General features: G+C 35.9%; 1 protein-coding gene and 4 pseudogenes across 1 annotated transcript; 1 reads left to right on the top strand and 4 right to left on the bottom strand.

The window, feature by feature from the left end:
• Positions 1-17,237: 17,237 nt before the first annotated feature.
• LOC114091621 (large ribosomal subunit protein uL23 pseudogene) lies at positions 17,238-17,707 on the top strand (annotated as a pseudogene).
• Positions 17,708-32,482: 14,775 nt separating this feature from the next.
• LOC114091622 (mitochondrial import receptor subunit TOM20 homolog) lies at positions 32,483-33,833 on the bottom strand (annotated as a pseudogene).
• A 3,344-nt stretch (positions 33,834-37,177) lies between these two features.
• On the bottom strand, positions 37,178-103,085 carry Slco1a2 (solute carrier organic anion transporter family member 1A2). The gene is made up of 15 exons (XM_027934244.2): positions 102,997-103,085; positions 102,555-102,673; positions 97,369-97,510; positions 92,994-93,126; positions 89,507-89,613; positions 87,229-87,375; positions 80,821-80,919; positions 79,797-80,018; positions 76,868-77,032; positions 75,427-75,622; positions 73,704-73,869; positions 64,702-64,874; positions 54,109-54,173; positions 53,451-53,568; positions 37,178-37,831 (listed from the first exon to the last, which is right to left on the bottom strand). The coding sequence occupies exons 2-15, from the start codon at positions 102,612-102,614 to the stop codon at positions 37,612-37,614; spliced, it is 2,013 nt and encodes a 670-aa protein (XP_027790045.2). The 5' UTR covers positions 102,615-102,673; positions 102,997-103,085; the 3' UTR covers positions 37,178-37,611.
• LOC114091769 (U2 spliceosomal RNA) lies at positions 57,072-57,252 on the bottom strand (annotated as a pseudogene).
• An 8,478-nt stretch (positions 103,086-111,563) lies between the features above and the next one.
• Positions 111,564-112,286, bottom strand: LOC114091623 (carboxypeptidase M-like; annotated as a pseudogene).
• Positions 112,287-120,315: the final 8,029 nt, after the last annotated feature.

Below are 120,315 nucleotides of genomic sequence, written 5' to 3'. Positions count from 1 at the left end.
GACACATATACAGAGGCTCTCGCTCTAGGTAAATAAATCAATATCTATTTATCTAACTATTTACCTAGAGGGTGTGCATGCTGAGAGGGACTGAATTAAGGGAACTGGCTCAAGCATTGATGGAGACTGAGAAGTCATAGAAAAGCCATCTATAAGCAGGAGACCTAGGGAGGCCAGTAACATGGTTTAGCAAAAACTCAAAGGCCTCTGAACCAGGGGAGCTCATCATAAACTTTCAGTTGAAGGTCTAAGGCCTAAGAGACCCTAGGAGGCCTCTGATGCAAGCCCTAGAGTCCAAAGAACAGGAGTTCTGATGTCATAGGACAGGAGAAGAAGGGCAGCAGTTTCAGAAGAAGAGAGGAAGAGAAAATTTGTCTTTCCTCTGACTCTTTGTTCTCTCCTGGTCCCCAGTGGTGCCTACATACATCAAGAGTGGATCTTTACCACTCAGTCCACAAATTCAAATGCCAGTCTTAATCTGGAAATACCCTTGTAGACTTACCCAGAAATAATGCTTTGCTAGCTCTCTAGGTATCCCTTAATCTAGTCAAGTCAATAACTAAAGTTAATTATCATACCCCTCTGTTTAATTCCCAGGATCTAGTTTGGTGTGTGACAAACAGCAGGTGTTTTATTGATTATTTTTTATGATGGAATGAGTAAGCAAATTCCAAAAATACCAGCCTTATAAAATATGAATTTACAAATAAGAACTGAAAACAACTTGCAAAAATTTAAATAGTTACATGAATGTTGTGAAATAGGGGTGATCGTTTCAGATGTTCTGAAATTTTTATTTTAAAAGAAAAAATAAATTGTAGAAAAAGAAGTGTCTTTTGACAGTCTTCCACATGCTCAGTAGGTTAAAAAAAAAATCTAGAGAAGGATCCAAGATGGCGGGCTAAAGGGAGGCTGCATTCTGTGTTGCTTCCGTGTCCTGGGATTCAACTAGTGGAAATACTATTTCTCTGTGAGTTACCAGAGGACCCTCAACAACTGTTCCTGCACAAGAATCACAGCCGCTGCGTCATCACCATTGGAGGTCTCCGTGTCAGTACAGGACTCCTGGCCACCCACCCACACAGGAACCCTGGCTGCTGCTCACATGCAGGACCTCCAGCTGCCACTCACTTGTGGACCCCCATCTACCAATGTGGGTCTCCCTCAGTTGCCTCCATCTTGGGACAAGGTGAAACCACTGCCATAGTCCACTACACTTGGTAGCCTGCACCAGGGGACACCTCACAGGGTCTGGAGACAGCCTCCAGCCACAACACAGCATGCCACAGAGCTGCATCTCTGAACATGCCATCCACCACCACCACCCGGTCCCACCCAACCAGATACCTCATCACTGAAAGCAGCTGTCTCCATCTTGGAACACTTTTGTGGCTATCTTTAGTTGGGGCAACTCCCAGCTTGAGACACAGGCTGGGGCTTAGAAGCAATATCAAGGAACCTATAGTCCCCAACTCCCCCCTCTCCCAGGCAGCCATCAACTTGGCACAGTGCTTACAGCTACATGGCCAGTCTGGTCTATAGGTTGCAAAACCTGGTCCTGAACTGACCAATACAAAACAGCTCTCCACCACAGTGAACAACCCTCAGAGCACAGCCCACAAGATCTTGGGAGAGAAAATTTCCTGATTGGGAAGTAGAAAGGGAGGAGATGAGTGAGATACAGTTTAGAGACTAAATAAGAGACCAGGAATTGTGAGGTCTGCAGGTGATATAAGGAGATAAGACCAGGCACTACATCACATGAGCAGGCCCCAAAGGAGATCCTTGGGTTGAAGTCTCACACTGGGGAACAGCAAGTTCTATATCCCACCTGCAGGAGCTCTGCCCCCTAGACCAACCCTCCCACCCTAATAACCTTCACCATCCTGAGTGGAGATACCAGCAAACAACAGACAACCCTACCTATTGGATGAGAAGGGAAGCAGGAAAGATGCTGATCTCCAACAGAAACAACCCTTGTATCTTGCTTTGAGATTTTATTTTCCTCTTTTCTCTTTCTCTTCTCCCACTCTCACATCCCCAACATCTGCGAAATCAAGTACTTTTCATGAATCAGGCTATTGAGGACTGGGATGTGTGAATAGTATATTAAAGTTGTGTTGTATTTTTTTATCTCCTATTTTTACATTTTTATTTTTCTTAATTTTTATGTTCATTTTCTGTACTCTTTCTTCCCACTTACTTGTCTCCCCCAAATCACTTTCTATCTCTTCTGCTGCTACTAACCAACTTCTTTAGATTCCTCTTTCACTCTTCCTAAGATCTAATAACACTATATCCTCACCTCCTACCCCCTCAATATCTCATCCTATACCTCACACCCCGTTCTTTGTCCACCATTAGAAACTGTGGACACTTTTTTTGCAAACCTACTGTTTATATTACAAATAATAATTGAATTTATGAAAACAACCATAAATGTCTTAATAGTAGCTATTTGGTTTAAGGCTGTGTATTGTTTGTATTGAGATCTGTTAATATTGTTCTCACCCTTAAAGTAGAGGTATTGCAACCCTGCAGGAACACTATAGGGTAAAAACTGTAATGGCTGGGATCTGCAGTGCTAGAAGGGAAGAAACACAAACAACATGAAAAAACAAGGGAAGAAAGTGCCCCAAACAAACCAGATACTACATTATTAGAATCCATGGCCAGCACAACAGAAGAAATTACAGAGAAGGAGTTCAGGTTGTATATAATTAAAATGTTCTGTGAATTAAAGGATGACATAAAAGAGCAAACACAGGCAGCAAAAGATCATTTCAATAAAGAGCTACATAAGCAAATATAGGAAGCAAAAGATTACTTCAATAAGCAGATTTGTGTTCTGAAAACAAACCAAACAGAAATCCTTGAAATAAAAAAAAATAATAAACCAAATTAAAAAATCAGTAGAAAGCATAATCAACAGATTAGATCACTTGGAAGACAGGATCTCTGACAATAAATACAAAATATATAATCTTGAAATGTTGACCACACAATGAAAATGGTTAGAAACCATGAGCCTAACATTCAAGAATTATGAGATACCATAAAAAGACCAAATTTAAGAATCATTAGGATAGAGGAAGGCATAGAGTTATAAACCAAAGGAATGAACAATCTATTCAATGAAGTAATATCAGAAAAATTTTCAAACATGAAGAATGAATTGGAAAATCAAATACAAGAGGTTTACAGGACACCAATGTACAAAATCACAACAGATCCACACCAAGGCACATTATAATGAAAGTGCCTAGCATACAGAATAAGGAGAGAATTTAAAAAGCCACAAGAGAAAGGAATTAGATTACATATTGGGGGAAACCAATTAGAATATCTGCCAATTTCTCAACCCAAACCCTAAAAGCAAGAAGATCCTGGAACACCATACAACAAGCTCTGAAAGAAAATGGATATCAACTAAGAAACTTATATCCAGCAAAATTAAGCACTAAATTTGATGACAAAATAAAAAACTTCCATGATAAACAAAAGTTAAAAGAATTTACAACTAGAAAGCCTGCACTACAGAACATCCTCAGCAAAATATTCCATGAGGAAAAAATGAAAAACAACAATGAAAATCAGCCAATGGGGGTGTTTCACTAAAGGAAAAACCAATCAAAGTAGAAACCAAGTTAAGTTAAATACCAAAAATAAACAAAAATGACCAAGAATACAAGTCATGTCTTAATAATAACCCTGAATGTTAATGGCCTAAACTCACCAATCAAAAGACATAGACTGGCAGATTGCATTGTAAAAAAAAAAAAAAAGACCCAACAATTTGCTGCCTTCAAGAGACTCATCTAATAGGAAAAGACATCAACAGATTGAAGGTGCAAGGTTGGGAAAACACTTAACCACTCACATGAATCATGAAAACAAGCAGGGGTTTCCATCCTCATATCAAATAAAGTAGACTTCAAGCCAAAGTAAATCAAAAAGGATAAAGAAGGACATTTTATACTGCTTAAGGAAACCATTCATCAACAAGACATAACAATAATAAATTTATATGTCCCAAACAATGGAGTGTCTATGTTCATCAAACTCTTCTAAAGTTCAAGAGTCAAATAGACCACAACACAATAATTATGGGTGACTTTAACACACCACTGGATAGATCTTCCAAACAAAAGCTAAATAGAGAAACTATAAAATTCAATAATATAGTCAATAACTCAGAATTAACAGACATATGTAGAATATTTCACCCATCAATAAGTGAATACACTCTCTTTTCAGCAGCACATAGATCCTTCTCTAAAATAGATCAAATATTATGCCACAAAGCAACTCTTTGCAAATATAAAAAAGTAGAGATACTACCCTGTAGTTTATCAGATTATAATGGAATGAAATTAGAAATCAATGATGAAATAAAAAACCCAAAACTACTCCAACACCTGGAGATTAAATAATATGCTTCTGAATGAACAATGAGTTGTAAAAGACATCAAAGAGGAGATTAAAAAATTCTTAAAGATTAATGAGAAAACAGATAAATGTATCAAATCTCTGGGACACTATGAAGGCAGTACTAAAAACAAATAAGTTCATTGCATGGAGTTTATTCCTTAAAAGAAGAAAAAGTCAACAAATAAATGACTAAACCTTCCATCTCAAAGCCTTAGAAAAAGAAGAACAAATCAACACCAAAAGCAGTAGGAGACAGGAAATAATTAAAATCATAGCTGAAATCAATGAAATTGAAACAAAAGAAACAATTGGAAAATTGACAAAACAAAAGTATGATTTTTGAAAAAAAAATAATAAAATTGACAAACGCTTAGCCACGCTAATGAAGAGAAGGAGAGAGAAAACTCAAATTACTAACATCCATGATGAAAAAGAAAATATTAGGATGGACACTACAGAAATACAGAGGATAATTAGAAATTATTTTGAAAACATGTACTCCAATAAAATAGAAAAATTGAATGATTTGCCCAAATTGAATCAGGATGATATATATATATATTATATATATATATATATATATATATATATATATATATATATATATATATAATATATTGATATATAATATATATATAGATCTGTTTATATTAAACAGATCTATATATATATATAATATAACACACACTAACACACACACACACACATATATATATATATATATATATATATATATATATATATATTAAACAGATCAATTTCAAGCAATAGAATAGAAGACAGCATCAGAAAACTACCAACCAAAAAATAGTTCAGAACCAGATGCGTAGTTCTATGCATAGAAGCTGAGTTCTATCAAACCTTCAAAGAAGAACTAATAACAATACTCCTCAAATTATTTCATGAAATAGAAAAAGAGAAAATACTTCCAACCTTATGCTCTGAGGCCAATATCACCCTGATTCAAAAACCACACAAAGATGCATCAAAGAAAAAAAATCAGACTAATATCTCTAATGAACATAGATGCAAAAATTCTCAATAAAATTCTGGCAAATTGAATACAAAAACATCAAAAGGATAGTGCACCACAATCAAGTGGGATTCATCCCAGTGATTCAAGATTGCCTCAACATATGGAAATCAATTAATGTAATTAATCATATAGACAGACTTAAAGATAAAAATCATATGATCATCTCAATAGATGCAGAAAAGCATTCGACAGCATACAGCACCCATTCATGTTCAAAAGACTAGAAAAACTAGGGATAACAGAAACATATCTCAACATTGTAAAAGCTATCTATGTTAAGTCCCAGGCCAACATAATTCTAAATGGAGAAAAATTGAAACCATTCCCTCTAAAAACTGGAACAAGAAAGGAATGCCCTCTTTCACCACTTCTATTTAACACAGTTCTTGAAACTCTAGTCAGAGCAGTTAGACAGACAAAATGAATTAAAGTGATACAGATGGGAAAAGAAAACTCAAACTATCACTATTTGCTGATGACATGATTCTGTACCTAGAGGACCCAAAAACATCCCACCAGAAAATTCTAGAATTAGTAAATGAATTCAGCAAAGCAGCAGGATATAAAATTAATAGTCATAAATTAAAGGCATATGTATACATCAGTGACAAGTCCTCTGTAAGAGAAACTAGGAAAACTACCCTATTTACAATGGCCTAAAATAAAATACTTGGGAATCAATGAAAGAGGTGAAAGACCTCTACAATAAAAATGATGGAATGCTAAAAAAAGAAATTAAAGAAGACCTTAGAAGATGGAAAGATCTCCCTTGTTCTTGGATAGGCAGTATTAATTTTATCAAAATGACCATATTACCAAAAGCACTGTACAGATTTAATGCAATTCCAATCAAAATTTCAATGACATTCCTCATAGAAATAAAAAAAAGCAGTCATGAAATTCATCTGGAAAGATAAGAGACCCAGAATAGCCAAAGCAATCCTTAGAAATCCTTCACTTAGAAGAGTGAAGCAGGTGCCACCACTATACTAGACCTTAAACTATACTACAGAGCAGTAGTAACAAAAATTGCATGGTATTGGCACCAAAATAGACTGGTAGACCAATGGTACAGAATAGAGGATGCAGAGACAAACCTGCATAAATAAAATTATCTCATATTAGACAAAGGCACCAAAACCATACATTGGAGAAAAGATAGCCTCTTCAACAAATGGTGCTGGTAAAACTGGAAATCCATATGCAACAAAATGAAATTAAGCCCCTATCTCCCACCATGCACAAAACTCAACTCAAAGTGCATCAAGAACAGAGGAATTAAACCAGAGACCCTGTGCCTAATAGAAGAAAAAGAAGGCCCAAATCTTCATCATGTCAGATTAGGTCGCTACTTCCTTAATAAGATTCCAATAGTGCAAGAAAAAAAATCAAGAATCAATAAATGGAATGGATTCAAACTAAAAAGTTTCTTCTCAGCAAAATAAACAATCTGTGAGGTGAATAGAGAGCCTACAGAATGGGAGCAAATTTTTATCACATGCACATCGCTACATTAGTAATCTCTAGGGTATATAATGAACTCAAAAATCTTAACACCAAAAAAACAAATAGCCCAATCAATAAATGGGCAAAGAAACTGAACAGACACTTCTCAGAAGATGATATACAACCAACAAATACAAGAAAAAATGTTCAACATCTCTAGAGAATTGCAAATCAAAACTACTCTAAGATTTCTTTTCACTCCAGTCAGAATGGCAGCTATTAAGAATACAAACAACAATAAGTGTTGGTGAGGATGTGGGGAGAAAGGCACACTCATACATTGCTGGTGGGACTACAAATCATTGCAGCCAATCTGGAAAGCATTTCTTGGAAAACTTGGAATGAAACTACCATTTGACACAGCTATTCCACTCCTTGGTTTATACCCATAGGACTTAAAAACAGCATACTACAGGAATCATCAATGTTTACAGCAGCACAATTCACAATAGCTAAATTTTGAAACCAACCTAGATACCCTTCAGTACATGAATGGATAAACAATTCCATTGTATATATACACAATGGAATATTACTTAGCAGTAAAAGAGAATAAAATCATGGCATTTGCTGATAAATGGATGGAGCTGGAGCATGAACTGCTAAGTGAAGTAAGCCAATCCCAAAAAACCAAATGCTGAATGTTTTCTCTGATATGTGAATCAGAATGGGGATGGGGAAGAGCATGGGAGGAATGGAAGAACTTTCAATAGGGCAAAGGGGATGGAGTGGAAAGGAGGGAGCATGGGGTAGGAAAGATGGTGGGTTGAGATGGGCATCATTACCCTAAGTACATGTATGAAACACAAATGGTGGGACTCTACTTTGTGTACAATCAGAGACATGAAAAAATGTGCTCTATATGTGTACTCTCAATTGAAATACATTCTACTATCATGCGTAACAAATCACAATAAATAATTAATTTTTTAAAAATTTAGAGACTAGAATTTTTGCCCTTTGGTGTTCATAAATGAAGTGGAAAAATAAGATTATAACATGATAATATGTACAGTACAATAAATACTATAACAGAATAAAAATGTTTATGTTGATTCAGAGGGACATTGATGATATCTCTCTTTCAATTTCTTTTTTTTATTTATTTTTATTTTTTATTTTATTTTTTTTTAATTTTTTATTGTTGGTTGTTCAAAACATTACATAGTTCTTGATATATCATATTTCACACTTTGATTCAAGTGGGTTATGAACTCCCATTTTTACCCCATATACAGATTGCAGAATCACATCAATTACACATCCATTGATTTACATATTGCCATACTAGTGTCTGTTGTGTTCTGCTGCCTTTCCTATCCTCTACTATCCCCCCTCCCCTCCCCTCCCCTCCCCTCTTCTCTCTCTACCCCCTCTAATGTCATTCATTTCTCCCCCTTGTATTATTTTTCCCTTTCCCCTCACTTCCTCTTGTATGTACTTTTGTATAACCCTGAGGGTCTCCTTCCATTTCCATGCAATTTCCCTTCTCTCTCCCTTTCCCTCCCACCTCTCATCCCTGTTTAATGTTAATCTTCTTCTCATGCTCTTCGTCCCTACTCTGTTCTTAGTTACTCTCCTTATATCAAAGAAGACATTTGGCATTTGTTTTTTAGGGATTGGCTAGCTTCACTTAGCATAATCTGCTCTAATGCCATCCATTTCTCTGCAAATTCTATGATTTTGTCATTTTTTAATGCAGAGTAATACTCCATTGTGTATAAATGTCACATTTTTTTAATCCATTCGTCTATTGAAGGGCATCTAGGTTGGGTTCCACAGTCTTGCTATTGTGAATTGTGCTGCTATGAACATCGATGTAGCAGGATCCCTGTAGCATGCTCTTTTTAGGTCTTTAGGGAATAGACCGAGAAGGGGAATAGCTGGGTCAAATGGTGGCTCCATTCCCAGCTTTCCAAGAAATCTCCATACTGCTTTCCAAATTGGCTGCACCAATTTGCAGTCCCACCAGCAATGTACAAGTGTACCCTTTTCCCCACATCCTCGCCAGAACTTGTTGTTTTTTGACTTCATAATGGCTGCCAATCTTACTGGAGTGAGATGGTATCTTAGGGTGGTTTTGATTTGCATTTCTCTGACTGCTAGAGATGGTGAGCATTTTTTCATGTACTTGTTGATTGACTGTATGTTCTCCTCTGAGAAGTGTCTGTTCAGGTCCTTGGCCCATTTGTTGATTGGGTTGTTTGTTATCTTATTGTCTAATTTTTTGAGTTCTTTGTATACTCTGGATATTAGGGCTCTATCTGAAGTGTGAGGAGTAAAGATTTGTTCCCAGGATGTAGGCTCCCTATTTACCTCTCTTATTGTTTCTTTTGCTGAGAAAAAACTTTTTAGTTTGAGTATGTCCCATTTGTTGATTCTAGTTATTAACTTTTGTGCTATGGGTGTCCTATTGAGGAATTTGGAGCCAACCCCACAGTATGTAGATCGTAGCCAACTTTTTCTTCTATCAGACGGCGTGTCTCTGATTTGATATCAAGCTCCTTGATCCATGTTGAATTAACTTTTGTGCATGGCAAGAGAAAGGGATTCAGTTTCATTTTGTTGCATATGGATTTCCAGTTTTCCCAGCACCATTTGTTGAAGATGCTATCCTTCCTCCATTGCATGCTTTTAGACCCTTTATCAAATATAAGATAGTTGTAGTTTTGTGGATTGGTTTCTGTGTCCTCTATTCTGTACCATTGGTCCACCCGCCTGTTTTGGTACCAGTACCATGCTGTTTTTGTTACTATTGCCCTGTAGTATAGTTTGAAGTCTGGTATCGCTATACTGCCTGATTCACACTTCCTGCTTAGCATTGTTTTTGCTATTCTGGGTCTTTTATTTTTCCATATGAATTTCATGATTGCTTTCTCTATTTCTACAAGAAATGCCATTGGGATTTTGATTGGCATTGCATTAAACCTATAGAGAACTTTTGGTAATATCGCCATTTTGATGATGTTAGTTCTGCCTATCCATGAACAGGGTATATTTTTCCATCTTCTAAGATCTTCTTCTATTTCTCTCTTTAGGGTTCTGTAGTTTTCATTGTATAAGTCTTTCACCTCTTTTGTTAGGTTGATTCCCTAGTATTTTATTTTTTTGAAGATATTGTGAATGGAGTGGTTGTCCTCATTTCCATTTCAGAGGATTTGTCGCTGATATACAGGAATGCCTTTGATTTATGTGTGTTGATTTTATATCCTGCCACTTTGCTGAATTCATTTATTAGCTCTAATAGTTTCATGTAGACCCTTTTGGGTCTGCTAGGTATAGAATCATCTCACCTGCAAATAGTGATAATTTAAGTTCTTCTTTTCCTATTTTTATGCCTTTAATTTCTTTCGTCTGTCTAATTGCTCTGGCCAGTGTTTCAAGAACTATGTTGAACAGAAGTAGTGAGAGAGGGCATCCCTGTCTTGTTCCAGATTTTAGAGGGAATGCCTTCAATTTTTCTCCATTCAGAATGATGCTAGCCTGAGGCTTAGCATATATTGCTTTTACAATATTGAGGTATGTTCCTGTTATCCCTAGTTTTTCTAGAGTTTTGAACATAAAAGGATGCTGTACTTTGTCGAATGCTTTTTCCGCATCTATCGAGATGATCATATGGTTCTTATTTTTAAGTCTATTGATGTGGTGAATAACATTTATTGATTTCCGTATATTGAACCAGCCTTGCATCCCAGGGATGAATCCTACTTGATCATGGTGCACAATTTTTTTGATATGTTTTTGTATCCGATTCGCCAGAATTTTATTGAGGATTTTTGCATCTAGGTTCATTAGAGATATTGGTCTGTAGTTTTCTTTCTTTGAAGTGTCTTTGTCTGGTTTAGGTATCAGGGTGATGTTGGCCTCGTAGAATGAATTTGGAAGTTCTCCCTCTTTTTCTATTTCCTGAAGTAGCTTGAAAAGTATTGGTATTAGTTCCTCTTTAAAGGTTTTGTAAAACTCTGCTGTATAACCATCCGGTCCTGGGCTTTTCTTAGTTGGTAGTCTTTTGATGGTTTCTTCTATTTCCTCAATTGATATTGGTCTGTTTAGGTTGTCTATATCCTCCTGACTCAATCTGGGCAGATCATATGACTTAAGAAATTTATCTATGCCTTCACTATCTTCTAATTTATTGGAGTATAAGGATTCAAAATAATTTTTGATTATCTCCTGTATTTCTGAAGTGTCTGTTGTGATATTGCCTTTTTCATCCCATATGCTAGTAATTTGAGTTCTCTCTCTTCTTCTCTTCACTAGCATGGCTAAGGGTCTGTCGATTTTGTTTATTTTTTCAAAGAACCAACTTTTAGTTTTGTCAATTTTTTTCAATTGTTTCTTTTGTTTCGATTTCATTAATTTCAGCTCTGATTTTAATTATTTCTTGCCTTCTACTTCTTTTGCTGTTGTTTTGCTCTTCTTTTTCTAGGATTTTGAGATGAAGTATGAGATCATTTATTTGTTGGTTTTTTCTTTTTTTAAGGAATGAACTCCAAGCAATGAATTCTCCTCTTAGAACTGCTTTCAATGTGTCCCATAGATTCCGATATGTTGTGTCTGTGTTTTCATTTATCTCTAAGAATTTTTTAATTTCCTCCTTGATGTCTTCTATAACCCATTGATCATTCAGTAACCCATTGTTCATTCTCCAAGTGATGTATGCTTTTTCCTTCCTTCTTTTATCGTTGATTTTCAGTTTCATTCCATTATGATCAGATAAGATGCATGGTATTGTCTCTGCTCCTTTATATTGTCTAAGAGTTGCCCTGTGACATAATATATGATCTATTTTTGAGAAGGATCCATGTGCTGCTGAGAAAAAAGTGTAACTGCTTGATGTTGGGTGGTATATTCTATATAGTCAATTAAGTCTAGGCTATTAATTGTGTTATTGAGTTCTATATTTTCCTTATTCAACTTTTGTTTGGAAGATCTGTCCAGTGGCGAGAGAGGTGTGTTGAAGTCTCCCATGATTATTGTATGGTGGTCTATTAGACTCTTGAACTTGAGAAGAGTTTGTTCGATGAACATAGCTGCACCATTGTTTGGGGCATATATATTTATGATTGTTATATCTTGTTGGTGTATGGTTCCCTTAAGCAGTATGTAGTGTCCCTCTTTATCCCTTTTGATTAACTTGGGCTTGAAATCTATTTTATTTGATATGAGTATGGACACTCCTGCTTGTTTCCGAAGTCCATATGAGTGATATGATTTTTCCCAACCTTTCACCTTCAGCCTATGTATGTCTTTTCCTATCAAATGCGTCTCCTGTAGGCAGCATATTGTTGGGTCTTGTTTTGTGATCCATTCTACTAGCCTGTGTCTCTTAATTGGTGAGTTTAAGCCATTAACATTTAGGGTTATTATTGAGATATGGGTTGTTCTTCCAGCCATATTTGTTTATTTCTGTTACTAAACATGGTTTGTTTTCCTCTTTGATTATTTCCCCCCCCCCTTTACTGTCCTACCTCCCACTGTTGGTTTTCATTGTTATTTTCCATTTCCTCTTCCTGTAATGCTTTGCCGAGGATGTTTTGAAGAGATGGTTTTCTAGCTGCGTATTCTTTAAACTTTTGTTTATCGTGGAAGGTTTTAATTTCATCTTCCATCCTGAAGCTTGATTTTGCTGGATACACAATTCTTGGTTGGAACCCATTTTCTTTCAGTGTTTGAAATATGTTATTCCAGGATCTTCTAGCTTTCAGAGTCTGTGTTGAAAGATCAGCTGTTATCCTGATTGGCTTACCCCTAAATGTAATCTGCTTCCTTTCTCTTGTAGCTTTTAAAATTCTCTCCTTATTCTGTATGTTGGGCATCTTCATTATAATGTGTCTAGGTGTGGATCTCTTATGATTTTGCACATTTGGCGTCCTGTAGGCTTCTAGGATTTGGGATTCTGTCTCATTCTTCAAGTCTGGGAAGTTTGCTCGTATTATTTCATTGAATAGATTGCTCATTCCTTTGGTTTGGAGCTCTATACCTTCCTGTATCCCAATGACTCTTAAGTTTGGTCTCTTTATGTTATCCCATATTTCTTGGATGTTCTGCTCATGGTTTCTTAACAGTCTTGCTGAGCTGTCTATGTTCTTTTCCAGTTGAAATACTTTGTCTTCATTGTCTGATGTTCTATCTTCTAAGTGTTCTACTCTGCTGGTAGTATTCTCCATTGAGTTTTTAAGTTGGTTTATTGCTTCCTGCATTTCTAGAATTTCTGTTTGTTTGTTTTTTATAACCTCTATCTCCCTGTATAGTTGATCTTTGCTTCCTGGATTTGTTTGTGTAATTCATTGTTGAAGTGATCTTTCATTGTCTGATTTTGCTGTCTAATGTCTTCCTTGATACTCCAGATCATCTGAAGCATGTATATCCTGAATTCTTTATCTGACATTCCATCTGCTGCAGCTGTTACCTCTTCTAAAGTTGAGTTGACCTGCATTGCTTGTGGTCCTTTCTTTCCTTGTCTTTTCATACTGCTTTCATTTCTTTCTTGCAGGCATGGGCGGCGGCTCTGCTCTGCCCCTCCTCCAATCGGTGTGAGGTGTCTACCACGCCCGCGGATCCCTGGGCCTGTTCTGCCGGTCAGTCGCTGGTCTGCCTACCTTGGAGGCGCGGGCAGCAGCTCTGCTCTGCCCTTACTCCAATTGGGGTGTCGTGACTACCACGCCGGCAGGTCACTGGGCCTGTTCCAGGTGCGGGCGGCGGCTCTGCTCTGCCCCTACTCCAATTGGGGTGACGTGTGTACCACGCCGGCAGGCCACCGGGCCTGATCCGCCGGTCGGTTGCAGGTCTGCCTACCCTGCAGGCGCGGGCGGTGGCTCTGCTCTGCCCCCCCTCCAATTGGTGTGACTTGTCTACCACACCCGCGGACCGCTGGGCCTGTTCCGGGCACAGGTGAAGGCTCTGCTCTGCTCCTACTCCAATTGGGGTGACGTGCCTACAACCCTGGCCGGCCGCTGGGCCTGTTCCACTGGTCGGTTGCAGGTCTGCCTACCTTGCGGGCACGGGCGGCGGCTCTGCTCTGCCCCTACTCCAAATGGGGTGATGTGTCTGTCGCACCGGCAGGCCACTGGGCCTGTCCCACTGGTCGGTCGCAGGTCTGCCCACCTTTCGGGCACGGGTGGCGGCTCTGTTCTGCCCCTACTCCAATTGGGGTGACGTGTGTACGCCTGCAGGCCGCTGGGCCTGATCCGCCGGTCTGTCGCAGGTCTGCCCATCCTGCGGGCACGGGTGGCGGTTCTGCTCTGCCCCCACTCCAATTGGGGTCACATGACCACCACACCGGCGGGCCGCTGGGCCTGATCCGGGCGTGGGCGAAGGCTCTGCTCTGCCCCTACTCCAGTTGAGGTGACGTGTGTACCACGTTGGCAGGCCGCTGGGCCTGATCCGCCGGTCTGTGGCAGGTCTGCTTACCTTGCAGGCGCGGGTGGCGGCTCTGCCCTGCCCCTCCTACCACGCCCGCGGACCACTGGGCCTGTTCTGCGGGTCGGTCGCAGGTCTGCCCACCTTGTGGGCGCGGGTGGCGGCTCCGCTCCGCCCCCTCTCCAATTGGGGTCACGGGACCACCACGCCGGCAAGCCGCTGGGCCTGCTCCGGGTGCGGGCGGCGGCCCGGCTCCTCCCCTCTGGCTCGAAGACAAAGCGAGAGAGACTCGGGTGTCTGTGACTCACCCTCCCTACCAGGAGACCAACTGTTTCTGTCGCCGCTGGTATTGATGAAGTTCTCTCCTCCGCCGCTTTCTGATGACATCAGATCTCTGCCATGTTGGTATCCTATGCGAATGGCAGCATTTCATTCCCTTTGCCGGGTGACCAAAGCAACAGGTGAGTCCTGACCGGCCCTCACAGGCCCCGTCTCAGTCCTGTTGCCACTGCCCACGAAGTCTCGGTTGGTATTTACCTCCACAGTACTCAGCAGGACCCGGACCGAGAAGCAGTTTCCGCGGGCTCCTTAGCCCTGGGCCAGAGCAGTTCCGGGAGCCGGAACTCGGCCGCTCCGTGCTCGGTGTATGCTCTGATAAGAGCAGGCTCCAAGAAGCAGTTTCCACGGGTTATTTAGCACTGAGCCTGAGTAATTTGTCTGCAAGCCGCAGGCGAATGGCAGCCTGAAATTACCTGTTCTATGGCTGAATCCTCTCTTTCAATTTCAACACATGTACTACTGGAGATTTTACCAAAAAAATATTGCTGAGAATCATTAATATGAAATTTGTTAGTGGTCACTCTCATTTTGCTCTTGTGTGCCTTCTACCCTTCCTGAATAGGCTATGCTTACCATCCGGGTAACAAAAACTAATCTGATGAGAAGATGATTACAAAAATGATGTGATTTCAGCAAAACTATAGAGCACTCTTGACTACTACCCCCCACACACTTCATACACCTAACCAGTCTAGAAGTTTATCCCTGTGAATTAAGACTTGGACTTCAGTGAAATTGGAAGAGATAATATTATTAATCACTTCACAGTGTGCAATTGCAATCATTTTGTTGTTTTTGTTATTTGGTGCTGGGGCTAGAACACAGTCTCAAGCATTTAAGCATAGGCTGTACTGCTGATATCCCTAGCCCTCATTGTTTTGAAGAAGCAGGTTTTTGATAGAAATGGAAATGAAGAAAATGAGGATATTCACACAGCAAGAAAAATGTTCAAAGAAAAGTGAGATTAAAAACAGAAAAAAAATCTATCTATTCCCTAATTTGTTTAGAACTGATCTTATCAATAAGGATTGTAAATTGCCACCTGCAACCAGTGTGGGCAGCTCAACTAAACTCACTCATGTGAATTTGGGGTGATGCAAAATAACACAGAATACCTTTTATAAGCTTCAGGATGGCTTCACCATCTCCCAGCCTCAGGTGCCCCAAAAAGGGGGACAAGAGAAGTTCTCGAGAGGGTGATGAGAGAGAGGGAATGTTTTTGGAAGTAGGCTTTTGTTTGGGGGATACTGTTTCTTAAAACATTCTACCCAAAAAAAGGCAGAAGGGTTAAGATTACAAAGGAACAGGTAAGTATAACTCAACCCCAGCGGGTGACATCTACACCTGGAGCCACACCTTGTTATCAGACCTGGCGTAAAGCCCAAGTTATTGTGGAGTGCAGTAATTGTTCAGGACCCCAGTGCATCAGGACTTAAAAGCGTGTTCATCCATGGTGGCTCCCCACAGAAAATGTCTAAACTTTCTACAAGAATGTTCCTTTGAGTCATATGCATTTTAAAAAAAGGATTTGTCTGATAATTCCACCATGTGTATTGTAGCCGAGGTTTGGTTCTGATGATTGCTTTGTCTATTCAGACTGCTTTATTGTCTTTTAAAAAATATCTTTATTATTTATTTATTTATATGCAGTGCTAAGAATCAAACTCAGTGCCTCACACATGCTAGGCAAACGCTCTACCACTCAGCCACAATCCCAGCTCCCTGTCTTATTGTCTTTTTAAGTCCCAGAATTTTTTGTTGAAATTCGCAAATACAGCACAGCATGATTAATGTTGCAATGAACTTTTCATATGTGGAAATGACCACATCTCTCCTGCTATGCCTGCACTTGGGGGTTGCATCAAATGTGGGGCTGGATTTGAAGTGTGTTGTGGTTATGGTTGCCCTGGATGTATCAAGAGCTGAAAGGGAATCCTTATATTTAAGGTATGTTCCCTCTGTTGCTTTGGTTTGCCCCTTTGCCCTGTTTTCCAGAAGCAATCAGTCTCTTGTTTCCTTCCAGTTACATTCCACTCTTATCTTACCTGATGCTCATCAGCACAGGGGTTGGGGAAAAGCGGGGGATGGATGTGTTTAGGTGAGATTGTGAACCTAGTGGTGGGGGCGGGGGGGGGGCTGCCTTTTTTTGCTGGCTTGCTTTCCTAGCTACAGAAGTCTTCACCAGTACCTTCAAGCTATAGTTGTGTTGCCCCTCCCCACAGGAGATTAAAACTTTTTTTCATTAGGAATAAAAAGAGAGATCGGTTTTGAAGAGATCTTGAGCAGTATTTACTGTTTCTTTCCCAGGCGACATCAATGCGGCTTTCTCTAGACTCTTTCTAATTTTCCCTATGGTGGCTGGTGGAGTTCTGGGAGGAATCAACTACAAGAGGTATAAATCCCATTATGTCTGCAGCTTCAGGGGCTTCCCTTTTGTATGCCTAGCCATACTTGGTCTTTAGCAGCTTATTAAAACTTTTTTCAGCAGAGTTGTTATACTAACTTATATGGCATCCTGTTGTTTCATGTTGCAATAGCAAAATACCTAAGGCTTTTCACCAAGATGGCACCAAAAACTAAGAAGGAAGCTCCTCCCCTCCCAAAGCTGAAGCCAAAGCAAAAGCTTTGAAGGCCAAGAAAGCATGTTAAAGGGCATCCACAGCCATATAAAGAAGAAGATCCCTACTTCACCTACCTTTTGGTGGCTCAAGACATTGTGGCTCTGGAGGCAGCCCAAATATCCTCGGAAAAGCACGCTTAAGAGAAACAAGCCTGTGCACTCTGCCATCAAGTTCCACCTGACCACTGGGTCAGTTATGAAGAAGACTGAAGACAACAACACAATGGTGTCTTCAGTCATTGTGGATGTCAAGGCCAACAAACATCAGATCAAACAAGCTGATCAGGTCTGAGGAAGAGAAGAAGCTATATGTTCAACTGGCTCCTGATTACAATGCTTTGAATGTTGACAACAAAATTGGGATCATCCAAACAGAGTCCAGCTGTCTAATTTTAAATACACATTTTTTTTAATAAGCAGTATTACTCATACTTCAAATATAATTTATTTATTAACAGGAGGTCTCTGAACATGTGATAAAGAAAATAGCAAATAACACTAATAAGAACAAATGTGAAGAAAATACAATCAATATTTTGAATAATTGCCATTATATTTCCAGTGTGGCAAACATGTAGAAGTTATACACTGAACTAGGTCTGAGTTTTAAGAAAACATACAGAATTATGAAAAGAATAAGATTTTCCACTCATATTAAAGATATCTATGTATCCCCCCATATTAGCCATTCTAAGACATATGTCTTTACTAATAGAAAGAATGTATCTCTCCTAAGTTTTATTTCAGTCATTTAGTTGTCAAAATTGATGACAGTAAAGTATGTCTTTTAATTTACTAAGCTTGACATGTCATTTTGATAAGATGAATTATTTTATTTGAAAATCTAAAGACAGTTTTCTTTTTAAAAAATAGATGCCCAAATCCTACAGTAAATCTCTTTTTTTACATATTTACATTTTTAAAAATTTTTTGGTACGTGACAATGGAATGTACTTTGACACATCATACATACATGGAGTATAACTTCCAATTTTTGTGGTTGTACATGATGTGAAGTTACACTGGTTGTGTATTCACATATAAACATAGGAAACATGTCTGATCCATTCTACTGTCTTTCTCATTCCCATCTTCCTTCCCTCCCCCACATTTCCCCTGTCCAATCCAGTGAACCTCCACTCCTACCCACTGCCTGTGGAGCGTCAGCACACACATATCAGAGAGTTCTCTCTGTTGTGGCCTCAGGAAACTGGATAGAGGCAATAGGATATTAGAAATAATGAATAGACACACAGCGAGAGAAAAAGCTGGGACCTGGTGGGCACCACACTCTGATGGAGTATAATGATGACAAGTCAGCTCAGCATGTTTATTACATAGGTTTCAGCATCAAAGGGATTCATTATTAGAAAGTTACTTTAATACAGAACTGAGGTCAAAAGTATGAATATACCATTACAGTCATCAGCTTGAACCTACAATTCTCCACCCTCAGGCAATAGGTATTTGAACCTTAGGTCATTAACTGATAAACTCCATGGTAAGCACAGAATTTCCTTTTGAATAGGGCATCACTATACAACTGGGTAGTTTTCTAGGTGCCTTTGTACCAAGAAATTCCCAAGAGAGGCATCACCTCAGTTTCTCAGCAGTTCAAAGATGATTGTGCATTCACCACTCCCAACATTTCCCCTTTTTTATTTTTTTTATTTACATACAAGTGATGGGCTATTATTTGAAGTTCTCAGATTTCTTTCTGGAAGATATAGCATACCGTTGTTATAACACAAAATAGAATTAGTTGCAAACACATTTCCCAAAATGTACCATATTGAATGTTTTAATATGTTCCAAAGATTACATCCATTTAAATCACTAAGTATGTTCATCAAGTCATGCAGGATTCACATACATGGTGGCTGGAGACTTAGGGTCTTCCTGCTATTTGATTATGTGTTGAGCCTCATGTGTCAGGTTCTTCAGTTGTCCCCACATTAACAGATTGGCATTCTGTGTCTGCAGTCTTCTTAGCCTTCCTCTTCTTTCCTCTCAGCTTCTTGTTCCCAGTAGGGTCTAGTACCAACAACTCCAGCTCAAACCCCAGTTGCCTGAACTGCAGCTTCAAATCTTCCATGGTGATGATGAACAGCATGTTCAGGCACCAAGATAGGATGAGCCACACCCTCTGAAAAGACACAAGCATGGTCTCTACCACATATTATTACCTGATCTGGTCCATTTTATTGTCCTATTCATAAGTCTTTCTACTAGACTAAGCCTGACAGGCCTATTGTGGTGGGAGTTGTGTGTTGCTCAGCAGCAGTGTGATCTTTAACATTACAATTTTAAAAATTTAAAACAAAAACAGCATGATTCAAACAACTTTGTGGTGTTCTATCCTACCCCCCTTTTAAAAATTATCACTAAAGGGATAAGTAAGCCTGCTTTACACTAACGTGGTCTTGGGGATTAGAAAGTTTACAAAATACAAAATGAAATTAACAAGAGTAAAAACACATTGAGTTTGTACAATAGTTATGAACCAAGGAACATAATTTTTTTGTAATCTCAAATTTTTAATTAGCTATATATTTTTATTTTAAGATCACAGTATTTTTTATAGCAAAAGTCTATGTTTTTAAACTTAATTTTAAATGAACTTGAGTAGGTATCTTAACATGGAATAAGATGAGAGACAGAGTCTTAACTTAGGTGATATGGCCTCTTGAAAAATCTTAGGTGTTTTATTTTTGAAACTGATTTATTCTCTTTTTAAAATATTATTTTATAAAGGTTTTATATATCATTTATGAGTCTATATGAATCAGTTAACACAATTTAACACCACATCTGAAACATAAATCAAACACATTAAGAGAGCTTTTGACCTCTTTTTGTGGGAAAGTTGCAAAATTTGTTTACATCCCATATTGTTAATCTCTAAATAAACCAGGCTCTCCTTATCCTCTTTTTTTCAAATGAATTTAAGTTCCCATCCCAGTGGAAAGAGTAACAAAACATCTTATGACTTATAACAGGTAATTTTTATCTAATTATAAAATAGTAAATGATATAAATAAAATTTTAACTAAATTGTTATTTTTACACAAGTTTGTAAGAGACGTTTTTTTTACAGAGAACTTTAGTTTGGAGGATACCAGCTGGTAAAATGTTCTTTTAGATGTTATACTTTAGAGGCTTATATACTTGGGTGATAAGAATACATTTAGTATAGGGCTGGGGATGTAGCTCAGTTGGTAGAGTGCTTGCCTCACATGCACAAGTCTCCAGTTAGTAAGTTAGTTTTATTTTTTAATTTTACCATTGATTTCTAATTTCATTCTATTATGATCTCGTAGAATGCAAGGTATTATCTCTGTTTTTTGGTTTTTTTTTTTGTATTTGCTACAAATTGCTTGGTGGACTAAGATATGGTCTATTTTAGAGAAGGGTCCATGTATTGCTGAGAAGAAAGTGTATTTTCACTTGTTGATGGTTGAAATATTCTTTATATGTCTGTTGATTCTAAATTATTAATCATATTTTTTTAGTTTTATAGCTTATTTATTTAGGTGTTTTTTTTTTTTTTTGTAGAATTTGTCCAGTGGTGAGAGAGGTGTGTTAAAGTCACCCAGTATTATTGTGTTGTGGTCTATTTGATTCTTGAAATTGAGAAGTTTTTTCTGATGTATGTAGATGCTCCATTGTTTGGGGCATAAATATTTATGATTGTTATGTCTTGTTGATGTATAATTTCCTTAAGCAGTATGAAATGTCCATCTTTGTATCTTCTGATTAACTTTGGCTTGAAGACTACTTTATCTGATATAAGGATAGAAACCTTCACTTGTTGACAAGATCCATGTGAATGATATGTTTTTTCCCATCCTTATACCTTCAGTATATGTGTTTGCCTATGAGGTGAGTCTCTTAGAGATAGCATATTATTGGGTCTTGTTTTTAAAATCAATATGCCAGTCTATGTCTTTTAATTGATGAGTTTAGGCCATTTATATTCAATGTTACTATTGAGATATGATTTTTTTAAGAGAGAGAGAGAGAAAGAAAGAAAATCTTTTTTTTTTTTTTTTGTAGATGGACACAACACAATGCCTTTAGTTTTATGTGGTGCTGAGAATCGAACATGGGTCCTGCTTGTGCTAGGCGAGTGCTCTACTGCTGAGCCACAATCCTAGCCCAAGATATGATTTTTACTCCCTGTCATTTTGATTTATTTCTGGCTTTTAATTTGAATCTGTTTCTCTATTGATTCATTGTTATTTTAGTGTAGTTCCTCACTTTGCTTGTTTTCACTTTGACTTTTCATTTCTTCATGAAATATCTTATTTGAGTATGTTTTATAGTGCAGGCTTTCTAGTTGTTAATTCTTTTAACTTTTTTTCTTATGTAATGTTTTTATTTCATTGTCAATTTGAAGCTTAATTTTGCTGGGTATAGTATTCTTGGATGGCATTTATTTTCTTTTAAAATTTTTTTTTATGAATGACAATATGATGCATTTATGCACTTTGATATAGTAGACATAGATAGGATATAATTTCTCATTTTTCTGAGTGTACATGTTATAGAATTGCATTGGCCATACAGTCACCTATATACATAAGGTAATAATGTCTGTTTCATTCTACTATCCTTTCTATGCCCATATCCTCTCTCCTCCCCTTCCTTTATTTCCCTCTACCTAATCAAAGGTAACTCTATTCTTCTCTAGCCCCCCCCCCCATTTAATGTGAATTAGCATCCACATATTAGAGAAAACATTTGGCCTTTGGTTTGAGGGGATTGGCTTATTTTGCTTAGCATGATATTCTCCAATGTCATCCACTTACTGGCAAATGCCGTAATTTCATTCTTCTTTAAATATGATTAATATTCCATTGAATATATATGCCACATTTTCTTTGTTCATTCATCTATTGAAGGACACCGAGGTTGGTTCCATAGTTTAGCTATTGTGAATTGATCTGCTATAAACATTGATATGGCTCCATTACTGTAGTATGATGATTTTAAGTCCTTTGGGTATAAACTGAGGCGTGGGATATCTATGTCAAATGGTGATTCCATTCCAGGTTTTTTGAGGAATCTCCATACTGCTTTCCATAGTGGTTGTACCAATTTTCAGTCCCATCAGTAATATATGAATATATCTTTTTTCCTACATCCTTGCCAACATTTATTGTTTCCTGTATTCTTGATGATTGTTATTCTAACTGGATAGAAATAAAATCTTAGTCTCTAATTGCTAGAGACATTGAACACTTTTTTGTATATTTGTTGATCAGCTGTATTTCTTCTTCTGTGAAGTGTCTGTTCAGTTCTTTAGCCAATTTATTGATTGGGTTATTTGGTTTTTTGAGTTCTTTATATATCCTAGAGATTAATGCTTTATCAGAAGTGCATTTGGTAAAGATTTTCTCCCAATCTGTAGGCTCTTTCCTTACATTATTGATTGTTTCCTTTGCTGAGAAAAAGCTTTTTAGAGTTTGATATATATTATTCCAAGACCTCCTTCCTAGCTTTGAGGGTTTGGGTTGAGAGATCAGCTGAGATTTGGATTGGTCTCCCTCTAAATGTTACATGTAATTTTTCTCTAGTGGCTTTTAAAATTCTATCCTTATTCTGTATGCCAGCCATTTTCATAATAATGTGCCTTGGTGTGGTCTGTTGTAATTTTGTATATTTGGGATGCTGTAAGCCTCCTGAATTTGATTTTCCATTTTGTTCTGTAAGTTTTGGAAACTTTCTGATATTATTTCATTGAAAAGACTGTGCATTTCCTTTGTTTGTATCTCTAAGCCTTTATCTATCCCAATAAGTCTTAAATTTGGTCTTTTCATGTTATCTCATATTTCTTGGAAGTTCTGTTCATTGTCTCTTAACATTTTTTTCCATGATCAACTTTGTTTCCAAGATTATATATTTTGTCTTCATTGCCTGAAACTCTGTCCTCTAAGTGATCTAATTGGTTGGTGATGTTTTCGATTGAATTTTTAATTTGGTTTATTGATCCCTTCATTTCAAGAATTCCTGCTTATTCTTTTCCATCATCTCTATCTCTTTATTGAAGTGATCTTTTACTTCCGGTATTTTCTGATTTCACTTTTTATGCCACCTTTTACTTCACAGATCAGTTTACCTATGTGCATTCTAAACTTCTTCTCTGATATTTCTTCTACTGTGGTGTTGATGGATTGTGTTATTGGAGCATCTTGATTTGTCTGGTGGAATTTGTTCCCTTGCTTTTTCATATTGTTTGTGTGTCTACCCACCTAACAGTATGGATCTGAGGCAGTAGAGTTTCTACTCTGTGGACTTATAATTCCTGAATGTTTCTAATATCTCACTGTTTAGGGGGAGACAAATAATAACAACAACCAATGCAAAGAGTATATAGCATTAAACCAAATAGTTCCTACTATGAAAGTTACAATATTAATTGTCACAATAAGCAAAAGATATGATCAGTTATTGCCTACAATAAAAATAGCAAGTTTGCAAAAGCATTTACAATTTCAAATGGTAGAAAGGGAGAAAACAGAAGTGATATAGGATGTGATGATTATGAGGGATGGGGAGAGAAGATAGAAGTAAAAAATTTTAAAATGAGTGAAAGAACAATAGATATTGGCTGTTAGTGGAAGAAAAGAGAGAAAGAGAAGCAGGGGAAACAGTAAGAGAAAAATACAAATGTAAAGTAAAAATTACAAAAAATAAAAATAAAAGAGTATAAAACAGAACTAAAATATAATAATCAAATGTAGTCCTCTGATCCATGAAAAATAGCTGGCTTCAAAAATGCTTGAAATGAGGAAAAAAAACCAAACATGGATATGTATAAATGTCCATGTATCTTTAAGATCATGATTAAATAGAGAAAAAACAAGGGGAAAAAGTAAGAAGAAAAAAAATGAAAAAAAAAAAAAAAAAAAAAAACACCCTTGATGAAAAGTTTAAAAATTCTTTTGGTTGGAGTTCAAAAAAGTCCCAGCTTCTCTTCTCAGCAGTTTTAGGTGCATGATGCTTCAACCTCAGATTGCTGGAGTGAGAGAGGTAATCTCACAGGTGGAATTCTTGGAGGCAGAGTTTAGGCTTACATGGACTCCATGCTCTTTGCTGAATGCCAACTTGTCTGGAGACTTTAAATCAGTGTACCTCCAGTGCCCAGTAATTGCTGGTTCACTCTAGATGACTGTACCCCAGGGATCTCACCTGGGTTCCACTCGTGTGGTGGAGGAGACAATTCTTAGTCCCCTATGTCACCTGTGGCCCCCATGTTTTCTGATCTTGGGTTTTGTATCCAAACTCAATCATTCCTGCCCTGCTCTTCTCAATTCCTGGCCAGATGTATCTCTACCAGCTGGTCCTGCAAACAGCCAGATTGGAGGGAAAGGGGTAGAGCTGGTTGGGTTTTCATAACCAGTTGTCACCTATGTAAATGTCTCTCTATGTTTGATATTCTCTCTCTCTCTCTCTCCTCTCTCTCTCTCTCTCTCTCTCTCTCTCTCTCTTTAAAGATTTCATATACTACATGGTTTATTGCCAAAGAGAACTTTTTATGGTTACAGTGCTTTAAAAAAAGGGTGAGAGAAATATGAACAAACCTCACAGGGAGTTTGATTTTCTCTTGGTCCCTTAAAAACACTTTATTTTGTTCAGTGTGTGTATACTGAACCTCTATTTCAGGCCAAAGTTGGGTTTGTCAGAAATTGGCTCCCACAGCTGCTGGCCTCTGTGCCACAGCTGTAAAATGGTTTCTTCCTTTGTCTTCTGCACACCACTGGGAGTAATGGCAGCCTCTTTCCCCACAAGGGTATAGTGCAGCACAACTTTCATAGTCGAGCAATGTCCCTGATCTCTAAATGATCCATACTCAGACATGCCCTCTGTCCTCCTAAAAATGCAGGTTCCTTTAATTCTCTTACCCCTTCATTTTCCTCAGGGAAAATGAGGTGTTTACAGCCTAGCCACAGCAGCAGCTGTGCTGCTGGAGATTTCTTTCTTGTTTTATTATATCTAAACTCCTGAGTCCCTGATATGCTTTGAATGTCCAGTTTTAAATACCAGTAAAGCTCCCCCTCCCTTTATTGTTCACCCACCATTCTGAGAAGCTGCCTGTCTGCTTTCTAGATTTCATGCCATGAAGCAGCCAGGAAAGTGACCATCTCTGTTCCATCATCTTGAAAATCCCCCATAAATAACCTTTCTACTTCCTGGTTACCATGTCTTAAGCTGCTTTCCTTTGCCATACCTTTCTGCCATGATGTTCTTCCTCACTGTGGGCCCAGAGCTATGGAGTCAACCCATATTGAACTGAACCTCTGAAACTGAGCTGGAATAAACATTTCTGCCTCTATGTTGTTTTTGTCACATGACAAAAAAGCTGCCTAAAACAGAAATTGTTACTGAGAAGTGAGGTTGTTGCTGTGACTAACCTGACCATGTGGTTCAAAGGTCTTTGGAGCTGGTTTGTCTGAACAGAAATTTTGAAAAGTTTAGAGATGAAAGCTGGATCAACTTTAGAATGTTGTATGCTTAATGAATAATTCTTGTGGGAGCTCAGAAGACCAGAATGCTGATGGGACTGTGGACAGTAAAGATTGGGCTCATGGAGTTTCAGAGAAGAAGGACTCTATTGGAAACTGGACTAGAGGCCATTTGTATTATATTCTGGAAAAGAGATTGCCTACATTTTCCCCATGTCCTGAACCTTTTTGTGAGGTTGAATTTAAAGGTGATGTAGTAATTAATCAGGCAGAAGGAATTTCAAGACAGCACAGTATTCTGGGGTGGCATGTGTATTGTGTGTGGCTTTTAGCCAAGATTGCTGTGATAATCAGAACCAAAAATATCTGACATTTTTGAAGTTTGGCTAGAAAACTGTGAGTAAAACTGGGGCTGAGGAAGTTGCTGTTATTAAAGACATTATAGCTACTAAGTAATGCTAAGAACTTTACTCAGAAACAATAGGAAAGATGGCTTAAAGGCATCTCAGAAGTTGCAAGGCCATACCCATTACAGGCTCAAAGGTTTAAAAGCAAAATTTTCTTTGATAAGGGGGGGCACACTGCTTACATAAGAAGGGCTTCAGAATGTTTTTCCCATCATGATCAGATACCCAGGTACTTAGAGGCTGCTGCAGCTGTGGTCCCAGGAGGCTTGCCTTGGCATTAATCATGTGGTGTTGGTTCTTCAGGAATGAAGGATGCTGGAGTTTGGGGGTCATGAAGATTTCACTGAGATTTCAAAGGAAGACCTGGGAGGCCAGAAAAAGTGGAGCCGAGTCAGAGTCCCTATGCACTGTCCCTGAAAAGTTGATGCATGAAGATGTGAGAAGGAAGCCAAAGCTGCAGTGGAGACCTCCTGAAATTAACAAAAATCCATTAACATGGGACATCTTCCATAGAAAACTGTGGTAACTGAGCAGAGACAAGCCATGAGAGAAGCCATGTGGGCTGAAACCAGCAAGGACATGAAAGTGAAGCTTCACAATCCCTTTGGAAAGAATATCACAATACCATGTGCCCCAGATGCTAGATATGGAGTTATAGGATGTCCAACTGGATTTTGTGTGACCAGCTGGATTTTGATCTTTCTTTGGTCCCAAATCTTCTATGTCCCTATTCCTCTCTTGTGAAATGAAACATTTACTCTATGCCATTATATATTGAATACTGACTTGCTTTTGATCTTTACAAGGGATAACCTTCATGAGTTCACTTTACTCTTCAATGAGATTTTGGACTTGGACTTTTGTCTAATGCTGGAACTATTATGAGAATGGGACTCTTGGAAATGGACTAAATGTATATTGCTTTATGAGATGGGCATGAATTTTGGGGGGGCAGGGTTGGAATGTTATAGTTTAAATATGAGGGTCCTGTGAAGAGCTGTGACAGAAAATGGGAGAGCAGTAACTGAGACTGGGGGTCTCTGATGACTTCACACCTGAGGCAATCCTACTGCCTGGGAATGTTTCTGTGCAAGGGCACAGGATGCCTAGCTGTTATGGTAATTCCCTGCCTGAGGAGGCTCTGTGCAAGAGTCTTATCAGCTTTGACCTTGATCTCAGGCAAATAGCTCCCAGGGATAGAGGAATTATCATGCTAGGCAACAACAATGTTTCATCAGCTCTGCTATTCTTGAGCCTGACTGCTTAAGAGTAAATTTAAACAATGGGCTTCCTTGAGTGCTACACAAAGCTCCTATCATTGCACATTTCAACTATGAGAAAGCTGCACAGATCTTTGTAGTTCTGTGACTTTCCTGAATACAAAGAATAATGCTTCTATAGTCTGTAACCTGATAATGACACATATATAAATAAGATTGTTGACATAACCCTTTAGATTTGCTTCTACATCAGAGAGCAGCCCTCTAATTGGTCCCAGCTATTTCATCTTCATATTTGTGTGTGAGAGTCTTTCTTTTCTAATTCCCCATCACCCCTTGCTGGTACCACGAGTTTGGCCATGTAGTATCCATCAGTGTACCCCAAAAGCTCATGTGTGATACAGTGTAATAACTTGTGCTGTACTTCAAATCCAGAGGCAAACTGCAGGATAAATTTCTTTGGATAAATGCAGTTTTTTCAAGATAAAAGGTAATGTATTTTACTCAAAGTCTACAATCTCATCTAAAAATAAATACCTTCAAAGAAATATCCAGAATGATGATTGACCCCAAATATGGGTATTGTGGCCTGGCTAAGTTCATACATAAGATTGACCATTACTGAGTATAAAAAGGACACCCACAATGGAATATCCTAGTATAAGTATCAGAACTGAACAGGGTGAGGAAGACATCCCTATGGCATGAGGAATGTGGTCTCAGGGCAGAGGTCTGATGTAAGATATTTGAATCTGAATAGGGTGAGAGGATGTCCTAGAGGGAGGGCATCCCAATACAGAGTTAGTTTCACATAGGTTAAATGAGACATCTGTAAGAAAAGGAGTATGGTGCCAGCAATGGAAGACTGGGTGGCACCATTAATGGGAGATGGGATGACAATACCATACTGCCTTAATTACTTTGCCTTATAGTTCCTAACTTCTGATAGTAGACTTCATCACCTTTGTCCTTCTTGAAGATTGCTTTGGTTTTTCTTGGCCCTTTATGTTCAATATAAAGGATAAAATAATTTTTTGTCAATTTCCACATTTCAAAAAATATTAGAGTTTTGACTATTCTGGGTCTCTTATTTTTTCCAAATGAATTTCATGATTGCTTTTTCTAGTTCTATGAAGAATGTCATTGGGATTTTAATAGGAATTGCATTAAATCGTTATAATGCTTTCAGTGGTATGGCCATTTTGATAATATTAATTCTGCCTATCTAAGAACATAGAAAAAATTTCCATCTTCTAAAGTCTTCTTCAATTTCTTTCATTAGTATACTGTAGTTTTCATAGTAGAGGTCTTTCACCTCTTTTGTGAGATTGATGCCCAAGTATTTTTTTTGAGACTATTGTGAATGGGGTAGTTTTACTAATTTCTCTTTCAGTTGATTCATCACTGATATAAAGGAATGCATTTGATTTACGTATTTTAATTTTATATCCTGCTACTTTGAATTCATTTACTAGTTTTAGAAATTTTCTGGTGCAATATTTTGGATCTTCTATATATGGAATCAAGTCATGGCAAAGAGTAATAGTTTGAGTTCTTCTTTTCCTATTGTATCCTTTTAATTTCTTTTTCCTGTCTAATTGCCTTGGCTAGAGTTCCGAGGATGATGTTGAATAGAAGTAAGTGGTGAAAGAGGGCATCTTTGTCCTGTTCCAGTTTTTACAGGGAATGCTTCCAATTTTTCTCCATTTAGAATGATGTTGGCCTGGGGTTTAGCATAGATAGCTTTTACAATGTTGAAGTATGTTCCTACTATCCCTAGTTTTTCTAGGGAAAAACTTTTTATGAAGGAGTGCTGTATTTTGTCAATGCTTTTTCTGCATCTATTGAGATAATCATCTGATTCTATTGATGTGATAAATTAGCAAGGAGAGTGAGGCAAGAGGCATCACAACACCAGACCTTAAACTACAGAGCTGTATTAACAAAAACAGCTGAGTATTGGCACCAAAATACACACAGAAACCAATGGTAAAGAATAGAAGACACAGAAACAAACCCACATAAATATAGTTATCTCATACTAGACAAATGAACCAAAAATATTCACTGGAGAAAATATAGCCTATTCAACAAATGGTGCTGAGAAAATTAGAAATTCATATGATAACAAAATAAAATTAAACCCCTATCTCTCACCATGCATGAAACTCAGTTCAAAGTGGATCAAAGACTAAAGCACTAGAACAGAGACCCTGTACCTAATGGAAGAAAAAGTAAGCCCAAATCTTCACCATGTTGACTTAGGATCTGACTACCTTAACAAGACTCCCAAAGCACAAGAAGTAAAATTAAGAATCAATAAATGGGATAATTCAAACTAAAAGCTTCTTCCCAGCAAGGAAACAATCAATAACATGAAGAGAGAGCCTACATAATGGAAGAAAAATCTTTATCACATGCACCTCAGATACAGTATAAATCTCCAGGTTATATAAATAACTCAAAAAACAAATAGCCTAATCAATAAATGGGCAAAGGAACTGAACAGACACTTCACAGAAGAAAAAATACAATCAATCAACAAATACATGAAAAATTATTCAACATCTCTATCAACTAGAGAAATGCAAATTCAAATTACCTGAGATTTCATCTCAACTCCAGCCAGAATGGCAATTATCAAGAATACAAGCAACAAAAAATGTTGGTGAGGATGTGAGGCAAGAGGTACCCTCATACATTGCTGGTAGGACTGCAAATTAGTGTAACCATTACTGAAAGTAGTATGGAGATTCCTCAGGAAACTTGGAATAGAACCACCATTTGACCCAGATATCCCACTCCTTGGTTTATACCCAAAGAACTTAAAGTTAGCATAGTATAGTGTCACAGTCCCATCAATGTTTATAGTTCAACTCACAATAGCTGATCTTCAACAGATGAATGGATAAAAGAAACTATGGTATATATACACAATTGAATGTTACTCAGCATTAAAGAAGAATGAAATGATCCAATCTGCAGGTAAATGGATGGAGCTGGAGAATAGCTAAGCAAAATAAGCTAATCCCAAAACACCAAAGGCTGAATGTTTTCTCTGATATGCAGATTCTAATTGGCAATGGGGGCTAGGGAAGAATAGAGGTATTTTGGATCAGGTAAAGGAAAGTGAAGGGAGGGAGAAGGTATAGGGGTAGGAAGGTTAGTAGAATGAAATCAGACATTGTTACCCCATGTGCATATATGACTACATGACCAGTATGAGTGTACATCATGTACAATTAGAAGAATGAGGAGTTATACTCCATATATGTATGATGTGTCAAAGAGCATTCTATTGTTATATATAGCTAATTAAAAAAAAATTAAAGCTCATCTATAAGGGCTACATACTAATTCCAACCATGTGACATTCTGAGAAGGGTAAAAGTAAGGAACCCATAAAAAATATTAGTACTTGCTGGAGACTTTGGGGGGAAAGATGAACACTCCTGGCACAGAGTATTTTTAGGGCAGTGAAACTTTTCTATATGATTCTGTAATGGTGGATACATATGATTATAAGTTTGTGCCAACCAATAGAATGTATAATTCCAAGAGTGAATTCTAAACTATAGATTTTTAGTGAAAATGATATGTTAATATCAGTTGTAACAAACTTTTTAAAAAGTAATAGGGTTTTGCTTGAAATTACTCTGAACCCATTGATAAATATTTGAAGAACTGACATCCTTTCAGGATTTTTAAATAGTATGACTGTCTTTGTTAAAAGGATGTCAGTTATTCAAATAAGGAGCATGATATAAGTCTTAATTTCTCTGAATAATGTTGTATAGTTTGATGGTAGAGTTGTTAGATACCTGTTGTAAGATTTATTCATTGTATTTTGATTTTTGTGTGTGTGTGTGTGTGTGTGTGTGTGCTTGCCATTAAGTACCAAGGATCTTTTTTTATTCTCAGTTCTGAAATGGAGTCCTCATACATTGCTGGTGGGACTGCAAATTAGTGCAACCTTTCTGAAAGTAGTATCTGAGTCTGTGACTCAGATAATATGCTACTATTTGAAAATAAAAGGTCCGACCAGCCCCAGTCTTCCCAAGTCTTTAGTCACAAGATCATACTTCATTCACCACACAAGATAATCATGCTGAAGAATTAAGGAGGTACACTGAAGATAAAAGCAAAAAAGGAATAATCTTGCAAGCAGATCATTCCAGTTACTTAAAAAGTTAAGTTTCAGATTAATTTACACAGTAGTGACAAAACTATTTAGTCTCAGTGAAAACAAAGACAGTCATACCATTTAAAAAAGATCAATTCAGAAATACTAATTCAGGCAAGCATGCAAAATTCAGAATATTAAAAAAATGCAAGGCCTGGTTGCACAAATACACTCAGGTGAATTGCAAACAGAAAGGGACACTTAAGGGATCTGCAGACCAGTTCTCTCTTTCTATGAATAAGGAAAGTGAGCAGACACAAACTGGCAAAGCTCATGTGGTAACATCAGGTGCACACAGATCTAACTCCTGGTGCCATCTGCAACCCCATATACTTAAAATAAGGATATAATACCCAGAAGACAGAAGCCCACTAATTTAAATAAAAGATTTTAGGACTGATACAGAGGCAGGAGGTAAAGTTAACACAGCACAGTAGCATACCTCACGTTTCAGAGATGAAATGAACTCTCAAAGATTTAATGCTCCATTTTCTCAAACAATAAAGTTTCTATCCAATTTGCTGATTTATAGTAAAATGTACTAGCTTTAAAAATGTGCACTCTTCACACTTTTTTGCCTAACTTTTAAAACTGAGAATTGGCTGCTTTTAGCCCAAGAAACCTCTGTCATGCATACACTTTAACTGCATGTCTTAGGAATACATGCAATCTGTGATATTTTAGTAACTTATAGTGTATTTATAAAATGAAAAGCTCTATCAAAATACAATTTTCACTAGGAAAAATAAATGAAACAAATGAATGGATCTCCACAAAGAAAACAACAACTTTGGTAGACTTCAGTGTAGGGCAGTCTATAACAAACACATTTACCCTTATTCCCCCAGAGCTGCTCATCTTCCAAGTTAAGAATTTTTAACATTTTTTTTATTATGTTGACATTCGTTTCTCATTCTACATCATCTTCAGCAAAGCTCTGAGCACTCACAATTCTCTAATTGTTGGGAGCTTAGTCAGAAGCATCTGGAACACTTGGTGGTGAAAGAGTTTGCTGTAACACTTGCAGCCACTGCTGTGGCTGTCCACGAACAGCAGCTGCGTTTGTCAGATGGTCCACACCTTTCTCATATTCACCCTGGGCTAGCAGCTCTTTGCCGAGTTGTATTTCTTCAAGGAAGGACTTCTGAACAGCTTCAGCATCTTTAAGGTCGGTAACTTGGAAAACCCAGCTCTCTCCTTGGCAAGCTTCTGCTTCTTTCTTCGGTCCGGATGCCTGTTCTTGAAGTTGGGTTCGCTCCAGTTGGGTCGAAGTAGATGCAGTAGCCAGAGCGCCCCACTCACGCCAGCGGCTACATGAGCCTCGCCACCCTCCGCTCTGTACGCTGGAAGGAGGAACCTGTGTGTGTTTTATGCTACATAAGTAGTATGATTTACTAGTATTATTTTCTAAGTATTGATATGTGACAAAAATACACTTGATTTTGTACGCCTTTGTAGCTAGTTAACTTGTTAAAATTAACTTACTAATTGTGATAGTTTATCTGTAGCAACTTTTGGATTTTTTACATACTCAAACTGTAATGCCACTGATATTTTACTTTTTTTTTATCCTCACTAATTTTAATCCTTTTTCATCTTGGTTCCTGGCTAGGACATACAGTATAAGGTAGATTGGAAATGGTATAGCAGATACTGTCTTCTCACTCCCTACATCAACAGCAAAGCTTCTAATAGAGCCTATTTAACTAAGTTTGGTGTAGGTTTGGTTTTTTTTGTTTGTTTTGTTTTATTTTGTTTGGTCATGATTGTGTCCTGAAACATATCACATGGAATTTGTTATATTTTTTCTCATTCTAAGTTAATATTTACTTTTTAACCCCATTATGTATTCATAATTTTGATTTTTTTTCTTATATAAGTTCTCGCTTCAAATTTTATAAACCTAAAATGGTGTTTAGCCCTGCACTGGGTGTCCAGCCTCCAGCTGTCTTCCTGCTACCCCATCCTTCATGTTGTTCTTTCATACCTGTACTTATTGCCTCCGGTGTGCAAAACGGCTGCTGCTTCTAAATGGTTAACATCCACAGTTCAGGAAGGAAGAAGGAAAAAGGGCAAAATGTCTCCTCAGAAAGCTTAGTCTTCTTAGATCAGAACAACTTGCAGACCTCTGCCAATATCTCATTGGCTTAAACTATACCCACTACAACTACAGTCACCAGCAAAGAAAACATTGTAGTATTTGGTTCTGTTATTCCCTCAATAAGAATTGGAGTTTTTTCTTTCTCTCCATCATCTCCCATCAACACTTGCATTGGTAGCTTATGCAAAAGCAGGAAATCACCACATATCCATAGTGTATGAAATTACCTAGTACTTTTTTTTGTAACTGTTTTCATTGTATATTTATTGACTCTAATGAAATGACACCAACTTGAATTGTTCTTGAACTTTATTGCCTATAACTTGGTTACTACCTTCCTCAGGTATACACCATTAAAACACACATCCTCTATATATCCATGTATTGAAATGAGAAAGTAATTGTTCCATAAACACTCATTAGAGATCCTCAAAATCTAATAATTTGGAGACCGAGTTTCATTTTATTATTATTGTTTTAACTTTTTATGAAATATTATTTCAAAACCTCAAAGAACATATAGGAAACTAAAATTGAAAGACAAATGCCTTATTCTTTGACCCTCTTCATAATGAGTCTAATGTCCCAGAGACATCTCTTTTAAGTAGTCTTGTTTTTAATTCCTCTGCTAGTGAGCTTCATAATGTTAACATATGTACCCATTAAATTTTAATTTGTCAAGAAACATTTAAATCTATGTTATAACTATGAGGAATGGTTATTCCTTCTTCTTTTTGTATTTCTTTCCCCAACTTTTGATTTTCAAAGTTAATTTTTTAAGATCCTGTAAATATTGATTACGTTTAGAATTATATAACATACATTAATCAGGCACAGTCGAACATACCTATAATCCCAGAGACATGGGAGGCTAAGCAGGAGGATTGCCAGTTCAAGGTTAGCCTCAGCAATTTAGTGAGACACTGCCCCAAAATAAAAAAAAAATGAAAAGGGCTAGGGATGTAGCCCAGTGATAAAGCACCCCTAAATTCAGTCCTTAGTACCAATAGATAATAGAAAGATGATAGATAGATAAAGTACTACTTCTAATACTATTTAACTTTAGATTTCTCTACAATATTAGATAAGAAAATTATAGCCCTAGACTTCTCTTGGCCTGTTCTCTTGTAGCTTTTCTACAAATATGTCTTCTGTGACATAATCTCTGTTCTTATGGGATAATGCCAGTTTTCAGGACAAGAACTTCTGAGGCCTCAGAGATGCCACAACAAAGGTCGTGAGAGATCCCCACGCACTCCAACACCCACTCTCTCTGGTCTGCTTGCTCCCATCAAGGGAGAAATGTCAAACAAGTGTCAAGGGAGGACCCTGTGCTATCTCCCCCATGAAATATTATCTCCCCCATGAGGGGTTAGGAGTGAACCCAAAGCACTAGGTCTAGATTCATGTCTCTCTGAGCTATAATGCTCCAGTGAAGAAATTCAAATAGGTAAACTGTGAGCAGAGTAAGACTTAGCTTTCTTTGATCATGTCAAACCTCTCAATAGGGATCAAGGTGTTCCCAATAAATTTCTTTTTCTTTAGTTTGCCTCCATGATGAAGGGTCATGAGGGGACCTAGGTGCCACTCCTCCTAATTTTGACCCTCACATTGTCATCAACACTATCTGCCTTGAATTCATCAGAACTAATCTCATTTTTATTCTTTGTTCCTGTTCATGTAAGTCATCTAAGAAACCCCAGAATTCTAAGTACTCACTCACTTTTTACACTGTGTCCTCAGGACCTCACAGTCCTGTATGTACTCAAACTCCTGAATGAACATTCTCTTCACCAGTGCACATCTAAGAAAAATTTGCTCCCCTCAAAACCTTCTCATGCAGGTGCTATTTACTTTTTCTCACAACTATCCAGGTAAAAGTCCTTGTTCTTCATTTCAGCTTCCAGAATATTTTTCCCACATACAAAAAAAAGCCATTCCAGATTTCATGTCATAAACCTGTAATAGTACACTTCACTTCTGTAGTCATACAAACTCCAAAATTATACACCTCTTATCCATAGATTTTAGATCCTCTCTCATATTTCAACACTATTTCTGTCTTGAATCTCAGATACTTTTAATACATCAGGTGTGTGAAGTCTGAAAAAAATCACAAGCTTAAAATTTAACTTTTAACCTGTTCTACCCAGTCTTTGTCATCTCAGTTTCTTTCTTTTTAAAGGACACACTCATTTAAGAAGTCATATTGGTCTACAAAATTCTGTAGAAAGCCCTTCAATTAAGAGGCTTGTTTTCTGCTGTAGTTTGGATACGGAGTGTCCCCCAAAGACCCATGTGTTAAAAACTTGGTCCTGAGTTTGATAATATTAAGTGGCAGAACCTTCAAGAGGTGGAGCCTAGTGGGAGGAAGTTAGGTCATTGGAGTTGTGCCCTTGGAGGAGCTATTAGGACCCTAAATCCTTCCTGTCTCTTTGTTTCCTAGATAACACAAGGTAAGTAGCTTCTTTTCAACATGGTTCCTGAGGTGTTCCCTTGCCAAAGGCCCATAACAATAGCATCAGTTGACCATGGATTGAAACTCCTGATTCTGTGAATCAAATTTTCCAACCTTTTAAGTTGGTTTATCCTAGATATTTGTTATAGTAACAGGCACCTATATATTTCTTATAATAACACACTGTCCAGTTACCAACTCAGAATCTCCTACCTAAGTTCCAGTTCCTTCTAATTGCATTTAAAATTCCTATACCTTCTTCCACTCTATTCCTTATGGATACTCTCATTTCCTTTATATTCAACACAAATTATCATAGTGTATTGACACCCACTTCTCCCACCCTTCTTTCCTACAATCTCTCTACCTTTAGGGATTTTGACTTTCATTTAAAATGGAGGAAGAATGAGGAGTAGACGAATATGTTCATTTACTGTTTTGAACCAGAGCCCTATATTATTAAAAAGTTTTCATGTACCTCTAAAATCTTTTCATTATTTTTACTCATAAATTAAAAATAACATGAACAGGTTTAGTTTTTCATGGATATGTTGAATTTTATTGACTTCAGTTTCATAAAAGAAGCTACTTTTCAAAAGTATCATTCTCCCAAATAAGTTTTGGAAATTAATGTTTGTGTTCTAACTTAGGATCCAATCAATAACAAACATTGATCTACAAAAGCCTCCTGAACCTGGGAAAATAGTCCTTTGACAATATCTGGTACTACAAGTGGTCTGTAAGAGCTATTTTTCTCATAATGTCCTTCTATCCTTTCATTCAGATACTTATTTTTAAAAAGACTTGAGTTGTTGGATTTAAATTGCTGAAAAAATTCCAACCATCTTCACTACATAACTTTTAATAACCTGATTATGTTTGTCAGTATTTTGAACAAAATTAGCAAATACATGACATGAGTAATAAAGGAGAGAATTGATAACAAAAGATGACATAGTAATGAGCAATCTACTTTGAAAATTCATATCTGGAATGAATAGAAATATCAAAGAACAATTACTAAATATACTAAAAAGTTGTAGGCTTACTTCACATGAAAGTAATCAATGTGAATAAAATATTTCAAGTTCACATGAAAGGATGAAAATCTCAGTCTCTGAATAACCCCAATATACAAATTTGATAGCATTAAATAGATTTTTAGAATAGAAAAATTTTAGAACTATTTGGAAAAGGAGACGTAGAAAACAGACCCTTTCTTTGAATGAGTTAAAAGAGAAATTGTTGCTTTAACATAAAAAGTAAAGCTGGCTTTAAAATCCTGTTTAGTGGTTGTCATAAATGTCTCCTCTAAAACATCTCAAGTGCTGTTCTGATCCTTCAGACATATAGTGAACACTTTCACCATGAGCAAGTTCTTAAAGATAAGAAAAGTTACCTGCAGAACCTCTAATGATTTTTAAACAATTAAGTTTTATACTGTGTTTTCCACCTCTGGGAAGGCTGATAGAATAGGACATTATAGTTTAGTTTTCATTTCTTCGTCATTCAAAACCTTGGAATTTTGTTGAACATCTTTGCACTCTTTTTCTTTCTCTGTAATCTTCGTCACTGCAAGCTCAGTTCCTGAAGGGTCATTTTCACCAGGTAGATGACGCTTTCTCAAAAGAATCAGGATCAAAAAGGCAGGAATAAAACTTAATCCTCTTAGTGCTGCTGGCAATCCAAGGTAGATGTGTCTATTTAAAAAAAATTAATTAATATTAAATCTTACATAGACAATGTGATTAGCTCAAACTAATTTTCTTTATAATTATAGATATTTTATTACCCTAAAAATAGAAATTGTTTTGCATGTCAATCATATAAGCAATTTTGCCAACATTAATTCCAGTGTTTTATGTTTTTTAATTTTCTATGCAGAAACTCCAAATTTATTTTCTTCATATCTACCATTTGTTATTTTCATTATTATTTTTCACATTTAATAAAACCTCCAACTTAAATGTAATACTCAAAGTAATAGCAGTTTTATTCTAGTATTTAATAAGAATACTTTCATAGAATCATCATTAATCATGTTATATACTCTTGGGGTATTTTTTTAGATGACCTTTATCAGGTCATAAGTAGTGTCATGAAGGAATGAGGTCTGAGAGTGCTGAGACTAATGGTGGCAAACTGCTCAATTTCTGTGGCTCCATCTCCAGTGCAGAACTTGCTGGTTTGACTATTCCCCCCACACTCTGAAGCATCCTGGATGTGCACCAGCCTTGGACATTTTCCATGCTGCTAGGAGCAAAGATTGTAATCCATGGGGCTAAATATATAGCCATCTGGCATGGCCCACATAATGCCAAAAATCTCAGCTAATAAGAAAGGTCTTCTGTGGCTCAGGAATCAACCACATCACCAGGCATGCAGGATAAGGGCCTCTGGAGAAAGAATGCACATGTCAGGAAATAAGTTCTCAAATCCAAACACACATCTCTGCTAGGAAGAATTTTCGACTCATATTTTCCCCTCTGTCTATTCTATATTATATTATTTTGCTGTTTTTCATGACCTTTTAATCTTATTTTTATTATATTAAATAGGATTTTCTCTTTCTCTTCTACTCTCTCATTTTCCTTCTTTTTGAATTTTGCTTTTTTTTTTTTAACTTTTCAGTTTATTCTGTAGTATATTTGTCCCGTTCTTTTCTATTACTAAGGTGTTGCAGTTGTTTTCAATTTATTTTTACTGTATTTTGATATTTGGTTTGTTTTTATATTGTGGGTATTATTATTGTTGTTTTTTTTCTTCTTTGTGAGTGGAGCTCTGACTCAAGCATGGCACCCCAAGCATGTGGGTAGGGGCTTTGTCTCTGAGATACTCTCAGAGCATAGTTGAGAGAAACTCCAACCATGACCTAGTCTCATTCAAACCTTAATGAATGCTTTAAATTAGGATAAATAAATAAATAGCCTGAAGAGACAGAAGCCCCCGTCCCCGAATAATGACTCAGCCTTCTGTATTCATAAAAGAAGGGTTCTGAGGTCCCACTTTTGAAAACTCAATCCCATAGCAACAGATAATAATGACACAATTACTGTGGATACCACATTGTTGACAAAACAGGAAGAATTACCACAGAAGGTGCACCCAGTATACTATGCTATCTACAATACACCAGCCTAAATTATGGGGGGACCCCTATTCTTTCAAGACCTACAGAGGAAGCAGGTCCTTCAAGTTCAAATAGTATGCACTGTATCCAATCTCACCAATCACAATCAGCAAAGCCATGGGAAAATTATACTACCAAATACATTTGTAATAAAATTCAATAGTACACAACAAACTGATAACCTAGGGCACATAATTATCAGAAGGCTATTCTCTAAGAAGGCCTTCACATAAAAATAGAAGATATATAAATCCCAATGATAGACAAATATTAACTTAGATATAAATGAAACACAAGAAAATGAGACATCATGACTTCTCCAAAATCTGATAACTCTCGAATAATTGATTCTAAAGATACTGAAGTATAGGAAATGGCAGAGAATTTTTTAAATGATGTTAAAATGATCATTGAATTTAAAGAAGATATCAATAAACAGTTTAATGAGTTAAGGAAGAAAATTAAGGATATGAAGAGCAATTTTAAAAAGAGACAGAGATTCTGAAACAAAATAAAACCCATAAATCTTAAAAATGTAAAGCTCCACAAGCCAAATAAAAAATTTAGCTGAAAGCCTCAACAACAGACTAGATCAAGTGATATAAAAAAATATTAAGACTTGAAGATAAACCTGATGAATTATACATTCAGACAAAAATCAGGAAAAACAATAAGAATGAACAGGACATACAAAACCTATGGGTCATGAATAAAAGACCAAATGTAGATGATGTGATGGTGCATGCCTGTAATCCCAGTGGCTTGGGAAGCTGAGGCAGAAGGATCTCAAGTTCAAAGCCAGACTCAGCAACAGCAAGGCACTGAGCAACTCAGTGAGACTCTGTCTCTAAATAAAATATGAAATAGGGCTGGGGTTGTGGCTCAGTGGTTGAGTGTCCCTGAATGCAATCCCCAGTACCCGCCCCCGCCCCCACAAAAAAAAAGAGACCAAAATGTACTGATCCCATGTACAGATAAAGGAGCAGAGGTAAAAGCTAAAGACATAAACAATTTATTCAGTGAAATAATAGAAAATTTCTGAAATCTTGGGATGGATATGGATGCCTGGGAACAGGAGACATCTAGAAACCTAAATAGACATGATGAGAAAAGAACCTCTTCACAATAAAACATAATTAAACTGCCCAAAATACAAAACAAAAAAATAATATTGAAAGCTGTAAGAGAGAAGTTCCAGGTCATGTATGAAGGCAAACCCATCAGAATAATAGATTTCTCAACAGAAACTTTAAAGGCCAAGAAGACATGGGATGATAGACAGCAAGTCTAAAAGAAAATAACTTCTAACCTAGACTACTGCATCAAGCAAAATTATCCTTCAGAATAATTTTAATAATAATAATAATAATAATATAATTATTATTTAAATAATGATTTAAATTATTTAAATAGTTAAAACTAAATAAAGATCTTCCAAAATCAGCATTAACTAAATAACTTCATGACCACTAAACTAGTATTACAGAATGTACTTAAAGGAATTCTGTACTCAGAATATAAAGCATGATAAACAATCACAAAAGCACAGAGAAGAATAAATCTCACTAGAATAATTATTTTCTACTCTAGAAGAGTAGAAAAACAAATGAGAATTAGGAAATAAACATTATTAACTCAATAAACCATTAAAACTCTTAAGATGGATATAGAAGAAAGAAATGAATATATGGTATTCAAAGCAACCAGAAGAAAAACAACAAAATGACAGGAATTAGTACATACCTTTTTAAAATAATCTTGAATGTAAATGGTCTTAATTCTCCAATTAAAAGATGCAGGCTGGCTGATTAGATTAAGAACAAAGATCCAACAATTTTGTTTTTCTACAAGAAACTCACCTCACTATGGCAAAGATTTTCCAAAGTATATCATGTTATACCATAAGGCAAGTCTTAACAAATACAAAAACAAACAAAAAACAAAAATAATTTCCTTCAACTTTCCAGATAATATTGGGATAAGCTTCATATTAATATAAAGAGACATAAATTACAGTAGATGGGGTAGAGAAAGAAGATGGGAGGGGAGGAGAGGGGATGGCGGATAGGAAGGGAATAGGAAAGGCAGCAAAATACAACAGACACTAGTATGGCAGTATGTATAAACATGGATGTGTAACCAATGTGATTCTGCAATCTGTACACATGGTAAAAATGGGAATTCATAACCCATTTGAATCAAATGTATGAAATATTGTTAGGGTCTGTAAACAAGTCAAGATGGCGCCTGGCATTTTGCCAGAGGGAGTGGTTTGTGAAGTAACGCCAGCGAGTCATTAAGTGTGGAGATTCCTTATTGGTTGACTGCTGTATCTAGTTTATGTTAATTAAGATAAGCTGTGTGTAATTATGTATATATACCCCTACTGTCCTACAATAAACAGCTCCCACTCCAGCTGTATCAACCTTCACAAGTTCCTCGTCACCCCCCAGTTAGTTTGCTGCAGGCCAGACTGCGGCAAAATATGATATGTCAAGAGCATTGTTATGTCTTGAACAACCAATTAAAAAAAAGAAACTGTACTAAGACATGGAGATTAAAGAATAGGCTTTTAAACAAAAAACAAACCAAACAAACAAAAATGAGCCACGGAAGAAATCTGAGGAAATTCTGAAATTCCTAGACTTGGACAAAAATGGAAACACAACATATCAGAATATGTGGAATACAATTAAAATAGTACCAAGAGAGAAATTTTTAGCTATGGGTGCCTACTTAAAAAACAAACAACTGTGAGATCTTTTTCAAATAAATAAGCTAATAATGCAACCTTAAGGTCCTAGAAAACAAGAATAAAGCAAAACCAAACATAATAGAAGGAAAGAAATAGTAAAAATCAGAGATAAACTAAATAAAATAGAACAATACAAAGGATCAATGAAACAAAATGATGGTTTTTTAAATAAATAAATAAGCAAACAAGTTCTACAAACTCTTAGCCAAAGTAATCAAAAGAGAGAGAAGACCAAAATAAAAAAAAATTAGAGACAAACAGGAATATTATAACAGATACCACTAAAGTACAGATTATTATGAGAAACTATTTTGAAAGAACATATTCCAATAAAATAGAAAACAGAAATTGACTAATTTCTATGTACATATGACCTACCAAATTGAATCAAGAGGATATTAAAAACCTAAAAATATCAACAACAAGCTATGAGACTGAATTAGTAATAATAATGTTTCCCAAAAAAAGAAAAATCAGAAGACTGGTTGAATTCTTGCTGAATTTTGCCAGATTTTTAAAGAACCAACATTAGTGCTCCTCAAACTGTTCTTTAAAATGGATATAAAAGGAATCCTTCCAACTCATTCTATAAAGCCAGTATTACTCTGCTATCAAATCCTAATAAGAACACACAGAAAAAGAAAACTCGGGACAAATATCCTTGATAAACATAGATTTAAATATCCTCAGTAACATACTTAGAAATCAAGTTCAACAATCTATTTAAAAGATCATACACTATGATAAAATTGGTTTCATTCCAGAGATGCAAGGATGATTTAATACACATAAGTCATTATATGCAATATATCATTTAAATACAATCAAAGATAAAAACCACACTGTCATCTCAACAGATGCAGAAAAAGTCTTTGAGAAAATTCAACATCCATTCATGATAAGTCCTGAACAAACTAGGTAAAAAAGGATCACAACTAAACATAATGGCTCCATATTACAAAGCCATAGCCAACATCACTCTGCATGGGGAAAAATAAAGCATTTCTCCCCAAATAAGAAACGAGACAATGTATCCACTCTTACCACCCCTATTCAATATAGTATTTGAAATTTTTTTTCAGAGCAATCAGGCAAGAAAAAGAAATAACAGGGATATAAATAGAAAAGGAAAAGATCAAATAACCCCTGTTTATAGATGACATGATTCTATACTTAGAAGGTACTTAAAGATCCCACCAAAAACTTAAAACTGATAAACAAATTCAGCAAAGTAGCAGGCTACAAAATTAACATACAAAAATTAGTAGTTTTTCTATACAGCAATAAATAACTCACTGAGAAAGAAATCAGTAAAACAACCCCATGAACAATAGCCTAAAAAAATACCTAGGAATAAATTTAATCAAGGAAGCAAAAGAACTCTACAATGAAAATTATCAAACACTGAAGAATGAAATGGAAGAAAACACAAGAAGACAAAAAGATCTCCATGTTCATAGATTGGGAGAATTAACATCTCCAAAATTGCCATACTGGTAAAAGAAATCTACAGATTAAATGCAATCTCCATCAAAATATCAAATTGGAAGTGCAGATGGTCATTCTTTGAAGAACTAGAAAAAATAATCCTAAAATTCAAATGAAAGCAAAAAAGATTTCAAATAGCCAAAACAATCCTGAGCAAAAACAGCAACGTTGGTGACATCACAATAATAAATTTCAAAATATACTACAGAGAGACAGTAATAAAAACACCAATGCACCAAGGGGATGTACTAGAGGACCTATAAATAAACCCATGCATCTATGACTATGTGGTTCTCAAAACTGGCATCAAAACACATTGAAGAATAGACAGCCTCTTTAGCAATAATACTGAGAAAACTAGACATCCACATGTAGAAGATTCCAACTATATCCCTCTATACAAAAATCAATTCAAAATGGGTCAGAAACCTTAATATAAGTCCTGAACATTTGAAACTACTAGAGAAAAACATAGAGGAAACATTTAAAGATGTAGACACAGGTAACAGTTTCCTGAATAGGGCTCTAATAGCTCAGGAATAAAAGTAGTATTGACAAATGGGATTACATCAAATTAAAAAGCTTCTGCAGCATATGAGTGTGTCTCCCAACTACTCGCCCAAGTAGGAGTACTGGGTACTTGAGTGGGATCACCATTGGCATCAGCACTCACACATAATTTCCGGCCACCCACTCGAGCAAAAAATCAGACGCTCATGCAGGACACCTGGCAGCTTCCCATGCGCAGGAACTCTGGCTGCCACTCCCCTGTGGACTCCCATCTACCGGGTCGCCTTCATCTTGGGACACCGCAGCAGCGGAGATACTAAGCTCCGTGGCCTGCCTGCACTCAAGGGAGAATTTCACACAGGCTCTGAAGTCAACCGACAGCCACAAGTTGCACACCACAGAGCACAGAGCTCATCTCTCAACTCATCATCCAACGCCATCGCCCAGCTCCCCTCACCAACTCGACAGCCCATTGCTGAAAGCAATCACCTCAATCTTTGGTCACTTTCATCACCATCTTTGGGGGGGGGGGGGCAACTCCCAGTATGGAAGTGTAGCTGGCCAGGTACCCAGTTTCTAACTCCCCCCTCTCCCCAATAGCCACTAACCAGACACAATGAGTGCTCAAAACAAAATAGCTCTCAGCAGGGCAGGTGTGCAGTGCACCCAAAGCGCCATGCTAAAGAGCCCTGGAGAGAAAGGTCCTCATTTGGAAGTAGAAAGGGAAAGGATGAGTGTGGTAAAGTTTAGAGGTTAACACAGAGACCAGGAACTGGGAGGTCTTCAGGAGAGATAAGAAGATAAGACCAGGTGCTCACATCACATGAGTAGGCCCAAAAAGAGATCCTTGAGATGCAGTCTCCCATCAGAGACCTGCAGGAGCCACACCCCACTTCCAGATCCCCTCCAACCAAGACCAGCCTTACCGCCCTGGTTACCTTCACCATCCTGAGGGTGGAGATACCAGGTAACCGACCTACCCCACCTATTGGATGAGAAGGGAAGCAGGAAAGATACTGACCTCCAACCAAAACAATCCCTATTTCTCCCTTCTAGATTCTTGTTTTTCCTTCTCCCTCTCTATTCTCCCGTCCTCACATACCCAACATATGTGAAACCAAGTATTTTGCATGAAGTAGGATTTTGAGGACTGGGACATCTGAATAGTATGTTACAGTTGTGTTGTATATTCTTCTTGTTTTCTCTTTTTTTCTTTCCGCCAATTTTTACTATTTGAACTTTTTTTAAATTTTTCTTTATATATGTGTGTTTTTTTTATGTAACTCTACTGTCTTCCCACTTACTTGTCTACCCAAAATTACTTCCTCTCTCTTCTCCTGCTTCTAATCTTGGTTTTTAGATTTCTCTTTCACACTTCCTAAGATATAATAACTCTATATCTTCACCTCCTACCTCCTCAGTATATCATTCTACTCCTCTCTCCAGTTCTTTGTCCACCATCAGAAACTGTAAAACCTTTTACAAACCTACTGAACATATTGTAGATAATAATTGAATTCACCATTTCTGTACATTATGACCAAACTGTAAACATCTTAATAGTGAATATTTGTTTTTAGGGTGTACATTATTTATATTGGGATCTGTTAACATTGTTCTTAACCTCAAAGGAGAAGTATTGGAACCCTACAGGGTAACTATAAGCCTATAGGGTAAATACAGTAATGCCTCAGATCCACAGTGCTAGAAGGGAAGACACACAAGCAATATGAAAAGACAAGGAAAGAAGGTGCCCCAAATAAATGAAGAAACCACATTCTTAGAATCCATAGCCAGCACAGCTGAAGAAATAACAGAGAAGGAGTTCAGGATACACATAATTTAAAATGTTCTGAAAATTAAAGGATGATATAAGAGAACAAGTTCAGGCAGCAAAAGATCACTTTGATAAAGAGGTACGTAAACAAATACAGGAAGCAAAAGATTACTTCAATAGGGAGATAGAGGTTCTAAAAAAAAGAAATCCTTGAAATGAAAGAAATAATAAACTAAATTAAAAGTTCAATTGAAAGCATCACCAACTGATTAGACTACTTGGAAGACAGAACCTCAGACAGTGAAGAAAAAAAAATATAATTTTGAAAAGAATGTAGACCACATAGTGAAAATGGTAAGAAACAATAAGCAGAACATTCAAGAAATATGGGATAGCATTAAAAGATCAAATTTAAGAATTATTGGGATAGAGGAATGCCGCAGTCTGGCTGGGCACAAAATCACGAGCCACCACACAGCTTGTAGATTCAAACAGCAACTCTTTATTCCCGAACTCACACCAGCCGTCTACAATCACATTCTGGGGAAATCCACGTTCTCTGCCCAAATCCACCCCCACTGGGCTTCTGTCTCCCAAAAAATACTGTCTGAATCCCGTGAGAACTCAAGGGGAACTCAGGCAGCAGGATACGCCCTATTCCCAGCAGGAATAACCTTAAACCTGGAACCACCCTAAACCCGGATTATCCTAAACCGGGAACGCCCTAAACCCGGATCCACCCTGGTCCTTGAGCAAGGTCACCTTAGATGCAATGTCACTGCAAAATGTCCTATTTCCACGAGTCCTTCCACTAAGCAACATGGGGTACGCTGGCAAGGAAATTGTCATACCTACTTGGCTAATGGCTCCCAGCAGAGGAAGGCATAGAGTTACAAAAAAAGGAATGAGCAATCTATTTAATGAAATGATATCAGAAAATTTTCCAAATATGAAGAATGAATTGGAAAACAAAATTCAAGGGGCTTACAAGATGCCAAGTGTACAAAGTCACAACAGATCCACACTAAGTCACATTATCATAAAAATGCCTAACATACAGAATAAGGAGAGAATATTAAAAGCCATGAGAGAAAGGAATCAGATTACATACAGAGGGAAAGCAATTAGATTATGTGCAGGTTTTTCAACCCAGACCCCGAAAGCTAGAAGATCTTGGAACAACATAAATCAACCTCTGAAAGAAAATGAATGCCAACTAAGAACCTTATATCCAGCAAAATTAAGCATTAGATTTGATGATGAAATAAAGATCTTCCAGATAAACAAAAGTTAAAAGAATATACAACATGAAATCCTACACTACAGAACATACTCAGCAAAATATTCCATGAAGAGAAATTGAAAAACAACAATGAAAATCAGCAAAGGGAGGTATTACACTAAAGGAAAAATCAGCCAAAGTAGAATCCAAGTTAAATACCAAAAATAAACAAGAATGGCTGGGAATACAAATCATTCCTCAAATAATAACCCTGAATGTTAATGGCCTAAACTTACCAATCAAAAGACATAAACTGGCAGATTGGATTTAAAAAAAAAAAAAAGACTCAACAAAAATGCTGCTTCCAAGAGACTCATAGGAAAAGACATCCACAGACTGAAGGTGAAAGGTTGGGAAAAATCATATCACTCACATGGGCTGCAAAAGGAAACAGGGGTTTCCATCCTCATATCAAGTAGAATTCAAGCCAAAGTTAATCAAAAGGGATAAAGAAGGTTATTTCATATTGCTTAAGGGAACCATTCATCATCACCAAGACATAACAAAAATAAATTTATATGCCCCAAACAATGGAGCATCTACATTCATCAAACAATTCTCAAGTTCAAGAGTCAAATAGACCACAACACAATAATTATGGGTGACTTTAACATTTTAACATACCTCTTTCGCCACTGGATATATCTTCCAAGAAAAAATTACAAAGAAGGAGTTCAGGATGCACATAATTAGCTGAACAAAGAAACTATAGAACTCAATAATACAATCAATAACTTAAACTTAACAGACATATATAAATATTTCATCCATCACCAAGTGAATACACTTTCTTCTCAGCAGCACATGGCTCCTTCTCTAAAATAGATTAAATATTATGCCACAAAGCAACTCTTAGCAAATACAAAGAAGTAGAGATACTATCTTGCACTCTATCAGATCATAATGAAATGAAATTAGAAATCAATGATAAAATAAAAAATAGAAGCTACTCCAACACCTGGAGACTAAATTATACGCTACTGAATGAACAACAGGTTGCAAAAGATATCAAAGGAGAAGATTAAAAAATTCTTAGAAGTTAATGAGAACACAGATACAATGTATCAAAATCTCTGGGACACTATGAAGGCAGTTCTAAGAGGAAAGTTCATTGCATGGAGTTCATTCCTTAAAAGAAGAAAAAGTCAACAAATAAATGACCTAACATTCCATCTCAAAGCCCTAGAAAAGAAGAACAAATCAACACCAAAAACAGTAGAAGACAGGAAATAATTAAAATCAGAGCTGAAATCAATGAAATTGGAAGAAAAGAAATAATTGAAAAATTGACAAAAAAGTTGATTCTTTGAAAAAATAAAATTGACAAACCCTTAGCCATGCTAACAAAGAGAAGGAGAGACACAACTCAAATTACTAACGTCCATGATGAAAAAGGAAATATCACAACAGACACTACAGAAATACAGAAGATAATTAGAAATTATTTTTAAAACTTGTACTCCAGTAAAATAGTAAATATTGATGGCATTGGCAAATTTCTATAGTCATATGATTTGCCCAATTGAATCAGGATGATATACACAATTTAAACAGATCAATTTCAAGTGACGAAATAGCAGACACCATCAAAAGTGTACTAATCAAGAAAAGCCCAGGACAGGAAGGATACCCAGCCTAGTTCTACAAGACCTTTAAAGAACTAATACCAATACTCTTCAATTTATTTCAGAAAATAGAAAAAGGGGGAGCACTTCCAAACTCATTCTTTGAGGCCAATATCACCCTGATTCTAAAACCAGGCAAAGACACATCAAAGAAAGAAAACTTCAGACCAATATCGCTAATGAACATAGATGCAAAAATTCTCAATAAAATTCTGGAAAATCAAATACAAAAACATACCAAAAAGATAGTGTACCACAATCAAGTGGTGTTCATCCCATGGATGCAAGATTGCCTCAACATATGGGAATCAATAAATGTAATTCATCACGTCAATAGACTTAAAGATAAGAACCAAATGAGCATCTCAATAGATGCAGAAAAAACATTTGACAACATACAGCACCCCTTCATGTTCAAAACACTAGGGATAACTGGAGCATATCTCAACATTGTAAAAGCTACCTATGCTAAGCCCCAGGCCAACAGCATACTAAATGAAGACAAATTGAAAGCATTCCCTCTAAAAACTGGAACAAGACAGGAATGCCCTCTTTCACCGATTCTATTTAACATAATTCTTGAAACACTGGCCAGAGCAATTAGACAGACAAAAGAAATTAAAGGGATATGGATCAGAAAAGAAGAACTCAAATTAGCATTATTTGCTGACAGTATGATTCTATACCTAAAAGACCCCCAAAAAATTCCACAAGAAAACTTCTAAAACTAGTAAATGAATTCAACAAAGTATTGGGATACAAAATCAACACTCATAAATCAAAGACATTTCTGTATACCAGTGACAAATCCTCTAAAAGTTAAATGAGAAAAACTACTCCATTTACAATAGCCTCAAAAAAATACTTGGGAATCAAGCTAACAACATAGGTGGAAGACCTTTACAATGAAAACTGTAGAATTCTAAAGAAAGAAATTAAAGAAGACCTTAGAAGATGGAAAAATCTCCCTTGTTCTTGGATAGGCAGAATTACTTTTGTCAAAATGACCATATTACCAAAAGCATTATATATGTTTAATGCAATTCCAATCAAAACCCCAATGACATTTCCCATAGAAATAGAAAAATCAGTCATGAAATTCATCTGGAAAAATAAGAGACCCAGAATACCCAAAGCAATCCTTAGCAGGAAGAGTGAAGCAGGTAGCATCACTATTCCAGACCTTAAACTATATAACAGAGCACTAGTAACAAAAACAATATGGTGTTGGCACCAAAACAGACTGGTAGACCAATGGTACAGAATAGAGGATACAGAGACAAACCTACATAATTATGGTTATCTTATATTAGACAACGGTACCAAAAACATACATTGGAGAAAAGATAGCCTCTTCAACAAATGGTACTGGAAAGCCATATTCAACAAAATGAAATTGTATGAGTGTGCCTTTCTCCCCACATCCTTGCCAACACTTATTGTTGTTTGTATTCTTAATAGCTGCCATTCTGACTGGAGTGAGATGAAATATTAGAGTAGTTTTGATTTGCAATTCTCTAATTGCTAGAGATGTTGAACATTTTTTCATATATTTATTGATTGATTGTATATTACCTTCTGAGAAGTGTCTATTCAGTTCCTTGGTCCATTATTGATTGGGTTATTTGTGTTTTTAGTGTTTAGATTTTTGAATTCTTTATATACCCTAGAGATTAGTGCTATATCTGATGTGCAAGTGGTAAAAATGTGCTCCTAAGCTTTGGGCTCTCTATTCACCTCACTGATTGTTTCTTTTGCTGAGAAGAAGCTTTTTAGTTTGAATCAATTTCATTTATTAATTCTTGATTTTAATTCTTGTACTACAGGAGTCTTATTAAGGAAGTAGAGACCTAATCTGACATGATGGAGATTTGGGCCTATTTTTTCTTCTATTAGATACAAGGTCTCTGGTTTAATTCCTAGGTCCTCGATCCACTCTGAGTTGAGTTTTGCACTCATACATTGCTGGTAGAACTGCAAAATGGTGCAGCCAATCTGGAAAGCAGTATGGAGATTCCTTGGAAAACTGGGAATAGAACCACCTTTTGACCCAGTTATCCCACTCCTCAGTCTATATCCAAAGGACTTAAAAACAGCATACTATAGAGACACAGCCACATCAATGTTTATAACAGCACAATTCACAATGACTAAACTGTGGAACCAACCTAGATGCCTTCAGTTGATGAATGGATTAAAAAATGTGATATATACATACATACATACATATACATACACACACAATAATATTACTCAGCAATAAAAGAGAATAAAATCATGGCATTTGCAGGTATATGGGTGAATTTGGAGAATATAATACTAAGTGAAGTTAGCCAATCCCAAAAAACCAAATGCCAAATGTTTTCTCTGATATAAGGAAGATGATTCATAATGAGATAGGGAGCAGGAACATGGGAAGAATAGATGAACTCTAAATTGGGGAGAGGGGTGGGAGGGGAAGGGAGGTTGGCATGGAGTAGAAAAGACGATGGAATGAGATGGATATCATTACCATAAGTACATATATGAAGACACAAATGGTGTGAATATACTTTGTATACAACTAGATATTTAAAAAATTGTACTCCATATGTGCAATATGAAGTATAATGCATTCTGCTGTCGAATTAGAATTTAAAAAATTTTTAAATGTGGATATTTAAATATTATTGGAGTTTTGCTACAAATTATCAATTTTGTACTCTTAAATAAACCATTTTATGTATTATAATGTATTTAATTCTTCACATCCAAGAAATCACTTAAATAAAAAGTATTTTAAGATGCAGCAGATACAAAGCATATTTGTTCTTCAAATGTAGATCAAAAACTATTTTAATGTAGTTCTTTATAGGTTTTGTCTTTAATGTTTTAATTTTTTTCAATTAAAAGAAGGTATTTTCCAGGATGAATAAGAAAATCCAAATACATACCACATATTAGGTGATTCACACTTCTTCCTAATACATTTTCTCTATATCACCATAGTAACAGCCAAGCGGGTCAGCTGTTTGGAGAACACCATTGATAGCAAGTCCTTTTCTATGCAGTCCAGTTAATGATTGTGAAGAAACTTGTGTGTAATGACTTATTTGCCATGTGATGCCCGGGGCTATGAATTTGCAGAATGAGCGTTCATTTATAGATAAATATTTTGGGGATGACGTGAGTCACTCTGCTACCTCAGTTCATTCTAAACTCAGTAACTTAACTTGTAACTAAATTAGTGTGTGTACCCAGGAACAGCTTGGAAAATTGGACTGTGCTCTATTCTGATAGGACAGATAAAGAAATTTTCAGAAAAATTTCTTTTCAAAAAATTCTCTTCCATCATCCCAGTTAAATTATGTCAAATAGGGGTAGATGTTTTAGTTGTTTATTAAGTAAACAGATTAATGTAATTAACAACCTGAGTTTCTTCTATCACAAATATAGATACAAATCTCTTGGCTCTCAAAGCTCTCAATCCTTATCCTTGTGAAGAGGCAAATGAAACTAGGTGAATGTACCTTCTCTGACAAATGCAGTCAAATTTATTATCTGTTCAATATGTAAACACAATAATGATTCTATTATTTACATTTCAATTAAAACAATTTATATCTTCTTTCTCTTAACCACATAATAAAATATTTATTTTATGTTAAAAAGCTTCTGCATAGCAAAGGAATAAACAGAGTGAAGAGACAACATATAGAATAAAAGAAAATCTTTGCTAGCTATTCATCTGAGAAGATTAATATTCAGAATATATAATGAACTTTAAAAACTAACATCAAAATGACAAAGTAACAGTAAAAAGAAAAAAAAGGCAAATGTTCATGATCTCATCCTCTTAGGACACGGAGGCAGTAAAATCTCAAACTCAAAGCCTACTTGGGCACCTAAATTAGACACTAACTCAAAATACAAAAGGGCAGGGGTATAGTTCATCGGTAGAGGGCTTTGCCTCCCGTGTGTACAGCCTTTGGTTCATTCCTCATTACCAGAAAAAACAATGAACACATAATCCGAACAGTTACTTCTCAAATGAAAGACAAATGGCTAAATAAATATGTTGAAAAAAACATTCAATATTCTCAGCCACTGTGGAAATGCACATCAAACCTACATTGAGATTCTACCTCACCCCAATCAGAATGGCTATCAGAAAAAAAAAAAAAACTTCTAATATTGATATGGAGAAAAAAGAATCCTTATACACTGTTGATGGGAATGTGGGAATATAAACTAGTATAACCACTATGGCAGCAGTACAAGGTTCCTAAAAAAAACTAAAAATAGAACTACTATATGACCTGGTTATGCCACTTCTGGGAATACATAAGAAAGACTTATATACCTATCTTCACCTATTTAAATAGTCAAGTTATAGAATTGGACTAGTTGTCTATAAACAGATGAATGGATAAAAATATGAGATATAGACAATGTAATATTATTCAGCCATGAAAATGAAATCATGTCATTTTTAGGAAAATAGAAGGAACTGTAGGTCATCATGTTCAGTAAAATCTGCTAGAAACAAAATCAAGTACAGCCTATTTTGTTTCATAATTGGAAACTTAAAAAAAAAGTGGGGGACTATTAGAGAAGGTTGAGGGAAAGAGAGGTTAATAGGGAAAGAAGATAAAATTAAAGCACAACATATGCATATATTGAAATGTCACAGTGAAGCCCATTGATTTGCATAATTAATGAGTTAACATTTATGATAAAAATAGGTACACTTAAAAAATAAATTATCTTTACCTGAAGTTTGTTGAATCATATATTCTGCATGCCCCTGGCTTACCACATTTCAAAGTTCCCCAATGTAAACAGGTAGAGTCCACTAAAGCTCCAAAATATATTGGTGCTGGAATGCCAGCTATAATTATCAGAAAAAGAAAACTTCATCAACAAGTTAAGAATTAAGAGACATTATTTTTTGGCAAATATTTCAATTTCCCCTACATGAATAACAAATACTGTGTAAAAATATAAATCAAATGCTCTAAATTTTACTTTAGAAATGTTCTATTACTGTATAAGTAATAGATATATAATATAGTTTCTAGATTATAAAAATAAGTCATGATAAATAAAATACAACAAAATTATTGATAGAATAAAACAGTGAATAAAAGTAAATTATATTTTCTGAAATGTTTTGGAAAAAATCATGTGTACATTTCATTTTAACAAAATATTTCCTATTTATTCTCAAGTATTATTGAAGAGAGGTGTAATTAAGTTTTGATAGCAGAAATGAAAGGGAGAAATTCTCTATCTTCCTACATAATTAATTCTCAATACTAATTAAGCATTGCTTATAAACAGAAGGCATATTCTTAAACTGTTATTCTGAGAGAATTATTTCATTTATAGTTTATTAGTATGTATCATACTAGGAAAAATAACATCCTACCAAATATTCTTGTGCAAAATGCATGTAATCCCACACCAAGAGACTTCTCTTCAGACTTGATACACCTAATAAAAAAAATTCATAATAAGCAAAAGTAAAGATTTTAAACCTATCAGAGTTTCTGAAAAAGATTATGCATGCTATTAACAAACACTGAATATTTGAAAAATGTACTTCCATGATCAGGCCTTGGTTACTTAGGGTCTGATTATTCTGCTTCTTCCCAAATAGGAGTCCAATTTCTGATCCCTGGGATTTTACCCATCACTTTTTGCTCAGTCAGGTGTGTGCAGGGACACTAGAAATGAATCCAGAGGTGCTCTATCAGTGAGCTACATTCCTGGTCCTTTTTTATTGAGACAGGTTCTTACCATGTTGCCCAGGCTATATTTGAACTTAAAATCCTCCTGCTTCAAAAGCTTCTGAGTAGCTTGGATTGCAAGTCTGTGCCATCCTAACTTTCTTATTCTCTCTTAGAAGAATATATTTCATTTCAATCCATTTTTATCCCAGTATCTTTATATTGAAAGTAGTAGTTCTTGATCTGAAAGGTTAAACCTTTAGCCGAAAGCAAAAACAGCGCATATCTAGCTTTTTCAAATTATCTGCATTAATAAGATGTAGGAAATTTCAGATAAAGGAAATATAACTTATGTGAGTAAGTATAAGAAAAAAGAAAAGCAATAATAAAAACTTTCCAAAGGAAGTGATTTTAAAAATTCCAAAGCAAAACTATTTTAAGTGATTTGACATAATTTCAAGAGTTGAACAGAGATTTCTCCATTTTCTGAAAAAATTTTCCTTGCTTTTCATTGTTGTCTGGAATTCCCATATGTGGAAATTTACACGCCAGACAACATTGGAGTGTAAATGAAAACTATACTGCAAAGGTATTTTTGATGTCTCATCCACTTCTGCATCAGCATGTCTATATGCTCAAAAAGTTCACTTTAAGAACTTCCCTGTGCTCCCTTTCCTTTTCTGATTAACTGAAAGTTGAAAAATATTAATGCCGCTTTCTTCACAGAGTATATTTTTAACAAAAACTACATTTCATTGGTATTTTCTTGATATAGATATTATATTAGATAGAATAATTCTACAATCTTAAAAAGTGAGATGTCATTGATCAAAAGACCATCTATCCGATGGAGAAGTTATTTAGACAACATCAATAATTTTATTTAGAAATTTTATTCAGAGAGAATAAAATCCAGCAGACTTAGAATGATCCTCTTGGTCACCTAATTTATTTTTAATAAATACAAAAATTAAATAAAACATTTAAATTTTATTGAGGAAGTTTTCTTTCTTTTCTGTTTTTAAAATATGCCCTGTGATCTCACAAAAACATAGAATTCTAAGAATTCATAAATTATAAGCAGTTTAAACTGTTCTCCAAATTTTATTATTCCCTGACTTTGATAAGAATATCAATTTCTAGAGTCTAGCAATAACAAAAAAATTATAATGTAAGTTATGGAAAAACTGCTGATAGAAATTTTAATTTTTATTTTAAAATGACAAACTAAAGTAGATGATGCATCCCTTCACCATCACTTTAGAGGATTCCATAATAATAGGTAACAGATATAAATATGTCTATTAAAAAATCCAGGTGTCAAATTCCATAATATGATCTTGGCAAAAGATGGCAGAAGAATAGAAACAAATAAATCATGAACGCATAATAAAGTACTTGTTTTACTAGAGAGTAGATATTAATAACTAAAAGTTTTAAAATTGATATGCAAAGAATAAATGTTGTTAAGAATCTCAATATTCCAGTCAACTGTTTGAAAAGTATAACTTTCAGGGCTCTGTAGTAGAGCATGTGATTAGCATGTATGAACCCTGGGTTCAATTCCCTGTACACACACACACACACACACACACACACACACACAAATACACACAATATAACTTTCAAAACAGCAGAAAGAAATCCAATCTGTACAAAGGAAAGGAAAAAAAAAGTGCAAACAGAGTTCTACCACAATAATTATAATTATAATAAATATAAATGTGTTAAATTCACCAATATCAGGTTAGAAAATCAAATATAGCAAGTTGTTTAAGAAGTGAAATGTAAGATTGAAAATAAAGAGAAGGAAAAACACCTAATGGGCATGTCATGAACCATAGGAAACCCAGAACTATAATTTTAAGAAGAAACAAAATAGAATTCCCTAAAAGAAAAGACTAAATGATAAAGAATAAACTTTATTACTGGTAATAATAAAAGTATAATGATCAAAGTAAACAAATGATTCAAACATTAAATTCAAATCATTGACTAAAGAACAACCAAAGGAGTTCAAAGGGGTTGGAGAATAATAAAAAGCAGAAATTCATGAAACATCAACTAAATCATAAACTGATTATTTAAAAAAGAAAGTTAGATGAGCCTCTGGCAATATTGTTGAAGAAACTAGACTTAAATGCAAATAAGTAAAATACAGCAAAAAAAGGAAATTTCTTTTAGACATCAGAGAGTATGAAAATAATAAAAGAATATTATAAACACATACTAATAAACATACAACATGTGTAAGCAGAAATAAAATATGTGATAGAAAATAAAAAGTAAATAAAGAGAAGAAAATTCCACCAGAAAAATTAGTTCAAAGTACAAATATTTTAACAGGTGAGTTTATAAAATTTTCAACAATCAGACAATTTTAAAACAAAGAATTTTAATATCCTTTATCACAAGACTTCTCAGAGATTTTTTTAAAGTAGTGCATTATATTTTTACATAATAGTATAATTTTTTTACATATTTGTACATGCAGACAAACTGGGGGATGAAAGCAATAATCAGATATTTAACAAAAGTAAACCTAGAATTGAAAAACTAGAAAATTTACCAGTTCTTTTTGTGGGCCAATGATCTGAGAAAGGAAAAGAATGAAAAATAATAAATCTATTTTGCTTATAAACATAGATGTGACAATTGTTTGAAAGGGTGCACTGATCCCTTCAAGTAGATCAGTGTATAGAATGGATGGAATAAGTCCCTGTTCCTTCTTCCTGTTCCAAAAATCCATTTAACCTGTTTTCCTCAAATAGAGAATGTATCAGAAATTAAACTGATAAGAACAGGTTGTATATTTGACTTTAGTAAAAATGCCAAGAAGCAATAGCTATAACAATTTTAAGAAAAATTCAAACAAAAAATATTCAAAAAAATTAAATCATATTTTTAACTATATTGTGATTAAATGGTGCTTTTATCAGATAAGCAAATAAAGCTCAACATTTTTCACTTAATCTCACTAAGCAAAAGTTCTGAATTGAAAAGTCACGTATTTTATTTTCAGAGATTAAGAAAAATTTATTTGATAAAGTTTACCACCTATTTTATTATCAAAACTAGATGAAGACTACATATTAAAAGTATACAGCAAGTATTATACTCAATGAAGAAATTTGATAAGGTTTGGAAAATAAGAGTACTGACTAAAGAATACTCATTTAACTATGCTGAGAGCCATAGCCAAGTAGGAATGACGCATGGCATTTTTGGGTTGAAAGGTGACCCTGCTCAGGGATTAGGGTGGCTCCGGGTTTAGGGTGGATCCTGCTGGAATAGGGCAGATCCAGGTTTAGGGCGGATCCTGCTGGAATAGGGCAGCTCCAGGTTTAGGGCGGACCCTGCTGGGATTAGGGCATATCCTGCTGCCTCAGGCGCCCACTCCTTGAGTTCCCATTGAGTTCTAGCGGGGTTCTGAGAGAATTGGTACGCAGAGCGCAGAGCCCGGTGGAGGGAGTGTATTTTTCCCAGAACGTGCGTGTAGAGTGTTGGTGAGAGTTCGGGAATAAAGAGTTGCTGTTGGAATCTACAAGTTTTTGTGGTGGCTCGGTTATTTTGTGCCCAGACAGACTGCGGCATAACTATAGTTCAGTATAGTTTGGGGGTTGCTTGTTGATGCCATAAGAAAATTTTAAGTCTGAGGTGAGTAAAATCTGAAAGTGAAAAGATAAAACTTCGTACTTAAACATGGAAAATTTACATAGAAATCCTAGCAAAACTCTCAGATGTGGGACCCATTCAGTGTCGATTAGCTCCTGTGTATCAGAGGTGGAGGCCGAGGACAAAACTACAATGGAAGCTAGACCAGTAATGGTCCAAAATGAAAGACTCAGGAGGAGTGACTAAAGGGACTGATCCAATTCTGCTCACTGCTCCAGAGAGATATTTAGAATCACCATGAGACCATTTATCTCAGCAGAGCTGATGGAGCTGGGGTCTAAGTTTGGGTAGAAAATGAAAGGAAGTATACTGGCATGGCTACTCCACCTGTGGGACACTGCGGCAGTTGGGATAATGTTGAATGTTACAGAATCATCTAAGATGGCTTCAGTAACTGCTCACCCTACTTTACAACAGTGCCTTCACTCCAGTGCAGCTAGGGGAAAGTAGCTTTGGCTGCTTCTCACCGCTTACAATATGTGACCAAATTCAGGAGATATTCCCGTGCCCAGAGACAACCTCTATAGAAGAATTACAGGTCTATTTTCAGGAACTGGGGATGAAATATGCTATTTACATGCATAATTTCTACTGCCAAAACGAGGGATATAGTGCTGTTTAGAACTCAGTCCATCCATCCAATTAGGGTGCCCTGGTGTTAATATTGTCCACATTGGCAGGGCAGCACCTCCAGTGAGAAGTGCAAATTACAGCAGATATGGAAATAATACAGCAGAAAACAGGAGTCTAAAACCCAGCGCAAACTGAAAAGGCATTTTCAAGTCTCCCATAAACAGATATAGGTGGATTTATTTGTAGCAGGAGTAGATGAAAGTAAAATAGATAAATAACCTAATGCTACTCTGGTACAATCATGAAAGCAATCACCTAAGGACAAAGCAATCTGACTTAATCTCTTACTCCCCAAGAAGGGAAAAGAAAGAGATACAGTGAGAAATGTAGAATGGACTCCTACTCAAAAAGGAGGTAAATACAAACTTCTCTTATTAGGAGACATAATAAAAGCAAAGCCCATGGTTTCCCCTGAGTTTTTCAGCCCTTGGTTGTGGAATGACTAGAGGGGAGGTTGAGAAACAGGGGTCTGAGCCATGTCTCCAGACAGGAGGCTGTATATAGAACTGGCAACAGACTGATTTTCAAAAAATATTCAGAGAATAAAAGCATTGGTGGACACGGGAGGTAGAAGCACATTGATTTTGCATAAGGTAATCCTGACAAATTACTAAGCTCTGGAAGAGTTTAGTACTCAGTTGGGAATATATCATTGTGTACTAGACCTTGTTAATATCTTCTCTAGCATAGATATAACCCTTGAGAGTCAAGACCCATTTGCCTTTAGGTAGGAAGACAGACAATGGACTTTTACCATGTTACCTCAAGGATCTCTCCATAGCCCCACCATTGTCACAGGTAATTGAGATTGACCAAGGAACTAATTTCACAGGCCATGACATATAATAGTGGGCTCAAATCCAGGACACATGATGGATTTTCCACCTGCTGTGCAATACAACAGGAGCTGGGTTAATTGAAATAATGAATGGTCTGCTGAAATAAGGGTTAAAGACTGTTATGGCTTAGATATGAGGTGTCCTCCAAAATTCATGTGAGAGATAATGCAAAAAAGTTAGAGGTGAAATAATTGGGTTAACCTAATTAGTGCATTAATGCACTTGAATGGATTAACTGGGTGGTAACTTTGGCAGATAGGGTATGGCTAGAGGAGACAGGTCACTGAGGGCATACCTTTGGAGTTTATATTTTTGTCCCAGGAGTGGAGATGTCTGCTTGCTGATTACCATGTCTGAGTTGCTTTTCTCCTCCATACACTTTTGCCATGATGTTCCGTCTCACTTTGGCCTAGAGCAATGGAGTCCGCCAACTATGAACTGAGACCTCTGAAATAAACTTTTCTTCCACTAATTGTTCTGGTCAAGTCTTTTGACCACAAATCTGACTAAAACAAAGATCAAAAATAACTCTACGTGGGGTGGAATATTCATGTGCCTGAGTCACTGAGGACATTAAATGAAAAACCCAGACATCAGGGGCCTGCAGTCATTTCTTATGTTCACACACCTTGTGGCTGCCAGCATTAATATTGCAAATAAAGGACACATCTACTGAACATATTCTTAAACTTTTCTGGGGCATGAGCAACAACTTACAATTGCCAAATCCTCAACACATCACATATGAGACAGGAAGCATTAGTTGGTCATGGACTATACAAGTAGGGACCCAGTGGTTCACTCTACTGACACCTTGTGGAGAGAGAGAATATCTAAATTTAAAGTAAAGCCTATTGTGATGGGAACCTTGGCCCTCACAAGTACAGTGGGTATTACCCTCAGGAGTCATCACTTGAGGAACACTTTGTATCAGTTATGGCAGTTATGTATTTCAGAGATATATTTCTTTCTATGCCCCCAAAGTGCAAATAGATTGGTTTGGTGTACTTGCCCAGGCAAGCCTATTGTGCTGGTTACTTAACTAACACATTATGGTACAGTGGCCTGTATTCTGCCTCATGGAGCTATGTTGCCATTTTTGGTGCCTATTAAATACTAGTCATATTTGCCATAGGTTAACAACAAGTTTTCCTGGACTGGGCAACATATATTGCATATTACTCCAAACAGACTATTAGAATGCTCAGAACTCCCTGTGACCAGCAACACAAGGACTTCCCTGGGTAGTATAACTTACAAATGAGATATAATGGACTTGGTTGAAATAACTGCACTGAAAATACTCACAAAATGGCCATCACATAATTATACTAAACCAAGGGTTTTGCTTTAATTAGAGAGACACTGAATACTTCTCAAGTACCTGGGCACACTTATGTATGGAATGAGCTTTCATGGGATATAGCAATTCAGGTTATAGTTAAAAAGACAGTATTCCATTTTGTCACCCAATAGGTTCCTGATAACCTGACTCTGGGTAAAAACAGTGAATTCAGCAGATATCCTCAACCTATGTTACTCACAGGCTTTCTCCCTGCCATGGGGTGCACTATGGATACGTGGGTCTGTGGATGACCTTGCCTATCTTACAATTGGACGGGATGGTGTACATGGGGATGGCCTTATAGCCCAGCCCTAGTTCTGCCTCTTTTAATATGTATAATAGTGACGGGGATAACATCAAGGTACTTCACACAAGACAGTGCTATGCTGTGCCTCCTGGTGGTTCTATCCATTAGCTATTCTTTCTCCATAAGCTGCAATGATGGTGGAAACACTCAAGTCTCAGCTTTACCCTCCCACACTGTCCAAACTGTCAGTCAGACTAAACATGCCATATCCTTGATAACTGAGGACAACACTCAGATTTTTTAAAAAAGGTAGTTTTATAAAATAGGATGACACTAGTTAGGCTAATGGCTGCCCAAGCTGGAGTATGTGCAGTCTTGGAGACAGAATGCTGAGGATATATACCTGGTAATGAACACAGTATTGCCCATACTTTACCCTAGTGTCTAAAAAAAAAAAAAAAAATGATGCCTTGATGTCTTTCAGTTGACCCATTCTCTGTTTAACTTCCTTTCCTTTGACATGGCGCTGTATCTTTTATGTTCTCTTAATAACCTTAGCATAATTGCTGACAGGCTCTTGCTTCTTGTACTGCTGCTGTAGGATATAGAAACAACATGCTTCCAGATCCCTGTCCTGAGGGCTTTGCAGAGGATGGGAGGCAGTAGGTCTCATTAAGGGGCTTCCAAAGCACTGAAGGGATGGAATGTTGGGGTAAACACTAATTGGTACCTGGAAGACTTGTTCCTGGTTGTAAGATAGAAAAACTCTAAGGAATATGATAATGAAGGAAGAGGAGAAGGAAAACCAACCACTTTCCTTATTTCCAATCTTTAGGTAGGGATCAAAGCAGAGTGACCTTGGTTGTAAAGTAAAAGATTATGCTAATAAAAGATCTGAAAAACTCTGTCTACCCAGCGGGCATGTTACCATTCTATATATTCCCCATTCTTGTCAACACGGGGTAGACCTTCATTGTTTCCAAGTCTGCTGCTGCCAAAGGAGTAAGTAATAAATTGTCTGAATCTTCGCTTCTCAATCCTCCAAGTTCTTTCTGTGAGATTGGTAAACAGTATGTGGGGGTTTTTGTAGCCTTGGGGTTGAAAAGTTTCCTTCATAATAAACCAGTAAATGTAATAAAAGTGCTTCCCTGAGTTCTATAAGCCATTATAGTAAGTCTTCTAACCTGAAGAAAGTTTATGGGAATCTCCAGCCTATCACTAGTCAGTCAAAAGGCTGAGAGCCCCAGATTTTCCATGCTCATAAAAATAATAGAAGTCTGGGGGAACTGAGCCCTTTAACTCTTGGGATCTGATGCTAACTCTTGGTTGATATTGTCAGAACTGAAATGAACTGTAGGACACCTTGGTGGTGCCAGAAAATTGATGATTGTGGGGAAAAAAACAGAGTCTGGTGTCAGAAGGCTTCTCTGTGAATAGAGAAACTTTTTCTCAGAGTATATACATATGAATTCATAAGTATGTATATAGTTTATATATTTGTGTATGTATCTAGGAAGCAACCTAATGACATATCACCTTTATGAAGAATCTTTTAAAATTCTACTCAAGTACATAAAAGATATTGATATTGCAGGTTCACCAATATTTCATGTCCAGTTTTCTCCACCTGATCTGCAGAACCCTCATAAACCCAATCAGAATTTATACGTAAGTATAAAGTTCTAAATGGCTAAATCAATTTGGGCAGAGATTAGGCACAATAAAGGTGACAAGATGGGTGGGCAAGGAAGTTACCATATGATATTTTAACATTTGCAATGCTAAAGCAATTAAATCAATATGACACTAATTTAATAATAGGCAAATCTGTGAAACAGAAAATATATGAAAAATATACCCATGCTGTGAAAACTTAAGATATGATAAAGGTGGCACCACTACCAAAGAACCTGTAATTTAGATTGTGATATTGGTAAAATGACTTCATTATATGAAGATAAATTGAATTGGGCATCTTTCTCTCTTGCACTATATATAAAAATAGAGTTAAGATGATTTTAAGACTATAAGCAAAAAATAAAACTGTAAAGCTTTTATCTTAAACCTGTTAGAATAAAACCTATAAGGCAATATTTTTATAAATTTAGAATTTGAAAATGCTTTTTAAATGTGACCACTCACTACCATACACCCAAACCATAAGGCAAAAAAGTTGTTATGCTTACATGCAATTTTTAGGATTTTACTTCATAAATAGAGAAAAGTTAAAAGAAACATAAGACTAAAAGATAATTATGTCATTGCATCAATTATAGGCATATCATTATATAAATTATATCATTGTTTCAATTATATCATACTGCTTATTACATTATATCAATATAATATTATAAATTATAATTTACACAGTCACCATCCAAATCAGCAAGGCAGAGAGGAAAATGGGGTAAAAAAAAAAAGAATCAGCATCTTGAAGTAGAAATCTAAATAACTAAAAATTAGTTCAGATATGCTTAACTTCACTCACCAGGAAATCACACTAAACATCAATGAACCACTATTTTACACCAACTGGAACAGTCAACATTAGAAAGTTAGATAATTCCAAGTGTTAGGGAGGCTATAAAGTGGGGGGCAGGACACTGAAGCAGTGATGGTATGAGAACAACTCTTATGCACTAGCTGTACTTGGTGTCTTTATATATGCATGTACTTTAAGAACCAAACCAAGGCATAGAGCACCACCGTCTGAGTGAAATGCATACTGAAAATGCATATTGAAAAAAACATATCTATCATACTTAAGTGGGTGCCTATGGTGAGTGAAAGTAGGAGATGAAATTTAATACAAATGAATAAATAAATAAAGTAAAGCAAGAGAGAAAGCTTGCCCCAGTTCATAATGATAAAACGTAATGAACTATGATTAACTTAATTCTGCTTCTGAATTTCAATGAGACAAGAAAAAGGGGAGCAGGTGGGCAACTGTGTTCAGGATTGTTTATTAGGCATGAAGAATGCTATAACTGAAAGAGCACATGTTTAATATACCTAAGTTTGGAGCAAGGCTCTGCAATTTCCTAGTTTTAGGAAACCATTACTTGTGTCTCACAGTAGCCTTGTAAAAGAGTTGGGCATTTACGATTTATGCCCATTTTTATTAAAGAAAAATTGAGCTTAGAAAGATCAAGGGACCCTGGTAAAAAAAGGGGGCTTCTAGTAGTTTTAAATTCTGCTGTCCTGTAAGCTAAACCAAATGAGGTGGCTGCTATGCATCTATTCTTTACCTATCTAAACAACCATTTCATAATGGGCATGTATCTCATCTTGCACTACACAATGAAAGATCCACTTATTCTGAGAAATAAGAAAGGAAATTAGCAAAGGATAGAGAGGGAAAAAAACAAAAGATGAACATCCATATTATTAACTTTAAAATTTTGTAAGATTCAACAATGTTTAATGTAAAATCCTTAATAAATGTATATTAGAGCACAGAGTTCTTAGATATCATAAGCCTCAAATTACTTAGAAAAAGTTACTATAATAAATTACCAGAAAGAAATGCAAATAAAGAAAATAATTAATGTACCTCAGGAGAACCATATATCCAGGTATGGCAGCTAAAGAATAAATAAAACTGCTAATTGTCGACAAGATTAGAAAGTACTGGAGCATCATGGAGCAGTCATGGCCTTTGTCACAAAGCCCAAGAACTGCAGATGAATTTCCTGATGTTCGAATGCAGCTACAATTTTGGAACACCTGTCAAAAATAATATATACTATTTAAGAATATATTTAAGAATTTTGAACACAAATCTCAATTTTTTTATGTAGTCAGTTGGATCAAGATGGAGACTGCTGGGGCTGGGGGTATAGCTCAATGGTACAGCACTTGACTAACATGTGTGAGACTGTACTACTCACACACACCAAGGGAAAAAAGTATGGACAATGCTTATCCCTATGTTCCCATCTCCTTTATGGTCTCTCTCAGGATTATAGCATAAAACAAAGCATAGAAGTATAGTTTCAAAATATGACATTTTAAAAATTTGTTCTAATTTGTTATACATAACAATGCATTTCAACTAATTATACACAAATGAAACACAACTTCTCATTTCTCTGGGAATACACGATGCAGTCATACCGTTCGTGCAATCATACATGTACATAGGGTAATAATGTCTGTCTTGCTCCAACATCCTTCCCACCCTCTTCCCCTCCCCACCCTCCACTCCCCTCTGCCCAATCTGCCAATTTCAAAACACCAAAGGCCAAATGTTTTCTCTGATATGTGAATGCTGATCTATAATGGGGAAGTGGGAGGGAAGAATAAAATAAATGGTATTTTATGTAAATACATGAAGTAAATCTGCAATAGCTCAGCTATTCTAAATGCACACTTTTAAAAAAACAAACACTTACCTGCCACAATACAAATAAGAACAACAAAATCTGTTTGATTGTTCAAATGTCTACACATAAACAAAGCTGTGTCCTCCAAAAGTATAGTTTATTTTTTTATTTTTTTTTTAATTTTTTATTGTGGTTGTTCAAAACATTACAAATTTCTTGACATATCATATTCCACACTTTGATTCAAGTGGGTTATGAACTCCCACCTTCACCCCATACACAGATTGCAGAATCACATCAGTTACACATCCATTGATTTACAAATTGCCATACTAGTGTCTGTTGTGCTCCGCTGCCTTTCCCATCCTCCACCCTCCCCCCTCCCCACCTCTCCCCTCCCCTCCCCTCCTCTCTCTCTACCTCCTCCACTGTATAACCCTGAGGGTCTCCTTCCATTACCATGCAATTTCCCTTCTCTCTCCCTTTCCCTCCCACCTCTCATCCCTGTTAAATGTTAATCTTCTTCTCCTGCTCTTCGTCCCTACACTGTTCTTAGTTACTCTCCTTATATCAAAGAAGACATTTGGCATTTGTTTTTTAGGGATTGGCTAGCTTCACTTAGCATAATCTGCTCTAATGCCATCCATTTCCCTGTAAATTCTATGATTTTGTCATTTTTTAATGCAGAGTAATACTCCATTGTGTATAAATGCCACATTTTTTTTATCCATTCGTCTATTGAAGGGCATCTAGGTTGGTTCCACAGTCTTGCTATTGTGAACTGTGCTGCTATGAACATCGATGTAGCAGTGTCCCTGTAGCATGCTCTTTTTAGGTCTTTAGGGAATAGACCAAGAAGGGGAATAGCTGGGTCAAATGGTGGCTCCATTCCCAGCTTTCCAAGAAATCTCCATACTGCTTTCCAAATTGGCTGCACCAATCTGCAGTCCCACCAGCAATGTACAAGTGTACCCTTTTCCCCACATCCTCGCCACCACTTGTTGTTGTTTGACTTCCTAATGGCTGCCAATCTTACTGGAGTGAGATGGTATCTTAGGGTGGTTTTGATTTGCATTTCTCTGACAGCTAGAGATGTTGAGCATTTTTTCATGTACTTGTTGATTGACTGTATGTCCTCCTCTGAGAAGTGTCTGTTCAGGTCCTTGGCCCATTTGTTGATTGGGTTGTTTGTTCTCTTATTGTCTAATTTTTTGAGTTCTTTGTATACTCTGGATATTAGGGCTCTATCTGAAGTGTGAGGAGTAAAGATTTGTTCCCAGGGTGTAGGCTCCCTATTTACCTCTCTTATTGTTTCTTTTGCTGAGAAAAAACTTTTTAGTTTGAGTAAGTCCCATTTGTTGATTCTAGTTATTAACTTTTGTGCTATGGGTGTCCTATTGAGGAATTTGGAGCCCGACCCCACCGACTGTAGATCGTAGCCAACTTTTTCTTCTATCAGACGGCGCGTCTCTGATTTGATATCAAGCTCCTTGATCCATTTTGAATTCACTTTTGTGCATGGCGAGAGAAAGGGATTCAGTTTCATTTTGTTGCATATGGATTTCCAGTTTTCCCAGCACCATTTGTTGAAGATGCTATCCTTCCTCCATTGCATGCTTTTAGCCCCTTTATCAAATATAAGATAGTTGTAGTTTTGTGGATTGGTTTCTGTGTCCTCTATTCTGTACCATTGGTCCACCCGCCTGTTTTGGTACCAGTACCATGCTGTTTTTGTTACTATTGCTCTGTAGTATAGTTTGAAGTCTGGTATCGCTATACCGCCTGATTCACACTTCCTGCTTAGCATTGTTTTTGATATTCTGGGTCTTTTATTTTTCCATATGAATTTCATGATTGCTTTCTCTATTTCTACAAGAAATGCCGTTGGGATTTTGATTGGCATTGCATTAAACCTATAGAGAACTTTTGGTAATATCGCCATTTTGATGATGTTAGTTCTGCCTATCTATGAACAGGGTATATTGTTCCATCTTCTAAGATCTTCTTCTATTTCTCTCTTTAGGGTTCTGTAGTTTTCATTGTATAAGTCTTTCACCTCTTTTGTTAGGTTGATTCCCAAGTATTTTATTTTTTTTGAAGATATTTTGAATGGAGTGGTTGTCCTCATTTCCATTTCAGAGGATTTGTCACTGATATACAGGAATGCCTTTGATTTATGCGTGTTGATTTTATATCCTGCCACTTTGCTGAATTCATTTATTAGCTCTAATAGTTTCTTTGTAGACCCTTTTGGGTCTGCTAGGTATAGAATCATATCATCTGCAAATAGTGATAATTTAAGTTCTTCTTTTCCTATTTTTATGCCTTTAATTTCTTTCGTCTGTCTAATTGCTCTGGCCAGTGTTTCAAGAACTATGTTGAACAGAAGTGGAGAGAGAGGGCATCCCTGTCTTGTTCCAGATTTTAGAGGGAATGCCTTCAGTTTTTCTCCATTCAGAATGATGCTAGCCTGAGGCTTAGCATAGATTGCTTTTACAATATTGAGGTATGTTCCTGTTATCCCTAGTTTTTCTAGAGTTTTGAACATAAAGGGATGCTGTACTTTGTCGAATGCTTTTTCCGCATCTATCGAGATGATCATATGGTTCTTATTTTTAAGTCTATTGATGTGGTGAATAACATTTATTGATTTCCGTATATTGAACCAGCCTTGCATCCCAGGGATGAATCCTACTTGATCATGGTGTACAATTTTTTTGATATGTTTTTGTATCCGATTCGCCAGAATTTTATTGAGGATTTTTGCATCTAGGTTCATTAGAGATATTGGTCTGTAGTTTTCTTTCTTTGAAGTGTCTTTGTCTGGTTTAGGTATCAGGGTGATGTTGGCCTCATAGAATGAATTTGGAAGTTCTCCCTCCTTTTCTATTTCCTGAAGTAGCTTGAAAAGTATTGGTATTAGTTCTTCTTTAAAGGTTTTGTAAAATTCTGCTGTATACCCATCCGGACCTGGGCTTTTCTTAGTTGGTAGTCTTTTGATGGTTTCTTCTATTTCCTCAATTGATATTGGTCTGTTTAGGTTGTCTATATCCTCCTGACTCAATCTGGGCAGATCATATGACTTAAGAAATTTATCTATGCCTTCACTATCTTCTAATTTGTTGGAGTATAAGGATTCAAAATAGTTTTTGATTATCTTCTGTATTTCTGAAGTGTCTATTGTGATATTGCCTTTTTCATCCCGTATGCTAGTAATTTGAGTTCTCTCTCTTCTTCTCTTCGCTAGCATGGCTAAGGGTCTGTCGATTTTGTTTATTTTTTCAAAGAACCAACTTTTAGTTTTGTCAATTTTTTCAATTGTTTCTTTTGTTTCAATTTCATTAATTTCAGCTCTGATTTTAATTATTTCTTGCCTTCTACTTCTTTTGCTGTTGTTTTGCTCTTCTTTTTCTAGGATTTTGAGATGAAGTATGAGATCATTTATTTGTTGGTTTTTTCTTTTTTTAAGGAATGAACTCCAAGCAATGAATTTTCCTCTTAGAACTGCTTTCAATGTGTCCCATAGATTCCGATATGTTGTGTCTTTGTTTTCATTAATCTCTAAGAATTTTTTAATTTCCTCCTTGATGTCTTCTATAACCCATTGATCATTCAGTAACCTATTGTTCATTCTCCAAGTGATGTATGCTTTTTCCTTCCTTCTTTTATCGTTGATTTTCAGTTTCATTCCATTATGATCAGATAAGATGCATGGTATTATCTCTACTCCTTTATATTGTCTAAGAGTTGCCCTGTGACATAATATATGATCTATTTTTGAGAAGGATCCATGTGCTGCTGAGAAAAAAGTGTAACTGCTTGATGTTGGGTGGTATACTCTATATATGTCAATTAGGTCTAGGTTATTAATAGTGTTATTGAGTTCAATAGTTTCCTTATTCAACTTTTGTTTGGAAGATCTGTCCAGTGGCGAGAGAGGTGTGTTGAAGTCTCCCATGATTATGGTATGGTGGTCTATTAGACTCTTGAACTTGAGAAGAGTTTGTTTGACGAACATAGCTGCACCATTGTTTGGGGCATAAATATTTATGATTGTTATGTCTTGTTGGTGTATGGTTCTCTTAAGCAGTATGTAGTGTCCCTCTTTATCCCTTTTGATTAACTTGGGCTTGAAATCTATTTTATTTGATATGAGTATGGACACACCTGCTTGTTTCCGATGTCCATATGAGTGATATGATTTTTCCCAACCTTTCACCTTCAGCCTATGTATGTCTTTTCCTATCAAATGCGTCTCCTGTAGGCAGCATATTGTTGGGTCTTGTTTTGTGATCCATTCTACTAGCCTGTGTCTCTTAATTGGTGAGTTTAAGCCATTAACATTTAGGGTTATTATTGAGATATGGGTTGTTCTTCCAGCCATATTTGTTTATTTCTGTTACTAAACATGGTTTGTTTTCCTCTTTGATTATTTCCCCCCCCCCCTTTACTGTCCTACCTCCCACTGTTGGTTTTCATTGTTATTTTCCATTTCCTCTTCCTGTAATGCTTTGCCGAGGATGTTTTGAAGAGATGGTTTTCTAGGTGCGTATTCTTTAAACTTTTGTTTATCGTGGAAGGTTTTAATTTCATCTTCCATCCTGAAGCTTAATTTTGCTGGATACACAATTCTTGGTTGGAACCCATTTTCTTTCAGTGTTTGAAATATGTTATTCCAGGATCTTCTAGCTTTCAGAGTCTGTGTTGAAAGATCAGCTGTTATCCTGATTGGCTTACCCCTAAATGTAATCTGCTTCCTTTCTCTTGTAGCTTTTAAAATTCTCTCCTTATTCTGTATGTTGGGCATCTTCATTATAATGTGTCTAGGTGTGGATCTCTTATGATTTTGCACATTCGGCGTCCTGTAGGCTTCTAGGATTTGGGATTCTGTCTCATTCTTCAAGTCTGGGAAGTTTTCTTGTATTATTTCATTGAATAGACTTCTCATTCCTTTGGTTTGGAGCTCTGTACCTTCCTGTATCCCAATGACTCTTAAGTTTGGTCTCTTAATGTTATCCCATATTTCTTGGATGTTCTGCTCATGGTTTCTTAACAGTCTTGCTGAGCTGTCTATGTTCTTTTCCAGTTGAAATACTTTGTCTTCATTGTCTGATGTTCTATCTTCTAAGTGTTCTACTCTGCTGGTAGTATTCTCCATTGAGTTTTTAAGTTGGTTTATTGCTTCCTGCATTTCTAGGATTTCTGTTTGTTTGTTTTTTATAACCTCTATCTCCCTGTATAGTTGATCCTTTGCTTCCTGGATTTGTTTGCGTAATTCGTTGTCGAAGTGATCTTTCATTGTCTGATTTTGCTGTTTAATGTCTTCCTTGATACTCCAGATCATCTGAAGCATGTATATCCTGAATTCTTTATCTGACATTCCATCTGCTGCAGCTGTTACCTCTTCTAAAGTTGCGTTGACCTGCATTGCTTGTGGTCCTTTCTTTCCTTGTCTTTTCATACTGCTTGCGTATCTTTCCTGCAGGTGCGGGCGGCGGCTCTGCTCTCTCCTTATTCCAATTGGGGTGTCGTGGCTACCACGCCGGCAGGACACTGGGCCTGTTCTGGGAGCTGGCGGCGGCTCTGTTCTGCCCCTACTCCAATTGGGGTGACGAGTGTACCACGCCGGTAGGCCACCGGGCCTGATCCGCCGGTCGGTTGCAGGTTTGCCTACCCTGCAGGCGCGGGAGGCGGCTCTACTCTGCCCCTACTCCAAATGGGGTGATGTGTCTGTCGTACCGGCAGGCCACTGGGCCTGTCCCGCTGGTCGGTCGCAGATCTGCCCACCTTTCGGGCACGGGTGGAGGCTCTGCTCTGCCCCTACTTCAATTGGGGTGTCGTGACTACCCCGCCTGCAGGACGCTGGGCCTGTTCCTGGCACGGGTGGCGACTCTGCTCTGCCACTACTCCAATTAGGGTGGTGTTTGTACCATGCCAGCAGGCTCCTGGGCCTGATCCGCCGGTCTGTTGTAGGTCTGCCTACCTTGGAGGCGCGGGCGGCAGATCTGCCCTGCCCCTCCTACCACACCTGCGGACCCCTGGGCCTGATCTGCAGGTTGATCTCTGGTCTGCTCACCCTGCGGGCACGGGTGGCGGTTCTGCTCCGCCCCCACTCCAATTGGGGTCACGTGACCACCACACCGGCAGGGCCTGATCCAGGCGTGGGAGAAGGATCTGCTCTGCCCCTACTCCAGTTGGGGTGACGTGTGTACCACACTGGCAGGCCACTGGGCCTGACCCGCCAGGCTGTCACACGTCTGTTTACCTTGCAAGCGCGAATGGCGGCTCTGCCCTGCCCCTCCTACCTCGCCCATGTACCACTGGGTCGCGGGTCTGCCCACCTTACGGGTGCGGGTGGCGGCTCCGCTCCGCCCCCTCTCCAATTGGGGTCACACGGTCACCACGCTGGCGAGCCGCTGGGCCTGCTCCGGGCGCTGGCGGCGGCCCGGCTCCTCCCCTCTGGTTCGACGACAAATTGAGGAGACTCGGGTGACTGTGCCTCACCCCCCCTACCAGGAGACCAACTGCTTATGTCACCACTGGTATTGATGAAGTTCTCTCCTCCGCCGCTTTCTGCAGACATCAGATCTCTGCCATGTTGGTATCCTATGCGAATGGCAGCATTTCGTTCCCCTTGCCGGGCAACCAAAGCACCGGGTGAGTCCTGACCGGCCCTCAGCAGGACCCGGACCGAGAAGCAGTTTCCGCGGGCTCCTAGCCCTGGGCCAGGGAAGTTCCGGGAGCCGGAACTCGGCCGCTCCGTGCTCGGTGTAAGCTCCTATAAGTGTAAGCTCCAAGAAGCAGTCCCCGCGGGCTCAGTTCCGGGAGCCGGAATTCGGCTGCTTAGTGCTTGTTGTATGCTCTGATAGGAGCAGGGTCCAAGAAGCAGCCTCCGCAGGCTCAGCAGCCCTGGGCCAGGGCAGTTCCGGGACGGTTCCGGGAGCCGGAACTCGGCCACCCCGCGCTCGGTGTTCACTCCGATAAGATCAGGTTCTAAGAAGCACCCAGGCGCTGAACCCTAGCAATCTGTCTGCAAGCCGCAGGCGAATTGCAGCCTGAAATTACCTGTTCTATGGCTGAATGAGCTGCGGTCAGTCGAAAACAGGGGTGGTGATGTCAGTTTACCAACATGGTGGCTGCTGGCCTCCTCTGTGGTCTGACCGGTGTGGAGAACCGAGATGGACCGCTTCCTTCCCCCGTCTCGAACCCAGAATTCAGCCCTGAGTACGGTGCTTGCGCGGCTGGCAGAAACTGCAGCGCTGTAACCCTGCGTCTCTATCCCAGCGCGTGCTGCAGACTCTAGCTGCGGGGCGATTTGCTGAATAAGCAGTGTTACCCTCCGTGCGACAAACCTCTCGCGTTTGAGTCCCCGTAGCTGATCCTCGTGCGATGGAAATCCTTCCTCCAGGTTCCGGAGCACCCCACTATTGCTGGAAATTCCTAACAAGATATCCTTTAGCCGTCCTGACTTGTCATACTCCCACACAGTGAAGCAGCACACGGGGGCAATGCACTCCCCTCGCCGCCATCTTCCTTCCAGTATAGTTTATTTTAAAAACAGAGTAAAGTCATCACTTTTTGAATTATTATGTTTCCCAATCTCATTAATAATAAAATTTGTATTTTACTTTGGTCACCAGCCAACTTTATAAGGTTGAACATTCTTGAGGCAAGAAGACATGCCTAACTCTGTCTATCTTGTTTTTAAAAAAAAACTGTTTTCATGTGAAAAACACAAAAAGCACATACATAAATATACACAGAAAACAGAAGGAAAAAAAACAGCAGTTTGAGAACAAAATTGCCAACTTCTTTCTCAATGATAAATTGTTTTCTGTCCAGTATATTTTTAACCCAAATTATTTTAATAATAATCTAAACTGGCTTAAAATTACAGATGAGTACTCAGACACTGTGAAGGCGTTACATAGATCTGAGAAGTGAAAAGGTAACAAAGTGTGCATATAGAAGGTAAGTTAAGTTATACAAATAAAAAAAGTCTGGTTTTAAGAAAAGACTAAATTTGTTTTTAGCAGATATAGGTCCAGTTCAAATTTAGAAAATGCTAATACAATACACAGAAGTTCTGTCAAAAAGGCCAGTAGGATGTATTACCATGTTCAATCCAGTTCCAAAGGATGTCTCACAACCAGCAAGACAAGCTGACATATATGATAAATCATTGTCAATACATAGAAGTTCTGTCAAAAAAGCCAGTAAGATATGTTACCATGTTCAATCCAGTTCCAGAGGATGTCTCACAACCAGCTAGACAAGCTGACATATATGATAAATCATTGTCGCCACATACAGGATCCCATGTTTTAGTTGGACAGTTGCAAGCTCTATTGCAGTCATCAAGGACTTTATTTCCCACATATAAATCTTGTTGTATTCTGAAATGATTTAAAATAATACCATGGATACTGAAACACTATTCAAGATTTGTTTTTCTTCTTTCTATCTTAATCCCCAATTATGTTTCCTCCCCTCCACCAAAATAGAAAAAGAAATCTTCTATCAATGTGTGACTTGCCTGCTATAGTTCTGGTGTAAAAGATAACCAGGTGCAGTGTCACAAAACCACTTTTTCAATGATTTATTTTAGAAAAATACAATCCATAAACAAGCACTAAGTGCCTACCATGTGGGATGCATTTAATTTTTTTTTTTTAGTTATAGATGGACAAAATTATTTTATTTATTTTTATGTGGTGCTGATGATCAAACCCAGTACCTCACCTAAGAAAGTGCCCTAGCACTGAGCCACAACCCCAGGCCCATGGGACGCAATTTTCCGGATATTATTAGAACTAAAACATGAAGATGACCTAATCTCTGAGGTTGATCCATGTGGGAGAAAATAATGAGAGAGCTAACTTGAAGATCAAAACCTGCTATTTCCATTTATAATGCATTTACTTCAGAAACAAAGTCACATGAGTAAAAAAAAAAAAAAAGCATTCTTCTGGTTTAGTACCCAGTACTTATAATTGTGATCATGCACTAACTAATATAAGAGTCTAGAGAACGAATTCAAATCCTGTGACTAGACCAAAGTGTGGCCTTCCACACATTCTCTCTGGGAATCAGCATAATTGGAGATGCAGACAATCTTTAAGATTCATTCCAATTTTAAAACCTACATTTCTACACTGATATGGTTGAAGAGGTTTTTTGAACTTCTCTAATCTTCCATTTCTTTATCTATAAAATGGAAATAATAATGCTTATGTTAAGCGGAGCTTGCAAGATTCAAATCAGATAATATATGCAAAAATTATGATTTTATATTTGAAATTATTTTAATACTATAATACTTGATGACTTTAAAAGGAACACTTTAGGAAGCTTTTCATTTCATTTTGACTTGAAGTGAATTTTTAAAATTTCTCATTACTATGGAAAAATCTTTCTGTAAACCCAGATAAACCTCAAAATACAATATCTAAAACTATTTATACTTTAGACATAACTATATCAGTGATGTACATAAATTTATATATTAATTTACCACGAATTAGGATTCAATAATGCTAATTAAGCCCACCATGGAAACATCTACAGGCTATTTAGACTGCATAGTCAACTTTTCATTTTAATATTTACAGGGGTATAAAATATATGGATAACAAATCCTAATATAACCTATAGGTAGCTTCCTTTATGTACATTTTAATGTCCACTAGGATATCACAAAGACTACCAATTATACACATACACACACAATCATAAACTCATTCACCCTGTGATGTTCACTACTTTTTAAATAAACCTAGAGTTTGAATGGATTGGTATATAATTGATAGGTAAAGGAAAGATGCAGGATGACCATGGGATCACTGCCATTAACTCCTAAAAAAATGATTTGGTTTTGTACAACCACTAGAGAAAATATGCTACTAACAGTCTGTTGAAAGAATATGGCATTTACTAGGAAAAAAAAAACATACCCTGCATAAGAGGTAGTTATGCCAGCAACTGGAGAATTATCACAAGTCACAAGAAAACATAAAAAATAGAGAAGGTACTCAATTACAGATAACCAACATCCTATGTGGGCAGCTTGTTTAACGGTAATCTTGAACTTCTTCATAATTAAACCACCAGCAATATATCCAATGCATACTGGAGGTAAGTTATAAATACCTATAAATGCAAGTAAAATGTTATTTACAAATTAACAACAACAAAGAACAAATATGTTATCATTTTTGCCTAATATGTTTTACATAAGAAAGTATTTAGATTGAAGTAGTGGTGATTTTAACCATACTCAGTTACACATCATGTACAGGGAGATTTCAAAATGACTCATAATGTCAAGTATATTTAAAAAATATATTATTATCATTCATTTAATTATTCACAATAGGTTTTCAATTTCTTATAGTCATGTATCATGATCAAAGTCTCTTTTATTAGGATATACGTAGGAGTAGCAAGTCCAAGTTGACCAGTAATTTATTATATCACTCTCTAGTGTGTGGGATGGGAATATATACATATATAAGTATCTTATATGTATATATATAACACATGTATATATATATATATATTTATATATATGGCAGTTCAGTTACTTACTCCCACTTTGATTATTAAGAATTTGACTCAGTTCAAGGTACTTTATAAAGTCATTCTGCTGAAGCTTTGACTGTTGAGTGTGGCTATATTTCATATTGCTGTGCTAACCAGCATTCTTCTTTCCCAGCTCTTTGTCCCCTTCTTCAATACAAAAAAAGGAAAAAGCAAAAGGGAAAGACAGCCCTAGGCTGCTTTGTATAATATCTGCATCACTGAATCATATTCTTGGATGAACGTGTTAAAACTCAAGGCATATAGGCACACATAGCCTGGGATAGTCATTTTTTAGAAGAATAAAAAGATCTCAGGAAAAAATTCAGGCAAAGTAGAATCACTGGGGTTAGGGTAGTTACAGGAAAGGCAGAAAGTATATAGATGCAGAAATATCTAAAACCATCAGGTGACCAAGGAACTACATTAGGAGGAATATGGAATCCAAGAATTTAAGCCAAAAGAGTAAAACACAGAATCCTAATGAGTTAACTCTAATCCTTTATAAATTAATGAACTGCCTATCTGAAAATTCACTAATGTTCGCATTTCCCGAGATTTCCATAAACATTGTGAGTTTCTATTCTGAGTGGAAAGAGAGCAGAAGAGAGAAAAAAGACAATTTCTGACCTCTTCCCCTTCATACACTTCCTTAATTTTCCTAGAGAGTGGAAAGAGAAAATTTAGCAGAGACAGGAATATCCTAAAAGACTTCAATTTAGGAGTTTCCTAATCCCTTTGTCACATTGTTCACCATTTCATGGGGGGCGGGGGGGGGGGGTAGTATGCCAATAACTCAGAGAGAAACAAACATACCAATGAGAAAGATTGCATCAGAAGTTGATTTTCCATATTGTTGTTCCAGATATTTAGGCATAAAGGAGAACATGTTAGCAAATGCATTGAACTGTAACACACTTATAAGTATGAAAAGCATGTAAATTGGATTGCAGGAGAGACTTTTCATGAATGGTAAAAAATCTGAAATGAAAGAATAATAGTGTCAGATCAACTTGGCTTTGCATTTTATGGCAGGTGTTTTCCTGAAACATCAACCTCCCTCCCCGATTATACTTCGTAATGCACATATATCTGTTCATTCTTTTTACTACCTGTAAGCTGAAAATATATAAGCTGAGTGGCTTCTGGAAATCAGTGATATACCTGACTGGGTAGAATTAGAACACAATAGTTTACCTTCCCTAAGTCATTATTTAAGCAAAATTTTAAAGAGACAAATATAGGGGCTGGGTTTGTGGCTCAGTGGTGGAGCACTTGCCTCACATGTATGAGGAACTGGGTTCAACTCTCAGCACCACATATAAATAAATGAATAAAATAAAGGTCCATAAATACTAAAACAAAAAATTTTTAAAAGAGACAAATACAGCATCTGGGTCCACACCATTTTTTTTTATCCTTTTCTTTTTTCTTCTATTAATATCCTCTCTTCTCTAGAGATCATCTAGAATGGAAGATGCTTTTTCTCCATAATCTGGAAGGAAATCACTTTGATAAAGAAGTATGTACTAAAATATAGAAACTATCACTCCCTGAATATTTAAAATGAAGACATGGGAATTAATGGGATAAAAATTTGTTTAAGTACCAGGAATTTTTCTGCTTCTTCTGAACAACAATTTCAATGGTTGTTTCATCAGTTCACAATGGGATGTATATTAGAACTACCTGGAGATATTTGTTAAACCATATGCAGGCTCTGTTCACATAGATTTTGATTCATTTGGTACATAATAAGGACAATATAAATGATTTAACCGAAATTTTTTTCTGCTTAATTTGTGGCCTGTCTGTGGTAAATGGGTTGAGTCACATTGCAGCTATTTTGGCTCAAATTCTAATTTCTTTTCACTTTTTCTATCTTCACGTTCTCTGTCTCAATTTCCTTGGTTTGTACTGTCCTAGTTTACTTAATATTAACTGCCTACAACTTACTCAAGTCGAGAATGAAGTATGAAGAAATAAACCATTTGGTAGAAGAAATGAACCATTGGTGGAGGAAGCACAGCTTAATGCAAAGAAATAAATCCCACTTGTAGAATTCCTGCTTAAGAATAAGGTCCATGAAGGTCCATGCAGAGGAGGGAGATGTGGTCAAAACTCTTTGGGGCTTTTTTTTTTTTTTTTGGTCTGGGGATTGAACTCAGGGTACATGACCACTGAGCCACATTCTCAGCCCTATTTTTGTATTTTATTTGGAGACAGGGTTTCACTGAGTTACTTAGCACCTTACTGTTGCTGAGGCTGGCTTTGAACTGGTGATTCTCCTGTCTCACCCTCTGAGACTCTGGTATTAGAGGCGTGCGCCACTCGGCTCTTTGGGCTTTTTAAATCACCCATTTTTGTTGACATCCCTGTCCTAATAGAAGAGTCTTGATAGTTCAAACCTATTTAACATATTTTATCTTACTCTAAGCTCTTCCCTAGTTTTGAAAGTTGATCTTGCAAACCACAAAAACTATTCTGTGTTAATATTCTCTATCAGTCTGTATTAGCCCTTTTAGAAGAATTGTTATTATAATCATGATGCTTAAAATTTTCAAGATTGTAAACTAATTCTAATCTTCCAATAAGTATTAAATAGTGTTTAATTGTGCTTCAAGTGAATTTGTGATTGTTAATAAAAATTAATGTGTAAATTGTATAAGAGCTTGTGAATTATGGTAAAATAACAACATCAACAATGAAAATATTAGTACTAATAGGAATAATAATAGGAACATGCACCAAAATTCCTTTCACCTGTACACAATAACTCTATAATAAAAGTAATGCTATTATTGCCATTTTACAGATAATGAAACAGCGCCCCCCCCCCCGCCATCACTACCACCCATCTTCCAAATAAATACTCTTTAAGAATCTAATACCCAAGCTACATTCCCTAAGAATTAACTCAAACTTCCTGAGACTACTGCACTACTTTCAAGCATCAGTAAATTCTAAAATTCCTAAGTGATTCCAATGTATGCCACGTTTGGGATACAAATACTACATACTAAAATTATCTACACTGAGTTTCCCACCGAAACATCTTCTTGAAAACTTTGCCTTGAACTTTGATTAAAGATCTATATTAAAAAATGCTACATTAATTATGCTCTTGCATTCGCTGAAATTCACTATGTTGCTCAATGTTACTTGTATCATACATCATATGATGATATTTTTTTCTACACTTTTATACTTTGTTGTTGAGGGAACAATTTATCTTTTAAAATTATCATTCACCCCTTTATCAAATATAAAGAATCATATTATCTATAATGTTTCCTTTTTCTGCCTTAAACTCCAGGAAGCTCACAGCTAAGCTAAAATTTTGGTTATAGAACTATACTGCCTATTATGATTGGTGCATATTTTTTCCTACTATTGTTCTTAAATTTCTACTTGTTCATTTTTTAATTAGACCTTTGTTCTCTATAGAACAGATTGTTTTAAAGCAGATAGGACCAAATATATTTGCTTATTTGGAATTCCAAGAATGATTTCAATTTTTATATAAAGACTGAGATAAAACAGCTTTCAAATTATATCATTTGTTTTCAAAGATTAGCACAGGAAGAATCAGACTAGTTAGATATTATTGACTTGTGATCAGTAATAACAAAATATCTTAATAGCATACATCAGCAGCATAATATATTATAGTGCTAAGCTAAAATATAGAAACACCTATATAAAATAAAAGGTAAATTATGGTGTTTAAAATTTTTATATTTGCCTTTAGTGATTCCATTCTTTTCCTTCTTGACCTCTCCTCTCTGTTTTTCTTCTTTGTCACTTTTAATGATGTCAGCATTACCCTCTAGTCCCTCCTTTGGAAGCGTTTTGGGCAAAAAGAAAAAAGGAATGGCAGTGAGGACATTCACTCCTGCACAGATCAAAAAGCCAAACCACCATGCACCAACCCAACGAGTGTCAGTGGGAGTTATGGTCAGAGCATCTGTAAAGAAATGTATATATTTATATTAGTTAATGTCATATCTCTTGTATAAAATACAGAAAATTATTAAAATTATAATTCTCAGGTTCATTCAGATAGAAAATTTTCATACAATTCAGACATTTATAAACTTATCTAAGGTTGATCAATGATATGAAGTTAAAGTTAGAAGCAAGAAGTCTTGGTGAGCTGTTGCACAGTAGGGTGATTATAATTAACGATTGTGTACTATACATTGTGAAAAGTTACAAGAAAGGATTTTGAAAGTTTTCCTCTTAAAGAAAAGAGAAATAGATATTATACATTGTTTACATATATCAAAACATCACATGGAATCCCATTAGTATGTATAATTTTTGTTTTATGTATCAGGTAAAATAAATTTAATTTAAAAAGATTTGTCTGCCAATGTGTACTGCTACGACATAAATAATAAAGCAATAAATTAGCCTTGATTATCTATCGTATCACATAAAGAATTTATAACTAGGTACTTAATAAATAACTGAAAGGTCTATTTCATTATCTACAAGTGATCCCTTGATTACAAGAAAGTAAAACTTATATTCTTAAATCTTTTGAAACCAAAATATGGCTGAGATATGACAGAAAGAGTAATGGACTTTGAATCAGAAGATCAGCATTTTATCTTCCTCTACTATTTACTCCACTTTGATTGGCTGATGTAAACTTGAAATAATCTACCTTTGTGAGGGTCAAATAGGACAACAATTACATGAAATTACATTCATAAGATACTTTGCATACTCTGACACTGTTTAAATAGATTTTATTGAATTACCTGTGTTTACAGATCCAGTGTCTACATAAATGTTTGCACAGAATGACGCTAACAAAAGTCCAATCAAAGGACCGATGATAGCTCCTGTTTCTATAAACCCTAAAAAAAAAACAAAAAATACAAAGTTATAGTATAGTTACTCACATAGAGTCTGGTTCTATGAAAAGACTGAAGTTTTCATTTATTTTTTTTAATTTTTTTTTTTTTTGAGAGGTGTTGTGCTAGTTGTTGAATGTAGGGACTTACTCATGCTAGGCAAATGCTTTTTTGCTTAGGTATATCCCAGTTATCGTAGATATTTTCAACTGAGATATTCAGCTTATAAGAAAAATAAACTTGGTGTGCATATAAAATAACATTGATTTTGTAAATGTTGAAAAACAAGCTGCTATTGTTTGAATCTGCGATGTCCTCTAAAGCTTCATAGGTTAGAGGCTTAGTCCCAAGTTTGGCATGATTAGGAGTTGGTGCAACCTTTAAGATGTGAGGACTATTGGAAAATCTTCAGGTCATTTGAGTCATGCTCTAAAAGGGGTGATGAGACTCTAGTCCCTTCCTCTTTCTCTCTTACTTCCTGGCCATGAAGTAAGTAGTTTCACACACATGCTTCTGCATCATGTGTTACCTCACTACAGGCCCCAAAACAACAAGGCCAATTGATCATGAACTGAAACCTCTGAAACCGAGAGCCAAAATAATCATTTTTCTCTTTATAAATTGATAGTATGGTTTAGATATGAGGTGCTCCCCAAAAGCTCATGTGTGAGATAATGCAAGAATTTTCAGAGGCAAATGACTTGATTATAAGAGGTGTCACCTAATCAGTAGATTAATCTACTGATGGATTAACTGGGTGGTAATGTAGGAAGGTAGGGTGTGGTTGGAGAAGTAGATTACTGAGGGTGAGCAGAGCTCTCTGTGCTTCCTCATTTCCATGTCCTGAGCTGCCTTCTTCTTCCATACCTTTCAGCCATAATGTTCTGCCTGACATTGGGCCCAGAGCAATGGTGTGGGCCATCTGTGGACTGAAACTGTGAATTAAAATAAAGTTCTGCTTCTTAAATTCTTTTTTATCAGGTCTTTTGGTCACAGTGACAAAAAAAAAAACTGACCAAAACACTGATTATTTCAGGTACTTGTTAAAATAACAGAAAGTTGACTAACATAGAAGCCTCATAATTTAAAGGCAATTTCTCAATACTTCCAAATTCTCTTTTATGCTGAGTAAAAGCTTTGCTCTAACAGCACAGGCACACAGGCATCCTATTGAAAAATCCATGATAAAAAACAAAATATTTTTGATGCTTTACATAGCCATATTTTAAAAGAAATTCTAAAGCAATAACATGTAAAAAAGAATTTTTATACATATTCCTCAGAAAAACATCACTCCAAATCTTCAATTTAAAATTCCTTGGAAGAATATGCCCTCATTATTATGGTACATCTCATTGATTTTATCACAGTCTCCTTTCTTATCCTCCACATTCTTATTTTCCACTTTTGTCAGTCTCTTATATCCTCACTTGGCTTCTTAATAATTGAAAAATCATCAGCAGCCACCTCTTGATTTATCTGCAATTCAGAATGTATGCTGATCCCTTCCTGATCACTGAAAATCCAGGCAGGAGCTTCTTCAACTTCTTTTGCCTACTTCAAATTTTGTCTCTGCATTTTGTCTGCCTTCTCCACAGTCTCAGGGCTGAAGCTCAACTACCCCATGTAGTCCTGACTTGTCCGGTACCAACCCCTTTTATATTATCTGTGGTCTTTATCTGCCTAACATTCCCTATTCTATGCTTATTTCATATCCTCCCACCCAATGATTGTTACACTATCTCTAAAGCACTCTGCTCTATTTCCTTTCCCTATACTCTATCTCCATTTCCTCACCTCCTCCTCACTTGCTCAAATCTCTTCACATTATACTAAACAGTATAAGTAATAACTCTTTGTCACTAATCCAGTGTCCTATCTTGGTCTTCATCCTGCTAACTCTGTCATTTGACATTGCTGACTAACTCTTGTCATTTTTCTCCTAGAACCTTCACAAAACTGTACATTCATTGCTTTTCTTTTCCCCGTATGACTACTTTGTCTTTGATTTTTCTTCCTCTTATTCTACCCACTAAGTAATTTCCAATATTTTACCCTAGGATCTCTCATTATACAAATGAGCTTCCAATGACAACCTCATTTTTCCCTTCTAATTTTATTTATTATCTCTATGTAGATGATTCTCATGCTGTATACCTAACTTTCATATTCTCTCCTAAACTCCAGAGCTATACATAGAACTATTTTATTGATGTCTAGGTATTAGATTTATAATTATTTCATTGTACATACACACATGCAGATATATAACATTGATATAATTATGTAGTTATTTATTTACTAAACTTATTGTGGACATGTATCTTATTCATCTTAATATGTAGATAAATTATCATAGTTTTACATATTATGTACCTATTGTGGTTTAGATGTGAGGTGTTCCCCAAAAGCTCATATGTGAGAGAGTACAAAATGTTCAGAGGTCAAATGATCAGATTATGTGATCTTTGACCTAATCGATGGGTTATTTCACTTCAGTGGATTAACTGGGTGGTAACTGTATGCAGAAATATATGACTGGAGGAAGTAAGTCACTAGGGGTATGACTTTGAGGTTTATATTTTGTCCCCAGTAAACAGTGCTTGCCCGCTCTCTTTTTTCTTTTTTTCTCCTCCTCCTCCTCCCTCTTCTTCCTTCCCCTCTTTCTCCTTCTTCTTATTCTTGGTTGCCATGTCCTGAGCTGCTTCCCTCTATAATATCCTTCTGCCATGATGTTCTGCTTCACCTTAAGCCCAGAGCTGTACAGCCAGCCAACAGTGGACTGAACCTCTGAAACCATGAGCAAAAATAAACTTTTCTTTTTTAAATTGTTCTTGTCAGGTATTTTAATCATAGCAGTGAAAAGCTAACTAAAACAGAAATTCATACCAAGGAGGAAGGTCACTGCTGTTACTAACCTAACCTTGTGGTTCAAAAGCCTTATGGAGTCTGTGAGAGGAATTTTGAGAAATTTAGAGATGCAAAGTATAAAACATTTAGAATGTTGTAAGCAGAGCTTAATTGGAGACTCTAATTGGAGCACAAAAGACCAAAATGCTAAATAGGACTGTGGATAGTAAAGACTGGGATCTTTCAGAGGAAAAAGAAGACTAAATTGGAAATTGGACTAGAGGCTACTTATGCGGCAAAATTGTCATCTACATTTTGTTTATGTCCTGGGACACCCTGTAAGGATCAATTTAAAGATGATAAACTAATTAATTTGGTGGAAGAAATTTCAAGGCAGCAAAGAATTCAGGGGATAGTATGGCCATTGCTTGCAGCTTTTAGCTAAGTTTACTGTGATAATCAGGAGCAGAAAGCAGAGTAGAAAGATTTGAAAAACTTGTAGTTTGGCCAGAAAAGTGTGACTAAAACTGAGGCCAAGGAAGTTGTGATTGTTAAGACATTACATCCACTAAAGAGACACCAAGTACCTTATCCATAAACAATAGCTTGAATGCATCTCAGGAATGGACAAGACAATGCCTATCACAGGCTCAAAGATCTCCTTTGAAAAGAGATCCTGGAGGCATCTTGATTGCACAGTGGGGCCTAGGAAGTTGTTTCACTGTGCTCAGTCATCCAAACACTCAGAGGCTGCTGAAGCCATCATCCCAAGAGGTTTGGCTACTGCTCAAGGTGGTGGCAGACCTTGGCATCAACCACATGGTCCTAGTTCTGCAGGAATGAGATGCTGGAGTTATGGTGACAGGGAGGTTTCCACTGAGATTTCCTAGGAAGGCCAGGAAAATGTAGCCGATTCAGAGTCCCTGTGGGCTGTCCCTGAAAGGGTGATGCAGGAAGATGTAAGAAGGAAGCCAAAGCTACAAAGGAGACCCCTCTGAGATCAAGAGATGCCAGTAATATGGAATATCTGTCAAGGAAGCTGCAAGAACCTACAGAGATAACTAAGAGAGAGGCCATGTGGACTGCAACCAGTAAGGCCACAAGGGAAGAAATATACATGCCCTTTGCAGGTATAACATCATGATCTCATGTTCCCAAGATGCTAGATGTGGAGCTACAGGACTCGTTTGCTCAGCTGGATTTTGATTTGTTTTGGTCCCATTTCTTCTTTCTATACCTCCATTTCTCTATTGTGAAATGAAAATGTTTACTCTGTGCCATTGAATATTGGTACAATTTGCTTTTGATCTTGGCTCAAAATCAAGAGTTTGCTAGAGTCTCGAATGAGATTTTGGACTTGGACTTTGGGTAATGCTGTAACTGTTAAGACTATGGAAATGAACTTATGTATTTTTATATACATAATTATGTAAATGAACTAAATGTATTTTTTACTGTGAGATGGACATGAGCTTTGGGTGCGTGCAGAGGAGGAATGTTATGGTTTAGATGTGAAGTGTGCTCCCAAAGCTCACATGTGAGATAGTGCAAGAATGGTCAGAGAATCCACTGATGGGCTGGGGATGTGGCTCAAGCGGTAACGTGCTCGCCTGGCATGCGCGGGGCGCTGGGTTCGATCCTCAGTACCACATAAAATAAAATAAAGATGTTGTGTCCACCAAAAACTGAAAAATAAATATTAAAAAATTCTCTCTCTCTCTCTCCCTTTTCTCTCTCTCTTTCTCTCTCTCTTTAAAAAAAAAGAAAGAAAATCCACTGATATGAAATAACTGGGAAGTAAATGTGCGTAGACAGGGTGTAGCTGGAGGGAGTAGGTTACTGTAAGTTCAACTTTGGGGCTTATATTTTGTCCCTGGTGAGCATAGCACATGCTCGTGTTCCACCTCCTCATCTCTCTTTCTCTTCCTCTCTCCCTCACTTTCTCTTTCCTCCTTGCCAGGTCCTGAGGTGCTCTCCTCTGCAGTGCCTTTCTGTCATGATTTTCAGCCTCACCTTGGGCCCAGAGCCATGTATGGAGTTGGATGAACATAGACTGAACCTGTAGAACTGTGAGCCAAAATGAACTTTTCCTCCTCTAAGTTGTTCCTGTCAGGTCTTTTGGTCACAGTGATGCAAAAGCAACTAAACCAGTACCATAGTATTTTATGAATATTAAAATACATATTAAAACAAGCTGTTTGCTAATTTATTTTAGAAATGTGTGTGCAATCTTTCAATAGAAGTATGTGAAGGGATTTAAAAGGATTGAAAAGAAAAATAATGAAAGAGATTATTGTAAAGTTAGTGAACCTCCAAAAAGTTCCAAAAGTTATTTGGGGTAATGATTCATAGTTTTTAAAAATTTTAATCCATCTTGATTGTGTATAGGTCTGTTCTTATTTTCTCTCACTCGCTTAAAGTTATTAAGTTTATAAAAAGATAAATCTACATTAATAAGAAAATAACCCTATAGACAAAGTTTTGATTTTTTCAACTAGATATAATAGCTAAGGGATATAAGCAAGTCATTTATAACAAATTAATATTAGAAGATTGGGAGAAATATAAGAAAGTGGCTCTTGGGTTGACTATTATACCAGATAATACATTAATATAAAAAGGTAATTATGAAGATTGCTTTTGTGAAAAAATATGAAGAATCCCCTAAGACATGGAGACTGTGATGAAGAGACATTATCAAGGAAACTATACATAGGGTATCAGGGTTGTGATTGATAAGTAAGAGATCAGAGTTAATAAACAAGAAGCCAGCAGGTGTCATGAAGGTGGTAAAGAAGACTTGATTAAAACAATGTTTCAGAAAGATTACACTGCAAAAACATTTATAAGAAATCAATAAAAGAGCATATAGAAATAAGTGACCAACAAAGAAGTTATAATAAATTATGAAGCAATGAGAACCTGAACAAAAACTGAAATAGCAAAAGTAGTGAGAAAGATCTTGAATCTTCTTAGAGCTTAGAATCTTCTTAGAAAGAATGCAGTGTCAGGGAAATAGAGCATTCAGAGGACTTGAGGGACACTAGATTAGTAGTCTTTTTAATAGTAGAAAGCAGATTTTGCAGCTAGGCAAACTTATACACACGTGTAATCCCAATGACTCAGGAGGGTGAGGCAGGAGGATTGCAAGTTCAAGGCTATCCTGGGCAACTTAGAAAAACTCTTTCTCAAATTAAAAAAATTTAAAGGACAGGGGATGTAACTCAGTGCTATAGTGTCCCTGAGATCAATCCCTAGTACCTTAAAAAAAAAAAAAAAGAAAAGGCAGATTTTACAAAGTGGTTTATAATTGATTGCCACATTCAAAAACCTTATGGCTAACTATGCCAAGGGAGTCTACTCATCATTCTGGAAATCACTAAGATTCTATGTAGACAATAAATTTTTAACCTAAGGGAACTTCTGTCTTGAAAAGGAATTAAGGCAGATTTTTAAACTTACCAATATACAAAGGAGAGTTTTCAGATTTGGCAAAATCTTCTATATAGGAAATACCCAAAGGCATGATGGGGGTTTCACCTATTCCACGTATAATATTTCCTACCAGTACATATACCCACATTAATGACTTAACTTCCTTCACACACTCTGCATTAAAATGAACAAACAAAAAAATTGCATTAGTGCTTGGATAGTAAGTGTTAGTGATACTTAATTCAAAGTTTTCTTTAAGCATTTCGTAGTTCTTATATGCCCATGACATCTTATCAATAATTTATCTACTTGGCCAGCAATGAATCATTGGGTCACCCTTATTGCATTTTTTTTGTGAGAGTGCTTAGGTTTGGACAAGAATAAGTGGTGTGCTGGAACCTGTTCTTTTGGGTTGGGAGAAAAGACTACATATACCTTTTCCCAATTCAATATTTAGTGTCAATTCTTTTGGGTAGTTTGATGGGAGTATTTACATCATATAGAATTTGGCAAACACCAAATATCAGGCTTACCCCAATCCCCCCAAATTTAGTTTACCAGTAACTACTGGTCCCAGTTAACAGCTATGAGTGTTATCCCATTCCTACACAACTTTGGGTAGATAAAAAACACACATACACAAATATATCTCCCCATAATTCATATCACATTTATCAATATCACATTTATTTAAAACCAAGTTCCATTCAAGATTGAATTTTCTACAGCTGATAACTTTATAAAAACTAAAAATATTTAACTGGGAAATAATCACTTTATTTTCTATGAAGACTACTGTATACTGAAACTACCAAAATCTTTTAACACCACCCCAATCCTTGGAGCAACACCTTCTTATTATAATAATAAAGACCAGGTCCAAGGGAATTCAAAAGAAAAAACAAAAAAAGAGAGCTCTCTGAAGATTTAGATCTACCTTTTTGCAATTTTGGTTCTAAGACAAAAAAGCTGTCAAGCCTTAAGGAAACACTGTAGGGTCATGTTTTCTGGAGAGTGAAAGACAAGGTACTTTCACCTCCTGTAAACTGGCCAGGCGTTGTTCACAAACATCAGGGTCCCCAGCATAGTTGTATCCCGCAGTTTTTTGAGAAGTCTACCTCGAAGTCATTCCCAGTCCCAAAATATCATAGCCTCCATTTCTGGAGATTTGTTTGTTTGTTTGTTTTCCCCAATGATAAGCACAATGATTTGCATCTAGAGATCAAAGACAAATCCTAGGCTTACTCTAGGGCAAAACTGAAGATGTTAAGTGATGAAAGAATGAATGCACTTTCCTGGAGATGCACCAAAGAGGGGAGGCTTTGCTGCCCCCACTGTAATGCAGACTAGTGCCTGCACAATCCTTCTGCAAGGCCAGAGTGAGTTCAGGCTACTGGTGATGTTTTCCCTTTTTTTTCTCAGTAGCTTCTTTGGCTTAGCTCTTCTGAGACAGATAGTCTTTAACTCTGATTCCATAATGGCAGTAAGTTCCCAGCTATCAGGACTACTGCAACTTCCACTGTCACAAATCCAGTATTAAAATGTCCCCATCAGAGGAGGAGAAGTTCTGGCTTGAGGTAAGTCAGCAGTCATATCCAGACTAAGTGTCACTAGAAGATTATTTAGATCCCTTAGCATATGAAGGAGCAGAGGCCAGTATGCTGTTGCAGTTTTGTGCTAAAGTGTAAAGTCAAGTCTCTGTTAAAGAAGGTCAAGGAGATGGAAAAACAAATCCCCATTAGTAGAAAGGGAATAAAGTAATTCCAAATTTTAATATACTTGCTGCTTTCCTAGCTATAGAATATCAGTGATATAATACAAAGCTTTAGAACTTTTTTCTCTATTTGCTATTTGCCTAATTGTGAGACCAAATAATGAATATAAATTCATCCTTCAAAGTAATTTTTCTTTGTGGGATTAACTCTATAGTGGTCCTGGGATGGTTATCATTGATTCATTTTTTGTTTTTTGTTTTTTGCTGTACATATTGGAGATTGAACCCAGTGTCTTACGCATGCCAGGCAAGCTCTCTACCACTGATCTACATTTCCACCCCTCTTTGACTCATTTTTAAATAACCATTTTAAGAAACATACAGGGAAATCTTAATAGATACATTGAATAAGGGATAATATTCTATATTATTAGACATTCCTATTCTCCCTCTTGTGATCCCCTCAGAATCCCAGAAGAGAGAAAATATCTTCTGTTCATTCACCAAAATCATTTAACTAAACCCAATATTTTGTCCAAAAGACCAGTCATGAATTCACTGGACAGAATGCCATACAATGAAGTAGACAACCTGATGGATCTTGTGTTGGTCTTGAAGTCTGGTTGCCATTTTCCATACACAAGAAACTGTTTGAGGACAAGTTGCTTGAAACTGAAACTGTAGATTCATATTCATATCTGTATGAATATGGGGAAACATATTTATGTTAAAGAATTAATGAGGACAATGTGGGCATTTTGCAGATTACTAACTCCTGCTTCACTTCAGCCACAACATTCAAATCCTATAAAGATGTCTTTTCATCTTTGTTACTCTAATGATCATAAATTAATATCATCAAAAGAATCAAATCGGCTGCTCATTGAAAATGTAGACTCCCCTTACAGTTAGCTTTCAATTCTCTACATGTCAATGTTATACCTTTTAGATTATCTGACATCAACCATCTGTGGTTTTTAGGTGACCATTTCCTGGAAATGATTAATATGGAACAAGGAACAAAAACTAAACTGAAATAGAAAACTCAACATATAATTAAGAAAATAAAGGCTTTGGTGGGGAGGGGGACAATCTCTATCTTTGGATTCTCTGAAGTTTGCTCATAAGAAGCATAACCATGAATTCTGAGAATCCAAAAATAATTACTCAATGTGTTCATTAACTCCTAAAAAAGGAAAAAAATTGCCCATCATAATGAGGGGCCTTGGGAGAATCTCAACTATCATCAGCACAGCTTAATGTAATGTTTTTTCCTCTTCTCACAAGAACAAAAGGGTTAATAGATTGTGGCCATTTAATTTAGGCAAATTACCACAGGATCCAAATATCCTTTCTCAGAAAGTAAATTACATACTACAAGATTATAGGAAATTATGTCCAACTGAGTCTCTCTTTGTTATAAATTATTCTGTTCTTTTTAATGTGTATATTAGATAAGAGAAAGCCAAAAGAAAACTTTCCCTTCTTAGTTGTATATGAGCTAGAGTGTTATGCTTGGATACCCTCAATAGTCTTTAATTTCTATGCTACCGGATATAATACAAAGGGTTTAAATACCTTCTCCTTAGAACAATTGCCTAGTCATGCCCATAGAACATGGCTGTGAACTGTGAACAAAAGTTTCTATTTCCTTACTGATGAGCTCATGAGACATAAGAACTTCAAAGAAATAAGACCTTTGGCAGATGGTGGAACAAATGTAAATAACAGCCGAATATTACTTGATATTACCTTAGATAAGATAGAAAATAAAAGAGCAGTAAAAACTCTTTGCCTGAAAACATTTGATCCCTTCAAAAATACCCGAGAAGATAAAATAAAATAATTTGTTGATTTAATTTATATACTTAAAATTTAGTCTCTTATTCAAAGTCCATTTATTCATAAACACCAACCAAATAGCAATAAAAGGATTTTAAAATGAAAAACAAAAAGGCACAATTCAACAAGGATAAAAAGACTGGGAGATCTGAGAATAAGGCGGAGTTTGAAGAAATGTGGAAAGTGGGAAAGCTGGTATGTCAACCATGACTGAGTGGGAGAATGAAAAATATTGTCATAAGTGTCTACAGGGGAGCACTTAAACACATGCTGTGCATCTCTAGAAAGTTTCAGGCAAGATACCTAAAAATGTAAGTGTGCATGACCCAAATTTCAAATGATTTACACACTTTGTTTTAAAGTGTACATAAAAATGAGTTAGACCTACAAAGACATCCCCTGCCTCTCACACTGAAAATGTCCATTGAATCTAAAGTCTAAGCAGGCATACTGAGGACAGGAAGGCCATGCTAAAAACTGAGTATTCAATAAAATAGAAAAACTGCATACTAAAAAATGAGGTTACCATTCCTACCATCTGGTAGCCAAGCTTCTACCTCCCAAGCAACAGAAAGTAGAATCCTTGCCTAGGATAATTAATTAACAGGTGATGCCCAGTTCTGAGCCATCTGAAAATAACCAGTCCTTACCCTATGAAAAAGTCCTCCATTAATCAGGACAAACATGGAATTTCTAATTACCTTATTGTTGCTGTTATTCCTCTCTTAAATATGAATAACCAAGAACAAGATACATGAGGGACACTACAGTGGTAAAGACAGAGACAAACAAAAACTACACTTGGAGGAGCCAGAGACAACAAAGACAGATGAAGAAAATTTAGACGGGAAAAGATATTGCCTTCTTGAAAGAATAAAATGTTCCTCAAAAAGAGATATTCAAAAAACAAAGGAGTCCTTGAAAATGAAAAAAATATGATAGTATAAATTAGAAACCCATCCAAAGGTTTGGAAGACTCATCTCCCAGAAAGTAGAAGGAGATACACCATAAAATTAGAGAAAGAAGATGAGAAAAACATAAGTTTAATCCAGGATATCCAATATTCAAATAATAGAAGTTGTAGAAAGAGAAAAAAGAGGGGTATGGGGAGAGAAATATTATCTAAGGGAAAAAATACAAGTAATTTCCCCAAATGTCCACTGAAAGCACCTAGCACAGAGGAGGAAAAGAACTTATGCCAAAATAATTATGAATTTCTGACTCTAGAGTTTAAAAGAAAAATCTCAATATTTCCCAGAGAAAAGAAACTGGTCACATAGATTAGAATTGCATAGTATTCTCAATAATAATAACACTGAAAAGAAAAAATAAAAACAACACTTTGGAATGGTTTCCAAACTATAAATCAAATGTGGAAGTAAAATAAGAATATATTCAGATGAACAAGGTTTTAAATATTATTTTTAAATACTTTCTCAGAAAGTTACTAAATTACCCCCTGAAACCTCTCTGACTGCACTGAGAGGGCAACTGCTCTACCAAATGGTGAGGAATTAATGAGAGATACAAAGAAAGCTAATCAAAAGAAAAAGTCAATTATTATAATTCAGGAAAAATAAAAGTTATATAACAGAAAAAAACAACATGATTCAGTGGTGAAAAGTGTTTTCAAATAATACAAATGTAAATACTGCATATGATTTTATAGTAGGAATTCAATATACATCCAGTACAATGAGGTATTAAAAACTAACAAAATACAGAGGCAAACCCCTAAAAGAGCTAAGGCAGTTACAAGGTTACAAGCGGTTGCCCTTGGAAAGCAAAAATCAGGGGTAGGGGACAACTCTTTCAATATAATTTTATTTTTACAATCTTATACATAAATTATTTTGGTAAAAATTAAAATAAAAATCAACATTCAGACTGCTGTCTTTGTGACCTACAATTAAACAGAACCTTATTGCAATCAGAATTGTCTAAATAGTCCTGAGAAAGGAGTAATTCCCAAATTCTGGCAGGTCCTAAGTATTTTTTCATCGGATTCAATCTCATGAAAGAAGTGTCCCAAATCTCTGTTTCACGGATTGACAAGGTGTAACTGTGTGAGTGGAAGTGAGGCATCCAAGGGCACAAGACAGAATTCATTTCTTCCAGCTCCTACTTCACTATTGTGTTCTTTAGGAAGCATCACTCCCAGAAGGGGAATTACAAGCCTCAGTTCTTGCAAATAAAAAACAAACCTAAAATATCATCAAAGACTGGACTACTTACCGGTTCATGAGGAAATGAGGTAGCGATATTAAGAAACACCCTAATCCCATAACCACACATCCAACACCAATCATTATAGGTCTATGTAGCTTAGTTCCAAAATAACTCACAAATATAATCAACAAAAGATTTCCTAGGGAAAAAAATTGAGAATGCTTATTTCAGTAGGTATTAACAAAATCTAAACAGCTTCACCCAGTCATTTATACAATAGTATTTACTATATAACAGCCATCACAAGTACTGGGATTGATACTCAGGATGCATAAAACCTTTAAATAAGTAAGACAAAACTTCTGTCCTAAAGGAGGATTCTGTTTCACAATTAAGACAGATACATAAACAGATCTCTGTGGAACATCACCGTTAAAGAGGGCAGAGGAAAGGAAGTTAATGAAAGATACTGAACAATAATTTTGGGGAATTTTAAACCTCTGTGATTATCCAACCTTGGGAAATAGGACACAAAAGTAGATAACAGCTTGTGTGTGACCTCTGGCCTCTCCTTCCATGCCTGTTCCACAAAACAGGTATGGAGATAAAAGCTGAAAGAACCAAAATGTAAGTAGGTTCCTGACAACCATGCATTTTTAATTCAATAAACAATATTTACCCTGATTCCACTATGTGTAAAGGAAACCTCTATGATAAGCTTAAGGATTATAAAAATTTCAAAAAATCTTTTCCTCAAGGAGTTAATTTTCTAAGTAGTGTTGAATACTTTGAAGGCTTTTCTTTCAATCTCTGTTTCTCTCTAGTCTGCATTACATATAGAACAGAAGTAGTGTTTACATTATTTTACATGGAAAGTGCCCCACATCTATAACCACATTGGCCTCTCCACATCTGTAAAATTCCCAGTACTAATTCTATCCTTGTTGAAGGTGATGTCTATGGAAGCTCACTGAAATCTGTATGTTTTTGTAAATGAAGAAAGGAAGAGCTTTCCTTCCATACATAAGTTTGAATTCATCTTTCACATGGCCTTGCTCTGTCAGTAAAATCATTGCCATAAGGACATAGGACCAGAGAAGTGTGGACAAGGCTATGGAGAAGGTGCTTATAATAATAACCATTGAGGAATTCAAGTGAAGTCACATAACTTACTTCTGTTTTTCTCCCTCAGCAATTTATTTTGGGTCTTCAACATTCTCAAGTCACCTATTACATCCACTAGTGGTAGGAGTAGTTAATATTTTATACTTTGTTAAGAAATTTAGGGCAATGAAATATTATGGTATATGGTTTTCCCACCCTGGGGCCTTACTGCCTTCCTTCAGTTTCAGAGGTATTGGTGCCCATCTGACCATCCAAGTCCAAGAACAACATCCATTTTCTCCAGCAATTCATACCAACAATTAAAATCTCCCTCACATATTTTAAACCTCTCACTCTCACTAAACTTTAGTCTACAGATGTCTTAACTAGTTGCTCTCTAAACTTCCAAGAACATTCATCTATACTTGCAGATTCCATGTCCCCCCCACCTCCCATTCTTTCCTGAAGTCACTGCTGTCTCCACTACTTTTAAGCTTCTATTCTTCTTTTTTTATCTTTTCTTTTTTTTTCCCATGTTAAGAGATTGAACTCAGGGTCTCACATGTACTAGGCAAGCACTTTTTACCATTGAGCCACATCCCCAGCCCTACTTTTTTCTTCTAAATCTACTATTCAATTAAAAGTACTTGGCACATGTCATTGATTACTTCAACACTATGAAACCATGGAAACAGTTCTCCATCCTTATCTAATTGAATATTTCTAATGTTTTTAACACTGTTGACACATCCTTTCACATGAAATTGAAATACATTGTTTCTTCTGGAAATTTTTACTCACTTGGCATGTATAGTACCATTTTGTCTTGTCTATTTCTCCTACCATTCTTTCTCTTAACACTTTAATGGGTTCTTTTTCTCCCATCTCTGGCTTAAACATTGGTACAATTCCAGGATCCACTCTTTATCCATTGTACTTACTCATTTGTTTGTTTCACTTTGCAGTGCTGGAGATGGAACCAGGGATTCCTGCATGCCAGGCAAGCATTCTATCACTGAACCATATTTCTAACCCCTGTCCATTGTACTTATCTTACATCCTCTCCCTGAATAGACTCATCTACTCTCTACTCTTAACAAACTCCTACTTACTCACTATTCAATAGCTCCAGCCCAGGCAGTTTCCCCATGCTTTAGACTTGTAACTGCAATGTAAAGATCACTACCCAAAGGTCTCACAGATACCATCATGAAAAAATCACCTAAATAAAGCTCATCATCATCTCCACAGCCACTACCATTATCTTGCTCCTCTTCCTGTATTCTCAGCCTTGACACTACTATCCTTGCCACTGTCCAAGTTGGGAAGCCCTTGCCCTTACCTGCCTCTTATATGTCATCAGGTTCTCTGGAATTTAACTCCAAGATTATTTTAAGTCACTCTCTTCTCTTCATTCCTATAAGTATGATCCTGGCTCAGACCCAGATACTTTTCCATTGGCTTCAGCATCAGCCTCCTGGACCCTCTCTATTCTCTATCTGGTTTTCTACCTTCAAATCTATCTCAACACAGTCATAAGCATTGCCCTTCTAAAATGTGAATCCGACACGGCTTTAAACAGGGATTCTTAGTCATGGGTAGAAATCACAGATGACATGAACTTGAGTGAGAAAAAAAAGTTGCATCTTTATTTTCACTAATCTCTATTAGCTTTTCCATTGATGGTAAAAAGTAGGCAATAAAATAAAATAGCATTAACAATTCTTATGATTTTGTCACCAACAGAAATATAGATATTTGCATGTAATTACAGTTGTTGCAGATACTCAAATATTATTAACACCAATAATTAGTTGAAAATTAGTGCTAGATCTTGTTTAATGTGTTAAAATCCAGGACCATTATTTAAAAAGCTATTTTTATATTTTGATATAATGCTATTTCAATATATTTGGCTTCCTTTCTACTGCTATAGTTTTTTGTTTTATGAAATTACATTATTCTGAGGTCATACGGCAACAGATTACCAAAGAGGTGCTTAGCACAGAAGAAGACCAACAACACCCTTTCCGATCTTTATTGACTCTCTCCCTCACCCCGAGACTAAAAAATATACTCCATAACAATTCCACAAGTCTCTGCCCATTTCTTACCCTTATACACCCTACCTACTTCTCCAGGTTCACATCCTAACAATTTCCACCTCAAGCTTGACTACCCAACAATACAGGGCTGAAGATTTCTCCCCACACAAGCTACTGTGCTGTTTCACCCTTGTGCTGCTGCTTCTATTGGAACTCCCTTCACATTTACCTAATACCATTTCTTCACCTGGAAAACTTTTACTCATCTTTCAAAAGCCTGTCTTTCCCAAAGGAGGTTGTGTCCCCTTTCCTGTTTCTATAGGATCGTGCATGCATTTATGAACAATATTTATTGCATTCAAAATTATTATTTTGCACCTATGCCCTCCACTAGCCTGTGAGCTGAGTCTATGCAAGGAGTCTATGCCAGAAATCTATGCAGGAGTTAGTTCTAACTCTATTTCCAGGAGTTAGGAGAGTCAGAGTAAGATCTGAGGTAGTTCTAACTTTATTGCCAGGACACAGGAGAATCAGAGTAAGATCTGATCAGTCATCCCAGGTTTCAGTTTTGTTTCTCCTCAACCCTGGTTTTTCTTCACATTTTGGTTAAATCTATAAAAGGCAATTTTTATCTTGAAAGAAGTAGAAGCTATTATAAAACTGCAAAGGAGTAGCATCACTATTTCTATGTAGCATTGTTTACAGAAATCTTTTCCTCCCTCATCTTTGTTCTCACAAATTCCCAGTTACTCCAAAAATTAGAACCTAAAAGTAAACTTCATTCTTCCCCATGGGATGTTTCTAAAATAAATTCAGAGAGAGACAGGAAACTAGTTTCTTCTTCTTTCTGAACATAGAAAGGAGAATTGTCAACCTCCCTGGCATAAAAGGAAAAGAAAAATATTTGTGTTTTCCTTTGAAAAACAAATTCCTTTGGTCTCCCACAATACATGCTAAATTCAAAGATGACAACCTTGTTTCACTCAGGGCTGTCAAATGATAGATTTAAATATAAATACTCTGTTACTCATGCCAGATAGCCAAGAAACTATTAGGATAAAAAAGATAGTGGTGCGATATGTGGCAATATTTAGGTATTAATTTGAGGTAATATTTAAATGGATTGTTTGTAAGCATATCATAAGTTTAGCCAGGCTATTCAATCAGTTTTAGAAAACATGTAATTCAGTTAGATTAAATGGCTTAAAACAGTAAATAAAGAGAATAAAATTCAGAACAGCTAATAGATAAAACAAAATATAAACACAAGTAATGCAAAAATAATTCATTACCAATTTCAAAGCTCCCATTAATAAATCCAACTAGAGATGTCGGGATATTGAATTGTCTCTCTATTTGTGTGAGCATGGAATTCATATAAGATCCAGATAGTGTTTTGGATACATATGCACAAGTTAATGCCAACAAAAACATCTAGAAAGAAACAAATAAGAAAACTTTATTATCAAATTATATTTTCATCATCTATTGGGAAAAAGTCCTCTGCCATTAGATTATCTCCAACTTAAGTAACCCGTGAGCTTGCAAGAAACTTTAAAATCTGGTCTGTTCTTCTGGTCTGTCATGACATGTTTTCTCTCTAAAAATTCAAAGTGGGACTAAATGACTAACAGCACTGAATTTTGTAGGTAGTTATAGTCTCATTATTTTATAGGCATACCTTATACATACAGAGAAACAACTAGTTATTCTAACACACAGCGGTTGATTCAAACATCTTAAGCACTACAATGCTATCTATGGTACAAATGAATACATATATTTATGAAAATAAGGAATACAGAATCAAACAAAGACACTGTTGATGTAGCAAATCTGTTCAAGTTCTCTCTGCAGGAGGACAAGTTCCCAGATGACCTTGACCAATCCAGCTCTTCCTCCTCTCTTGCTTGAAATTTCTGGGCAGAATTATTGCAATCTCAGTAAATAGGAAATGTCCAGGACAATCTAAAGTATGCCTTCATTTTCCCCAGCACAGGATGTTCTATAATATTTGAGCTCAGCAAACAAAATGTTGCCCATGATATATAAACCCAAGGTCAAGCACTTTTGGGGTCCCTCAGCTGTGGAAAAAAGGTAGGCCTATGCAGAGATGAGACTCCATCTTCTCTGGGTGGTTTTCTGGGTGTTGAGGGACCAACTCACTACAGATCCCAGGCTTCTGTTTATCTTTACTACCTGCCTGTGAGAAATAAATTAATTTTTCCTGATGTGTTGTATGAGTGTTCTTCTCAGCAACTCATAACTCCAACAGCTGGGTTTATGCAAAACCTCCTGTCAGATTTAGGAACTTTTGTAGTCTCTTATTCAAAGTAACATGCAGATTATATGATGTCAGATTTCTACTTACTGGTACTAAATTTACAAAGTAATATTTTCATTACAAACTATATGTAAATATGTCTTTAAATTGAACAGGTTCTTATTATGATAAATAAATATGCATACTACAAATTTCTACATCTGAATCAATCATATCTGCTACATAATTAATTCCAAAAAGCAGTGATGTTGATGCCTTTTTGCTTTTCAGTATTGGGGATCAAACCCAAGGCCTCACACACACTAGGGAAGTGCTCTACCACTGAGCTATATTTCCAGCCCTTTTCTACCTTATTTTCAGACAGTGTCTCACCAAGTTGCCGAGGCTGGCCTCAAACCTGCCATCTTCCTGCCTTAGCCTCACTAATTACTGGGATTACAGGCATGTGTCCCCGTGCCTAGAGAGGTAGGGAGGAGGGTTGATGCCTTTCATATAACATCAAGGAAAACTTCAAAATTAGAACCACTGTGATCAACAGAGCTAGTACAATTTTATTTAAAATGTAAAAAACTAAATTTCTGATAGGTTTATTACATTAAAAAAAGACATCTTTTAGCAAGGATTTGAAAACAGAAGCATATTGGGTACTAGTATAGTTAGGAAGATTAATTCCTGCATCAGAATCAACAGAATATGGAATATTTATGTCAGTCTGAATGGTGGTTTCCAGTCACATGCCATAAGACTTTTTCCTTGCCCATATTGAAAGTTACTTCCTGATGATATTTCCATCTCAGACTTCATTTTAACCTACTTTAGCCATCATTTTCAAATACCTAAAATCCTTACTCCACACACCCAATCTTGAGCCGACCCATAGTTTGTGGGCTGTCTCATGCATTCCCTTCAAAATTACTTACAACTTTATTCTTTTTTTCAGTCTCTAACCCAGTCACGTACTCTTCCATGAGCAGAAAATGATTATCAGCAACTTCATTGGAAAAGTTAGCTCTATCCCTATCCCTTATAATTTTCATCTAGTTCTAGAATAAGTATTCTTTCTCCTATAAAATAACATCCCTTCATCCATGCTCTTAAGTGTATTTTTCCCATTTCTGAAATGAGTCATTAATTATCGCTCCCTCTCCTCTCACTTCTTACTGCCTCTCTCCCCGCTGTAACTTAATAATGCATTCAAGATACTTCTGTGTCTTTTGAAAACAATATATTCCCTCATGCCTGATGGTAGATGTTTAGAAGAATAATATATATTCATTGCATACATTATTTATCCTTCATTCAGCTTACAGTCTGCTATATAGTCTGGCGTATTCTGAAGGTATTACATTAAAAAATCAGAAACAACTTCCTAAGTTCAAAATCCAATAGACAATTGAATAGCCAATCATTGGCTTATTTGATGTCTCCAAATTATTTGTTACCATTAATCTCTCTTTTCTTCCACAAATTCCCTCCTCCCACACATACCTAAATCTCTGCTTACCTGATAGACTCTATCTACTTAGTTTTCTCTTTGGCTAACACATTCAAACTTTAGTTTGTATTTTCTACTCTTTCTGCCATGCATGTTCTCCCAAGAAATATTATTCCCAGTGCTCCAATTGTATGCCTACCTCTATTACAGCCCCTATCACAGTCCATTTTATCTATGTGTTTGGATTCTTCCCTCATTGTACTGTGAATAATTCAGAAATAAGAGCCACATTTTACTTGCTTTTGTGTAATTTATGCCTAGTAAGTGGCTAGTGTAAGCACCTAAGACATGTTTATTGAATTAATGACAGATCAAAAACAACCTGAATAAACAGTCAGTATGAACTAAAAATAAAACGAAATCTAATGGAGTCAAACACATTGTCTTAATCCATTTCAGGTGTAATAACAAAATACCATAAACTGGGTGGCTTATGAACTCTAAAACTTTATTTCTCACAGAAATACAGAGGCTAGGAATTCCAAGATCAAGGCACTTGAAAGTCTGATGTCTGGTAAACCCACTTACTGATTGAAGGACAGCTGTCTTTTCATTATGTCTTTACATGGTAGAAGGAACAAGAGGTCCCTTGAAGTTCTCTTTTTAAAGTGGCCTGATTTCACTCATTAGGGTTCCACCCCTGTGACTTAATTATCTCCTGAAGGCCTTACTTCTTAGCATTATCACCTTGGGGGTGGGATCTCAGCATATGAATTTAAGGATCACAGACATTCAGATCACAGCATACACCTAAGCCAAAGGTTATCTGTACCCATTAGTCTACTGAAATCTGAATAGAAATTTTTATGAAAAAGACCTGGGAAATTTTAATATCAAGCATAGCATAAACTGCAACTATTATATAGCTGCAAAATACTGTAGCTATGTCTCCAGCTATTTAAGTTTTAATATTAAATATCATTCATGGAACTTCTCTCTTCTCACTATAAGCCTTTGCAGATCATATTACTGAGACTATACAACTTTCACATGACTTTATAATTCAGGTCTCATATAGAAAATCAAGGTTTTACCAAATCAAGTACAAATCTGACTTGGGAAAATATTTTTTTCTACTTACCATTTTAAGAAAGAAAACTAGAAGGATAATGATCCCAGTGTTCTTTCCTCAAAACTATTAAATGAATTCACTAAATTGATTCTATTCACAGAGTGAAATAAGCCAGTGGTAGTGGCATTCTAAGTCTAATGTTAACCTGTATACACAGCTAGTTCATATATATATATTCCTACTAACTTTTAACAATTATGTTCTAAAGTTTGAAGCAAATTTGTTAAAGACAGTCCTCTGATGCTTCCTAAAGAATTTTGCTTAATGAGAATATTTCAAAATTCAAAAAAGTAGAGAAGTCCAATGGATTATTAAGAAGTTGCCTCTCATTTTTACTTGCTAAACTTGTGGTTGCAATATCTTGCCATAACATTCACATCAGTATATAATCTTGCTAAACTCCAAAGTAATAAAAAATAAAATTTAAGACCTATTGTTTATAAATATGCCTGACAACTTTTCTGCACAAATTCTAGTAATAATAAATATTTGAAATATTCATAATTTTTCCTAGCATCTAAAAAAACTCCTACAAAATAGGATGATTGTTATTATACTTTTCAGATGTGAAAAATTAAGCACAAAGAGGTTAAATAAGTCACACAATGTTATTCAGAAAATAGTATCTGGACACAGATAGGAACCTAGAGAATTCAGACTTAGATTCTTATTTTTAACTAGGCAATTACAGAAGATCATGAGAATTGAAGAATACTTTAAGAGGATTTTTTATAGTTAACATGGCATTTCAGGCAAAAGTAGTTTTCTAGATCTATATTATAACTTTCCACTGTTGTGTACATACACAGATTTGACCCACACATGTGTAATGGGAAAATGAGCTTTTGATAGGAAAATGAGTGCCAGTTTCTTAGGAAACCACTCTCAACAGGCACTAGCTGTGGAATTAAGACAAATGCTCAAATCCCCAGGTTGAAAATAAATATAATGAATATAAGACACTTTTGGAGCTTAAAAGAAAGAATTTGCTCTAAAATAGTCAAAACCATCAGAACAACTAACAAAACCAGTATTTTTCTTGTAGACAATGATTGTTATAATGCCAAAGCTTGAAGAAAACATTTGTTTTACTGGGTCATTGTGAAGTAATCTTAGCATACTAACAAAGCATTTCTGTCCAATGAACTATTTTCTAATACTAACCCCACATACTTCTCTGGGAGAGAAACCCCTGAAAGGTGAGCATTATATTAGTATTCGTGTCTTATTCCAGAGAATAATTCCTGGAAAAATATAATGTGTGCCTCAAAGTTTTTAAAATCCTGTCCTTATTTATTAAAGTCCCTCAAAATCATTCCTGATTAAATTGCCAATATCAGTAATTTTATTTAGACATACTCTTGGTTACAAAACCAACTTCTTTAAAGCAAGAAATTATCAATAGATAACGCAATATGACATTAATGTTAGATCATCTCATGTAGATATAAGCAGTTTTACAAGGACTAAGTTTAAGAAAAACACTTTACATATATATATGTATGTATGTATGTATATATATATATACACACACATATATATACATATATGTATGTATATATATACACACATATATACATATATGTATATGTATATATACATATATATATGCCAAAAAAATCCATACCTTCACTTTGGAAAGACATTTTATTCTGTGGGTTTCAATCCTTTTCTCAGTTTCTCCCATGTTGCTCTTCTGATTATTCCAAGATATTTATGTTTTATCTTGATATGTCTCAGTTCTATCTTTATAAGAAAACAGAAACCTATTAAATTACTGACAAAATCATATCATCATTCTTTTGAAAAAGCATTGAATTTGAACAACATATATGGAATCTACTGTATTAAACAAATATCTAGGAAGTTTTTGATTCAGATCTAGTAAATAATGGGATTAGAGAAGAGACAGTTTTAAATTTCTATTGAAAAAATTACTTTAACCATAATCACTATTTATTTGCATAATTCATTATCATCCCCTTGCAAATAATGACTATGTGGTTAAATTATAGCTTTTCTCTTCTTTAGCCAAAACAAATGGACCAAAGTGATCTCCCTGGACTCACTTGAAAAGTGCTGCTTTTAATAATACAAACACTTTGGTTTGTTTAGTGCCAAAAATCTGCTTCAGCAAGCACACAAAGGCTCACAAATCTTTACTTGGCCAGGCTTCCTCCTCAAGTTCTTTGCATTTCAAGACCTCCCTGGTGTCTCAGGAAGAGAAATGCTTTTTGGGGCACTGTTGATTCACAGAAACCTGGGGAGACAAGGAATTTTAATCATAGAAATAGCCTCAGCAAAAATAACAAATAATTCTACAATCTGAGAAAGAAACCTACAATTCCAATTGAAGATGTAAAGTATAATAGAGATGAAAAATAAATGGAAGGGTGTGTGTGTGAGAGATATACATATGAATAACATTATACATATGATATATATGTAATAGATATCTACATGTATACATAATATATAGGCACAGATTGTTTTTCAGGACTAGGGATTGAATCCAGGGGTACTCTACCACATAGCTACATCCTCAGCCCTTTTTATTTCTTATTTTGAGACAAGATCTCCCTAACCTGCCTTTATGATTTTGCTGCCTGAGCCTGCAGAGTAGCTGGGTTTACAGGCATGCACCATCACCACCAGCTAGGCATATATTTTTATATGTAATAAAGGAAGAGGACTTAAATTCTATTAGTTTGTAATAACTTCTTCTCAAAGATTTTATTTATTTGGTGTCTAGAAAGAAGGACAATATTTTGCACCAAAAGGAAAATATTTTACTTTGATAATATTTATTCTAGCAATTGTTTTCAAGATACAAGTACAATATCTTAACAGTATCCCCAGCATTAATATATTAAATATCCTTTAAATGATATTCATCTAATCAGTGATTCTGAATGGTACTAACTTTAACAAGTGCTGTCCCTCTCTAAATTTGCTGAATCCCAAATATACACATTAAAACAATCACCACTAAGCAATTATGTACAAGCTTAGCTCTCTCTTCTCATACCCTCCAGATTAAAGCACTGGAATTTAGCAGTGAACAAGACAGGAAAGATGTCCTATGGAGAACATAAACTAGTTGGAGAAGTCTAAGTCTTTGGGGAAGGCACTTGGACCCAGATCCCTAGGAACTTATACTTTTATTAGGAAAATAAAATTTAAATAAAATCAGTGTATGATGTATTACAGCTTGTTTGGTTTGGAAATGGTAAAATAAAACAAACATAGGTTATAGATGAAAATTATAGAAATTCTCTAGGTCATAAAAATGAAACCATGCTGAAATTTCAAAAATCACAAAAAAACTTCAAATTTTGCATTACCTTAATGTAATGCAACACTGGTATTGAAAAAAACTGATAGAAAGGGATAATTTTCATCAGAGTAGAAACTGATGTGATTTAATCATATACCAAAAATGGTTTAATCAGAAGCCTGTCAACTTTCCCCATCTCTTCTTGTGCATTTAGAATCTAATCTCTCTTCCCTGATTTTTTGCCTTCTATCCCTTCTTGACAATATTTGAACCCAATTTAGTCACTCTATCAAACAATGAGAGAATTTATTCCTTTTCCATGTCAAAGTTGTCTTCTCTTTTTTAAATGGCTAAAGCCATGACTATTCTAAATATCTATTTTTCATATTGTAGCTAGGGGGCACAGAAGCTGGATTTGGTGCCCAGAAAATCCTCACATAGGGAATTTTGTAATTCCTTTCATAAATTATGTTACTACCTTACCATCTAGAACAGGTTTTGTCACCATACCTTGAAGACTTGTTTTAAAATGCTTTTATGGTATTGAGAAAAGTTTTGTGAATAATTGGACTGGTATAAGAGGTAATAAGGTTAAACACATGGAAATAATTCAATGTAAATAAATTAACCCTAAACTTTCTCTAATTTTCCAGCTTGTATCATGAAAACATTTCATCCTTTCAAATACATTTTAAATGTTTTCCTGGAGGAAAATAAATGAACAAAATCTATTTCATTTATTCAACCCAGAATTCATGAAATCCAATACTTAATGTCACAGGCACCGTTGAGCACTTTGACCCTAAATCAGGAAGGCATGTAGAGCAAGATCCAGCCATGTGAATAGGCCCCTTTTGTTAGCACAGTGTTGTTTACATGGTGACTCCTGCTCCCAAGATCACAGAGTATCACTGACAAATCCTCATCAATCATCACTGTTAACAAAAACAACTTGCTGAAGTTTAATTAAGTGGATAATCATTTTATTTCTCTAACTCTTCAGCATACAAATGGAAACAAGTAATAGAACCAAGTAATGGAACAGGTAATACCCCCTCAAGCAAATGTGCTTGAATTTCTTCTGGTAGCCAGTTACAACTTTAAGTTGTTTTGTTTTGTTTGTTGTATTGTAGTTACACAAACATACATGCACACATACACAGACACACACAAAACAGAAAATGTGCTCTCTTACAAAATTTTAAAGACACAGTACAGAATTGTTGACTATGTGTATATGAATTGTTAAACAGCCACTCTCTGGAACTTTTTCTATCTTGTATGACTGACTCTAATCCCAATGAACAGCAACACTCTGGGATTTTTGACACCCTTTGATTGCCAACCCCTAATGAAATTTCTCAATAATAAGAGAATACATTTTTTAAAAATGAATACAGCTCATTTATGCTCTATATTGACATAGTTTATAATATTAGAAACCAGCTGGGGAAATACATGCATTTAATTTCATCTTATTCTTTACTACTGAATTAAAGAAATAAAGACTTTATCATGGCAAAGTACATACATGAAGAAGGCTTAGGAGATGATCCTTTCTCTGGGAAAAAAAAGATAATCACACCAGCAAAAACCTTATGAAAAGCTCATATTTCCAGGATCTTCAAATAGCTTCTAGCTCTCTGAGAACAGCCTCTTGGGTGGTATCCAGTTGAAACAATTTCAACCAATACCAAACCAAGCAAGCGCATGCCAAGGAAGTACGTGTAGAATCAACAATGACTTTTTGTATGAGGCCTAGCAAATTATTTTACTTCTATTTGTTCATTTTCATCAGAAATTAAAGACGAAAATGACGGCTTCTGCCTATCAGCCTCAGAAATGTAGGTAATATTTTATTTTCTATATTCAGAGGAGGAACCAATAATGCACAGCTCTAGGAAAAACTAAGTAAGAAACTGAACTTAGCATTAGAATATTATCCATACAGATGATCTCACCATGCAAAACAAAGTCTGGAACACAAGCAGAATTCTTCATCAGCAATCAATTAAGCAGTAAAAACACCTATTCATAGAACATGAAACAGAGAAATCAAGCTAAAACCCAAATTCTGTCTGTAACAGAAATGGTTGTGAATAACATTAATGTCATATCCCATACCTAGCAATTCTAGAGAATGATTAGATAATTATGGAAATAACCAGTTTCCCACCCTGTGATAACAAAACACCCTCTTCCGCCTAAGTGTACTCAGACTCCTTTAAATCCTCTACATGCTGTTCAACCTTGCGTTTTCTAGTTAGAGCAAGAATCTTAAAGCCAGTTTAGAGAATCCCTCACACTTGATACCTGATTATCTGAAAATCTGATCAAATTCTTCATCCCAGGTGACATCTGATCACTCTGACCTTACTTCAGCAAGAATTCTGTGGTTTGATTTAACCAGAATCTGCACCCCCCATACCTTTATGTTTCCTTTTTGTAATTTTCCATCCACTGACCCTCACTCTTCTCCTTGCCTATAAAGTCTCACTGCTCTGTGCTGTATTCGGAATTGGAACAAGTTCTATATGAAAGTTGCTCTTCTGTTATTACAATAGTTCCCAAACAAAATCTGTCTTTACCATTTTAACTATTGTCATCTCTGGTTTTTCTCTGAAAGAGATAGGAACTGTTTAATTTCTTCAGATTATGATATCAAATCTTCTCTTCTTGTTATCTGCACAAAATTTTAGATACAAAAATATTTCCATTTAATTTTCTGCAAGTAAATACTGCACTTTTTCTTATAAAGATTTCAATGTTTCTAAAGATCCAAAAATAAATAAAATGCTTAGACTTTTTCCTAATCCATTTATTTATGTATTTTTTTCATTAACATTAGTGAATATAATGAGGTAGCTAGCTAGAGTCGGAATGTCAGACATTGGAATTTTGTTGACCTGAGTTTAATCCCTGATTAGCAGTGAGTTGTTTATAAACTCCTTCAGCCTATTTCTTTTATTTGTGATTTTAGAATGTTTATGTCTACCTTACAATAGTGTCATGAAGATCGAGTTATAAAATTCACATCAGCTCCCTACTGTGGTGCTAAAATAAAACAGTCACTCCATCAATGATAGTGATTATTATTCATTCACTCCACAAATATTTATTAAGCCCTACTACATTCCAAACACAGCAGTAGGCGCTAGGGATACAAAGATGAATTCCATGTGCTTGCTCCTAAGAATTCTCATAAGCTATTGGGAGAGATAATTAAATGATGATAATAGCTAGTTACTGCCATAATACAGACAATTTGAGCTAAGTAGTAGAAAGAGGAGACTAATGAAAACGATTCATTTGGGCTGTCATTTGTAGGCAGCAGAATCATTTAAAAATGGGCTTTGAAATTAGGCATAAGTGTGAAAGCCTCTTTTAAAATTAGTTTTTAATTTTGTACAAGTAACTTAAACCTATAAAAATGAAGAGAGCATCTTTCTTTTCAATGTCCAGACAGGAATATAGAGCTCACAATGGGTAATAAAGGAATTTAATGTCAGAAACTAGTTACAAAGGTGTCAAAATTATCAAAAAGCCAAACTGGGAATAGTAGACAACTCAGAGATTTATAACACTGGAAAGTCACTCCTCACCCAAAGGTTGTATCAGAAAAAGAAAGGGCTCAGCTACAGAAACTTGAGTCCTTGAGAACTCAAGACTATCACAGGCCACAAGTGCCTTTCTCTTGTCTACAATCCCAATGTCACACAAACGTTTCCCAATAACACAACCTAACAGGAAGTCAGATGTCAAGGGAGCCTGGGAAACTTAGTTTTTAGAAGTCAGTCTCTTGGGATACAGAGAAGACCAGAAAATGGGGAAGAATACATGTGAGACCAGAATAATAATTACCAACACAACCTTAATCCTTGCAGTAGAATTCAATAAGGTATATTAAATGTATAATATAAAATTAGCACACAATCAGCATTCAATAAACAGTAGCTATTCATATCATTAGATAATATAAGTTAAGTTGTCAATACTCTTTTTATTCTCAGTAATAAAATATTCAGAAAACTTAACTATTATTTATTTGGCTAGCTTGCCACTTCACAAGTGATCTCTGTGTAATACCAAATAAAATGAAATTTTTGTCATCAAATCAACTGATTTTCAGCTGACCTGAAAAGATGAACTAATCACTTTTGCATCATATAAACACAGCCATAGTCACCAAATCTTTATCCAGCAAGGTATTTATGGTTTTATTATTTAAGTTACGTATGTAAGGAAAGTGTTCAAAGAAAACCAAGTTGATGTTACATACATGTTCTTGGTTACCTCTAAGTGCTTTATAGGAATGTTTTAACAGACTTAAAAATGGTACATAAAAATACCATAAAAATGTTTTATGGTACATAAAAAATGGTACAAAAAAGTTACATAAAAATGTTTCTATGGTGGAAGGAGAAAAAGAGTAAAGTATAATGATCATATTATTATTGTTGTTGTTGTTATTATTTATTCCTAATCTCCTCTCTACAGGTATGTGTGTGTATTGAGGACCTAAGCCAAACACAGGAGTACCAGATCCAGAATCTTAAAAATGTTTCTCTCTGAATGGGATTATGATTGATCTTGTTTTGTTTTTCCTTTAATAATTCCTGTGTTGTTTTCTATAAGGATCATTTCTTCCAGTTAAAAAATACAAAGGGAAAAAGAATTAGCATCATTTGAACTGAATCCTTAAACATATAACAACAATACAGCACACTTCTGATCTATGCTAATGCTATTCTTAACTACTTTTGAGGGTTTTTTTTTTCATGTTTCTCTAATTATTTCACTTTCACGAGGAACTTGTCAGTTCTCCTCTTCCTTCTCTAATGACTTAATTCAGTAAATCCCTTGCTTAAGGCAGCTGTAACCTTCCTGATGGAAGCCACTGGATGTTAAGAGCTAGGAGGCACCTACTATTTGGATCTTCCCAACTGGCTGCATATGTTTAAATGTCAGAATAATATCAATTCAGATTTCTACTTTGGGACTGGTAAATAAGTTAATTGTTTAAGTTTTTCAAAGGGAATCATTTGGAGTTATAAATAAATATCAAGTGAGATGTTCAGGGACTAGATTTAATCAGAGTGTATGTATAACTCACCTCTCTGTCTACCACTCAGCTGAATACCATTTGTCAGCATAGTGGTTTGGGTCATTAGACAACTATAAATTTTTATTTGTGGTCATATGCTGTTTTATTTTTACTTCTAGTGGATCATTAGGTAAAGACAGGAAGCATAGAGAACACCAATGTTAAAGTATAACCTAATGAGGAGAATAGGAATCATAGTGTTATGAGCTTCCTTTGAGATTACTTTTATGTGATCAGTAATTTCATACTTTTATTTGTAATTTCTATCTAGTACCTCATTTTATGGTTCCAAAAACAACTTTTGAAAATAAATAATAGCTGGAAGATTTTCCCAAATGGACTTTTTTATATTCAAAGAAATGTCTACAAATAATGATATAAAACCAATTTCTTATTTTCTCAATTTTAAAGAAAACTTAAATATTACAAAAGTTTATTTTTAAAATTATAAAAGGGGCTGGGATTGTGGCTCAGCTGTAGAGCACTCGTACTCGGGACCTAGCATGGGCGGGACCCAGGTTCGATTCTCAACACCACATAAAAATAAAGACATTGTGTTGTGTCCACCTACAAAAAAAAAAAAAAAAAGATTCTCTTTCTCTCTCTCTCTCTCTCTCTTTCTCTCAAAAAATAAAAATAAAATAAAATTATAAAAGTATTTAAGTGTAAAAATTCCAAAATCATCAAATCAGTTTTCTTAGATTTTAACAATTTAACATAATAAACTCTAATCTACACTTTAATATATGACTTTCCAAGGTCTAATTCAACATAAAGTCATTTTTTAATTTATTTCCTCTCAGGTCATACTTTTTCTCATAACATTAATTTAAAATGAGTGTATAGCACATATTAAATAATATGACACAAAAAACAAAAAAGTCTTCATAATACCTAATATCATACTAAAATAAACTTCATAATTTCTTACATATTGATCTAAAATAAAACATTTTAGTTAGAATATCTATTTTTAAACAAACTTTAAAATTTTATCAATATTTATAATTAACAACAATCTTTGGAAACAGTAATATACAGAATGAAGAAGAAAAAGGAAATAATAATGATTCCTAGGTTTCTATCTTGTTGGTAAAAGTAATTGAGATAGAGAATACAGAAGGAAGAATAGCACTATGGGAAAAAAAGCAAATTCAATCTCTGAGGTGATGAGTGTGAAGTACCTATAGGTCACATTCAGGTAGATGTGTTCAGTGGGCAGAGATTAGAGTAATGCATTTGTAGGTCATCAGCATGACAAAGGACTCTGGCATCCAGTTGCAGAAACATAGAGACACTGAATCTGGATGGGAAGAGACTTCATTGACCTTTCTTTTCAGGGATTTATATTTTTTTATTTTTTTTTAATTTTTGATATCTTTTATTTACATTATTATTTGGTTCATGATATTTCCTCTATTACTTTGTGATTTTTTTTGGTTGTTCAAAACATTACAAAGCTCTTGACATATCATATTTCATACATTTGATTCAAGTGGGTTATGAACTCCCATTTTTACCCCGTTTACAGATTGCAGACTCACATCGGTTACACATCCACGTTTTTACATATTGCCATTCTAGTGACTGTTGTATTCTGCTACCTTTCCTATCCTCTACTATCCCCCCTCCCCTCCCCTCCCATCTTCTCTCTCTACCCCATCTACTGTAATTCATTTTCAGGGCTTTATAGACATAAACTTTTCATCCCATCAAGCCCCTATTTTCTTGGGCTACTGAGATATTTCTTTCAGAGCACCTTAGAACATTTGCAAAACTAAATAATCCCAGTTTATGGTTATTTCTTCTTGCACTGAGAACTGATTATATATGGCACTTACTATCTCTTCACATAATAGCAGACAAGGCAAGAACATGTACATAGCAGGTGATTTATAAATGTGCACCTCTATTACTTAAAGTCATCTAAATCTCTGTAAAAAAAATTAACTTATGCTTCTTGCAAGAATTTCTGGTTTTGCTTTTCAAGTTTAACTTTTAAAAAAATTTCAAAGACTGATTTTAAAATATAAGTCAGCAGTACTTAATAAGTAGGTATTCATTCATCATCAAGACTGAATTATTTCTTTCATTATCACTACATTTTAGTTACTGAAGGATTTGAAAACATCCATTTCTCATCTTAAATCATAGAGTTTATCCAGCTGAGGTTTCAGATAGGGTTAGGATTATAGTATCTGACGTGACTAATCCCTGATTCCAGTTAGTGATGGAGATTGAATTTCACATTTTGCTTATTTGAAAAATATGTGCAAAAAGAGTCACTAAAAATGAGAACAAACTAGGCTTTGTTCCTGTTGAACGGTTTAGATTTTTTTTTTTTTGGGGGGGGGTATAGAAGAATCATCAAACATGAAGAATTTGATACTGGAATAAAATCCAATTGTTCTTGGAATGGAAGTAGAATATCATTTTTAAGATCATGGAAGTTCTAGAACTTCTCTGGAATAGTCACCTTTGTAAAGCATGGATTATAACATGAGATTGTAACAATTATTATATAGGACCCAGGAAAGAAAAGGAGAGATACTATTCTCTGAATTTGTTGATATAATCAACAAATATAGAATAATGGTAAATGTGCTTTCTGTCTTAGGTTTCCACAATTAGATTAGTAAGGTAATGGATTGCCATTGTGATAAAAACTTGAACCTTCACACTTAGCACACCTTCTGCATATATTCAATTAATGAATCTCTGTTATTATTCCAGAAGAATAGATACCTATCCTCTTGAGGATATTTATACAGTGAGCACTCCAGTGTAATTTTGAAACAAACACTGGGCTCAAATATAATTGCCATGTTACATTCTACTTTGAAATAAGATACCCAGAGTATATATCTATAACTCTATTAGGAAAATTCATTTTGCTTTTCATACTGCTGTCCTTTCTTCATGTTGGGGTTTCTTGACACATAGGTAGGTGTATATGCAACATTGAAAAACACTATCATCATGGGTTAAACTCCAGGACAGTAATGTCTCAATTGATAAAGCACCATTATCAAATAGAAAGGGCTACCAGGGCACCACTGTGGTTTACAAAGAGGATAAATGTTTCAATGTTCAGCTATTTCATGACTGCCACAGTTTGGGGATGTTTTGATACATTATTAAACTCAAAAGCATCAGGAAAATTTCCATTCAGGTCATACTTGTTATTATTTCCCTTTCTGTTAGTATACAAACATTTTTTTTTGTTTTTGTTTTTGTTTTTGTTGTTTGTTTAAGAACTTTGAATAAACTGGGTTTACTGAAGAAGACATGATGGATATGCAGGTACTATTGATTATATTGTGATTCCAGGATCTTTTCCATCACTGATTATAAAATATTCAAGAAGACTTAGCAACGATATTATCTCATATTTTTCATTTGGACTCTGGGAACTCAATTCTGTGTTCCTTTGGAAATTACTCCAAAACATGAACTCACAGTTTTCTACCTTGAATGACCTCAATGGCACAAAGTTCATGGGTAAAAAATCAATCAATTTGGTGAATATATCCAATCCTTTTGGGTTGACAAGTCATTGAAGAGTTCATAGGTCTAAAGGGTTTGCTAAATATTGACTTGGTAATGTTCTCATTTAGCAAATAGGAAAACATCCATTTTGTAGTACACATGCATGAAGAATATTTAGTAAAACAATTACATGCACACAAAGTTTTGACTAGAAACCAAAATTACTGAATCTCATGATTTTTACTGAAGTTCATGATTTTTAGCCAGACTATATCTTCATTTTCTGCCTACTTGCTTATCTGTCTTTAGGCCTTTTCATATTATATAACACTCCTATCCAGAAATGAACTTTGTTAAAATAAGAGCTTTTAGAAAGAGTTCTATTTATTTGATCTGCTTCTTTAGACACATATTATTTTGGTAACTTTTATTTTGATTGAGCTTTAAAATACTTATACATTTATTTCAGTATGGATTCATGGGTTTTTTTTTTTTTTATTCAATGGGATATAAACTGCTGGGAGCCACAGCTGACTTGGAATGGCCCCTGGCATTTTGCCAATAGTACTGGTTGACAGGCGAGGCATTGCCTTGGGATTTGACCATGTGTATCTGTTCTGAGCACTCTGTCCTCTGGCCAGTTCCTGTGTTCTCTAAACTATAGCAATGAAAACTCCTTTTGTACTTTTTTGTTGCTACTGTTTTGTTTCTTTGCTTTGGGTTTCTTTGTTTTGTTTTATTGCAGTAGGTTAGCTAACAGACTTAATTAGAATGAAAAAATTTAAAATAGTCATCATGAAGATTAAAATAAGAAGTTGAATGGAAGAGAGTAAAGGAACTGGTGAATAGCATTGACTGCTAGACTGGACAAGATTGGAGAACATAAATTTATAAAGACGTTTATCAATATCATTATGTAATTTATGATAGAAATAATCAATAGACAGTAAAAAAGAAGGAAATAAGTAGATTTTTGTGTTTACATAGAATTTGGGGTTAGCTATATATATTCAGCAATGGGGTAATGAAGTAAAGGTACCTATATATGAGGCCAGTAGGTATAAAACTGAAATTATGGACTATGAAGTCAAGTTTGAATACAGAAAAGAAGGAAGAATTAAGGAAGTGATATTAAAATCACAGGGAGGGTAAAGTGATGAGTAATATAATACAGGTGAAAAGTTGGTTCATTAAAAAGATTAAAGAATTAGATAATTATATCAGTACTGTCAAAGAGAAAATACTCAACGGTTTCCTGTTGGAAGATACCAGATGGGAAATAGCTTCTTGAGGTTCCAAGGCCACTGAACAGCCACATTTACAGTCTATTTATTTAGAGTGCCAGTGAAAGTCAATGAAATACAAGAGCGCAAGAGTGCTCAGAAAGGCAATACCAGGGTTTGAATAATTAACCCATAAGGGTGTGAAACTTATTCAGACTAAGCAAATAGTTCTTCTAGTGCATCATTCCTAAAAATTTCTAACACATCATATAATTAGACAAGACTGTGGAATCTTCTGTCATTAAAAAGAAATTCCCCCGACCAATACTGTAAAAATATTTATATATGTTTCCCTGATATATTACATAAGCCAGAACCCCACCATCTGTGTCATAAGAGACTCAGTCCAGAGGATAGTCCTTTTCTGAAAGAAATATGGAATTTACTGGTGACCACTGTTGAGAATCTCAATGACCCAAGCTCTTGGTCGGCCATGGATACCATTAAGAGATGCTACTTCAGAACAGGGCTCTCTGAGAGCAAAGGGGGCAATAAGACTGCAAAACAGTAGAGGCCAGTTTGATAATACTTGAATATAAGTAAAATGGGTACAGTTATTATAATAAACATCAAGGTTAGTGTCTTAGTCCATTTTTTTGTTGTTGTTGTTCCTAATAATAAAATATCACAGACTGGGTAAGTTATAAAGAAAATAGGCTCATGGTTTTGGTCCAAGGGCAAAGGCTCAAACCTAGTAATCTTCTTCTTCCTGCCAGAGTCCTAAGTCAACACAGGGCACCACATGGCAAGAGATAGGGATGGCAAAAGAAACCTAGCCAAACTGGTTTTTATAGCAGAACCACTCTTGACATAACCCATTTACCCATTAATCAAATGAATGAATTAATCCATTCATGACGGCAGAGTCCTCAGAATCACCTCTAAAGGGTCACCTGGACTCATCTCTTAAATCTCATAACGATGATTAAATTTCCACATGGGTTTTGGAAGGGACAAAACATATTCAAACCATAGCAGTTAGGGTAGCAACCAATAGGATCTGAACTGCAGAAAGTCATGAATATAGTTAACAGTTCATGACACCTTTAGGTGCAAGATAGATTGGTCCCTAACAAAGTTATTACTCAATCCACACAATCAATAAACATCAAGGATACATTGCCAGTAGGCTGAGAACCTTACCCCTAATAAAATGTTGCAATACCTTTAATTTCCCAGTATGAAACATTTTTCATATTGGAAATTACTGACTGAAGGAAGGACTATGTCCCCTAAAGGAAGGGAAGATGACGTCTTAACAAGTATATGTGATTTCCTCCACTCCTTGCACAAAGCTAGCTGTATGGCCATATTCTAGGGTATATGTAGTAGGGAAAATCTTATACCCAAATATATCAAAGACTGGTACACAGGCTCTGAGTGGAACTGATACCTGGAAACCATATTAGTAATTAGAGCACCCTGTTAGTCCGCAGCCACAAGTGGGCATATAGTAAACGTCCTTTTCTAGGTGTGGCTCAAAGTGGGTCCACTAGGTTCATACATACACACGATCATTCTTTGCTTCCCAATAATTAGAATGGCCATTCTTGGTAGATGGTAGAACTCCACATTTGTTCCTTAGCTTGCATGGTTAGAACTATCATAGTGATATATATACAAAGCATCAGAGATTAATGCTACTGTTATAAACCAAAAGATGCAGTATTACTTTACTACCCTCGATTTAATGCACCACTCTGATCCCTGAAATAAATAGACAAACCCTGAAAGATGATAGTATATTACTACAAACTCAATCTATCCCCCTTTGCAGTTGTTGTACTAGATGTGATATCTTTTCTAGGAGAGAGTAGCATGCCTTCACATACATGTTATACCACCTTGACCTGTAAATTTTATTAATTTCTACCCTTATCAGTGAAAAAAAGAATCAGAAGTTATTCATATTTATGTAAGAGGAAAAAGAGAATACATTCACAGAGATATCTATGAAAGGAAAAGACAGTATATGAAGGTTATGGCACAGTATAAGAATCACAATAGAGATCCTTAGACATGTAAGGGCAATACAGTATGCAGCTACTAGGCCATGGAATAGATGGAGCACAGATCAGGGTACATAAAGTGACCATGTGGCCAGAGATGCCCACAATGTTATAGGTTCTTTCAGACTCTCCACGTCATAGAGTGTGTAGGCCTTACATATCATAAGGAGAAGTAATATATTCAGGACTAGGCACAAATGGGTTGAGGGCACACATAAGCAGCATCGGTAGGCCAGACTCCAAGTCACCCAACAAGGTTGTTATCTGCATCTCTCCCTCAGATCACATCTATAGCATCAGCAAATTTCATTAACATCCGCTAATAGAGGAGGCAGAAAAAGACTGAGCTTGGTTCATAGATGGGCAAGTTTAATACAAAGGTACAAGACAAAAGTAAACTGCTGTTCCTCAACAGCCCCACTCTGTGGTGGTCTGAAAGAATGATGGCAGGCAACCTTCCCAGTTACCAGAGCTTCAGAAGGTACACATGGTCATCTTACTTTACATGAAAAGGGAAATAGTCCAAATATATGCAAGTTCACGGGAAGTGGCACTGTTTAGAGACTTTTAAGAGGAGGTCTGAAACAAGTGGATGGTTTTATAGGAATTCATACATTAACATGAATATCTTTGAATGGCATGGTAATGTCTACAAGGGAGCATCTACTATGTAAGAAGCACTAACAAAAATAAACAAAATGATCCAACCAGTTGGTATTACTCAGTGGGATTGCCCTAGAGCTGATATATTGAGCACATAAAACAGACTAATTATGAGGAGTCATGGAGGTGACCAGGAGAAATAGAAAAGATTCCTACAAACCAAAGCTAATCCAGCTAGTGTCATGATATTTACCCAATTATTCAGGAAGAGAGACCAACTCTGAGCCCCAGCACAGTACATTGGAGAAAACTATTCAGTAATTTGATGGTAAATAGCATCCTTTCCACCTTGAAAAGGGTATTGATTCATTTGTACTGTGACTGATATGTACTATATGTGAAAATGCCTTGCCTCCTCATAGAGCTTGGGCCATTATCTAATCATGTTTAAAGTGCTCTGTAACTCCTGGACTGCAGATACCAAAGTTATAAGCCCCAGCACTACCTGTGGGATCTAGGGATGATCACCCTGATATCATATACTTCTATGAGTGTGAATACCAGTGCCACAAGCCCAAAAGTTAACCACACATGCCCCAGGAGTCCTAGAAAACATTTCCTCCATAGCCAACAGACTTTGGATCACAGCTGCTGCTGCCCTGGTACCACTTTGTCCCCCAAGACCTGGAGGAGGTATCATCTGGTCTACAGCTCCATAAAAGCATCTAACAGTGCAACAAGCCCCAGCACCATATATAATCACCTCATAAAACTCAGGGATGGTTAAAACCTTAAGGCCATGATTACCAGTGCCATACACCCTAGCACTACCTGGGCTCATCCTATGGAACCTGGGGAAAAGGCCTCTTCCAATTTTGTGGCTCACCTCATGGCTTAGGGACTATGGCTGCTGGTGCCACAACCCTTGGCATCACCTATGCTTTCTCTTAGGGAACTGGGTAGAATATTTTCCACATCCACACTACAAAGACTGTGGCAGCTGCCACCAAAAGTTCCAGTGCCATCAGGGCTCAATTCTGTGGAGCCTAAAACCTAACTTTTGAAGGAAAAAGATTTTTTTTTTTCATTTAGATATCAGTAGGATAGATGCTTTGGGTTTAGTTATAGGGTAACTCAAACATATTTTCTTTTTCAAATGTATTTTCTTGTTGGGTGTAGTGGCACATGCCTCTAATCCCAGCTGCTTGAAAGGCTGAGGCAGGAGGATAGCAAGTTGGAGGCCAGCCTCAGCAACTTAGCAAGATCTTGTCTCACAATGAAAAAAGATAAAAAGGGGCTGGGATGTAGCTCAGTGGTAAAGCACACCTGGTCTCAGTCACCAATACCAAAAAATAAAAGAAAAAAAATGTATAGTCTCTGTGTGATTTCTTCATCTTCATGAACTACTGCAATCTAGACTATAGAGGCACTCAGATACTGCTGAAATCAATTAAAGATGAAGAAACCAAGAATATTATACCCAAATTATCCTTGAAAACTGAAATAAAAATAGTCTTTCCCAGATAAACAGAAACATAGAATTCATCACCATGGGAACAGCCTAAAAGAAATACTTAAGGGAAGCCTACATTAGAAACAAACAAACAAAAAGGTAACTACCATCATGAAAACACAAATATACAAAACTCAATAGAAAAACAAATAAGTGAAAGAAAAAGAGAAGAAAACCAAAACTTAGTATGGCAGGAAACTACCAAGTCCCAAAACTAAATAATAAGAGAGGTAGAAAGGAACAAATAATATACAACACAAGCAGAACACAATTAACAAAATGATAGAAGGAAATTCATACCTATCCACAATAACTACAAATATAAATGGATTAATTCATTAATCAAAAGACACAGACTGGCTGAGTGGATAAAAAACAAGACACAACTATATGCTGCCTATAAAAAGCTCACTTTTCTGGTAAACATACACATAGACTAAAAGTAAAGGGTTGGAAAAAGATATTCCACAAATGGAAATCAAAAGCAAAAAGGAGTAGCTATACTCATATCAGATAAAGCAGACTTTAAATTTAAAAAAAAATGGAAAAGGGATTAAAAATATTCTTTAAATATTGGTAAAATGATAGATTCAGCAAAGCACAATATATGCAGATATAGCAATTATAAAAATATATGTATCCAACATAGGACAACCCAAATATATAAAGCAAATAGTATTAGTTTTGAAGGATAGATAGACTCTAATACAATAATAATGGGTGAGTCTAATACCCACTTTTCTCAATGGATGAATCATTCAGACAGAAAATCAACAAAGAACTAGCTAATTTGAACCATAGTGTGGAGCAAATGGACCTAACCAACATTAACAGAGTACTTCATCTAATAGCAGAATACATTTCCTCTCATCAGCACATGGAAAATTCTCCAAGAGAGATCATATGTTAGGCCACAAATCAAGTATCAGCAACTCTTCTAAAATTGAAATCATATCATATATCTTCCCAGGCCACAACATAATAAAACTGAAAATCAAATGTAAGACTATAAAAAAAATACATGGAATGAGTAAAGTGCTCCTAAACGAGCAATGAGAAATAAAAGGAAAATACAGAAAATTTTACAAATAAATTAAAATAACAACAAAACATACCAGAATCTGTGGGATATTTTGAAAGTAGTACTGAGAAGGAAGTTTATAGCAATAAATACACACATTTTAAAAAATAGAGAGATCTCAAATAAACAACTTAACAATGCAACTCAGAGACTTAACAAACAAAACTCAAAATTAGTAGAAGAAAAGAAATAATAAAGGTCAGAGCAGAAATAAAATTGAAACTAAAAAAATACAGAAGAGCAATGAAAATGAAACAGAGATTTTTAAAAAGACTAACCAAAACTGACAAACCTTTAACAATACTAACCAAGAAAAAAAGAGAATCAGAGATGAAAAAGGAAACATAAAAATGATACAACAAAAATACAAGGGATTGTAAGAAACTATTATATTATAAACATATGCTTAAAAAAACTAGAAGAAATTGATAAGTTCCTGAAAACATATAAAATTGGACTAAGAATAGGAAATCTAAATTGAGAATCTTCCATCTAAAAATGTTCAAGACTTAATGGACTTACTGTTAAATTCTATAAAATATTTTAAAAAGAGCTAATTCCAATTCTTCTTAAACTATTCTAAAAACTGAAATGGAAGAAACTGCCAACTTTTCATGAGGCCTACATTACCCTTATACCAAAACCAGACAAATATAACAAAAAAAGTACAGATTCATATCCTTCATGAACATACATGTAAAAATAAAATACTTGCAAATCAAATTCAACAGCACATCAAAAGATCATGCACCATGATCAAGTGGGATTCATCCCAGGGATGCAAGGATGGTTCAACGTATGCAAAACAATAAATATAATACAACATATCAACATAATGAAGGACAAAAACCATGTGATCATTTCAATAGATAAAAAGCATTTGATAAGATTAATCATGACTTCATGATAAAAACTCACAACAAATTACAGAAGGATCCATACCTGAAAATACTAGACACTTTATATGACAAACTGATAGCCAGTATCATACTGCATAGGAAAAAGCAGAAAATGTTTCCTTAAGACTGA

Source organism: Marmota flaviventris, chromosome 3, assembly GCF_047511675.1.
Source record: "Marmota flaviventris isolate mMarFla1 chromosome 3, mMarFla1.hap1, whole genome shotgun sequence".
Taxonomy (NCBI): Eukaryota; Metazoa; Chordata; class Mammalia; order Rodentia; family Sciuridae; genus Marmota; species Marmota flaviventris.
Note: the sequence above shows the minus strand (reverse complement) of the source record. Positions and strands in the feature narration are given on the sequence as shown.

What these genes read in the sequence shown, in the direction of transcription:
- Slco1a2 (XM_027934244.2), bottom strand. Translation starts at nt 102,614, where the DNA reads ATGGGAGAAACTGAGAAAAGGATTGAAACCCACAGAATAAAATGTCTT. An exon ending in AATGTCTTTCCAAAGTGAAG is followed by an intron (nt 97,511 to 102,554) that starts GTATGGATTTTT and finishes GTTTCTTTCTAG; the next exon opens with ATGTTTTTGTTGGCATTAAC. An exon ending in CTGGAACTGGATTGAACATG is followed by an intron (nt 64,875 to 73,703) that starts GTAACATATCTT and finishes TATTTTTGACAG; the next exon opens with GTGTTCCAAAATTGTAGCTG.